This window comes from Symphalangus syndactylus, chromosome 10 (genome assembly GCF_028878055.3).
Source record: "Symphalangus syndactylus isolate Jambi chromosome 10, NHGRI_mSymSyn1-v2.1_pri, whole genome shotgun sequence".
In the NCBI taxonomy this organism is placed as follows: Eukaryota; Metazoa; Chordata; class Mammalia; order Primates; family Hylobatidae; genus Symphalangus; species Symphalangus syndactylus.
In genome coordinates, this window is record NC_072432.2 from 119,324,723 (window position 1) to 119,454,233 (window position 129,511).

The 129,511-nt window shown below is 39.2% G+C and overlaps 2 protein-coding genes, 1 long non-coding RNA gene and 1 pseudogene across 7 annotated transcripts; 2 read left to right on the plus strand and 2 right to left on the minus strand.

The window, feature by feature from the left end:
* The first annotated feature begins 555 nt into the window (after nucleotides 1-555).
* Nucleotides 556-81,098, plus strand: PPP2R2A (protein phosphatase 2 regulatory subunit Balpha). 4 transcript variants are annotated; one of them, XM_055295752.2, is made up of 10 exons: nucleotides 556-924; nucleotides 2,773-2,847; nucleotides 49,071-49,168; nucleotides 64,611-64,776; nucleotides 70,275-70,387; nucleotides 71,077-71,254; nucleotides 72,632-72,796; nucleotides 73,666-73,835; nucleotides 76,245-76,336; nucleotides 80,099-81,098. In XM_055295752.2, the coding sequence occupies exons 1-10, from the start codon at nucleotides 918-920 to the stop codon at nucleotides 80,376-80,378; spliced, it is 1,344 nt and encodes a 447-aa protein (XP_055151727.1). In that variant the 5' UTR covers nucleotides 556-917; the 3' UTR covers nucleotides 80,379-81,098. The 4 variants fall into 4 exon arrangements, with proteins under 4 accessions (XP_055151727.1, XP_055151728.1, XP_055151726.1 ...); XM_055295753.2 differs by having other exon boundaries at nucleotides 591-924; nucleotides 49,074-49,168; XM_055295751.2 differs by lacking the exon at nucleotides 556-924 and adding an exon at nucleotides 1,357-2,384.
* On the minus strand, nucleotides 76,640-93,236 carry LOC129491422 (uncharacterized). The gene is made up of 4 exons (XR_010113951.1): nucleotides 92,643-93,236; nucleotides 92,057-92,123; nucleotides 86,796-86,913; nucleotides 76,640-77,891 (listed from the first exon to the last, which is right to left on the minus strand). It is a non-coding gene; the product is annotated as an uncharacterized lncRNA (long non-coding RNA).
* Nucleotides 89,521-92,031, minus strand: LOC134731554 (protein SDA1 homolog; annotated as a pseudogene).
* Nucleotides 93,235-117,634, plus strand: BNIP3L (BCL2 interacting protein 3 like). Of its 2 annotated transcripts, XM_055295756.2 has the most exons (7): nucleotides 93,296-93,444; nucleotides 94,486-94,490; nucleotides 101,804-101,973; nucleotides 105,786-105,858; nucleotides 112,519-112,622; nucleotides 112,746-112,895; nucleotides 114,881-117,634. In XM_055295756.2, the coding sequence occupies exons 1-7, from the start codon at nucleotides 93,381-93,383 to the stop codon at nucleotides 114,927-114,929; spliced, it is 615 nt and encodes a 204-aa protein (XP_055151731.1). In that variant the 5' UTR covers nucleotides 93,296-93,380; the 3' UTR covers nucleotides 114,930-117,634. The 2 variants fall into 2 exon arrangements, with proteins under 2 accessions (XP_055151730.1, XP_055151731.1); XM_055295755.2 differs by lacking the exon at nucleotides 94,486-94,490 and having other exon boundaries at nucleotides 93,235-93,480; nucleotides 101,790-101,973.
* The last annotated feature ends 11,877 nt before the right edge of the window (nucleotides 117,635-129,511 follow it).

Consider the following 129,511-nt stretch of genomic DNA (forward strand, 5'->3'; position numbering starts at 1 on the left):
TCTGTTGCCCAGGCTGGAGTGCAGTGGCGCTATCTCGGCTCACTGCAACCTCCGCCTCCTGGGTTCAAGCAATTCTCACACCTCAGCCTCTGAAGTAGCTGGGATTACAGGCGCACACCACCACGCCTGGCTAATTTTTGTATTTTTTTAAGTAGAGACGGGGTTTCACCATGTTGGCCAGGCTGGTCTCGAACTCCTGACCTTGTGATCCGCCCGCCTCAGCCTCCCAAAGTGCTGGGATTACAGGCATGAGCCACCGTGCCCGGCCCGGGTATTCCTAAAAGACATAGGACCCCACGAATCCCTGCAGGCAAGCACATAAACTGGACTGCTGAGCCCGCCCCAGAGCCCCAGCGCTAGTGCGCGAGGCTGGGACACTGCTAGGTGTACACAGCCGCGGCCTGGCGCAGGCGGTGCGGGCAGAGGGGATGCCATGGCGAGGCGCTGGCGCGGCGCAGGCCCTGCCGGCCGGGACGTGGAGGGCGGGGCACAGGCGCAGCAGGAAGGGGGCGTGGCCAAGAGCACGCCCGGCCGCTCCCCCGCCCCTCCCCCTCCGCTCTCCGCCCCAGCTCGGCGGCTCCGCCCCCCTGGGTGACGTCACTGGCCAGGCCAGCCGGCGCCATTTTGAAAGTGGAGTCGCCTGCCCCTGCCGCTGCCGCCGCCGCCGTCGCTGTCGTAGCCGCCGCCGCCGCTGCCGGAGAAAGAGCACGGGCGGGGAAGCCCCAGAGTGAAATCTAGCATCCTGCCGGCTGGTCTGCCCGCCCCTCCTTCCTTTTCCCCCGGCCCCCGTCCCCTCCCCCCGCAGGTGCCATCCGCCGCCATCCGCCCTCTCTACCCCCCCATCCCCAGGTGAGGGGGGTGAGTTCAGGAAGCGGAGACCCCGAGGAACCCAGCAGGGTCACCATTTGCAGTGAAACATGGCAGGTAAAGGAGAAATCCCCCTCGCCCCCTGACAAGGCACCGCTTCCTTCTTCCTCCCTCCATCACCCCCTAGCGACCGCCCGCGCCTCGCGCGGAGCCACAGGGCGCCCCTCGGGTTTGAGGGAGTAGGGTCCAGAGGGGTGGGGTGGGGGCGGGGAGGGCTCCCGGGAGGCAAGTGGTCACGGTGAGAGTCACTGGGCTTGGAGAACGGGGCTGGCGCCGTGGCGGGGGTAGGGGTGGGGGTGGGGTGTGCCGGCGAGCTTGGGGTGAGCCGTGGGTGGGGCGGGGTGGGGGCGCGTGCAGATTTGTCCCTCCGGCTCGGGAGCCCGGTGGATCATCTCCCACCTCCCCACCTCGCCCCCCGCCTTTATTTTTTTTTCCTGCAGGTCTTCATTTAATTTCTATTTTTCCCCTTGCTGCAAGCCTTCTTGGGTTTATATACACATTTATTTTGCACCGAGAAGGAAGAGCGCTTTACAAGTTAAAATACAGTGGGGGCATATGTGTATTTTTTCCCCACTGTGGATGCCATTCTTTTTGAGAATGGAAGCCTCAATTTTTTGTTTCGAACCATTTCGTTTCCGTTTCTTCCCTCTTACCGCCGAAGAGTGCAAGGCCTTTCATGTACAGCAAGTTGCATGAAAATAATTTAAACTTTCCGTTTAGCATGTTAGCTTTTTTGCAGATGTCCTTTTCCCAAAAGGGTTTGGTAGAGTTAGTTAAAATAGTTGCGGAGTTCAGAGATATAAATAGCAAGGAGGAGAGAGATTTAGGTAGAAGCTTTGAAGGGGAGGGGAAAGGATGTAGAGAGAAAACCAGTTTGGAAATAAATTTAGCAAGGAATAGGGGTGATGGGGGAGAGAGAAGTAATGTAATTGCTTTGAGAATTCTTTTTGTACATGTTGGTATTGCTAAATCTTTTCCTTCATGTAGTAGAATCAGTTCCAGATTTAGATTCAGTTTCTCCCTAGAGCCCCAGGACATTTTCACCATTTCGATCTCAGTACTTGCACGTGAAATAGAAACATTCCGAGATGAGACCAGTTTTCCGTGCTGTATTCATTATTAAGATAATTAAACCTTTTGAAAAAGTTAACATGTCGGATTGACTTACGGTTTGCTGTAAACAAGTTGCTTGTTGGCCTTGTTGAAAAATGAAATGAGATTAAAATTGTTTTGCACGAGATGACATATTAGCAAAATGAATTCTTTGCCAGGTCTTTTGGAGTCGAGGGATGAGGTGAAGGGAGGCAGAACAAGCTTCCTTTGACAGTCTCTTTAGCAGCATTCATTTCAGTTTCTTTTCCTCTCTGTCTGGAGCCAGTGATTTGCTGGTAATGAATGCAAAGAACTGGGTGTAGTGTTTGATGTGTGTGCACTTTGGTGATAGGGTTCATATGAATCATTACTCCTTACCCAGGCAGTAATGTTCCCGAAGTTTTCTCTTCGTTCTATGTTTCATGGTAGTTTAACCTTATTAACTCTTCTGCAGGATTTTTGTACACTTAAAAAGAAAACTCTTTAACTCTTGGTATTTACTTTTTTCTGGTAGGTCTTGCGTGAATGTAAGGCTTTTACTGTATTTGAGAGGAAGTTTGTGAACAGATGTTTAATGACCACAAAACATGTGCCTTTAAATATTTCATACCTGGAATCTTTGTTTTTTTTCTTTTTAATACAATACCAAGTATTGGGGACTAACCTCTTTCCAAACTGGTGCTCTTGGTGGTAGTTGTATGTGTGGGCAGAACTAGGCTGTTAGTATCATGCCAACCATGGATACCATCTCTGTGTTTACGAGAGTCAACATAAGCAGAACTCGGTTTTAATTGGTATGTTTTCTTTTTCCAGGAGCTGGAGGAGGGAATGATATTCAGTGGTGTTTTTCTCAGGTGAAAGGAGCAGTAGATGATGATGTAGCAGAAGGTAAGAAAGCATTTAATAATGCAAAATTTGGATATATAATTTTTTCAGAAATATTTCCTACTGAGGGATTTCCTTGAAGCCAAGACTGCTATAAATTCAGGATGGTTTTGTGTTTATTGTCCAAGAAATGTAAGAACAGTTTTAAAAGATACCTTTCTGAAAAACAGCCTTAAATTTCATTTGTTATTTATGCCTTGTTTTTATTATTTTTTCCTCTGAATTTACATGGAAGGAGTGGTAGATGATGAGACATACAAAATCCTCACATGAAAGCTCTGAGGTCCGTAGAAGGGTTTCTTTGTTATGTAAATTCCACATACAAATAAATGGTGATGCATTTTTATATTCGTACATTGTTTTTAGATAAGTAAATTGAAATAGGTGCCATCAACGTTTGGCTCAGAAACATTCTTAACAGCATCTTTGATTTTTATGGGAAGATTTTTTAACTACTTTTGAATTTGTCCACTTTGGGAGTGTGATACTGCTTGGCATATTCTGTGAAGAGATGATAGCTCAGATTATTCATTTTGTTGTCTTTCTGGTATTTAGGTGGATAAGACAGTAACAATGCTATGCATATATCGCTTGTCTTTTAGGAATCGTATATTCTTGTGCAGGTAGAAACTGTTTGATCAATTGAAGTACTTACGTCTAATTTTCTCCCTAAATTTGTTTTCTAACGTGTTTCAGAAGTTTAAGTTTTGAAACTTCAAGGTTTTGCATTCATTTGAGATGGTTTTAGGCAGCGGAGGCATTTCCCACAAAGTTGGTGCATTGTTTCATTCCTCAGAAATGTTGAAGTTTGAGTTTTAATGGTATTGTGTGTCTTGAATTACAGTACGAATTTTCCCAACAAAACTCAGATAAATTTAAACATGTACTTGTGAGTTTTAAAAATTTGGTGAAAATTCATAAGTCTTTTTTCCCTAGATTGTGTTGTCCTCATATTTCTGACCTGTCTGTAGGGTACTGTTTGTTTTGGAGATTTTTTTTCAGGTGGTGGGTGGTAGCCAAGCGCTTTTATTTGCTTGTGTCGGTGTCATTCTTAATTGTCTGTTTTAGAGTGTGGTGAATCCTATGGGAAGCCAACTGGCGTAGGTTATACTTGTCATATTTTGCAGAGCTCTCTCACGTTCCTTTTCTGTTGGATCCTCATCTGTTTCTTAGATGAGAAGCCAGAAACAAAAGAGACTGACTGATGGTCATGCACATAGTGTAAATCAAGGTTTTCTGATGAAGTCAGTGGTGTTTGACTTGTTCAGAGAAGTAAGTCCTAACTTCAAGGGAGGAGTTGTATATTACTCATGTTTTAACTACATTACCTGTTGAATAGTAGACACTCCAGTATTGGATCATTATTTCTGTGCAGTTGTGTAATACTCACCAAGTTATGAAAGTGCTGTATACTTGGAAAATATTCTTTGGTTGAATTCCATTTATTCCCTTAGGAAAGTTCCCCTAAATGCTGAGCACTGAGGGTACTTGGTGTCTGGAACATAAACTCTGCCCACAAGGAGCTCATAGTTTGTTTGTTAAACATTACACAGAAAGATCACATGGCTTTTATTTAATCAGAAGAAATTGATAGTTCAAACTGAACATCATTTACCTACCTGAACCAAATTACTTGTGATATACATTAAGTCCTCCCTTAATGTATAGGTTCTGTCAATAATGTAATGTCAATAGGTTCTGTGACTTTAAGCAAAGAAAGCAACTTATAACAGAACCATTTTTTATCAAAACTATAACAAAAGATGCTGAGCAGAAAACAAAGTCAAAGTTTTCAAGAACCTAGTGACGTGAAGTTAGGAGATAAATCAGTTATAGTTCCCCTTTGCTGATACTTAGTGGCTGCATTTTTCTACTGATTCATTAAATAATTTTCTTTAGAGGTTGTTAAATATTTTAACGTAAGCATATTCTTAGCATCCTAAAATGCTGGTACTTGGTATATACATTTTAGTAAAATAACATATCTTAGTAAAAATATGACTTGTTCTAATAGGTATTGCTATACAAATGTATTAAGTATAAAAATAATCCAATTTTCAAATGACACTGCTTTAATTTGGGTATTTCTGCATACTAGAGTTTGTATATTATAGTTTTGTTTGTTTACTAAGGGGAGATTTGCTTTTCTCAAGTAAGATTATTAACACATTCCCCACCCCCCTACCTTTAGACTGATCTCTTAAACAGGTTACATGTAGCTCAACTTTTACTTGCCTGTTTTCTGTTAATGATACATTTTGATTGTCTCCATATTGCCTGCCTTTCTCCCGTCTACATGCAGTCAGCTGCCAGGGCATACCATTTTTACTCTGTAATGCCTTAATCTTCTTTGCATACCTGCTTTCACCTCTATTCAGGTTTGCACTCTCCCTCATCTGGATTGCACTAAGTTCCTAAATTATTCCCTGCTTCTTCGTCCTGTGTTTTGCTTCAAAGTTAATCTTAAATGCAGTCCCAGTTTTGTCGTTTTCCTCATAAGTCTACAGTGGATCACTGTATCCACTGGATTAGGAATTAAGTTCAAACATCTGGGTCTAGAATGTATGACCTTTGCCCAATATGGCCTCTCCTTCTCTCAGTTTATTTGCTGCTATGGCTAATGACCCAGGTAAACAGATACTATTCTTAAAAGGCGTTCTATGCTCTCTCACTTTAGGGTCTTTGTTTTTGCTGCTTCCACCTTGGAATGCCTGACAGTCGTGCCAGGATCCTGCTTATCCCTCAAGTCATGCCTTTAACCTTTTTGCTAATTTCCTCTTTTGGAAATACCTATTTTTAAAATCTTCCTTTATAGCACTTTGTTACGTAGATATCATATAGTACCCCACATCTCTGCTGTTACGTACTACAGAGTTTAGTGCAGGACTGATTTATCTTCGTACCTTATGCAGGCATGAAGCTGCTCTGTCTAGAACAGTGCCTGGCACGCAGTAGTTGAATATTTGTTTGAATGAAGGAACATAAATGTTATTGTTCTTAGGTTTTGAAAGGGGAAGAGAAACGGTAAAAGGCAGGATGATTGAGATGTACTTCTAGCAGTCATGGATTTATTTACTTGGTAGGCTTTTTAAAATAAAAAATTTAAAATGCTTTCTGCAGAATCATTGGTAGGCTTTTTATAATCAGATTGATGATATACAACCATATAATGCAAAGAAATCAGGAGACCTTGGGTTTTTACCCTAGCTCCAGCACAAACTAGTGTATGTCACTGGGGATAAGTACTCCCCTGGGTTCCTGTGTGTTTAGCAATGGAATAACAAGAGTGGATTAGGTGATTTCTGCTCTTCCTTGTACTTCAATCTTGTTAATTTCCAAAGGCATCTAAAAACAGCCCAAATTCTTTTTTTTTTTTTTTTTTTGTGAGACAGAGTCTCAGTCTGTTTGGCTGGAGTGCAGTGGCACCATCTCGACTCACTGCATCCTCAGCCTCCCGGGTTCAAGTGATTCTCCTGCCTCAGACTCTTGAGAAGCTGGGACTACAGGCGCACACTGCCATGTCCAGCTCATTTTTATATTTTTATTAGAGATGGTTTTGCCATGTTGGCCAGGCTTGTTTTGAACTCCTGACCTCAAGTGATCCACCTGCCTCGGCCTCCAAAAGTGCTGAGATTACAGGTGTGAGCCACCGGCCACAAAATTATTAGTACTGGTAATTAATACTACTGGTAAGCTAAATTGTTTGAGATACCGTACTCTCTAGAGGCCTTAAATAAAAAATAAATTATTGCTAGTAATATATTTTACATTTTTAATTTTTCTTTTATTGAAAACTTTCTGTCACGAGACAGTAGGTAAGAGCACAGACTCAGGTGCTAGGCTACATGGTTTGAATCTTGCTCAGTCATTTATCAGTTGTGTGATCATCTCTTTGTGCCTAGCTCCCCTCTATAAAATGAGGATAACAATAAAACCTGTCTTACAGTGTTGTTTTGATGATTAAATGAGTTTATACACATAAAACAGAACAGTACCCAGCAGAAAAGAGCCTTATGAGGATTTAGATATTATTACTTGAACCTTCATATTATTGTTACTTTGAAGGAAGAGTCTTTGGAGTATGAGTAAATTGAGGATTTGTCTTTAAAGCCTTCTAAAAATTTCTCAAAGTGAAGCAAATAGCATGTATGTGTGTTTTATACATACTCTTTGATTCCACTAATAAATTACAAAATACATTCAAAATTAAGCTGGAGGTTTAGAGACACATATGAAGCTGGTAAAACTATGAAGAAAAGCTATGAAGTAAAAGGAAAAAAACATACTGTAAAAAGTACTGTAAAAGTCAGTATAGTGGCTACCTTTAAGCTGTTGGAAGGGAGTTGTGATTGGGAAGGGCTGGGGAGGCCCTTGGGGGCTATCTTGACTGGGATGGTGGTTGTACAGATGTTTGTAAAGACTAACCTGGACATTTTTGTTTCAATTTTTGGTTTTCTTTATCTGTTACATTTTACAATAAGAAGTTTTTAGAAATCTAATACTGTACTAAAGGGTTTAGGATGAAAAATGGCAGTCCCCTACCTCCCCACTCCTTAATCCCTAGTCCATCTCCTAAGAGCAGTTGTTCAACTCTTCTGCTGGATTCCTTGGTGCGTCATTTCCTTTTTGGGAATAAAATGGTATTTCTATATCTTGTCAATTTTAGTATTTCCAGCTGACTTGCTCCTCTAGTAGGTGATAACTAAGCTATTCACATTATCACCCCCATTTCTGTCCCCATTGTGTCCCGATGTTACATCACACACTATGATTAATTTGGACGTCAGTGCTTAAGTTATGACCATGCACATGTTTTCTACTGAACCAGTAGTGCTCTGCAGTGTTTATTTCATCCTGAAGGTAATACAATAATTGCTTGTTAATTTGACTATTTGGTTTTTTAAAAAACGTAATCAATCTGGAACATTATAGAAAGTATGTGGAATAGTATAATGAACTCCTGTCACCCGGCATTGTCAACGGCCAGTGTTGCCCCATTTATGGTTCTATCACTTGACCCTTTCCCATCCTTTTGTTGTTTAATAATGTAATACTTGTTTTTAAAATCTGAATTTAACAAAATAGAAAGCCAAGTTCATTTCTTAAAGTCAAACAGTAAGAAATTTTTTCTAACAATTTTGATAATGTGTTTAAATTTTACTTGTGGAAATAAATTATTAAAAATTCAAGTACATGTGGATAATCTGAAATGTGTAATATTTGGTCAAAATAATGGAACAGGCCAGGTGCAGTGGCTCACACCTGTAATCCTAGCACTTTGGGAGGCCAGGCGAGAGGATCTCTTGAATCCAGGAGTTTGAGACCAGCCTGGACAACATCGTGAGACCTTGTCTCTACAAAAATTAAAAATATTAGCAGGGCATGGCGGTGTGCAACTGTAGTCCCAGCTACTCAGGAGGCTGAGACTTGAGCCTGAGAGGTCTGCTACAGTTAGGCTGTGATTGTGCCACTGGTCTCCAGCCTGGACAACAGAGTAAGACTCTGTTTCAAAAAAAAAAAAAAGGAACAACTTAACCATTCAAGATAGTTATTTTAATTATTTTAATGTAGATTTTCATTGTTTAGTAATCTTAAAATATCAGATGTTATTAAATATTTAATAATGAACCTCATCTCCATATTTGATAGTCTTAAACTTTCACAGGAAATTATTTTAGGATATTATCTTATAAAGTCTGATTTTATGAAACTTGGATCCAAGTGCATTGTGTGTTTTCAACTCTTTGCTTTCTGTTTACTTTTGGTAGGATTTAGCCCTGTGGACTGGGTCTTGAAAAGTATTTTTTAAATGGTAGAGGCTAAAATATGCCCCAAATAAAGACATAAGTAAAAATTTGAGAAACAGTCCATATTATGATATCTCATACAATTTAATGCTTTTAGTCCATTCCATATGTTTAATGCTCTAATATAAACAGAATTTAAAATCATTTCTCTTCTGCGTCTCTTTTTTTTTTTTTTTTTGTTAGAGACAAGGTCTTGCTATGTTGCCCAGGCCGTCTTCTGTGTTTCTTAGAGTAGTATGCATGTTAGATTTAGGCAGTAAGGTAAGTTAGTAGAAAAAAATAGTAGAACCCTGTTGTTTTGTGGATTTAAAAATAGTGGCACATTAGCTGTATTCCGAAACCTAGTGACCTATGGTAAAGGTCTTATTTAATATCCTTACCTTATATGACATGTGACACTTCTTTTTCTTAACACCAGCATTGCCGGGCGCAGTGGCTCATGCTTGTAATCCCAGCACTTTGGGAGGCCGAGGCGGGTGGATCATGGGGTCAGGAGATCGAGACCACAGTGAAACCCCGTCTCTACTAAAAATACAAAAAATTAGCCGGACGTGGTGGCGGGCGCCTGTAGTCCCAGCTACTCAGAGAGGCTGAGGCAGGAGAATGGCGTGAACCTGGGAGGCGGAGCTTGCAGTGAGCCGAGACTGCGCCACTGCACTCCAGCCTGGGCAACAGAGCAAGACTCCGTCTCAAAAAACAACAACAACAAAAAAAAACACCAGCATTACTACTGAAGTCTAGTAGACCTCATTCACTACAGTCACTTAAAGTTGTAGTGTAAATTTACCCATTAAATACCATGAATGATAGCATCTGTTTAGCATCAAATAGTTGTCTTGCTTTATTTTAAAATACTAAGTTTTTTCACATTCATTTGACAAAAAATTAGGAGAGATAATGGCCATTGAAAAGATATTGCTGATGTTTTGTCTTGTTATTAAAATAAAACAAAAATTAGCCTTAGGTGTTTCTTAGTACTCTATAGTAGTGAACGAAATATTAAAATCAGGTTCTTGAAAATTGTGGAATAAGCAGAATGATGAGAGGTTGAAGCAAAAATGTATTAAATCAGTAAAGAGGTTACAATGTGTTACATATTTGCATATAAATGTTTGCCTAGTTTATCTTAAAGTTGATTGTAGGAAGAAAGGTAAGTTTCTTAATGCTGTTAAATAGGAAAACTGAAGGATGGGAAATAGCTAAAAAATTTTAGCTAATATCCTCAACTATAATCTTGTTGTCCTTTAAGGTGATGATGGAAATTATAATTAAGTAACCAAGTATCCATAAGGTGCTTCCTCAGCAGACAGAAAAGTAAAAGCTGGCGGGGCGCGGTGGCTCACGCCTGTGATCCCAGCACTTTGGGAGGCCAAGGCAGGCAGATCACGAGGTCAGGAGTTTGAGACCAGCCTGGCCAATATGGTGAAACCCTGTCTCTACTAAAAATACAAAAATTAGCCGGGTGTGGTGGCGCGCGCCTGTAGTCCCAGCTACTCAGGCTGAGGCAGAAGAATTGCTTGAACCTGGGAGGTTGCGGTGAGCCGAGATCGTGCCACTGCACTCCAGCCTGGGCAACAGAGCAAGACTCCATCTCAAAAAAGAAAAGAAGAAAGCCTGGGTGCAAATTAGATTTTCTATAAATAAACTGCTATATAGTCATTGTAAGGAAGGCATGGCGTGGCCATCTTGAGTACCTACATTTTTTGAGTGCTTAACTATGTACCAGGCATTGTTTTAGGTGCTTTACATCTATTTACTGTTCTTCACGAAAACCCTGTGAAACAAGTAGATACCGGTGGGAAAGTTAGTTTTAACTATATAATCTTGAGCAGGTGGTGAAGCTGGGATTCTTACCTCAGACCTTTTACTTTTTCTAATATAATTTTATTTCAAAACTTAATCTCCTTTTAGTTCAGGTGAAGGTGTTTGATGTTGAACTGCAACTCTTGTTTATAACAAGGTTTATTTGTAATGCCTAGTAGATAATTTTTATTTTGAAGTAATTAAATATAATTTGGATATTTGTTGAATTTTCTGCTAATGCCATTCTTTTTTTTTCTTTTTTTTTTTTTTTTTTTTTTTTTTTTTTTTTTTTTTTTTTTGAGACAGGGTCTCGCTCTGTCACCCTGGCTGGAGTGCAATGGCGTAATCACGGCTCACTGCAGCCTCAACCTCCCAGGCTCAAGCGATCCTCCTGAGTAGCTGGGACTACAGGCACAGGCCACCACGCCCAGCTAGTTTTTTAAAATTTTTTTTGTAGAGACAGGTCTCACCATGTTGCCCAGGCTGGTCTGCTGATGGCATTCGTTAGCTGAGATGTGCTATATATAGATGGGGTATAAGGGCTTTGTGAACCCTCTGATGATGTGTGTGAAATTGTATGTGATTGTACATATGTGCATTTCTCTGGTCGGAGTCCGTAGCTGCCATCAAAATTGATATCATTTAGTCCAGCGGTTCTCTAAATGTCGTCTGGCAACCCCTGAACTCATTCAAAATGTCTGTGAAGTCAAAACTATTTTCACAGTAGTACTCAGGTAATACTTGCCTTTTTCAATACACTGACTTTGCAGCAGTGCTGCAGAAGCCATCTTAGCATGAGATCAAGACAGTGGCACAAAAGGGTACCTGTAGAGGTAATCTTCATCACCGTGTACTAGCAGTTTAAAAAACAATCAGTTTTAAGAATGTCCTTGAAGCAGTGAGAACTTAATTTTATTAAATTTCTGCTTGAACACATGTCTATTAAACGTTCTGCATGACAGAATGGAAGGTATACCTAGAGTACTTCTGCAAGGGAGCAAAGTACAGTGGTTGTCTGGAGGAACAGTACTGGTGCAGCTGTTTTGAGTTTCAACTGCAGTTTTCATGGAACATCACTTTTATTTGAAATAACTGATAAACTATAGTTATTCAGACTTGGATATTTGGTGGACATTTTCTCAAAAGAACAGTGAAACTGTTACTTCAGTGGACAGTGTTTGTTGCCCATGATGAAATTTGAGCTTTCAAGCAAAAACTAGAATTTTGGAAAACACGTCCCTGCCATTGTGAGCTTGACAGCCTCCCAATACTTAAAATATTTTTTCAAATAAAATCAGTAGTCATATTAATGAATGTGATTTTTTGATACTATGTAATGTGTCAACATTTGGAAGATCTGCATAACTCAGTGAATCAGTCTTTTACGAGTGACCAATGCATGTGATGTTAAACAGTCATACATCAGTAAAAGTGCATGCTAGAGCATTGAATTTTAATGTGACAGACTACCAATATGTTTTGAGATTCCACAAACCTTTAAGAATCTACCACTGCGGAATTTTGGTGTAGTATCAAAGGTATATCCATAACTACCTGAAAAACCGATTAAAATATTCCTCCTTTTCTAACTACATATCTGAGTGAGGCTGTATTTTCTTCATATATTTAACCGACAGAATATATTGTGGTACAGTACATTGAATACAGAAGCAATTAAGAGAATCTTCATTCTGTTAGGCCAGATATTAAAGAGATTTGCAGCAATTTAAAGCAGTGTCATTAATTTTGTTGCTGGGGGGGCGTAGTCATTTTTCATAACATTTTTGTTAATGTGTGAGGTTTATTACTATTTTACAATGAAGAAATATTTTAAAGTTTAAAAGGTCTTTGGTGGTTAAGATTTTAAGAGTTAAGGGGATCCTGTCATTCAGAAAATTTGACAGTTGTTGGTTTAGTCTGTTCATAGATTTCATTTTATTTTAATGCTTTACAAGTCTCATGAACCACAAGGTAAGTGATCAGAATAGTGTACTGCTTTTGTGGATGAATGTCTTAAAAAATTGCCTATGAAAGTAGTTTCTGTGACTTGAAATTGTTTCAGTCTCCTCCCTCCCTGTTCTTTTAGATACCAAATTAGATCTGCCTTAAGCTCTTTCAGCTGGTGATGTTGGTGAAGGAAGAATACCTTCAGGACGTTAAAGTATCTATTTTTAAACTTACCTCTCCCTTACAGAGATTAAATACTAGTAACATATTTGCCAGAATAAAATAATTTTTTACAGTTTTCCCCACAATGTCTGCTCAGGTCCAACTATCAGGAACACTGAAATTCTCACAGCCTAATTTAGTGCCATTCCTAGGTTGCCTGCCTCGTCATTAGAAGTGAGTTGGTGACCTTGACATTGTGTTTTATTTCGAGCCCATCATGTAGCAGTTTGGTGATGTGTTGTCTGTTCTAGGAAAGAAGGCATAAAATTGGCTTGCTAACTCTCTTTATTTCCCAACTTAACTACTGAAGGGAAGAGAGAGAGGGAACAATGTTTTTCTGAAAATCCTGAAGTGAACAACATAATTCTATTTTAAATAGTTAAATTTCCCATTCTAAGGATGTAGTATCAACTATTGCTTAATATTTTCAGTATGTTTGTGGCTGTTTTCTACTCTTGAATGCCAAAGTTTGTAGACTTTAACAGTTTTCTGTCCAGGTTTAAACACTGAATGTAATAAAGAAACTCAGCTAATTTTTAAAAATGAATATGAATGTTTTTAGTTAATTTTGGTGGTAGTTGATTACAATATCATCTAGATCTTTGCTCTTGGCATATGTGGAATCCTTGGCAAGTCGTTGAATACTTCTATATACCACATTGCCGGGAGTTACACTCTTGTAGCTTTTAGTTTCTATTGGTTAAATCCTCTCTGTATGTTCAAATACCAGATGGAGTTTTCTCTTCTAGAATCTTCGAATGATCTTTTTCCAGTTCACAGGGTCTGTGGACCGGTGATCTGGTTTAAGAACTTCTGCTCTAATCTTGAGTTATGCCTATGTTTACACACTTACTGAAACTTCTCTACTGGACTCCAAATTTGGAAGAATCAAGGATGTTTGTATGGTAATAATGGTGTTTAGACTATTTAGGAGGGTATTTTTTCTTACTAGTCCTCTTATTACTTTTTCCTGAGATAATATGGGAGGGATTAATCATCTCTAAAATACCGGACTTGACAGATTTAGCGTGTTCCCATCTTTTTTTTTTTCCCTTTATTAAAAACTGTCTCTCATGGGTAAAAACATTAGAGAGATATATTGGATTTTGAATCAGTTGCTTATTTTATACTTTAATCAGAAGGAAATTTAAGTTCTTCAGTAGCTTGTATTAAGAGAGAAATCAGAGTAGATAAAAGGGATTGGGGGCAAAATTTTAAAAATTTTCTAAAGATCCAGAACATGGTTAGATCTGGGACAGTGTTACTTTTCAAACCTACCATTGCAGGCTCATTGTAGGTCTGCTCTGCATGAAAGTAGAAATAGTACCTTTTTGGTGTTACCCTGCGTGTCTGTTTTTTCCTGCTTACCACAAGATAAGATTCTTAAGGGTAGATGACTTTCTAAGGTAAGATAAGAGGAATCTTTCCTTTTGGCTAATAGAGTGGGAAGGCTCTAATTCAAGAGAAACAGGCTATTGTAGGCAATAAATAGTTCTGACCAAATTTCTTATTAAGGCATGCAACATGCAAAAATGTTTGTTAAAGGAATTGGTAGTAGCAAAGGCATTGCTTGTTCTGTCTTTTTTCCCCTTGACATAAAGTGAGCATTATTTTTTTTTCTAGCAACAGAACCAATTTTTAGTGAAAATTTTTAGCTACCTAATGTTTTTATGCATATTATAGAAAACGTATAACATTAAATTTACCATCTTAACCATTTTCAAATACACTGTTCAGTAGTGTTAACTCTATTCATATTGTGAAACATCCTCAGAACTTTTTCGTCTTGCAAAACTGAAACTCTATACCCATTAAACAACTCCCTTCTTCCCCTCCCGTCAGCTCTTGGCAGCTACCATTCTACTTTCTGTTTCTGTAAATTTGACTGCTTTAGATTCCTCCTCCAAGTGGAATCATACAGTCTTTTTGTGACTGGCTTATTTCATAATGTCTTCAGGGTTCATCCCTGTTGTAGTATGTGACAGGATTTCCTTCCTTTTTAAGGCTGAATAATAGACCATTGTGTGTATATATCCCTTTTGTTTATTCATTCATCCTTTGATGGACATTTTGGTTGCTTTCACGTTTTAGCTCTTGCGAGCTCCTAGTCTTTCTATATATATCGGGTTCTGTGGGAAGGAACCAGGTAGGTACTTTCTGTAATTAATTTGAGTAGTCTAGGTAGAACATGAAAGTGTCAGTTTAAAGGATTTAGAGATTGGTAGTTTTATTTTTAAAACTCCTGTTTGATTGAGTCTACATCTCTGATTTTTATGGGGAGGGGGTAGAGCTAAGGTGAGACACAGCCACAAGTCAACAGGTAACTGTTGAGTTCCCAGCACTGTGAAGAATGCGAAGGAGATAGAAGACATTATTCCTTCATTTTAGGTACATGGAGGTCCATTTTATTGAAATAAACATTTCCCATAGCACTTGGCATTTGGTATTACACCTATTTATGGTACTGTGAAAACCTTCTCTAATGCCATGTAAAAATTTTACAGATAATACTAGAGTCTGAGTAGTAAATTACTTTCCCTTTTCTAAGTTGATTTTATGCTGCTTGATATTGAGATGGGGATGTAGTACAAATATTTACTTGTTTCTTGGAGTTAAATTTTAAAAAGTCCCATATTGCAGGTCTAAGACCATAAATTTGTCTTTTACTGCTTTCAAATGGTCTTGAGTTGGAATTTTCTAATTAATATTTTTAGAGACTTCTCTAGGTGAATGTTTATGGTAGCCTACAAGCTACCATACAAAATTACAAAAATTAGCTGGGCATCGTGGCACGTGCCTGTAATCTCAGCCACTCAGGAGGCTGAGACAGGAGAATCGCTTGAACCCAGGAGGTACAGGTTGCAGTGAGCCGAGATTGTGTCGCTGCCCTCCAGCCTGGGTGACAGAGAAAGACTCCATCTCAAAAAAAAAATGAGTTTCTAGGCTGAGCACGGTGACTCACATCTGTAATCCCAGCACTTTGGGAGGCCAAGGTGGGTGGATCGCTTGAGGTCAGGTGTTCGAGACCAGCCTGGCCAACATGGTGAAACGCCATCTCTACTAAAAGTACAAAAATTAGCTGGGCTTGGTGGCGCTTGCCTGTAATCCCAGCTACTCAGAAGGCTGAGGCACGAGAATTGCTTGAACCCAGGAGGCAAAGGTTGCAATGAGCCAAGATTGCGCCCCTGTACTCCAGCCTGGGTGACGGAGCGAGACTCTGTCTCAAAAAAAAAAAAAAAAAAAAGTTTTCTAGAGCCAATAAACTGCATTTACAAAAGAAAAACACTCATTTTGCAGCACTATACTTCTGAGTCACACACAGACTACATTTACATCTAACTTTCCCCACTGTATTAATCAAATCTAGTTTGTACATCTGTTATACAAACCAAATACAGGTAAAGATTTTTATGTTTTAATAACTAGGTTAAAAAAATCTAATAAAGGCTGGGCATGATGATGCATGCCTGTAGTCCGAGCTACTCAAGAGGCCAAGGCAGGAGGATTGCTTGAGCCCAGGAGTTCGAGGTTGCGGTAAACCATGATCGTGCCACTACGCACCAGCCTGGGTGACAGAAAAAATATTAATACGTATATAGAATGGTAAATCAAGAGGAATACAGCAAGTGTATGCTTCTCTCTTCTTTCTCCCAGTTTCTTCATGCTCTCACCAGAGATGCCATCACAGGATTCTTATATATCATTCCAGAAGCATTTTATTTTGTATTTGCAATGTTTTTAACAGCACGTCTTTATCATTTTGGACTTGAAAGTAGGAAAATGTATTCTAGGAATCCATGAATTATTAGGCAAGGTCTATAGGCCCTGCCTTAAAGAGGATCTGATGAGTTGCCTGAGAAATTAGCATTTTCTTTTAACCAGTAGATTAAAACCATACAGATTTCTATATGGAGAGTTGCTGAGAAGGTTGTAAACATTTGGAATTTACGTCTAGATATGCAATTAGTGGACTCTAAACAAAGCTAAGTAAAATCTATAATATCTAAGATATCCAAGTCTTTAACAGTTTGGGTTCATAGATACTGGAGTCTTTGGATTGTAGACCTTAAGTCTTCTTTTCGCCACTTGAATCTGATTGTTCCTGGCAGTGTGTAAAGTGACCGGTTCATTTTGGTGATTTATTTAATTAAGACTATACTACGCATTATAGAATAGGCTAGATCCTAAAGACATAATGTGTGTTCTTAACTGTTCAGTAAACACGTAGGCCTTTTTGGTCACTTGTCCACCATGTCTAATTCTCAACCTAATTTCTTGGGAGTTTTGTTAATATTCCTTAAAATGCCAAAATGTCGTAATTTGTATACTGCTCAGGTTGATTAGAATAAAGCTTTGTTAAATTCTTGCTATGCAAAATTCTTTATCTTTAAGAATTTTTATTTGTTAAAGGAAAAACAACTTTGATTATAAATGTCTGAGAAATTTAAAAAATAAGTGCTCAAGAGACTGAGCTCTCTATAAGTGCCTTATATGCATTATCTCGTTTAATCCTCTCACTCTGAGGATAAATTATTACTTTCATTTTATAGATGAGGAAATCAAGGCTTAGATAAAGTAACTTGCCCAAAGTCACGTAGTTGGAAAATGGGGGAGGGAGGGGTTGAACCTTGTTCGTTCTTCTGACTTCACAGCCCATGTACTATATGTAAATGAAAAAATAAAATCAAATACAGGCATACCTCAGAGATATTGCTGCTTTGGTTCCAGATCACTGTAATAAAGCAAATACTGCAATAAGGTGAGTCGCGAATTTTTGGTTTCCAAGAGCAATAAAAGTTATGTTTACATTATGCAGTAGTCTGTTAAGTGTACAATAGCGTTAATGTCTGAAACAACAGTGTACATTACAATTAAAAAGTACATTATTGCTAAAAAATGTTAATAGTCATCTGAGCCTTCAGCAAGTTTACATTTTTTGCCAGTGGAGGATCTTATCTTGATGTTGATGGCTGTTGACCGATCAGTGTGGTGTTTGCCGAAGGTTGGAGTGACTGGCACTTCTTAAAAAGTGCCAAATGAAATTTGCTGCATCAGTTGACACCTTCTTTCATGAAAGATTTCTCCCGTAGCATGCAATGCTCTTTAATAGCGTTTTATCCACAGTAGAACTTCTTTCAAAATTGGAGACAATTCTTTAATCCTACTGCTGCTTTATCAACTAAGTTTATATAATATTCTAAATTTTGTTTGTTTCATTTCAACAATGTTCACAGTGTCATCACCAGCAGTAGATTCCATCTCAAGAAACCATTTTCTTTTATTAAAAAGAAACTGCTCATCTATTGATGGTATCATGAAATTGGACCAATACATCTTTAGGCTCCACTTCTAATTCTAGTTCTCTCGCTCTTTCCACTACATCTGCAGTTACTTCCTACATGGAAGTCTTGAGCCCCTCGGAGTTATCCATGAGGACTGGAATCAGCTCCTTTCAAACTGTTGTCAATGTTGATATTTTGACATCCTCCCATGAATCGTGGAGGTTCTTAATGGCATCTAGAATGTTGAATTCTTTCCAGGAGGTTTTCAGTTGACTTTGCCCAGATCTTTAAGAGGAATCACTGTCTGAGGCAGTTATAGCCTTACAAAATATATTTCTTTTTTTTTTTTTTTTTTGAGATAGGGTCTCTGTTGCCCAGGCTGCAATGCAGTGATGTGATCATGGCTCACTGCAGCCTTGACCTCCCGGGCCCAGGTGATTCTCCCACCTCAGCCTTCCAAGTAGTTGGGGCTTCAGGTGTGCGCCACTACACCTGGCTCATATTTCTACTTTTTGTAGAGTTGGGGTTTCAACGTGTTGTCCAGGCTGGGCTTGAGCTCCTGGGCTCAAACGATCCACTCACCTTGGCCTCCCAAAGTGCTGGGATTACAGGAGTGAGCCACCACCTGCAGCCTATATTTCTTTAATAATGCTAACAATTGTCTTGTAAGTCAGAATCATGCCTTGATCCATGGGCTGCAGAATGAATATTGTGTTAGCAGGCATGTAAACAACATCTTCTTGTCCCTCTCTATCAGTCCTTGGGTGAGCAGCAATATTTGGAAATGAGTCTTTTTTCCGAGCAGTAGGTCTCAACAGTGGGCTTAAAATGTTTAGTAAACAGTGCTTATAAACAGATGTGCTCTCAACTAGGCTTTTTTCTAGAGTACAGGCAGAGTAGATTTGGGCCCTAGAATTCAGAATGGTCAATGAGCATTGGCCTCAACTTAAAGTCACCCAGCTGCATTAGCCCCTAACAAAAGAGCCTGTTCTTTGAAGCTTTGAAGCCAGGCATCAGCTTCTCCTTTCCAGCTATGAGAGTCCTAGGTGGTATCTTCTTCAAATACAGGGCTGTTAATACAGAGTGTAGTCACCTTTATCAATTAAATTATCTTCCTTTCACTTGAACACTTAAAGGCCCCTAGGGCAATTGGCCTGATTTCAATATTGTGTCTCCAGGAGGCCCGAGGAGGGAGAGAGAGAGGGGAACTGCCAGTAGGTGGAGCAGTCAGAACACACAGCATTTTTAAGAATTACATTTGCTGTCTTATGGAGGTGCTTCATGGCATTCCAAAACAATTACAATAGTAATATCAAAGATCATTAATCACAGATGACCATAACAGGTACAGTGATGGAAAAATTGAAGTTTTGCAAGAATTACCAAAGTGTGACACGGAGACACAAAGTGAGCACATGTTGGAAAAATGGTGCCATTCGGCCAGGCGTGGTGGCTCACCCCTGTAATCCTAGCACTTTGGGAGGCTGAGGTGGGCGGATCACAAGGTCAAGATATCTAGATCATCTTGGCCAACATGATGAAACCCCGCATCTACTAAAAATACAAAAATTAGCTGGGCGTGGTGGCGTGTGCCTGTAATCCCAGCTACTCGGGAGGCTGAGGCAGGAGAATCATTTGAACCCAGGAGGCGGAGGTTGCAGTGAGCCGAGATCGCACCACTGCACTCCAAGCCTGGGCAACAGGGCAAGACTCCATCTCAAAAAAAAAAAAAAAAAAAAAGTGCCTTTCTAGCAAGGTTGCCGCAAACTTACTTTTTTTTTTTTTTTGAGATGTGGTCCCACTCTGTTGCCCAGGCTGTAGTGCCATGGTGTGATCTCGCCTCACTGCAACCTCCGCCTCCTAGGTTCAAATGATTCTTCTGCCTCAGCCTCCTGAGTAGCTGGGATTACAGGCGCTGACCACCACACCTGGCCAATTTTTTTTGTATGTTTAGTAGAGACGGGGCTTCATCGTGTTGGCCAGGTTGGTCTCGAACTCCTGACCTCAAGTGATCCGCCCACCTCGGCCTCCCAAAGTGTTGGGATTACAGGCATGAGCCCCTGCGCCTGACAACAAACTTTCAATTTATAAAAAACACAGTGTCGGCCGGGCGTGGTGGCTCACGCCTGTAATCCCAGCACTTTGGGAGGCCGAGGCAGGTGGATCATGAGGTCAGGAGATCGAGACCACCCTGGCTAACATGGTGAAACCCCGTCTCTACTAAAAATACAAAAAAAATTAGCTGGGCATGGTGGCAGGTGCCTGTAGTCCCAGCTACTTGGGAGGCTGAGGCAGGAGAATGGCGTGAACCCGGGAGGTGGAGCTTGCAGTGAGCTGAGATCGCACCACTGCACTCCAGCCTGGGCGACTGAGCAAGACTCCCTCTCAAAAAAAAAAAAAAAAAAAAAAACAGTGTCTATGAAGCACAATAAAAGTATGCCTGTATAATCTCACCATTTTTATGTTACATCTGTTAATATTTAGGCATAGATCTTTCCAGCATATGGTTCTTTTTCCACAGCAAATATGTATTTTCAAAACTGTTATCAGATGTATAGTTTTGTATTATGTTTTTTCCCAGTTAACATATATGAGAAGATAAATGGCTACATGATATTTAATTGGATCTCTAGTGTATTTCATTTAGACATTTAGGTTGTTTATAATGTTTGCTATTGTAAAGATCATGATGAACATCCTTGTGAGAATCTTATTGCTTTAGGATATATTTCTGGAAATGGGATTGCTGGGTCGAAAGGTGTGATTTTTTTTTTTTTTAATGGCTTATGGTATTTATTGCCAAATCACCATAGAAAGTTGGTGTTGATTTTTCACTTCCTCCAATAGTGAATGGGAGTGGCCATTTCCTGACCTCTTGACAATACCTGGCACAATATTCACCATTCAGAAAAATCTTTTCCAGTTATTTGTTTGAGCACGTTCAAGTGTTGGAGCCTTTTTGTGTTCTTTGTCTAGTTTTCTTTGGTGATGCTTTTTAAAATTTATTTGTAGTATCACAGCCCTTTTCCCCTTTTGAATCATACATTGTAGTGGAGGAATGTTGGAGGGAAGCTCAAAGAAGAAATAATTTGGGTCTGTATTACATGGGAAAGACTTCCTAAATGAAGTGGATTTTTTTCCTTTCTCTTTTTTCTTTTTTGGACAAGCAAAGGAAACCAGAGAGTAAGGAAACAAACATTTGAGAATTGCTGTGTTTTAGTTTTCTTATCTGTAAATGGGAATAGTAGTAACTGTCTTTTTATTTAGAGGATTAAATGTACATGAATGCTTAGTTTTGGCACATAGTAAGCCTCAAAATTTAATTGATGTAGTTATTTTGCTATCTGATGCCCGATTAACAGAAATTAACAGTTTGACAGCAGAAGAGTAAAAGCCTATTCTGGTCCACAAATTGAGATCAACTAGTTTTTGAGGTTTTGGGCACATATCAGGCACTTCCAATAAATATACGTTACATTAATGACTAACACTTCAGCTTGGTTGGGTTAGGCATTTGGAAAAACTAGGGAGAGATTAGTTTCCCAGCTTCATCAGAATTGGGATTAATTTAGGGTCTGGCACTTTGACTATTAATTTGACTAATTTAAAATTATTGTGCTGAGCCGGGCACGGTGGTGCAAGTATGTAATCCCAGTTAATTGGGAGGCTGAGGTGGGAGGAGCGCTGGAAGCCACAAGTTCAAAGCTGTTGTGCACAGTGATCATGCCTGTGAACAGCCACTGCACTCCAGTCTGGGCAGCGTAGCATGACCCTGTCTCTGAAACAATGAACGAAAAATAATGTGTGGCAACAGAAGTTCAAGCTTCTTTTTTTCTCTCTTTTCCCTTTTTTCTTAAGTTCCTTCAGTGTTTTTTTATTCCCTATAATTATATATTCTGCATCTTCTCTCAAGAGTTATATAATTGGGTGGGGTGGGGTGCACCTAGAACATGCAGGAGGGTCCAAAGCACCCTTCACTGTTGGTGTCAGTTTCTCATAGCAGGGAGGGATGGAGTTTGGGAACATCTGAAGGGATGGTGTCAGGCACACGGAGGCTCTAAAACACCGTTATTGGCTCCCCTTGCTACCTAGGGCGACGTTGTAAATAGTATATTTTTTACATTATAAATATTTTCTCTTTCTCCTCGTTCTTCTACTCAGTTTGTATGATGATCTGAATCTTTTATCAGAGTCTCAAGTAGGCTGACAAATATATTTAGAGCCCTTGGAAAATTCTCCAGAAGCCTGAAGAGAATAGAAATAGAAAGCAAATGTTATTGTACCAGTGAAAATGCTTAATTCCCCTCAATTCCTTATTCTGAAGTGTGCTGTTTTGTTAAAAGAGTTGTATTGGCCTGATGATCAACACTTCTCTAGCTTTATGTGCATGTGAATGTCCTGGGAATCTGGTTAAAATACAGATGATGATGGTGCATTTAGGTCTTGTGGGGGAGCCTGTGATTTTTGCATTTCTGATCAGCTCCCAGTGATGCTGGTGTTGCTGCTGGTGGTCCCCAGACTACACTTTGAGTGGCAAGGCAGCTTATAGCCCCTCTTTAAGGGTAAGGGAGACCTAGTAGCTTAATTTTTTTACTCAGCATTTTTGACAGAATAAATACATCTATTGTGCTGTTCTCACATCAGTTAACATTTGTTCTGTAAATGAATAAAACACCTCCTTGGGAGTTTTGCACTAGCTCTTAAAAGAGCAGATTGCATCATACTGCTACACGTTAGCCATCTCTAGTTGTTACTTTAAATTTGTATTTGAATTTCAAGTTTGGCTCAGGCTAAGACCTTACTATATTTAGCAAAGGTGTGCTTTTTGCTGGTAATTTGCCTTTAAATTTTTATCTTTGCCATTTTTCTGTTTGCTTCCTTAGCCTTGAGGCACCTGTTCATCTCAGATCAGGGTTTCTCTCCCTTACCAGCTATCTTAAGTTTAATGTTGTTTTAGATTGATTTTTATTTTATCCATGTAGCTCATGTATATAGTTTTTAAATGAAAGTCCATATTTCAAAATACTTATAAGGAAAATGAACAGTTTTCTGTTTCTCTCACCTGTCCTCATCTTGATCCACTTTCCCAAACTCTTTTAGCTATTTCTTCTGGTATTTGTTTTCTTATTTCTTTCTTTTTTTTTTTTTTTTTTTTTTTTTTTGTTGTTAGATGAAATCTTGTTCTGTTGCCTAGGCTGGAGGGGCACCATCTTGGCTCACTGCAGCCTCCACCTCCTGGATTCAAGTGATTCTCCTGCCTCAGCCTCCCAAGTAGCTAGGACTACAGATGTGCGCCACCATGCCTGGCTAAGTTTTTGTATTTTTAGTAGAGACGTGGTTTCACTATGTTGGCCAGGTTGATCTCGAACCCCTGACCTCAGATGGTTTGCCTGCCTTGGCCTCCCAAAGTGCTGGGATTACAGGGATGAGCCACCGTGCCCGGCCTATTTTCATATTTCTAAAGTACATGCTCATACAGCTGTTTTTAAAAGCAATCCACAGATGGAAATGGTAGCTGAGAACTGAGGTCCGCTAGGCTCTTCCTACTGCTCCTCCCAGCTTTCTTGGTATTGTTACACTGTATTGATTGTTTAAGCCAGTGTTCACAGTTGTAATAGACTGGATAATGGTCCCTGAAAGAAATCTGGGTCCTAATCTCTGCAACCTGTGACTGTTACCTTATATGGCAAAAGGACTTGCAGATGTGAGTAAATGAAGGATTTTTGAGATAGGGAGATCATCCTAGGTTATCCTGGTAGGCTGTAAATATGTGAGCACAAGGATGCTGTAAAAGGGAGGCAAGAAAATCAAAGGAGGAAGCAAGAGATAGGAGTGATTGCAAGGAAAGGGTCACAAGCCAAGAAATGCAGGTGGCCTCCAGAAGCGAGGAAAGGCAAGAAAATGGATTCTCCCCTTAAAGCTTCTAGAAGGAACCAGCCCAGCTGACAACTTCACCTTAGCCCAGTAAAACTGTTTTTTGACTTTAACTGTAAGAGAAAAAAATTAATGGTGTTTTAAGCCACCAAATTTGCAGTAATTTGTTACAGCAGCCATAGGAAACTCAAGCAGGAGTGGACATTGTACATATGGCTGCTGTATAATAAATTCTGATTTTTTTCTACTATAACATTGTTTTCTTTAGAGTTAAAAATTACCTTATTCATTTGACTTTTAATCTCCCATCACTGTTTTCTTTCCGCACCTTCAAAAGCCTTCTAATGTAATTTTCCACAGGATCAAGAAGAATCAGTTTATGTTCTTCCTGGAGTTCTCCATCATATTTCAGTCTGGAGTACTTCGTTTCATTTTCTGTGAATCTGTCACTAACTCATCCTCAAATCCTCTGCAGAGACTAAATCCTCTCTTAGTATATTGAAGCACATCAGATGTTATATCAGTTTTACTTTTGCCTTAAGCTCTATCCCTCCAACACACTTGCTTCAATCTGGGCAGTTTCTAAGCCTGGTGCACAGCTGTTGTCCTGGGATTTTCCTTCATCATCATCATTGTGATCATCATCATCGTGGGAATTCCTTTTGCCTCTCCTATGTTGGAGCTCCTTGTTCTTGGATCCCACATCTTTTTCTTTCTCATTTTATGCTGTTATTTTGGGATGGTGCACAATATCCAGTGCTTTATGGGAAAGGTTTCATAGGAGGTAAAATTTTTGAAATCTTGCCTGCCTGGAAAATATGTCTTTATTCTACTTCCACACTTTCAGGTTTGGCTGGTTAACATTTTCCGTTAGAATTTGGGAGGTGTTTCTTTTGTCTGTTAGTTTCCGGTGTTACATTTGAGAACATTAATGCCATTCTGTTTACTGATTTTTCCTTTCTGGATGATGTGCTTTGGTGTGGGTCTTTTTCATTAATTGGACTCGTTCTCATTGGACCCTTGCAGCTTGTAGATTCATTTCCTTCTGTTTTTTCCTTCTCTGTTTCATTTGTTCTTTCTGGAACTTATCTGGATCTTGGACTTTTTGTACTGGTCCTCTTTTTTTTTCCCTCCCCCCCTCCACTATTTTCCATTTCCTTTTTGTTTTACATTCTGGGGGAGTTCCTCAGTTTTGTTCTCAACTCTTTCATTTATTTTTACCATTGTATTTTTAAGAGCTCTTTTGCCCTTTGGAAATAGTGTTGTTGGTGGTGGTAGTTTTAAGCAGCCCCGGTTTTATAAATGGAGTATCTTGTCTTTGAGAAGATTAATAGTTTTTTGGGTTTGTTTTCATTTTCTAATCTGAGCATCTATTTCCTTTGAGTTTCTTTTTTCTTATTCATGTTGGTAGACTTTGGTATCTGGTGATCCTTGGTTGTCTGTTAGTTCTTAAGAATGAGGTAGTAAGAGTAAATTAGAAGCTTTGAGTCCACTGGCAGAGATATTCGGCTAGTGGGCTTCACTGTAGGGTGATGAGCCAGGGACCCGCAGGTCAATATCTCTAGATGAGAAGGAACTTCTAGTGTCTTATCTCAGTGGGAGGTGGGTAAGTGGGATGGGTCATATCTTAAGCCTGGCTGCTGACTTTCTGGGAGCCAGGAAGATCACCCAGCAACTCATGGATTACTATGCAGCCTTTCGCTTAATCTTGTTTTTAATTTACACCTCACCACCAGCTTCCTCTCAAATTGATACCTTCTCTAGGTCAGGTTCAGTTTCTCCAGAAGGTAAATGTGTTGTCTATTTTAGAGTCTAGCTTCTCTGCATCTTGCATAGATGTTTCAACCAATAGCTGTTTTGAGTCTCATACCTCACTGCAACCCTCCAGGGTACCTGGTGCTTCTGTGTCCTGACTTGGCAACCCCTTTTGCATGCTTGGAGGTTTCGCTTTATTTTGCTGAGTTTTCTATTTTTCAGCACATTAGTTGTTACCTTCCTTCTGCTGTTTCCTTGCGTTTTCTTTGTTCGTATTTTAGACTGTTTTTATTAGTTTACTGTCATTTTAGTGCAGTTTAGAAGATAAATGCATGTTTTACATCTACATGTTTAACAAGTGTATCAATAAAATGTTTATAGTTTCTTTTCATTCATGTCTAGAACACTTGGTAATCACTTTCTATGCAATAGAAAAGGGGAATTCACAGAATTTATATAAAAGTAGATTTGTTTTCTTAAATCTAAATTCTGATATTGTGTACTTTTTTTTTGAGGTGGAGTCTCACTGTTGTTGCCCAGGCTGGAGTGCAACAGTGCGACCTCGGCTCACTGCAGCCTCAGCCTCCCAAAGCGCTGGAATTATAGGCCTGAACCACCGTGCCCAGCTTGTGTACTGTTTTTAATGGCCTTTTCTTTCTTCAATTAATAGCAAAAAAATGATAAAAATTAAAATAGCTTTTGTCTAAGTTACTAACCTGCATTTGTAGACCTAAATTTCAGGCATGAAGCAGTCAGCCAAAAGCAGTGAGGTTTTAAAGAACTTAATATATCAGAGAAAACTTTAGCTTTCTTGGATGAAAATCAGTTTATATTTTTTTTACTCCTGAAATAAATTAATACATATGTTTGTCTTAGAATGAAGACATTTGTCAAAGACCTTTTGGGCTGCTGTTAACAGAATACCACAGACTGGGTGGCTTACAAGCAAACAACAGACATTTATTTCTCACAGTTCTGAAGGCTGGGAAGTCCTAGATCAAGGCACCTGCAGATCTGGTGAGGACCTGCTTTCTGGTTCAGAGACAGCTGTGTCTTGACATGGCAGAAGGGAAAAGGGCTTTCTCTTAGGTCCCTTTTATAGGGACACACTGATTGCATTCATGAGGGCTCCACCCTTATTACCGGATCACCTGCCAAAGACCTCCCCTCCAAATACATCATATTAAGTATTAGGTTTCAACATGTGAATTTTGTGGGGAATGAACATTTAGTCCATAGCAACATAAAGTAGAACATAAGATTATAGTCAGTTACTGATTGCAGGGCAATTAAAATACCAATTTTCCACTGGGATGATCATTTGTCTTGAAACTAAGACATAGGATTAAGAAAGTAATGGCTTTCTTTGTTTTCCATCAGGAATACTCGCCTGTTACTAGTAATATAACACTTGTATTGTAGGTTTAGTACTGTGCTCCCTCTGCCTACCCCAGAGGTCCTTCCTGTCATTCTCCCTTTGCTCACTAGTAGGTCCAGTCACAGGAGCTTTCTTGAGGGCTTTGAACTTGCCCCTTTTATTCTGAAATAGACCTTCCTTCATAATCTTGACTACCCTGCGTAAATTAACTCATTTCCATTCCAACCCCAAAAGAGATGTACATTTAATGTTACCTGTTTTTAAAATATCTTTACTATTATTTGAGATGATGTTACTTATTGTTTGCTTGCTTATTGTATGTAGGCTTCTTTCTCTCCAGTTTGAGTTTTCACATATGAGGAATTCCTGATTTTTTGTTCTGTGATTTTCATTCTTAGCATCTGTAACATTTTCAGGCACAGGACAGTATCTGGCATTTAGTGGGCATTTGTTGAATGGATAGATAAATTCTGCAATGTGTCATCTCATTTTAAAATACATGATAACTTCAGTTGTTTATTTTACTAAATGTACACTCTGTTGTTTAAAATAGAGAAATGAAGTAAGCTAACAATTAGTAGCACTTCCCAGTTTTTTGAACCAGTAAAAGGAGACCCAGACAAATCCCCACAGTCACACAAGCTAGTATATGTATTATAGACCAAACTGCTTTAAAGACCCACATATACAGTGGTTCAGAAAATTAGCTTGTTTCTCTCTCACGTGACCATCAGTGGTAGAGAGGGGTCTGAAGTGGATAAGCTGGTTTTGCCAGAGATTACCCAGGATTGCAGGTTTGTTCTCAGGGTCTAGGTGTATTGCTCTTGTGCACATGGTCAGATCTGGCTCAAATCTGTGTTCTAGCCCATGGGGGAGAAAAGAGAGAGAAGTGCAAGTAGCTACCTTTTAAGGATGTGACAGAAATTTTATTCATAACCCATTGTTTAGAACTTGGTATTAGAGAAACATGCAGCCTCTAATATCCTGTTAAAACTCTGTGTGTATGTGGTTTTTTGGGTTCTGAGGGTGAAGGTGCCAGGATGTGCCATTACTAAAGGAGAAAGGGGGATATGGCCTCTCTTAGGGACGCTTAGCCTCTGCTACAGCTAATAATTCTTAGAACTTTTACTCAGGACTTTGTTCAGTCCTCTTTCCTTCCTCCTTCCAGTGTTATTGTAAAAGCCTTATAGGATCCTAATTCAAATAGTTTAATATTTTTTATGACATGAAACAATTGGAAATTTGAACAGTTACTGGATATTTCATATTAAGGAAGTGCTTTTGATTTTTTCAAGGTACGGTAATGGTGTTTGATTATATTGAAAATGGTGGTCTTTTATAAATCTTTCCTGAAATACTTATGAATGAAATAATTTGATGTCTGGGATGTACATGAAATAATGTGGCATGGGTTTATAGATGAAACAAGATTGTCTATGAATGTATAAGTGTGGAAGCTGCATGATAGGTACACAGGAATTCATATGATACTATTCTGCCTACTTTTGTATATGATTGAAATACTTTGTAGTGAAACTTTGAAAATACTAGTTTATACTGATACCTCCAATTTAAATTGATACCACAGGGTTATTCCTTACTTCCTTCATTCTATATTTGTGTCTTTTGGCTCTCACAGTGAGAACCTTAGTTCCCAGCCCTGTAACTGCTTTTTGTCAGAATATAAAGATAGACAGAACCTGGATATTTGATAACATTAAGCCAGTGAATTAACTAGCCCTGGGTTTACTTGCCATACCTTGGGACTTTTTATGTGGGATGACATTTTTTTATGTGGTAAAATACACATAAGGTTTACCATTTTAAAGTGTATAGTTCAGTGTCATTAAGTGCATACAAATATGTTGTGCAGCCATCACCACCATCCATCTCCAGGACTCTTTTCATCTTCCCAAACTAAAACTTTATACCCATTAAAACATTAACTCCTCATTCCTTTCTCCCCAGCACCTGGCAACCCCCACATTCTACTTTGTGTCTCTATGAATTTGACTCCTAGATGTTTCATATCGGTGGAATCCTACAGTATTTGTCTTTTGTGACTGTTACAGCGTATGTCAGAATTTTCTTTCTTAAGGCTGCATAATCTTATGTGTGTACCACATTTCGTTTGTTCACTCATCTGTTGATGGACATTTGGATTGCTTTCACCTTTTGGCTATTTGAATAGTGTTGCTATGAACACTGATCTTCAAGTATCTGTTCAAGTCCCTGCTTTGAATTATTTTTGGTATATACCTAAGAAGTGCAGCTAGTGTATCATATAGTAATTCTGTGTTTAACTTTTTAGGAACAATCATACTATTTTCCATAGTGGCAGCACCATTTTACATTTTCACCAGCAATACACAAGGGTTTTAATTTCTCATTAACACTTTCTACTTTTTTATAAGAATTTTATACTTCTAGGTCTTTAGCCCTTTGATCCACTTTGAGCTAATTTTTAGTATGATGTAAGGCAAGGGTCCATTTTTTTTTTCTTTTGTGTGTGGATATCCAGTTTTCCTAACTCCCATGTTTTGAAAAGACTGTACTTTTGCCATTCGTTGGTCTTGGCAGCCTTGTCCAAAATCATTTGACCATATGTGCAGGGGTTTACTTCTGAGCTCTCTCTTCCATTGATAGAACCCATTAGGGTGGATTTTTTTTTGTTTATACAAAAAAGTGCTTTAGGGATTTTGTTAGGAATTAAGTCTTCCAATCCATGAACATAGAATGTCTTTTCATTTATTTATGTCTTTATTTTAGCAGTGTTTTGTAGTTTTCAGTGTAAAAGTCTTTTGTCTCCTTGGATGAATTTATTCCTTAGTATTTTATTCATTTTGATGCTACTGTGAATGGAATTGTTCTCTCAATTTCCTTTTTGGATTGTTCATTGGTGGTGTATAGAAACAACTGATTTTTGTGTGATTTTGTATCCTGTATCTTTGCCAAGGTAAGTGATTTTATTCCCTAAGTGCAGTGCTAAAATGTTTGAAAATCGCCTTTCTTTCAACACCTCACCTGGAAATCTGGTGAGATCAGGTTTGACCCTTAGGCACTGTGCCCTACATGTGCTGTACAGGATATTTGCCTGTGTTGGTTATATCCTGTACAGCCATATGTGGTAGACGTTATGTGGGTGTCAACTCTTGTTCTCTTGAGTATTCGTCAGCAGAAGACGAAAAAGCAGAATCCTGGTTATTTGGCAAACTCTATACTTTGTACTCCAGGGTGTCAGATCAGCAAATACGTTGCTGCCTGATTCAGTTTTGGTTGATTCTTCCCCTCCGATATCATTAATATTCTCAGGAGATAGAGTGAATAAGCTATTGGGAGAGGGTAAAAGAGATACGTGATGTAGGGAAAGTTTTTTTCATTGTTAAACCAGAAGTGGGTATTTTGGTTTGTGAGTTAAAATACTGCTGGCATTCTAACTTATGATTAGTCTTTAAGTATTATGTATATTCCAGAGTGTCAGGTGCCCACTGCTGGGCATGCAGTTGTAGGTACTTCTTTATAACTCTGACTAGTTTATCCTGTCTGTGCGATTAGTTCATACTGCTGAGCAGCTGTGTCTCCCTGCCTTTTACGATTGTAGGTATATTGTTAGTGTTGCTATGCTTACTGAGTTTTGTAATGTTTTAAACGGAACCAAGTTTGGTGGCATTATTATTATTTTTTTAAAAGAAAGCAGTTACTTAACATGGTAGAAAATATCCTGGGGATTGATGGTGTAGATTAAAATATCTTTGTTTTATCCAACAATAGAATTGAATTATATGGCTAGGAACACCAGCAAGCACTTCCTGTCACATTTATCAAAACAGTCTTTTAAAGAATGTGTAGAGGGCCTTACTTAAACAAATAGCTTGTCTTGACTTTGGGAGGAGGATGGTTACCTAAGCCCATGTGTTAAAACAGACAGATGACACACTGAAATGACCAACGAGCATAATAAGGAGAATTCAGTATCCTTGGAAACCCTGGAAGGGTGCCATAACTAAACTAAAAAAATTTTAGCAGGAAGCAGTACAAGAAACATTGTGAGGGAAGGCCTTAGTGTTCATTTCTGTGGTTGTGAAGCACTGGTAGGAGTAAGTGACAGGACCTGCTTTGAATAGCCAGAGTTAGAATCGAAGGGGGAGCCAGTGGACAGTTGGTTCATGTATTCCGTACTTTGAAACTGGGATTAAAAACTAAATGGCTCTTACCAAGAGAAATGTGACCAGCAGAGAAGGGCTGGCCACCCACGGTGGCAGGAGAGACTGGACCATGAAGCACAAAGTTGAAACTCTGCCCCCAAGCTGCCTTCTTTGTCAGGCAGCCTCTTAAGGTGGCCCCAGTGATCCCTGGCTTCTGGTATTTATGTCTCTGTAACCTCCTCCCTTTGAGTGTTTCTGGACCTCTCGTGACTTGCTTCCACAAGTGGGGCAAGATGTTGGGATGCTGCTTCAGAGGTTAGGTTACAGAAAGGTTTTGGCATCCATGTTGGGCTGCCCTATTTTACTTGCTGAGGGAAGCCAGCTACCATGTTTGTGTGGTAACCTGTGGAGCTCACATGTCAAGGATCTGTTGTATCTGGCCAACAGCTGGTGACCTGACACCTGTCAGCAGCCAGGTGCACGAGCTTGGAAGTAGATCTCCTCCTCCAGTCAGGCTTTCAGATACCTGCAACTTTGTGAGAGACCTTGAACGCAAGGCCCTCTGGCTAAGTCACACCCAGATTCCTGACCTGTTATGAGATAATAAGTGTTTGTTGTTTTAAGCTGCTACCTTTGGGACAATTTTTAAGGCAGCAGTAGAGAACTTATATAGGAAGTAACAATGTCAACATTTCCCCTCCTAGGTCTGAGATTTGAACTTGGTTCTAATGTGTTTTCTGGTTCAACCCAACACAGTACCCAATATTACATAAACACAGGCCCTTTTCTTTAAAGATGCATACAGAGAATGATAGACACATACAGATTCAGTAGGTACTGTAAAAGAAGTTGACCAGTGTGAGCGGTAACTTCCCATGAAATAGACTTAGTGCAGGAAACGAGAAACTGTTGAAGTTTAAAGAGCAACTAATTAGTTGCTGTGGGAGACTGATGAGCATTTGAAAGAATCAGAGAGCAGGAAGGAGTTCTTAAGTGAAATTTGTGACTCTGGAGTCAAGTAGCAGCAGGGTTTTAGAAATATTCCCTCAATACAATGGGAAAAAGAAGTTGAAAATTGTAACAAAAATATAAGGAACACAGCATTTGTTTTCGTTCATTTTCTCAGTTGCATTTTGCACATTTCAGGTGCTCAGTAGCTGTGTGTGACTAGTGGCTACTGTACTAGACAGTGCAGAATAGAACGTTTCTATCATAGGAAGTTTTGATGGACAGTGCTGTGATAGAGTGTCTTCCAGAGAACTCTGAGGAAAAAACTATTATAAACTAAGAATCCTAAATTGATGAAGTTATCCTTTACATAGGCAGTGCAACAAGGTGGCTTTTTATAGATGTGCAGGAACTCAAAGTATATCACTCGACTCCTTGGGGAAAAAAAAAAGACTTAACTACACCCAGCTGAGTAGTTAGCATCTCAGAAGCATGATAAGTCAACTTCAGCATTGTTTAACTCTGTATCCTGTTTCCCAGAACAACCCAAAACTTACATATAAAAGTAGGGGAAAATCTTCATCTTTGACAGCTATTAAGAGGATGCCCTTCATAAGCCAAACTTCAGACCGTCAGAATGGTGGTTTCAGCTTAGTTCAACTCCAGAGCTTCCCCTCTCCTTTTTTTTTTTTTTTTTTTTTTTGAGACGGAGTCTTGCTCTGTCACCCAGGCTGGAGTGCAGTGGCGCAATCTCGGCTTACTGCAAGCTCCGCCTCCCGGGTTCACGCCATACTCCTGCCTCAGCCTCTACGAGTAGCTGGGACTACAGGCGCCTGCCACCACACCCGGCTAATTTTTTTGTATTTTTAGTAGAGACGGGGTTTCACCGTGGTCTCGATCTCCTGACCTCGTGATCCGCCCGCCTCGGCCTCCCAAAGTGCTGGGATTACAAGCGTGAGCCACCGCGCCCGGCTTCCCCTCTCCTTTTGACAATGATAAATAAAGCCACAGGAAGCAGCAGTTTTTAAAGACATTAATCCATTGAAACCACTTTTGCTGAAATCACTAAAAAGTCTCCAAGTCACCAAAACCAAGTTTCATTCTCAGCCCTCTCTTTACTTGATCTTTAAGTACCGCTGGATGCAATTCATCACTGCCTCCTTTTAAAAACACGGTCTTTGCCTAGCTTCTAGAAAACTTCTTCCTACTCACCAGTAGTTCCTGTGCAGTCTCCTTTTTTACCTGGTCTCAAGGCTTAATCCTTAGCCCAGACCTCTGGCTTTCTTTATCTATACTTATTCACTAGGAAATCACATTTAAGTGTCATGTGACTTTAAATGTTTTCTCCGAACTGATGATACCCTAATTATATCTCCTTTTCCCTAATCTGCTGTCAGATCAATCTAGCTGACTATGTAGAAAACACACACACAGTTTCTTGCACAACACACTTCTGATAACATATATTCATACGTAAGTTTTTCTCTGTACATCAAGCAAGCAATCAGTTTTGCAGCAGACACCAGCTGCGTGTCCCCCCATTCAGTTCCAACAGTTCCATCCAGTTTCCTACCTTGAAATAGCATCATACTCCCCAGGTTGAGGGGGCTCAGTCCCACAAGACTGCCCCCACTTTTTCCAATGCCAGTTGGAAGCCCCAGGTTGTTTACCTATGCTTCTGACCAAGTGGCCATACATAGAGGTTACCAAGGCCTCCTCCTTGGGTTCGATAAATTTGCTAGAGTGGCTCAACTCAGGGCAAACATTTACTGCTTTATTATGAAGGACATTTTAAAGGATACAAATGAACAGCTACATGAAGAGATATATAGGACAAGGTCTAGAAGGGTCCTGAATGCAGGAGCTTCCATCCCCGTGGAGTTGGGGTGCGCCACCTCCCCAGCTCCTGGATGTGTTCTAGTTTTTCTTGGAAGCCCTCCAAACTCCGTGGAGGCTTCATTATGATTAAGTCATTGGCCGTTTGTGATCTGCTCACTCTTCAGCCCCACTCCCTTCCACTTCTCTGTGGCTACCACTTGAGTTCTGACTCCTCTACTCTCTCTTAGGCTACTGCAGTAACATAGGAACCATTTCTTCCTTCCTCCAGTTTTCATTGTTTTCACACAACAGATTTAGAACTTCTCCAGTGACTTCTTATCACATATTAGGACAAGTCCACTGCCCTTTTACCGTGGCCTACAAGGCCATTGCCACCATTTTCTTACAGATTCTACATTAATCTTACTGTCTTTCTTGTTTGCATCAAGTTTGCCAGCCTCTTTTCTCCTTAGGCCTGGCATTCTGGAATGCTTTCCTTCAACAAGTTTGGATAGCTCATTCCTGTGTCTTCATTTTGGTTTCTGCCTAAGTCACCACCTCAGAGAGGCTTTCTTTGACCACCCTACCTGAAATAGTATTCCCCACTCCATGACTTTTTATTCTGTTTTAGGGCTTTATATTTTTAGAGCACTGAGCACTGCCTGATACATTTTATATTATTCATTTGTTTATAATATGTGTTCATCACAAGAATGTAAGATCCATGAGAGCAGGGATTTTTGTTTCTTACTCTTGTACCTAGAAATAGTGTCTAATACAGCTTCCACATGGTGTTGAGCCTGTGGGTGCACAGAAGTCAAGAACTGAGGTTTGGGAACCTCTGCCTAGTTTTCAGATGTGTGGAAATGCCTGGGTGCCCAGACAGAAGTTTGCCGCAGGGGCAGGGCCCTCATGGAGAACCTCTGCTAGGACAGTGCGGAAGGGAAATGTGGGGTCGGAGCTCCCACACAGAGTCCCTACTGGGGCACTGCCTCGCCGAGCCGTGAGAAGAGGGCTACCATCCTCCAGACTCCAGAATAGTAGATCCACCGACAGCTTGCACCATGCGCCTGGAAAAGCTGCAGACAATCAACGCCAGCCTGTGAAAACAGCCAGGAGGGAGGCTGTACCCTGCAAAGCCACAGGAGCAGAGCTGCCCAAGACCATGGGAACCCACCTCTTGCATCATCATGACCTGGATGTGAGACCTGGAGCCAAAGGAGATCATTTCGGAGCTTTAAAATTTGACTGACCCGCTGGATTTCGGACTTGCATGGACCCTATACCCCTTTTGTTTTGGCCAAGTTATCCTATTTGGAATGGCTATATTTACTCAATACCTGTACCCCCGCTGTATCTAGGGTGCCTTGTGTCAGATGCAACTTTGTACTGTGGACTTTTGAGTTAATGCTGAAATGAGTTAAGATGTTGGGGGACTGTTGGGAAGGCATGATTGGTTTTAAAATGTGAGGACGTGAGATTTGGAGGGGTCGGGGCAGAATGATAAATGGTTTTGATGTGTCCCCATTCAAATCTCAAATCTGGAATTGTATCTCCCAGAATTCCCACATGTTGTTGTGGGGGGACCCATGGGGAGGTAATTGAATCATGGGGGCTGGTCTTTGCTGTGCTATTCTCGTGATAGTAAGTCTCATGAGATTTGATGGGTTTGTCAGGTGTTTCCGCTTTTGCTTCTTCCTCATTTTTCTCTTGCTGCCGCCATGTAAGAAGTAACTTTCACCTCCCGTCATGATTCTAAGGCCTTCCCAGCCATGTGGAACTATAAGTTCAATTAAACCTCTTTTTCTTCCCAATCTCGGGTATGTCTTTATCAGCGGCGTGAAACCGGACTAATACAGTTGTATTCCCTGTTTAGATGCTGTTAAATAATATTTCATGTAAGATAAATATCTGCCTAGTAATGATATTAGGTGCATTCAGCTGCATAAGTACCTGGACATTATTCTTGGCTTTCATCTGTATCTGTCCACACTTTATCAATTATCAAGCCTTGTTTTATGTACTTTGGAAATGTATCTTAAAGTTTGTTCACTTATGACCCCTCTTTGGCCTTGGTACTTTAATTTCTTCATTTGTTAAATGGGTATATTGATACAGCCAACTTAATAGGTTTGTTGTGATGATTAAATACCTAACATATAGTATGTAAACTTTACTTATTTTTATTTTTTTTTTATTATTTTTTGAGATAGCGCCTCACCCTGTCACCCAGGCTGGAGTGTGGTGGCGCGATCTTGGCTCACTGCAGTCTCAGCCTTCTGGGCTCAAACCATCCTCTCGTCTCAGCCCCACAAGTAACTGAGACTACAGGTGTGCGCTACCACGCCTGGCTAATATTTTGTATTTTTTGTAGAGACGGGTTTTCGCCATGTTGCCCAGGCTGCTCTTGAACTTCTGAGCTCAAGTGATCCTCCCGCCTTGGCCTCCCAAAATGCTGGGATTACAGGTGTGAGCCACCATGTTGGCTTGTTACGTAAATGTTAAATGTTGCTGTCTAATGATGACCATATTTTACTATTACTGGCTCAGGTCACTATCATTGCTAAACTGGGATTTCTGTGGAGTACCTCCAGATTGGTCTCCAGTTTTCCCTTTGCTTAGATTCCTCCCAGTTCTCAGTCTCCTTCACTTCAGTTTGAGCAATCTAAGGTGCATGTCTGACTGGATTGCTTTTACTTAAAATTCCCAAGTGGACTCCTTTTTGACATTGGAATAAAGTCTGTAAAATGTTTTGTAACATACCTTAAAGACTCCAGCCATTTTCTCTAAATATTCTGCCTCTTTGTTTTCAGTTTGTGGGTGAACTAGAACAATTCTGGCAGGAAACAAACTGTATTGGGTGTGACTCTACCAAGACAGATGGATAGTGAAGTCCTTTTTGATTCTTATAGCTTGGCCATAGTAATCCTAATTTGTAAAGATTTTAGGGAGATATTAATAGCCAGATACCCATTCTAATTATAAAAATACCTTAATCAGGCATACATAGATGCAAGAGTTTCATGCTGTACTACTTGTTTGTATAATCTCCTTGAGAAACTATTTACATTATACCTAATAAGGCCACTGAATGAGGTGGTTTGCTTTTGTGAAGTTAATTAGCCAGTTAAAAGTTGAGGAACATCTAATGAAGATGATAAGTAACTGTAAGTCTAGAATGCTCAATTTAGAGCTCTTCTTTCTAACATATGTAACAGTTATATACCAAGGCTTATTGTCTGTTTAAAAAACCACACGTATAGACTAAATGTATTAGCAGCTGTTTATCTTTCTGTTCTTGGTTGCAGTAGGATATGGTTCCATTCCATTTTATCCAAACAGGATATCAGATTATCCAGGAACAAGTTACAAAGAAGGGAAACTGGTTCCAGGACACATCTCTGGAAGTTACCTGTGGACCCTGAGAATGTGTTACAGGTGTGCCAAGATCCTTCAGCCCTTGGAAGCCGGTGCCTCAGTGGGGTCTTAGCTGACTAGAGTGCCTGGGCAGACAAGAGCAGCTCCATCTTCTCTTTAGAGTGTATTATGTAAGCATTAAATCGAGGGTGTGCCGTGACGTTAGGAAAGTAGAAGCCCACCAGCCTGCTGCACTCACATAATCAGCGAGAGGGAGCATTTGCCCCTCCGTGTCTACTGCCCTTCCCGCCCTTCAGCCTCAGGTTACAGGAATAAAGAAGTTAATTAATCCCAAGTGGGGAGAGAGCCTTTGAAGAGTATTAAAAGGAGAGGAAGGAATGGTTGGAACCTGTTCCAACCAGGAACAGATGAGTAGGTCAAGCTTTATTCACTTTTAAGGAGGAAGGGATTCCTAAAGGACAAACCGAACCTGCTCTTCAGGGCGTTATAATAAAAAGTTCTTAAATCCTGAGTATCTCGAATTTCTGGGAGGAGTGTCCTGCCCTTTGGGAAAAATAGCAAGAACTTCGAGCTCCCTCTAGAGGCCAGCAGTGATAAAAGAGCGTCCTAGTGGTCTGTAGGGAAATCATTGTACCTAAAGCTAAGCTACCTTTCAGCAAGAAACTATCATTTTATAGATGTATTATCCAGTAAAATGTTTTCTTATATTGGGAAGAAATTGGTGCCTTTGAAAATAAATTTGGGTTAATCATACTCTAATTAGCTATGGGGGGCCAATTGTAAAGTTCATTTACTGTGTAGAAATACAGCTGAGAGGATCATGAAAATGGGTCATGTGACCTAACAAAACAGTATATTCTAACCATTGGAACAAACCAGATCAAGATGAGAACCTGATTTCTGTGCTGTTTTGTGCCAGAATGTTTCGACAGTAGACCTTTGAATTGAACAGAGGTAAAGGTGATCTATAGTACCAGCTGTGTTCTCACCCACTCCTCCCCCCTCATCCGAACAAAACCAGTGAGTACCAGATTAATATTAGGAAATGCAAGATGCAGGCATATGTTAAAATTTCTGAGTAAGCTAACATAGTTTCTTTTTCAGAGCCTCAATTTACCAAATGATTCATCTGTTATTCCAGGATAGACATTTAAGTCATAACCATATATGTCAAGGAGTTAGTTATGAGTTTAACCCTTTGCTGTATTTAGTCCTTTTGTTCTCAGTATATTTATACTTCTTTATAGAACTCACTGAGAAAGTTCAATTCTAAAAACTTAGTATGAACTATAGAATGACAGAGAAGTAATTTTGTGGTAATATTAATATGTAAAAGTTGCATTCCCACCTGGAATATGTGAAAGTAATTGCCCAATACCTGCACTAAGTATTGCCTCTTTTTTAAAAAATCTTAATCATTGGAATGGTGTGTAGTGGCATATCATTTTTCTACCTTGTAGAAATCAATCTATTATCAAAGTTTCCATGGTTTTATGCAAATGGCTATCAAATATCTGTCACCTGGTTTCTCTTTCCGAGCTCTGGTAACTATTCCATAATTCCCTGATTGTTTTATTTATTTTATACAAACAGGATCAAACGTACTTTGTAACATTTTAAAAACTTGGTGATACATCGGGGACCATATTCTTAGAGATTTGTTATTTTTTTTGTACTGGGCATGTGCAAGCACATATGGCCGGACAGCGGAGGAATATTTACTGAAATAATAGTGGTTCCCTCAGAAGTGGGGCTAAGAGTGATGATTATCCTCCTTCTACAAAGTAGTTTATTTGTGAGATTAAGGAATGAAGTTAATTTTAATTAAAAACCTATGTTATGATAATCTCATTACTACAAGTGATCTTTAAAAATCATATTGTATATAAACACATCTGATACATAATTTGCAATTTGCATAAATCTGCTAAATGACTGTTCCAGTGGTGGGATTTCAGGGTTTCTTACACTTTATTTTTTGTGAATTGGTTAGTTTATAGTGATAATTGTATCTTTTTTTTATGAACATAATGCCATCTTAAATATTTACGTATTTAGATTCCTATGAAACTTTTTAAAGTACCTTTATTGCAGTACTGATTTTAAGGTTCCTAAGTGGTTGATTTAACCATTGGCTATTAATCTTTAGCTATTTTATTGTGGTTAGACAGTATGGTCTTTATAATTTGATTTCTTGGAGTTCTCTGTGACTCTTAATTGTATACCTTTTTAGAAGAAATATATTAAACTTTTAATTTGGTATAATTTTTCTGTGTGTGTATTTGTCAGTTGTATTTTTTAGGTGTCTCTCTCTTCTCCCTCCCAGCTCCCATCACTGTTCCTGTCTTCTACTACATTTTTATCAACTCCTTATTCCTAATAACCCTGAAATTGTAAAGTTAAAATCTGCATTGGGCATAAAAATTTATGACTGTTACATTCTCACCATACCTTTTATCTACCTACCTACCCAGTATAAAACCCCTTTTTTCTATTGAATTCTTTTTTAAAAAATTCCACCAGACTTTGGGGACATCATCTGTATTTATTAGGCATGGGTCAAGTATGCTAGCTATTTGGCAGTTTGCAGGAGAGTTTTGAACAAGAAAAATTGTTCGATGGCCTGCATAGCTTAGAATATACTGCCAAATGTTCATGATGCTGGAAAAAAGCTTGGTTATTTTCTAAGCCTACAAACTAACTGTTTTACTTACCAAGAGTTTTTTCGGGGGATAGAGGCCACGACTTTTTGTACTAAAGTTTACTATGTAAATCAAGGGAATGTTATACTTTGAAATGTTGGGATTTTTTTTTTTACAAAGAATCCTTCACAATTTTGCAAAATCACATCACTACTGCAATGCTGCTAATGGATTTTGAGTTGTGGGTACTATATACCCGTTTAAGTCTACATTTAACACTGAACCCTTCGTGTTGAGTACTCTGCATACAGTGTCATCATACCTTGAGTATTTACATTTAGTCATCATGTTTTCAAATAGTCCCGCCCTGCCCCTTCCCAGGACTGCAGTGATACTTACGTTAGAACACTTGATGTTATCCCACGGTCAGGTCTTGGTTACTTTTTCTTCCTGTCTTTGCTTTATTTTGTTTTGATTATAGGGTAGTTCTTCAACTTCTTGATATTTTCCACTACAGTATTTAATCTGTTAGTCCTATCCGATGTATCTTTCACTTCAAATAGTATGTCTTTTTATTTTTAGTCACATTTTTGTCTTTCGTCTTTTATTTCTCATCATGTTGATGACTTATTCTTTTTTCTTTTTTTTTGAGACACAGTCTGGCTCTGTCTCCCAGGCTGCAGTGCAATGGCACAATCTTGGCTCACTGCAACTTCTAGCTCCCGGGTTCAAGCGATCTTCCCACGTTCAAGCAATCCTCCCACCTCGACCACCCGAGTAGCCGGGACCGCAGGAGCACACTACAGCGCCTGGCTAATTTTTTTGTTTTTTTAGTAGAGACAGGGTTTCACCACGTTGGCCAGGCTGGTCTCAAACTCCTGACCTCAAGTGATCCACCCACCTCAGTGCTGGGATTGCAGGTATGAGCCACTGTGCCTGGGCAATGATTTATTCTTGATCATACGGAGCATATTTACAAAAGCTGTTTTTGGTCCGTGTCTGCTAGGACCTTAATTCTTTCATTTTTGTCACTTCTGGCTCTGTTTACATTGGTTTTTCTTCTGATTATGGGTTGTATTTTCCTGCTTGTTTATATTCCTGGTAATTGCGGATTGGAAACCAGACAGTGTGAATTTACATTGTAGAGTGTTGGATTTTGTTCTAGCACATAGTTAAGATACTTGGGATAGATTTGATCTTTTCCAAGGATCAAATGTTTGTTGTTAAACTTTGTTAGGACAAGTTTAGTCTTTAGTGCTGATTTAGCCTGATTACTAAGGTGTGACACTCTTCTGAGAACTCTACCTGCTGCTGGGGATTTCTCTTCTCTGGCTGGTGGGGACCCTAATTTTTCAGAGCCCTCATATGTCACTTCATAGATGCCCGTATCAGTATTCAGCCAAAGATTCTAACTGAGCCGCCTGTAGATAACTTTTTTGGGGTACTCTGCCTTTACGTTGTGGCTGCTTTAACTTTCTGGCCTCTGGATTCTTCATAACTCTCACCATGCTGTCTTGGTCCTTCCAGTCAGTAAGCAAGAGCTACTACAGGGATCACTTTCTTTTCCTTTCTAAGAGTCTCCAACCCACATTCATTGTCCGTTGTCTGAAAAACAGTTGTTTCATGTGTTCTTTTCAGTTTTCTAATCTTTCACAGCAGGACAATAAATTCAGGTTATCTTAACTCCATTGTGGCCAGAAACAAGACCAGTTACCAGATTTTTAATTTTGATTTTTATCTTTTACTTTAACCTCTTGAAAGCAGTAGTAGTAAAAATTACACATTTTTATTGGGTACTTTTTCTGAATACCTTTGTTTATGTAGTCTTAGTGTTCTTCATCTTTGTCTTTTTTACTGAAATATAACAAAAAGTAGAGGAGACTGATTACCTAGTAGAGCTTTATGGGAAGTCAAATGTTATTTATAGAAAGATGCGAGTTATTATAGCCAACTTGATAAGGGCATTTTCTTCCAGGTATGAACATTTAATTTTGTATTAGAATACTACATTGGCAGCCCCATTTGTTTGTAGATACTTGCTGCTCTTTACACAAATGCAGCCCTTTGTGACAGTATTTGGAATACAGAATTTTAAGAAATAGTGGTTACTCAATAGAGTTTTCACGAACCTCATGGTTATCTTAAGATTTATGCTATTTTGTGTTGCATGAAACAGATATTTCTGGATTTTCATTGTTATTTGCTACAGCAATGTTTAGAGTGTTTTATGAGTTTTAACCTTTTAAATTGTTACTATTTCACTGTAGAGCCTAATTATATTGAGGGAAATAACAGAATAGGGTTTGTCAGCATCTTAAGGAATGGATCCTAGGTCAGCTGTTGCAAATGGCACTTTCAGGAATCTGTAAATCAGTTGGTTGGTTAAAAATACTTAAACAGGCCAGACGCAGTGGCTCACGCCTGTGATCACAATACTTTGGAAGGCTGAGGCGGGAGGATCACTTGGCCAGGAATTCAAGAGCAAGCTGGCTGACATAGTGAAACCCTGTCTCTACTAAAAATACAAAAAAAATTAGCTGGATGTCGTGGTGCACACCTATAATCCCAACTGCTCAAGAGGCTGAGGCAGGGAGAATTGTTTCAACCCAGGAGGCAGAGGTTGCAGTGAGCTGAGATCGTGCCACTGCACTCCAGCCTAGGTGACAGAGCAAGACTCTTTTGTCTCAAAAAAAAAAAAAAAAACAAGAAGAAGATACAAATTGATATCAAAATATCTTTTGAAAAAAATACTTAAGCAATTCCTCTCACTTGTTTCCTCCCCTCATTTTTATTTTTTTTAAAATGGGCATTTACATATTAACTTGGTCTTTATGTCTCATAATTAATGCTGTAATTGTTTATTTTGCCTTAGGATACTCCTTTGATTTTCTTAAGCATTTACTGAATCCTTTATTGGTTAATGCTTCATCTGTAGGGATTACAATGCTTTCTCTTAGCCACATTAGGGGGTGGAATTTAGAATGTGTATCACCCAGTCCCTTGAATGTAGCAGGTGCTGAATAAATACTTAAAAGTTGTAGGGACAGGCAGTAACTGTAATGTGGTCATTTATAAGTAGTATAAAGTTGATGTTGCTTGGCTCTAAATATTTTACTAAACACAGACATTTTGACAATGAAAAAGAGGCAATAAACTGAATACTTACACATTATCCCTTTATTCGTCATCCAGAGATTTATAGAATTCTGTGCTGCCACCTTATCCCTATGGTGCTAAATATGAATCCTGAGTCTGACAGTTGATCACTGTGTGATTTTTCTTAGGCAGGTTAATCACTCTAATTTGTTCTTCTATACATTGAAAATGATATGCATATTACAGTGATGTTATAAAGATTAAGAGAATAAATGCCCACTTAGCACAATGTTTGACACATTTTGGTTGTAACATCTGTATATGCTTTGGCATTAGTTTGATATGACTTTGTGTTATTTTAATGCCAGTATCCAGTTAATATAAAGCAGAGTTTGGCAAACATTTTCTGCAAAGGGCCAGATAGTAAATGTTTTCAGTCTGTGCCGTCTATTCAACTTATGGGCATGGCTAAGTTCCAGTAAAGAATTATTTACAAAAACAGGTTGTGGGCCATTGTTTTCCAACCTGTGACTAGAGGTAACTTTTGTATTTCTTTGTCTTTTTTGTTTTTGTTGCTGTTTTCATTTGACAGCTTTGGTACAATGTATTTCTTAACTATTGAGTATTTCAAATACCTTCAGCTATATTAAAAGTTATATAGGTAATACAGTTATAACCCTCTTTGCACTAACTTTGATTAATTTCTTTCGAATCACTTATTTGAGACATAGTCCTCAAGTGGAATTATGAAATCAAAGAGTGACTCCGTAAAGTGCCTCACAACACAAGAGCTGAGGTATTTAGGGAATGCCAAGGCGACTAATAATTAGTCATTTAATGGATAGTAATTATTACTTACACCCATTTATATATACTATTTATGAATTTCCCCTTGCTGATTTTTATACTGAGAGTTACATTTTTGAACCTTTGGCTGTATGTGTTCTATTCTGTGTATTACAGTACATAAGAAACAGAAGATAGGTGGCAATAAGGAAACGGCCTTATGAAGTAAAAACCGACCAATGACACTGTTGTCATTCCCACTAGCAGTTGTTCTTCCACTCACAAAAGAAAGCAATTATTTCACCTTCTAAGAGTGAAACCTGCCTGGGTGCTGACAGTTTAGAAAGAGGGGGAAAAAGTAAGAATTTCATTCTGTATAATAAATTACCAATCCCTTGGTTTGCATTAATAGTGTGTAGATAAAATTTAAGAACATTACATTACTTTTTTTAACAAAAATATTCTTATGCCTTTTAAATACTGCCTTTCTATCGCACAATTTGGAAATCAATGTGTATCTAAAATTGCTGGGTTGACTTAATGCATAGTAGGGCAGTGGGCTAATGTTCTGAAAGGTCCTTCTTTATTAACTGTATTAGAATGTTCTTTTGTAAGATTAGTACAGGCATTTTTCATTGTAAAATAACATTGTAATTGGTCATAGGACAGATTTTTCCTTTTAAAGAAGTTGTTTGTTCTTTGGCATTTTGGTGGTGGTGGTTTGTGAGAATATAACTCAACTGATGTGCTATACTAAGCCATGCACAAATTCGGTATGATAGCTCTGACAGTGATGTCAGTTTTTGCTTTTAAAAAACATGATACACAGTGCATTGTTTAAAGGTGCAGAATTCTCAAGTTCCAGCATTCTTGGGTTTGCAGTAAAAGTCAGTATCCGGCCAGGTGCGGTGGCTCACGCCTGTAATCCCAGCATTTTGGGAGGCCAAGGTGGGCGGATCACGAGGTCAGGAGATTGAGACCATCCTGGCTAACACAGTGAAACCCCGCCTCTACTAAAAATACAAAAACTTAGCCGGTTGTGGTGGTGGGTGCCTGTAGTCCCAGCTACTCAAGAGGCTGAGGCAGGAGAATGGCGTGAACCCGGGAGGCGGAGGTTGCAGGGAGCCGAGATCGCACCACTGCACTCCAGCCTGGGCGGCAGAGTGAGACTTCATCTCAAAAAAAAAAAAAAAAAAAAAGTCAGTATCCACTCTAATGTTTCAGACCTATGCTGTCCAGTCTGGTAGCCGCTAGCTACATACGGGTATCAGAACATGAGAAGAATATTTTCTAAGAGTAGATTATTTTCTAAAAACCTGAATACCAGTATTTAGCCAGCCCTGTTTGGGTATAGCATGAAATGGTATCCCTGTTTGCAGGACTGTGCTTCCTCACTTTTTGCATTTCATGGCATTCCTAAAAAGCAGTAATGTTTGTATGGCACACTGGGATACACAGCCGAGGATGCTTATAACTAGGGCTTACCGATCTGAGTGCTCTGCAGCACCAGGCAAGACCGTACCCCATTCTTGGCATGCCGGTATGCAGTGGCACATACGGTACAAAGCTGCTTCAGCGTGCTCCTTATAACTCATTCCTGGATGTTTTTCTTGGTCTATGAGCAGAATTTGAATTCATTCTCCCTTCTTATTTCATCATTTTTATATGTCGTATTCCCAGTGAGACTGTGAGACATTGGCATTTCACAACTTAGAAAAACTTCCAAAGCATCATCCATAAACTTAGAGATTTAGTGAGTAACTGTGTATATGATCTTTCTTTTCTTTTTTGTTTAAGGGAGAAAGGAGGAAGGAACACCATGACTTAGTGAGTGATATATTTAAATTCTGTTTTACAAACCAGGAAAATAGTTTTCGTACCAGAAATATGATTACATTAAATATATGCAGTACAAAAATCACAGCAAGGAGACCATGAATCTGTCCATCTACCCCTTTCCAAAATAAAATTACTGTACACTATTCAGATAGAAAGTGACTTGGTTGGCTGTTTCTGAAACTTTCTGTTTATTGGCTTTTGGCAAGATAAATAGTAACAAACACCAGTGTCTTAAGAAAATCTAAAAATTGGTAATCCATGTACCCACTGTTTATTTCCCTCAAGGATTTTACAGTGAGTTGACTTTTGTGGTGTAAGTCTTTGGTTCTTGTCCTTTCCTGATGTCCAGCCACTTGCTGTTTGGGCCAGTTGTTTCTAGGATTCCTCACCCTACACAAGGGCCCCTCTTAAAATTCTTCACCCTTGCTACAAAACTAGTTCACTGCTAAACACATACCACATCACTGTACGCTAAAAATGTCATCATAAAATAATTGTTCCTGCCATAAGAAGTGATACATTATTGGAGCAAATGTCTTGTTTCTGTTGCATCTTGCAGTCAAGTCTTTTTCTTCTCCCCACACACCCTTTACCTTCCTCTTCCATTCGCATGTTCAGTGATTATATTATAACTGGTTGTGTGAGTCCCCTGTCTTCAGTTTGGAATATTGTACCTACAATTATTACTTGATTCTTGTTCTGTCTTCTCATAATAAAATAGGTAAGGGCTGGGTGTTGTGTTTTGTGGTTCATGCCTGTAATCCCAGCACTTTGGGAAGTCAACACAGGAGGATTGCTTGATGCCAAGAGTTCGAAACCAGCCTGGGCAACATGGCAACACCCTGTCTATAAAAAAATACAAATAAAAAAAGTAGACTGGCATGGTGGTCCCCACCTATAGTCCCAGCTACTTGGGGAGCTGATATGGGAAGGTTGCTTGAACCCGGGAGGTCAAGGCTGCAGTGAGGTATGATTGAACCACTGCATTCCAGCTGGGGCAACAAAGCGAAACCCCATCTCAAAAAATAATAAATTGGCGTGGAATGTGCCTTCCCACCCCACCCCTCAGTCTCAAATCTCAGTTGTTTTACTGTAACTGTCCTTACTGACTTAATCATCTCTAGGTTTTATGTGTTCAGTTCACTTAAGGAATATTAAGGTTTCTTCCTTATTAGAAATTGAGCCCAGCTGGGTATGGTAGCTTTTGCAAACTTCCAGCAGTTTGGAAGGCTGAGGTGGGAGGATCACTGGAGGCCACAAGCTCGAGACTACGCTGAGCAACATAGCGAGACCCCGTCTCTACAAAAAATTTTTTTAAAATTAGCCAGGTATGGTGGTGCATGCCTGTAGTACCAACTATTCAAGAGACTGAGGTGGGAGGATTGCTTGAGCCCAGAAGTTCGACATGATTGCACCACTGCACTCCAGCCTGGTCAAAAGGCCTTTTTTTTTTTTTTTTTTTTTTTTAAAGACTCTTAAGAAAAAAAAAAAGTCCATCCTGCACCAAACCTACCCGTCTAACTTTACTGCTTAGCAGAGAGCATAGTCAGGCTAGTCACGCCATGGTCCTTGACATCTCCCTTACTAAGTGACAGTTGTAACAGCTCATCAGCCTGACAAGGAGTTGTAATTAATTTAGGTGGATGCAACAACTTGGACCTGGGAAAGAGATAAAATAAGTAATGGGCAACTCGGGCCATTATTCCACTGAGTCGAACAGGAGAATGAGTCTGGTATTGGTTTCAGATGTGAGCATTTCACCAAGCTGAGTGCATATTCTAGAGATCAAAGATAGGTATTTTGGTACAGCAAGACTTTATATTCAAATTAACTAGTTCATTTGATGGTTAGGCTAAAAAAAAAAAACAGCAAATTATCAATGCTGTAGGGAAAATTATCTGAGCTGGACTTACGAGAAAGAATTTGTGTCTTCAGAGTGTCTATGTGAGGGATTTGAATTTAAAGATAATCTTGACTCTGTATGTTTGTATTATTATTTGATTTTAGAGCCTGACCCTCAAATTTGATTCAATATTTTTTGTCTGCTGCTCTTTGCTCCTACTTATCTCCCCAGTTGTACTCTAATGTGCTTTAAGTGCAGGGACTTTGTATATTTTTAATCCTTTATTCGCTGTAGAAGTCAGTAGTATAGTACAGAACTCCTAATCAAATCACTCCTAATCAAATGACTTCTCAGTACTTACTGGTGTTTGGCTTTATGTACTAGTCCAGTATATTCAGTTTTATGCCTTTTGTGTTACTTAGGTAAGCAGTTACTTAGGTAACCACTGTGGTGTAGCCAGGGGTTTTTTAACCTAGCGTTGAGGTGTTGTCCAAACAGTCTGAGATAATATGCACATTTTTATGAGCACTTAAATATGTGCAATTTCATGGGAGAGCATTTGTAACTTTTTGGTAGATTCTGAAAGAGTTCAAAAAGATTAAATGCCTTGGACCTAGACAATGGAGGAAGCAAAGAAAGCTTTTCAAAATCTGGGCTTTAAAAAAATTGCTAAAAGAATATTATGAAATGCAGTGCTGGGTAGGTTATTGGTAAAATACATGTCAGTAAATTTAAAATTTTAAAGTATATATATCGTCAGATTCTTAAATTGTTAACAGTGAGCCACTGTAGACCAGAGGATGGCTGTTTTATAAAGCTGACTTATTTTAAATGCATATGATAGGGGCTTTTCTAATTCAGCTTAATGCTTTATAGTGAAGAACTTCTTAATGACACAGTGGTGAATTGTACCATGTTATTGCTCTATCTTATGCCCATTTCTGTAATTTAGACTTTTTTTCCTTAGGAAAAGGGCTCTAGTGTGAAAAACCAAGAAAAAAAACTTGACAGTTTTCTTTGATCGGGACTGTGAAGTCAGCACTGAGCTGGTAGAATCCATGTGACGTGACTGATTCTAGTGGTCCTGCAGTGTAGGGGAGCTGGAGGAGCTGTGCACATTGAAGTCACATAGCACGAAGCATTTCTGCTATAAAAAAGCGGGATCATTTGCAAACATTTGTTTGAAGCCATGATCTTGAATTTATGACTTAAAATTCCATCTAAAAGTGTTTTTACATTTAAAATTCCCTCTCCTTGTTAGTAATATGTGCCTTTATTATAGATGATTATTTGCATTTGCATAAACAAGCTTATCAAATGTATATAAGAAAATTGGCAAGATAATGTTTAAGGGTGCTATCAGAATGATTCACAAATTGTTGGTTTCTTTGCATTCACAAATTTAGTGAAATGTTAAACTATTATTTGTTGTATTCTCTGTTAAAATAGTTTCATACTGGTTTATTCTGAGGAGAATTTTTATTAGTGGATCAAAATATTTATGAAAGAACTTCAGATTCATATTACTTCTGATGGGTGGTTGATGTACTTCAAAGATATACTTCATAGACTTGGAATGTTTGGGAAGACATGCTAAGTTCTGAAACTAGTGAGTCGGGAAAGAAAAACTAATACCTTTTTTTGTTTTGTCTCAATTATACAGCAGATATAATTTCTACAGTAGAATTTAATCATTCTGGAGAATTACTAGCAACAGGAGATAAAGGTGGTAGAGTCGTCATCTTTCAACAGGAGCAGGAGGTAAGTGTTTAAAGTTTATTGTCTAAATTTCAGTTTGATCTTAGGACTAGAGTTTGTTGCACTGGAGAATCTCATCAGAGGATGTTGGAATTTTAAAAGAAGTGTGTGTTTATTGAATACAATGTCCAATATATAGACAGCTCTGGTTCTCTTAGCTTTGTATGTGTGCATGTGTGTACATAAGCGTATGTTGTTTTGGTTTAAAAACATAACACTAATTGTAAAAATACTTGATTAGAGAAGGGGGTGGAAAGTGATGGAATAATCCAAGATTTTAACGATTTTGAAGCCTTGGCCCTTCATTATAATTTTTCCTTTGAAACTCCGTAAAGCAAAGTTGCTTTGACTTCTTCTCACTGCTTGGTTTACTTTCTACAATTGAGGGGTGAGAGGCTAGTTTAAAGAAAAAGCAGCTCAATTATTTTGATGTCAGTTCATACTAATACTGTTACAGTGATTTAAATGTAAAGGTTTAAATGACAGTTGCATGTACATGCATGTAAAGTAACTTAAAAGTGCAGTGCTAGCTTTTTGAAGAAAGAGAAAATTGCAGAATCGGTAATTAAAGTGAGCTTTTGTTTTGTTTTTCTTACAACTTAGGCACACTTCTAAATTTAATTGATCAGATTTCTCACTAAAAATTTTTTGCTAAACAAAGTTTGTCACACTTGGTTTTTTCTTATTCATTCTCTCCTTCCATTTGTAGATCAGAGTTTAACCATTAAAATCAGTTGTTTTGAAACATTCTGCCCCTATTTATAATATATTTAAAAAGTTTAAAGTAATGTGGATAAATTGCAGGGTTTTACAAATACATGTCTAAATCATAACACAGAGTTAGGTTTTAAAGGATTGTGAAATTCCTTAAATAAGCAAAGAATCTAGTAATAATACTACTACTTTGCACTTCTATAGCGCCTTTGACCTGAGGATCTCAAAGTGCTTTACAAACACTAATGAATTAATCCTCACAACACCCCAGTGAGGTAGGTAATTTAATTTTAAAAGAAATGATTAATAGTGTCTGATTAGAAGATGCACAAACACTAAATATGTCTTTTATTATTATTATTATTTTTTTTTTGGTTGGAAGAAAATATGAAAATAAGGCTCAAGCTTTGCTTGACAAAGAATGGTCTCGTGTGAAGTGGGGGGCTAAATCAGTTTTCTGTTTTTAAGTAGCCAAAAACTTGACCATAAGAATCTTGACATACTTAGAGTTGACATGGAACCTTACATTATAATTTCATTATAATTTCACTTTATTTACTAACGGGAAAGTCAAGATATAAATAGATTACTTTATTACTTAGTGGCAGAACTAACAAGCAGAACCTGCACTTTTGACGTGTCATTTTTCAGTGTTCTTTGCTGTTTTTCATGCTAGATAACCAAAATGTGAAAGTTTTTATCTAGAGTTTAGAGCAGACCTTCCCATAGGTGTTCTCTGCCCTTGAATGTATTTTTTACTGAAAGTTATTGACTCTCTACACTTTACTTTTATTTTAAAGAAAAGTGTTTGAGAAGAACTCGTAAAAATTGATTTTGCCCTAGGCTTAACATTCTGAGGGTTTCAGAAAGTCCTCATTTTTAATGAGGGCATTGTGTCATTGTCAATTCTAAAATACAAGTTTGTCAATTAAAAGCTAATTTGGAAGTATTTTGCCTGAGAATGAAGTCATTTTCATCTCCTGTGGTCGTTTGTTGTCCAAGTCAAAATCAAGTGTGGAAAAAATGGCTGAAAATTTTTTTAATTGGGGGAAATGTTTGTTTTAATATGGGTTTAGTAATGTAGTCAGAATATTAGTATTTAGTATTTTCCTAAAGGCTGTTAGTAATACATTGATTTGTAATTAAATTCCAAATTTAATAATTAACTGAAATTACTCATTTACTTGTATTAGAAAATAAGACAAAATTATTTTAAAGGTAATCATTTCCCGTGATTCTTTTCTGAAATCCCACTGAAGATTCTAAAGTGCTAGTACTTTAACTACATTTTCTTGTAAGAAGAAATGAGCAAAATAACTTTTTGAGAAGGGCCATTGATAGGAAAAACAGGACCTCCTTTTCGTGTGTCTCATTCTTCTTAACTATATTTAAGAATTCAAGACGGAGAGTTTTGTAGAAACTCAGTAACATGTCTTTTGAGAATTACTTAGTGGTGTAAATATCAGCATGTTTTTAAGTGATAGATTAAATAAAGATGATGATGGTGATTGACTCTTCACTCCTGAAACTTGATCTTGACTATTAATTTGGTGTGTTTTGCCTATTTAATTTTCTACATTTTAAAGCCCTGTCTTATATTAGAGTTTCTAATACAATGTTGTCTTCAGAATCTATGTCATTGGTCATAAATATGTATACTTGACACTTACAGGCACCTTTGTTTCAATACCTAATGTAATTGGATGAGATTTTATGAATTCACATCTAGAGGCACCTTTGTTTCAATACCTAGTGTAATTGAATGAGATTTTATGAATTCACATGTATATATCTGTAAGATAGTGTTACAGTTTGAAAAGTGAAAGAAATAGTCCTTTCCTAATTTGTAGATAAAATCCAAATTATTTAACAAGGTTATATTGCTTCATTTAGTAGCAAAAATCAGATTAGGATTTGGGTCTCCGATTTTCAATCCAACTATTATATGTTCATTCCAGAGTACACTGGTGCCTAATGTTTCTTAGACTCTCATAATGGTGCTAGCCTTGTTTGCAGAATACACTGGCATTTGATCTATTGTGGCTTTATTCTCTTACCTAGTGGCAGGGTTCCTTCTTAAACTTGACTTTACTGGAGACCAAAATATCTCCACCCACTCACTTTTATTGTCTTTACTTGGAAGAAGAAAAGATCACATAACAGCAACAGAGAACTTGGCACATCGGACTTTGACATCTGTAACCCCTCATGTCTGCCTCATTTATTTTACCCTTCAGAAGTAGCTAGTCTCCTTCCTGTGATCCAGGCGGGTATCTGTGTCCTCTTGCTGCCTGTCCATTTATTCCCCAATCATAACATAAAGAAACTGAGTAGTCATTCAGAGGCTCTTCATTTGGTTTGAGTATGTTTCAGACTGATAATTGTTCAATATTTTTAGCTGTCATTTAATAGCATTGTTATAACTAATATATTTGTATAGGTATTCTGCTACATGGAATCTCTGTTGTAGAATCAGGGCACCTAAAGAAATTGAGGCACACAAGTAAAGTGATTTCCCTGATGTAATCACAGCCATCATGTGATCAGAGTCCAAAATTCTGATATCAAATCCAGTGTTCTTTATAGCATGACCTGATGTAAGTGACCCATGTTATTTTTATAGCTTCTAATAGCTTTTGACAGCAAAGTAAATGATAGGGTATATTCTTTTTGTTAATGAAAATATTAATACAGGGTTTTGAGGGGAAGAGTCCAAACAGCTATTAAAGTGGCTAATGATATTCTCTAGGTTTTAGGGATCTTTGTTGTTTCCATGGGTGCTCAAATCAGGTGATTAGCAGTTGTCAAAGTAGCTGGTTTCCTGCTGACTTGGGTTGCTCAGACCTTCAGTTTCTCTGAGACTTTGTGATGTACCCTGTAAGGTAGTGTGAGTGTGTGGGTGCTGGATTAAAGGGACAGCTAAGGCGGAAGGTGAGGAGGGAGGTTGTACCTCTTTTCACTTCTTTTTATAATCTTTCTAGGTTGGTATGGGGCCTTTGATTTTTGTTTTCTAGGGCTGCTGGTAACTTTCCTGGATTTCATACCCTCTGGCTTTTTTTATTCTTAATGTGGTATTCCCAAAATTTCTTAACAGGATACAGAAGAAACCTTAAAAAGCATGCTTTTCACAAAAGATGGATAGTATTGTCAATATGATAGTATTCTCTTTCTAAATTATGTATGGCTCAAAATGTTTGCATGTATTTAAAATGCAGATTTCTGGGTTGGGGGCCGCAGCTCATGCCTGTAATCCCAAAACTTTGGGAGGCTGAGGTGGGTGGATCACTTGAGGGCAGGCTGGCCAACATAGTGAAACCCTGTATCTAATAAAAATACAAAAATTAGCTGATCCTGGTGGCACATACCTGTAATCCCAGCTATGTGACTGAAGTATGCGGATCACTTGAACCTAGGAGGCGGAGGTTGCAGCGAGCTGATAATGGTGCCTTTGCACTCCAGCCTGGGAAACAGAGTGAGACTGTCTCAAAAACTAATAAAAATAAATAAATAAAATGCAGCTTTCTATCCTGCTCCTCAAGATTACTAAATCAGAATATGTATGTTTATGGTGCATTCATAGAATGTAAGAGCTAAAATTTATAGGGCTTTCTAGGGATTCTTAACTTTTTTGTTGTCGTCCCATGGATTCCTTTGATAGCCTGGTAAATCGTATAGACTTCTTTTTTTTGAGACAGAATCTTGCTCTGTCTCCCAGGCTGGAGAGGCTGGAGTGCAGTGGCGCAATCTCAGCTCACTGCAGCCTCCTCCACCAGGGTTAAAGCAGAGTTCTCCTGCCTCAGCCTCCTGAGTAGCTGGGACTACAGGTGCACACCACCACACCTGGCTAATTTTTGCATTTTTAGTAGAGATGGATTTCCACCATATTGGCCAGGATGGTCTCGATCTCCTGACCTCATGATCCACCTGCCTCGTGATCCACCCACCTCGGCCTCCCAAAGTGCTTAGTGTGAGCCACCGCGCCTGGCCAGAATGTTTTAATTGCATAAAATATTTAAGATTATAAAGGTTGAAATAATTTACCAAAATACTCATAATTGAGTAATGTATGTTTTAAGTGGATAACAGCTGGATTATGATATTAAAATGTCATTTCTGTGTGACAGAGTCACAAGAATTGCTAATACTATATACAGTTTGTTACCTGTGCCCATAATCAAAAGAAATGCTGAAATTTAGCTGGAGGTTAGTGAAAATAAATGTGTACATTTTCCCCCTGCCCATGCAGGCTTACAAAATCCCTGGGTTCTGTCATTGGACCCTTGTGTCCATGAGCCCTCAATTTTTAACCCCTGGTAGTGCAGTCTCCTTTTGCCAGCTGGGGGCCCAGGTACCAGATTACCCATCCAAAGTCATACAGTTAATAAGGAAGTGATCCCTCACTGCAGAAGCCACACATCCTGATTTCTACTTCATGGCTTTGCCCACTCTGACCTGGATATAGTAGCAGCAGTTTATGTGCTAGGACCTCTGCCAAGATCCCAAATCTTACTTAATCGTCACAGCAAAATAACAAGATGTATGTATGCTTACTATATCTTGATGTATTACAAATTTATAAATAAAATGAGATTTGGAGAGGATAAGTAATATTTCCAAGATCACTCTGCTAGGTAAGTGGGTAAAAGCTAATTCTGTATAAATTTGGATGAGTATTCACAGTGCTGGCTATTGATATTAAAATGAAAAAAAACTTTAATCCTGTTTGGTGTAATGAGCCTAGTTGTTAGAAATCACACAGGAAAATCAGTGTTATTACTTTATACCTAGTGAGGAAAGGACGTGATCCTTAGACTTTTTAATATGAGCTATTGAGTGATCTGTTTTCTGTCATAGGTGTTAGAGGGGAAAATGGACTGAGAGTTGAACAGCCTTGGTTCTAGTCCTGGTATTCATTCATGCATTTGCCCAGCCATCTCTTCTTCTTCAGCCTTTTAGTGTCCAGATTTCTGTCCAGACTGCCATCAGATTCTTGTCAGCTACCTGTTAATCTTTTGGGGCTCCTTAGGGTATTACATTTTCCAAAAGCAAAATATCATGTATTTTAAATATTTAAAATATGAGCTCAATGGGTGCCTAATTTTACCCGTTGAGCAGAAATTTGAGTTAACCATATTTCTTATACGGGTTGAGTAACCCTTATCTGAAATGCTTGGAACCAGAAGTGTTTCAAATTTCAGATGTTTTCGGATTTTGGAATATGCGCATGTGTACATAATAAGATATATTGGGGATGGGACCCAAGTCCTAAACACAAAATTCATTTGTTTCATATACACCTTATACACATGACCTGAAGGTAATTATACAACATTTTAAATAATTTGTGCATGAAACACAGTTTTGACTGTGACCCATCACATGAGGCCAGGTGTGAAATTTTCCACTTGTGTCGTGTTGACAGTAAAAGGTTTCGAATTGTGGAGCATTTTGGGTTTCACATTTTCAGATTAGGTATGCTCAACCTATCCCCAAGAAATTCTCCACCAAAAACAACTCCAAATCTATGAAATTAATAATGCCCAGTAATTTTGGAATTAATTATTAAATTAATTAATAAACTTGGAATTTATTTACCTTCTTCCCGTGCTCTCCCTGGCCTCACACATATAAAACATTTCATTGTATTCTTATTATTAATAACTTTTCCCTCTTATAAATTCATTATGCTTGATGTAGATAATTTAGTAAATATGGATAAGTGGCAAAGAATGCATGTATAACCCCACCAAACAAAAATAAGAACTTTTGGTATATACCAAAGGCCTGTCTTTCTAAATATCTGATTATAAATTTAGGGTTGTATGATTTTTTTTTTTCCTCACATACTGTGTAGTGAATACCTTTTCATGTCGTTCAATTTTCTGTATCACCATCTCTGTAATGACATGACATGACGTAATTATGTTTATTTGATCTAGTCTCTATTGTTAGATTCTTAGATTGTTTATTTCTGCCTCTTTTTTCAGGGTCGGGAGGTGAGAGACTGCCCCTTGGCAGTTACTGTGTTTTTCCCTCTTTCTAAAGAAATAAAAGTAGCAACTTGGTGATTGAAAATACATTATTTCATTGGATTTTGGTTTTACTTTACCCCTTAATACTCCCAATAATTAAAGCATCTTGTTCTATGCCCTCTTTTTCTAGTGGTGTATTTATTGAATTTGGATGGGCCACATATTGTGAGAGACGGCATCAGCTCTTTTTCTCATGAGGCATTATGTTTTTCAGCTTTGTTGATTGGCTGCCTTTAAATTTTATTTTACTTTTTGTTTTTCTGCCCACAGATTATTTAAACATTCTTTTGTTCCCTTTTAAATTTATTATTTAGTTAGACTTTATTACCCTAAATTATGTGATGAAGTGATTTTTTTCTCTTCCACCTTCCCCACCCATTCTCAGACTGCCAGTTGGGTTATTATTATTATTATTATTTATTTTAGTTTTACAGAATCTCGCTCTGTCACCCTGGCTGGAGTGCAGTGGCATGATCTCAGCTCACTGCAACCTCCACCACCCAGGTTCAAGTGATCCTTATGCCTCAGCCTCCCGAGTAGCTGGGATTACAGACGTGCACCACCATGCCTGGTTAATTTTTGTTTTTTTAGTAGAGGCAGAGTTTTGCCATGCTGACCCGGCTGGTCTCAAACTTCTGGCCTCAAGTTATCTGCCCACTTAGGCCTCCTAAAGTGCTGGGATTATAGGCATGAGCCACCACACCCAGCTGGTTATTACATTATTTATTGAAATTTTTTCACATGGATTTAAAATGCACATTAGATCAGTCATCTGCAGAGTTGTGTCTAGACTTCACTGTATTTTAGCTTTTCAAGGTCTTATTCAAGGATGATGAACTCTACTAGTCTACTTTATTCATTCCTTCTTACAGTTGAGTTGTGTAGATAGGTTTTGAAATGTATTGAAATTGGATTCTTTCTCAAATATCCCTCTATACCCCTTCAAAGTAAATACTTGATCAGAATAGATGTTGTTGCAGATTTCTTAGCGTCTAGTTATTAAGAAGGATTTGACTTGTGCCTTTACAAAGGGGAATTTTCTAGCGAACTTCATCTGTAGTCAATTTATTGGGGGTATGGAGGACTTTCTTATTAGAATGTTACCAGTGGAAAGGACATTGAAGACTATCTTGTCCGATCTTATTTGTTATTTCTGCAATTTGAGGCACAGAGAAGAGTCTGAAATCAGGCGCCTCAAATGCCAGGGCATCCTGCATTTACCTGCATCATGTTGTTTCTGAATGATAGAATTTGCACTTGATCCTTATCTGGAAGAGAAAACTAATATTTGAACTTTACTCGCTTTTGCATTAAATTCCCAAAATTATCCTGTCCTGAGAGAATAAATTGTATTTAACACATGAAGAAAACGTGATCCAGGGGATTGTTATATTTTATGAACTTCAAAGGGAAAGAGACACAAGTAGTAAAATGAATCTTTTTTTTTTTTTTTTAATCTAACGCCAGGTAGGGTTCATCTGAATCTTCTCTCAGAGAGAAACCAACTCCTTAAGGGTCCAAGTTAGGTTGAAATTCCATTTTGAGAGAAACAAGGTTTGAGAGCCTTGAGATCTGCCTCCATTCCTTGGTTGCTGATAGAACTGGGGAAGAGCGCTAGCATCTGAGCAAGGCACAGTTTTCGTGTGGGGTGTTTGCGTGTGTCCATGGGCATGTGCATGGAGGGTTTTTTTTTTTTTCCATTCAGTAATATGTAAAATGTAGAATAAATAAGCATTCCTCCTATGTAACTTTATCACTTAATCTGTAGCATAGTTTAAAACAGATATTCTAGCTAGTTTGATAATCTGAGTGAAAGCATTATATTAATTGTATTTTATGCATTTCCTTTAAATTTTATTTGACTATCTTATAGACAAATAATAATGCTACTTGATTTGACTTTCTAGTTGTTTCAACCAGGTATCCTTCATTCAGATATCTCTCCCACTATATTGTTTTTTTGATAGGATATTGTGACTGATATGCTTCCAAATTGCACTTAGTATATAGTACATAATAGGCACTCAGTGAATGAGTATTAACTTACTGAATATAATTTAATAAGGCCTTGCAAAATCTTGAAGTGCTCCATGACTATCATTATCATTAGTTTAGAGAAAGTTTTGCGATTTCTCTTGTGTTTATTTCATTGAATGACTTTTATTTTGCTTTATTCTAGTAAGTTCCCCATATTTTCTGAGTGTGTTGACAGTAGTTATCAGATATCATTTAATTTTGTTTTGTACCATTTCTGCCACTGTCCCTGAGTGGCCATTTCACAAGACACTGACTCTTTAAAAATACTTTTATACTGCTATAAAATATAAAACAAATGATTGCTTACACTACACAGAAGATGAACATTAATAAACAGTAAGTTTTAGTAGGGTTCTGTTTGGAGGCTTAAAAATATTCATTTATTTTCTGTTATATGAGATCAAAGTAAAATACATTTAATATTTTCTTAAATTTTAAAATTTTTTTCACGGAGCAAAGTAAATATTTCCTACATTTTTGCAGAGTTTCATTTAAAGAAGGAGAAGGTTAGTACAGGTTGAGCATTCCTAACCCAAAATCCAAAGTATTCCAAAATTGGAGACTTTTTGAGTGCTGATGTGATACCACAAGTGGAAAATTGCCCTGGCCTCATGTGATGGGTCACAGTCAAAACTTTGTTTCATGCACAAAACTAATTAAAATGCTATATAAAATTACTTTCAGGCTATATGTATAAGGTGTATACAAAACAACTGAATTTCATATTTAGACTTGGGTCCCCTCCCTAAAATATTATCATGTATATGTAAATATTCCAAAATATGGAAAAAAATGTGAAATCTGAAACACTTCTGGTCCCAAGCATCTCGGATAAGGGATACTCAGCCTGTAAAAGCACAGTGGAGTTACTTATATTTAGAAGTAGCTGTTGCAAAATGTTAAGTGAAATTCTTTCAGAAGTTTGCCTTTAACTCTTGACTATTCTTATATGTTTATTGTAGAAAATATGAAAAATGTGTATCATTTCCACAAAGAATAAAATCAAAATCATCCCATAACAGGAATGAAGAATGAAGACCTGTCTCTGTGTGTGTGTGTGTGTGTGTGGTTTTTTCAGGGATTTTTGTTTTGTTTTGCAGAATGAGACTCATGTTTTACATATCACTTTGTAATGTTTAGTTTTATGTACTGTCAATGTTTTCTCAGGTTGAAATATTGCCTCCCAGTCAGGGAGATGAAGAGACTGTTGGAACTGTTGAGTAGAAAGGGGCACTTGAATAGTTGGGAAGAACATACTCCATCTTATAACTTAGATGACAAGGTTCAATAAACTTGTGGCTTGTGGGAACAGCTTATACTTCTACCAGTAGTATGTGACTTTGCCTTTCTGTCACTAAAACAATGGTCATTATTACATTTTTAATTTTTTGTTCATTTAAGGGAAAATAATATTGCTTAGTTTTGGTGGGTAGGTAGATGTGTGTGTGTGTGTGTGCGTGTGTGTGTTTTGTTTTCTCGAGGATTTTTGTTTTGTTTTACAGAATGAGACTCGTTGTACATACAACTTTGTAATGTTTAGTTTTATGTACTGTCAGTGTTTTCTTAGGTTGAAATACTGCCTCCCGGTTGGGGAGATGAAGAGACTGTTGGAACCATTGGTTGGGTTACTTCCACCTTTTGGCTCTTGAGAATAAAGCCGTAATGGGCATGGCTGTCCAAACACCTCTCTGAGGTCCCATTTTCAGTTCTTTGGGATAAAATCCAGAAGTGGGATTGTTGGATTATATGGTAGTTCTATTTTTAGCTTTTTTGAGGAATCTCCACATTGTTTTCCATAGTGGCTGCAACATATGTGTGGTATATATTTTAAAATCTTTATTTAAATATACACTGAAAAGTACATAAAACACTAGCAGATTATTACATAGCAAACATTTAGGTCAAGAAATAGAACTTCCCACGCTTCCACAAACCCTTCTTTTTTCCCTTCCTCTCCTTTATGAGCCTGTCTTATTACGATTATTTTGGCCTGTAGTTTTAGAACTTTGAATAGATGGAATCCACAGTTTATCCATTATGAGTAATGTTGCTATGAACATTCTTACTCATGTTTTTTGCTGTACAGTCATGAGTAGAAATATTATGCCCATAGGGTAGGCATTCACTGTTAGCAGACATCACAGTAAAAAGTTCTGCTAATTTTATTCTTGTGAACAGTATATAAATTTTATGGCTGTTCTACATCTTTGCCAGTGCTTTGTGTTGTATTATCGGTCTTTTAAAATTTAACACTTTGTGGGTATGAATTAAGTTTATATTTACTGTTTTTTTGTTTTTTTTTTTTTTTGAGATGAAGTCTTGCTTTGTCACCCAGGCTGGAATGCAGTTGGTGCGATCTTCGCTCACTGCAACCCCTTCCTCTCATCAAGCGATTCTCTTGACTCAGCCTCCTGAGTAGCTGGGATTACAGGCATGCACCACCATGCCCAGCTAAATTTTTGTATTTTTAGTAGAGACAGAGTTTCACTGCATTAGCCAGGCTGGTCTCGAACTCGACCTCAGGTGATCTGCCCGCCTCGGCCTCCCAAAGTGCTGGGATTACAGGCGTGAGACATCACATCCGGCCTTGTAGTTACTTTTGTGATTCATGTTGAGATTGAATAGTAGTTGTGTTGTTTTGAGACAGGGTGTTTCTGTGTTGCCCAGGTTGGAGTGTGCAGTGGTGCGCTTACAGCTCACTGCAGCCTCAAACTACTAGACTCAAGTGATCCTTCCCACTTCAGCCTCCCCAGTAGCTGAGACTACAGGCGTGCACTGCCATACTTGACTAATTTTTTTTCTCTCTCTCTTTTTTTGTTAGGGGTGGTCTCACTGTGTTGCTGATCTTGAACTCCTGACCTCAAGCAATCCTCTGTCTTGGCCTCCCAAAGTGTTGGATTACAGGCATGAGCTGCCACTCCTAGCCAGAGCTGCTTTTTATATGTTTATTGGCTATTTGGATGTTATCTTTTGGAAGTGACTATCGAAATCTCTTATAATTTTCTGTGTTGTGTGTCATTTTTCTTACTGATTTGTAGACTTTCTTTACACTTTCTGCAGATGAACTCTGAATTTGTTGGAGGAGCCAGGTGCAGTGGCTCACGCCTGTAATCCTAGCACTTTGGGAGGCTGAATTGGTTGGATCACTTGAGCCCAGGAAATCGAGACCAGGCTGGGCAATATAGCAAGACCCTATCTTTTTTAAAAAACAAAACAAAACAAAACAAAACCCCACACATTTGTTAGAAGTATTTTTCATTCTGCGACTTGCCTTTTCATTTTTTTGAATAGTATATTTTTATAAATAGAGATTAATATAATACAGTTGATCAGTATTTTTCTTAGGGTTACTGGTTTTTCTGTCCTGTATAAGAAATACTTTTCAACCCCCAAATCCAGGGAAGACATTTCCATTATCTTTTAGAACTAGATGACTCGTACTGTAGCCACTAGATCCATGTGGCTATTCAAATTAATGGGGAGTTGAGTCCATTCTCTCTCCCCTACTGCAAGACCCTGTTGCAGTGGTCCCTGTCTCCATAGCCCTCTTTAAATAAAGTCAGCCTTACCACCTTATAAATAAGTAAATAAATAAATTTAAATTATTATAAATTGTAGAATTAATTTCCTTAGTTGCAGTAGCCACATTTTAGGTGTTCAGTATGTGCCTAGTGCTCAACATGACTAGTGGCAACCATACTGGACAACACAGATACAGACTATTTCCATCATTGCAGAAAAGTTCTCTTGGGTCATGTTATCCTAAAACTTAATTATTGTACCTTCACATTTATATCTCTTATCTGTAATCACTTTACAAGTGGTTTAGGCAAGGGGTCAAGCTTCATTTTATTTCCTATGAATAGTCAACCTAACACCATTTAGTGAAAAGACCATCCTTTCCCCATTGCCCAGCAAGGCAACCTTTGTCGTCATTTAGGCCTGTTTCTGGGCCATCTGTTCTGTTTCACTGGCACATTGGTCTATCCTCATGCCAGTACAGTCTTTATGACTTTGCTTTAAAACTTGGTTATGATGTCCTTTAGTGAATTCTGTTAGCATCTGTGTTGAAAATGTGTGATTTTGGTTTTGTGTCCTGTATTTGTAATGTATGTAAAGTATGTGACATACCTCATTCTAAGTCCTGCTTTGAAAATCTTTATTGAATGCCTGTTATATGTGCCAAGTACTGTTATAGGTGCTGGGGAATAAAGCACATCTAAACTTACTGTAGAAACTTTCATGCAAATAGATTGTATGGTTAGGAAGATGATTCTCATAGTGATCATAAAGGCAAGCAAGAAAAGAGAGGGAGGTGAAAATGCTGTGCAGGTAAAGCCAGTATGAATTGTTGAAGGATGTGTCACAATTCTGTATGACTGTAGGAGAGGTTTTTTTAAAAAAAAAAAAAGTTGTGTTTGATTTTGATGCATTCTCATTTGAGTGGCTCAGTGTTGAGTATATGGTTATGTTTCTTTTTATTCAAGCTTGCTCACTGTACTTTGTGCAGGGAACAATGCTATCATGATCATTATAATCTAAACATCCCCTCCCAAAGTGTTAGGAAAAGTCTGCTGCAGCTCTCTGCGGTTTACTGTCAGTTACCACTTGTACCCATCTGTTTTATAGCCTCTTCTGTTTTGTTACTGCTGCTGTCATTTCTGCCATTACTCTTTGTCCTGTGGACTTGTTTTTAAAAGTTCTGTTATGATAATTTTAATAAAGTTTCAGGAGAGAGGGGAGGCTAGTGCATGTGCTCAGCCTGGCATCTTGAGCTTTTTAGACAGAATTTTCTCCTTTTGTGATACATATATTTATTTCCTGTTGCAAAGAGATGGAGCTTCTTGCAGTCCACTGAAACTGCCATATACCTCTATGATTTTGTTTTTGGATTCTGTAAGATATCATGTTTCGTAGACTCATGTTGTTATCCACGAGTCTACAGGAAGATGTTCATGTTCTGTTTCAGAAAATATTTCTGTAGTTTTGTGCTTTTCTTAACTCATCAAATACAATGTGTGGCTTGCCCTTGGCCCTTCATATTGCTTACCTTAATTGTGTAGACCATAACCAGTTTTCTACTTTGACTAAAGTTCGACATACATAAGTTACTTGAACATGGGGATTCTGTCTATCCCTCTACGCCCTAGTGTACATAGTACTATATACTATGGTCTCTTTAAGTGTTAGATGAAAAAAACAGTCTAAAACGCAGGATTTATATTAAAAATCGAGTTGCCTGCTTAATGGTATTGTGGTTTCCTTGTAGACTATAATGATAAACTTTGTGAGACTGGGTGAGTCATTTTAGGTAAAAGATTTGTGGAGCTTTAAAGTGATACTGGAGTATTTATATATGTTAATGGAATAGGCTGTCTAATTTGGTGTATGGGTATGGTGATGAGACCAAGGCTCTGAGTCTGATTTTTGCCCCTTGTGTATCCCCGATATGTGGATCGTTTGTGGGACACTGCATTCTTATTGGCAGACTTGCCCTCTAATAACTGATACTGCTCTCCAAGGGTTCAAATGCAACCATCCATGAATGAACAACCCAGATCATCAGGCTGCTGGAAAAAAACAACCCAAAACATAGACTTTCAAGATGATTCAGTGAAGTTTCCTTTTGATATGGAGAATAGTAATAGGCTGTTTTTATTATCAAGAAGTCCTAAACATTTCACTGGGTAACTAACTTTTACTTAAAATAGTTGAGTGTCAATAATATCTCATTTTATTTTTTACTTAAACTTTTTCCATAGGTGGTTCTTTGAACTAGACTTTTAAATTTTTTTATGAAAATGTTTTTAATCGTGTGATAATAGGTCAAAAGATGAAATTCTGAACATGGTAATTCTCACTTTTGCTGAGATATTATTGCTAACCAAAGTAGTTCACAAGTAGTCCCTTTATGAGATAGCTTAAATTATATTTTTTCAAAGTGATACTAAATGAAATTAGTCATCAATGTGTGCCAGGTTCATAAGATGAGAAAGCGAATTTAAGACGAGTAAGCAGTTGTTGATGGAGGTGCATGGGGCCATTGCTGGGTAGTGCTGAATATGGACTTGACTGGTAGCAAAGCTGTCTGGAACAGTGGTCTTGGGGCGGGAGGTAGGGGTCAAATGGTATCCCTTCTTTTATAAGAGCTCTTTTTTTAAGTTTTCAGCAGCGAAATAACCAAAAGACAGGCATCAGGAAGGAAAAGGACAATACATCATATTAAATAACAGATCGGGGAGTTGACCCTAAAGTGAGCGTAGAAAGAAGGTGTGCCTCATCTAGCTCTTTCTGGGCAAGCCTTTATCATTATTTTTAGATGAACTTCCTTATTATGGGTGCTCAGAGCTTTTTTTCATCAGTATGCCTCTATACCATCAAATACATAAGAGTAAATTAGAAATCAAATTGATCCATATTTAATGTCATTATTTCCCTAATGAATTGAGCTTATTTATTCAGCTTTATTTAGCCTTTTCCCCCTTAAGTTTTCTCATTTAATCCTTGAAGGCCTTTAGAAATATAAAAAACAGAATGTAATTGTATAAAGACACAGCTAATGGGGTATTGAGAATTTGCAGGGTCCTTTGGAATTGATTACGTATTTGATTATTTTGAAATATTTTTCAACAATGGTCCATATATTTTTGTTTTCATTTTAGAACAAAATCCAGTCTCATAGCAGAGGAGAATATAATGTTTACAGCACCTTCCAGAGCCATGAACCAGAGTTTGACTACTTGAAAAGTTTAGAAATAGAAGAAAAGATCAACAAAATTAGGTGGTTACCCCAGAAAAATGCTGCTCAGTTTTTATTGTCTACCAATGGTAAGTATACATATTTTCTTTCCATGTGCCCACTGTGTGTACCTGTTGCACATATCCTGTAGCCTAGGAGAGGAATCATTTAACAGAGATAGTTGTAAAAAGGACTTCTCTGTTTCTATACAGAAGGTAAACTCTACTTTTTTACTGTTCACTTGCAGTTTTTAGATTCTCTGAAAGATTCTCAGATAGCAATTTTTTGTTTACTACACCCCCAATTTGTAGTGAAAAGAATAGGCTGCTATACCATTGGATTTAGGTCAGGTACTATTTCTGCCATTTCTCAGTCTCGTAATCTTGGGCAGGTTACTAACACTGAATTGAATTTTCCTCAGCAGCAAACTAGAGATAGCAATTTTTTATTATAGTATTGTGAATATTAAATAACTTCACATACATCATGAGTGCAAGTGCTCAATAAATGTTAATTTATTCCTCTTTAAGTGTTTCTAAACTCTACACAGAGTATCTCAAACTGCAGATACAAAATACTCAAAGGATGGTTTCCATTCCAGGATACGCTATAGGAGAGCACTTTCTTACTTGACCACCATTAGCACGTTGCCTTCGTCCCAGCAATCCACATGGCTGGAAGGAGATTCCTCTCCTACTGTTTACTTGCCCAGGGAAAGTTTTTTGTTGTTTTTTGAGACAATGTCTGTCGCCCAGGCTGGAGTGCATTGGTGTGATCACAGCTCACTGCAGCTTCGATCTCCCCACCTCAGTCTCCTGAGTAGCTGGGACCACAGGTGCGTGCCACCACACCCGGCTAATTTTTTAAAAACATTTTTGTAGAGACTGGGTCTCCCTATGTTGCCCAGGCTGGTCTTGAATTCCTGGGCTCAAGCAGTCTGCCCCTCTCAGTCTCCCAAAGTCCTGAGCCACTATGCCTGGCCCAAGAAAAGTTAAGTGAGGATTAAAAGTTGGTAATGACAGGCTGGGCGCGGTGGCTCACGCCTGTAATCCCAGCACTTTGGGAGGCCGAGGCGGGCGGATCAAGAGGTCAGGAGATTGAGACCATCCTGGCTAACATGGTGAAACCCCATCTCTACTAAAAATACAAAAAAATTATCCGGGCGTGGTGGTGGGTGCCTGTAGTTCCAGCTACTGGGGCGGGGATGCTGAGGCAGGAGAATGGCGTGAACCTGGGAGGCAGAGTTTGCAGTGAGCCGAGATCGCGCCATTGCACTCCAGCCTGGGTTACAGAGCGAGACTCATCTCAAAAAAAAAAAGGTTAGTAATGACCCTACCAGAATTTAAAATCCTTTATGATGAATTGGGTGCTTTCTCTTTGTTCTTACGAAAAACTTCTTCCTGTGAATTGTTAGGACTTTGTTGGGGTCTTGAGTCTAAAGGGAATCATTAGAGTGACTGAGGAGATACTTTAGTTTCTGGGTAGCTGTAGTCCATAAAAGTTTGTGATTAAAACTTTTTTGAGGTTGGTGGTAGGGTGAGGGGAAACCTCCTATTTTCTCATCCCCTCACTATTAATTTAAAAAGCAAATTCTAACACCTAGACCATAAACATTTGCAGAATATATACTTAAATGACTTCGGGGATGAAATGGGGGAAGAAATTCAGCACTTCCATCTAACTGATGCCCCTCGTCCACAGTATGAGTTCTTAGAAATGCTCTTCACAAATGCCTGATGCCATCAGCGTTGGCTGCCTCCTGGGTGCCCGTTTTTCTGATCATGAAAGCTCTCCCCAACCAGTCCATTGAGATTCGTACCCTCTGCCTTCTCTCTTTTCACAATAGACTGCATTCCCCTCTCTTGTCCTTATTAGAAGAAAAATAAACAGAAGTAACTATTTAAAGCCTGTAACCCACAGCACCATGGGTGGAGGGGACAGTTTATTCCTGTCATATGCTAGCTTCTAGTCTTGGGTCAGTTTTAATTTATATAGTAAACTAAGTTATTTCAAATAGCTTCAAATATTTTAGACACTGTTCTTTGGCATCAGATGATACATAATTAAACCATTGATATAATTTCTACTTTTAGAAGTAAATGTTCGTAGGGAAATGTGTTAACATTTTATATATTGGAATATTTTTATGGCAGTTTATTTCTTATAGGGCTACATCAGCTTTCTTATAAAGAGAACTTTTTAAATGTAGGCTGAGGTCAAGAGAATAGTATAATGAAGCCCTGCATGCTCATCATCCACTTCCGACACTCCTCAGTTCATGGCTAATTTGTGTCTCGGATCCTTCCCCTTCCTCTCTTCCTCAGTGTTATTTCGAAGCAAATCTCATTTCAACTTTATGGATTAAATCTTATTTAAAGACATTAGAGCATGCATTGTAGATTTTTGTCTTTTGTTTCTTAATACTAAGTAAAATACAACTAACTGGCAGCTGCATTTTTTAACGCTAAAATAAGTGCTTAATAATAGAGTCCAATGTGGACGGATAAAGCAGATTATGAGAATCAAATGAACTGTTGTGTCTGGGTATGATGGGAAAAGGATGGGAGGAGTAGGACTTGAACTATATCTGAAAAACTATTTGGAAAGAAGGAAACTTAGAGAAAAATGTCAACATCTGTTGATTCTGAGTGATATCTTTTGTATTATTTTGTGTATTTTTCTCTGTGAGCATAGTAACACCCCCCCCCCCCCCAATGTAATGGGTCTATATAAAAACTACATCTGTGGGAGAATGGTGGAAAATAGTACCAAACTTTCCAGGTTTGATTAACCAAAATTAATCTTATAAAAATACTTGCATTGGCTTTCCATGATCATTGTATGAACTGGGTTTCCCAGATCATTTTTACTTAAAGGACATCATAGTCACCTTATAACTTGAGTTAATTTAATGTTCCTTCAAGCATTTTAATTCTCTTTCTCTTTAATCTTCTTTTGCTCCTCTGAATTCTCATTAATTCCTCTACATTGCAGAAAACCTGAAACTGACCTGTCAACCATGAGTCTTCCATATATGAATAATATAAAGTTCACTCACAAATAGGATGTGTCTTAACAACTTCTTGATAAGTTTTTAGGGTCTTACATAAAGCTGCATTCCCACAAAGGAAACGGCAGCGTGATTTTCCCTGCTCATACCCTCTGCTTGTGGTGAGAGGAACTCTGCTCTTCTGTAGCTTCTCCAATGCTTTAGTTATTAGTGTTGATAATTCAGGGGAACACCACAGAGTGGTCGTTTTGGAAGGAACAGATCTTCTTAAGAATCTAATAACGCCTCCACTGAAAACTGTGTTTTTACATAATCTTACATACAGTTTTATGGAGTTTGATTATTCTCACATACTTTGTGTTACGGGCCAAAAACTCCAGGTAATAAAATATCACTGCTGTAGAACATAAGGATTCTGATTTCTTAAAAATTTATGTCGTATTTATTAACATACTGATTTATTTCCTGCCTGCCTTGTCCCTACTGTACTGAAAAATGTATCCTAATTCCTATGTGTCCTGTGTTTGTGTTAATGGAAAAAATATTTTTTAAAGAGCTTTCTTCCTGTAAACACTATTAGGCACCACAAACTAATTTTATCTCATCTGAAAGTTTCATAAATACATTGTGGTTTCTTTATTTGGATCTTTAATAAGGAGGATGGATTTAAACAGGCCACAAGACAACTGGACCAGGGGGCGGGGGTGTTGTCATCCTCATCACAAATACTTTGCAAGTATTTAGAACAAATACTTCTCAAAATACAGATTTAGGCTAGGCTCATATCTATCTATAAATTGTATACATATATAAACTAAATAACACATAGAAAATCTGTATGACTGAACTACAAGAAAATTATAAGCAAGGTCACATAGGGCTTAGAAGAAATAATAGATTACAGATTATTAAAGTTAGCAGCTTTTCTCTGTTTACACTTCATCATTGGGAAGGGCATCCTTAGGGGCAACTATCATTCTTCTATATGATACAGAGACTACCAGGCTAGAGTCACTGGCATCTCTCTGAGTTGTTTTTAACTTTTTATAAAATGGCTTTATATACTGTTTTTTGTATATTTTTTTGTATATTTTTGTATTTATATACTGTGTTTTGTTACACCGTTTTGCTTATGAAAGATCATTAGGAATGTATGCTTTTCTATAAGAATGTTCTTTTATGATTATAACAGTTTTAAATCAACATGCATGAGCCTATAGTGATACAAATAAACAATTGAATGGATAAATGGAGAGAAGGGATGCTTCCTGCAGGAGAATTCTAAATAAGACATGGATACATACTCTTCCCTACAGGGAATATAACTTATTTCTCCCTTTAAGTACAGGCTGGATTTAGTGACTCACTTCCAAAGAATAGAATATGGCAAGGGTGAAAGAGTCATTGTATAGTGGAGAAGCCTGGCAAACATTGTCTTAACCAAATGACCCAAGTTAACACCACCAGCTGTAAGTCATGTTGATACCATGTATCCCTTTGAACAATGCTGTGAGAAGTCACTTCATCTCTGTTCTGTTCCTAAAAACCCATGGTCCCAGTCTGATCATGAGGGAAAGAACAGGCAAATCCACTTGAGGGATATTCTACAAAGTACCTCACCACCACTACTCAAAACTGTCAAGATCAAGAAAAATAAGGAGAGCCTGAGAAACTTAAAGGCAGAGAGACTAAGGAAACTTGATGACTAAATGCAGTGTTGTTTGAATTCTGGAACAGAAAAGGAATGTTAGTGGAAAACCTGGTTAAATCTCCAAATGAAGTCTGTAGTTAATAGTAATATACAAAGTTGATGTCTTAGTTTTGACACACATACCATGGTCGCGTAAGATGTTGACAGAAGAAACTGGGTAAAGGATATATGGAACACTACAGTTCTTGTAACTTTTCTGTAAATCTAAACTTAATTGTAAAACAAAAGTTTGTTTTTAAACAGATGCCATTTTATATATTCCTTGATACCTAGGAATTTGGTTTCTTCTTGAAGGACTTGGGGATGTATGCTTTTAATCAGTTTTCTTCAGGCCCTGTTTCCTACTTTTGAACCCTGATACAAGAGGGGGAAACATTTAAAAAGGAGGCATCCATTGATAGGCTTTGCTAAGAAGTGGGAGCAAGGGAGAGCAGCTTTACTATTTTGATTCTACATAATAGGCAGTCTTAATCAACTTCATTGTTCCCTTTAAATTTTTTAAAATTCAGTACTGAACATGTATATGTTTACATGTATGTACAGACATACATGTGTTTGCATACACCACACATGCATATCAAGTTTTTTCCTCTAGCTTTAATTACTTTTAAGGGACAGGGATAGAGACCTGTGACTTGATTTGACTGTCACATAGAATTTATATGAGTGCCAGCGATCTTTGCACTTTATTTCCATGTGTGTATGTTATTCAGCTGATAATAGGAAATTTTTTAGTAAGTCAGATTAGGGTTTTTTTTTTTTTCCATGGAATCCTTTTATGTGAAATGTGAAATAGCGTATTTTAAATGCCTTAAAATGTTTTTCTTCTTCATTATTTTAAGGACTTTTCTTTATTTTCTTCCCAGATAAAACAATAAAATTATGGAAAATCAGTGAAAGGGACAAAAGACCAGAAGGGTATAACTTGAAAGAGGAAGATGGAAGGTATAGAGATCCTACTACAGTTACTACACTACGAGTAAGTACATAAGAAAAAAATGTCACAGATAGTGCTTGTATTCATATTACATAGCCCAAATCCTGAGCAGAGCTTGAATAGGAATAATTACAGTCTATCTCCCCTTTCCCAATAATTCTGTAATCAGGTAGAACATTGAGTAACTCATTTAAACATAGAAACTGACCTACATAGAGGTCTCACTTTGGCCAGGGACGGAAGCAGGACTCAAGCACAAGACAGTATTTCACGCCATCAGACTTCACTTCTGGTTTGTCATGTTAGCTATTACAAGGTCAAGTTTCAAGGTAAATTTTCTTTGGAAATCAGAAAAGTAGATATAGATCAAATCTTCTAGTTGTAGCTAAAAAATACCAAGAATTAGATGTTATGGGTTAATTTTCTTTTTATCCTCTTTAATCTGAACCATAAACATTTATTAGCTTGGCATATCTTTCAAGCAAAATATTAAAACTAAGAACTGCAAATTCTAATACTATTGCAACCAGTAAAAGAAGATATATTATCCACATTGTTCTTTTCTTCAACACTTGAAAGGATCAACATCAGTTGCTTTTTAAAACTAAATCTATGTAATATTGTTCTGTTTTATGTTCTCAAAAACTAAAATAATGAAGTTTTCTGAATCTTAATTGCTATTTGAAACTGAGCCTTTTGTAATTTCTGTTTTTCATGTGTCTTATTGACAGGTGCCAGTCTTTAGGCCTATGGATCTAATGGTTGAGGCCAGTCCACGAAGAATATTTGCCAATGCTCATACATATCACATCAACTCAATTTCTATTAATAGTGATTATGAAACATATTTATCTGCAGATGATTTGCGGATTAATCTTTGGCATCTGGAAATTACAGACAGGAGTTTTAGTATCCATTTGGTTTTCTTTGGTATTTGGTGAAGAAGGCATGTTGTGCCCATATTGGATTTATTTCATCTCTCCTTAATGAATTTGATTCCTTCTTTTTATAGTCTGTATACATATATGTATGGCACCTTATTTTTTTTCTTTGTAGATGAGTAATGAAATACTGGAAAAAGTTATTTGCTAAACATAAAGGGTATAATGTATTGATGTAAAATTGGATTCATGGAATTTTAAGGAATTTGTCATTGTATCTATGTAAATAGGATTATTTTTTATAATTTAGTTTTTTGTTTTAAAAATCAAATTTGTGAGGTCTGTGTATGGTAGCTCATACCTGTAATCCCAGCGGTTTGGGAGGCTGAGGTGGGAAGATCACTTGAGGCCAGGAGTTCAAGGTTTACAGTGAGCTTGATCGTGCTTCTGCACTCCAGCTTGGATGACAGAGCAACACCCTGTCTCTAAAAAAAATTTTTTTTCTTGTAATCAAATGTATGGACTATTGTATTTGAATTTTTTATTGTAAAAATAGTCTCACCTGGCTGCAGTGACTCAGCCTGTAATCCCAACACTTTGGGAGATCAAGGCGGATGGATCACCTAAGGTCAGTAGTTCAAAACCAGCCTGGCCAACGTAGTGAAACCCCCTCTCTCCTAAAAATACAAAACATTAGCCGGGCATGGTGGCGCATGCCTGTAATCTCAGCTACACGGGAGGCTGAGTTAGGACAATTGCTTGAACCTGGGAGATGGAGGTTGCAGTGAGCTGAGATTGTGCCATTGCACTCCAGCCTAGGCAATAAGAGTGAGACTCTGTCTCAAAAAAGATATATATATAGTCTCATTAAGATTAGAAAAAGAAATTCATGCAAGTCATGATGCATGATTGGGTAAATAAAAATATTCTGTTGAGGCCGGGCACAGTGACTCATGCCTGTAATCCCAGCACTTTGGGAGACCGAGGTGAGGCGGATGGATCATGAGGTCAGGAGTTCCAAGACCAGCCTGGCCAATATAGTGAAACCCTGTCTCTACTAAAAATACAAAAAAAAAAAAAAGCCAGTTGTGGTGGTGTGTGCCTGTAATCCCCAGCTTCTCGGGAGATTGATGCAGTAGAATCGCTTGAACTTGGGAGTCGGAGGCTGCAGTGAGCCGAGATTGCACCACTGCACTCCAGCCTGGGCGACAGAGTGAAACTCCATCTAAATAAAAAAAAAAAAAAAGTTTTAATCCCTTTGGAATTTATACTCATAAAAACAGTGGAGTGCAATTCAGAATTAATATTTTTGCTTAGGTCCATGAATGGGTTTTAGGTTTGAGAAATGTAGAATTATATTTGCCCTTTTTTCTAAGTGGAAATTCCTTAATAAAATGTTATCTAGACATTGTGGATATCAAGCCTGCCAATATGGAAGAGCTAACAGAGGTGATTACAGCAGCAGAATTTCATCCAAACAGCTGTAACACATTTGTATACAGCAGCAGTAAAGGAACTATTCGGCTATGTGACATGAGGGCATCTGCCCTCTGTGATAGGCATTCTAAATGTAAGTTTATTGTATCTTCCCTTAAAATGATTACATATTCTGTTTGTCTGAAATAAGCCTCAGACATGATAAGTACAATTACAGAGGTTTACAAGTCTTAAACCCGTGTGTCCAGAGCCACTTGTACCCTTGGTAATCTGCCTGCCTCCTCATGAGGCATTCCAGGTTATTCCTGGAGGCTCTCTTGGGGGGCATGTCTATTGATTGCCAAGGAATATATTTTTCATGGAATGCTGTTCTTTGGTAACTTGTGGTTGGGCTCTCTAACCTTGTATTGAAGTAGAGCTGTTCCTTTCCCATCCTCCCTTCCTACTTTGAGCTTCCTAGGAAGGTTTCTCCTGAGGTTTCCTTGGCTTAAAAAAAAAAAAAAAAAAAAAAAAACTTTGGTTTAAAAACTAAAGGATACAATATTCTTGTCTTGTTGAATATTAACTCATGAAAATTGATACATGCCTGTTACCAAAATAATTTTACCTGGCTACTAGAAAATGAAATCCTGGTATGAATTTGGGATGGGCGAGGATGGTGTGTTTCTCATGGTGATGATATAGGCAGTCAGTGAGGCGTATTGCAGGAATAATACCAATAAACCTGGTGCACTGAAGTCAGAAGTCCCAGGTGAGTCTGGTTCTAAATTAGTCATACGACTGAAAGTATACTGCATACTTATGCATCTTCAACTTCAATATTCAATTATCCTAAGAAGCTTTCAGGAGAATTGAAGCCAGAGAGATGTTTTTCAGTTCTTTATTAGCCTGGCATTTTACCTCACTTGTAGGGAGTTTGTGAATGGTTGTTTAGGAAATGCTTTGTCCAAGCCAGAATATTGTACACCTTGCCCTTTTTGTGTTGTTTTGTTTTGTTTTTAGTGTTTGAAGAACCTGAAGATCCCAGTAACAGGTCATTTTTTTCCGAAATCATCTCCTCTATTTCGGATGTAAAATTCAGCCATAGTGGTCGATATATGATGACTAGAGACTATTTGTCAGTCAAAATTTGGGACTTAAATATGGAAAACAGGCCTGTGGAAACATACCAGGTATTTGCAGTTTTTTCTTTCAATGAGCATATACCCTGTTTACTTTGAAGTGTTTATAGAGAAGGATTTTGTTACTAGGTTTTAATCCCTGTATGGTGTTTGTTCACCATTAGGCCTTTTCCCTCAGAAATCTATGAATATGTTGCTCTTCCTTACGTTAAATGTATATATACTTACATAGGTTGTGTCGTCTCTTGAGTTTTGCAGTTAAAGTGTGATTTTGCTACCCATTTGGTTCAGTATTGACATTGGTTTTTTTTCCTGCCACTATGTACATTTAAAGTGAGGAAGGAAGAGCACCCTTCATTGAGGTCTGGGCAGGAAGAGGATTGGGGAAAGTGGCCAGTCCTAATAGAGGTGCACCTGCTCAGGTTGTGGGAGTAGTCGAACTAGAGATTAAACTTGGTGTGCCAAGTCAAATGGACTGGTGTTCTGCCTTTTGGCAGATAACCATTGTCTTCAGCTAAAGGAAAAGGGCTTGAAAGCCTTAGCAGATGGCTTTAGGAGTTGCCTATCCGTTGTTGGATGTCAGTTCTTGATTCTCTTATCAGCCAGCCACTACTGTTTATCCGTGTCCACTACATCAAACAGAAGAGAATGAAGTACACAGCCTGGAACAGGGTGAGGGACAGCACAAACCTGTGCTAGGCCCTAGACTGCAGTGTTGAAATCACTTAACTCTAATTTATACATATACTTTCTTTATGTTACATTTTCTCAATAGACTGGGAAGTATGTTTCTCAAACTTTAAATCCTCTGACAAACATAAACCAAGATTGTTTTTGATATGTGAAATTTCAAAATAAATACTGCACTGAAACAAAAGACAAAATACTGCTTTGCTTTTCAAAGTATAGTTCACTATTGAGCAACACGGATTTGAACTGCATGGGTTCACTCATACACAGATTTTGTTGTTGTTGTTCAACCAATGCACATTTGAAAATACAGTATTTGAGGGATGCAAACCCCTCAAATATATGGAGGGCCAAAAGTTCATGTGTGGGTTCCGCAGGGCTAACTGCAGATTTGGGTTTACCTGGGGTTCTTGGAACCCATCCCTCATGTATACTGAAAAAAGACTTCTATTTGTGTAACTGCCAAGATTGATATATCTCCTAGTTACCCTCACCATCATTTCATTCCCATTGAGAAGAATTGATTTGAACCTTAGCTTCATACTGATGTATAGTGAGAAACCCTATAACGTGCATTCTAAAATGTTGCTAAATTATGATAATCTACCTAATTTTACCTGATTTGCTACTTTTCTACCTATAAACAGTTGGAGTAGTGATTAAAAGTAGTCACATTATAGGCAAATGTATCATATATAGATAAAACTTTTTATTGAATTTGTACCAGCATCTTGCCAAGTTTTGTGTGATTGAAGGGTATTTTTTTCTTACTGATTTTTTTGTGTTACATGCTCGCTTTTGATCCTAACCCCACATGAGTTGCTATTCCTCTGTATGATGGATTTTCACTTAATGTCACAGAGACATGGCCTGAATCATTCCACTATATTTAAAGTTAAAATGGACACTGAAAATAAGTTTAGCTTGTTTCATATAGAATAGAGAATTCTAAGCATTTAGAAGGTACCTACTCATTTCTGTCATTTCTCCTTAAGTAGCTCCTTAAAAAGAGATGGTGAAATATAGACACTTCTTTTTTGCTTTGAGTTACAACAAACATGGAACTTTTGTTTGTAATTAATGTTGAAATATGTCATATTTCTCAGACTACTTTTTAAATATGAGATTTCTAGTTTATCTTTTTTTGACATATTAGTAAATACAGAATTATATAATTCAAAAAACAGGCACAGCTTTGTTAGCTTTTGACATTGTATGATACTATCAAATTTTTAATAATATGTGTCCAGGATAACCATATAATTTATCACCAAACCAAGGCATGGTTACGCTATGCATACATGTGCATTTATAATGGAAAATATAGGCTTCAGTTAAATTTATGCCCAGAAAATGGTATTTAAGAAAGAAATAGGCACAGTTTCAGTGTTGTTATTAGTAGTTAATGGACTGAAAGCCAAGAATAGTGATATTCAGATATTGCTGTAATGTTCTTTTATTAGTCTCCTAACTGTGCCATTTTCAAGTGTTTTTGGCCTGAATGTTTTATTCAGGCTTATAAAGGCTATGTGTGCCATGCCCAGAATGGAGTTTTCCTTTGTCATACCAGTAGGAAAATGTGCCTCCCTGAAGGGCTTGTGTGTTTTGTAAAAGGACAAAATGGCTTTATTGTTACTGAGAAGATTGAGATTAATAGATTTAAAAGGTGTGTGTATGTGTCTGTATATGCCCTTTTTTTCTTTTTAAAGATACGGACTTGTTAAATCATTTTCCTAATTTCAGTGCAGTATATTTGTATTTTTTCCCCAGGTGCATGAATACCTCAGAAGTAAACTCTGTTCACTGTATGAAAATGACTGCATATTTGACAAATTTGAATGTTGTTGGAATGGATCTGACAGGTAATTGATTTTAAGTCAGACCTCTCAAATATGAATTTTATTAAAGAAAAGAAACAACTATCTCATTCCAGGTCCTAACTTCATTTGTCTCTAGGGATTCCTTGAAATAAATTTAGTAATCTTAGATATAGCACAGCAGTACTGGCAGATAAAAAATTAAGCATTGTATTTCACTAGTAAATATAAAAGTATACAAATTCTAGGTAATCTAAATTATTTAAATGTCTAGAATGTTTTTTCTTTTATGAACCAGATCACATTTCTGACATGCTAACCATTAAAACTGTGAGGCTTCAGCTTGGTTATTATTCTACCATTAAACTGTTTTAGAAACATTCAGGCGGCAGATAATTCATTTGGATTGTTAGACACACCAGGTTTTTCAGATGCTACATTAACACCTCATAGAAGTGGTCTTTCATATGTATGTTATGTATGTATGATGTTAAACATAATATATATGGTTAAAATATTAGTAGTAGTTATCCTTTGCTTTTTCTAATTTCCAGTTTTGCCGTAGTGTAATTCCTTTTTCGTATTCATTTTTAGTAAACTGTTACCATTATTTAAAGATAAAATAAGTCTTACTTTGAGTCTTTTAGTCGTCTGTTTATTTGCCACTATGTTCCAGTAGAACAGAAAGTAGTAAAACATAATTTTTGAATTAAACTGACATTTAAAGTAATTAGAAATACTTTAATTAACAACAGTTTTATCACAGAGCTTAATATTATTCTGGTTTCATGGTGCTATGTGTTACAGAGCATAATAGAACTTATAGAATGTTTTCTTTCATCTGGCTTTTAAAATTATCTGATTTTTGACATAAGGACTAGTAAACCTAGAGCTCTGTTAACAGCACACACTGCCTTTGAGTGCCACTACTAAACCTGAGGCATCAAGAAGAAAGAAGGAAAGGGAAGAAGGAAAAAAAAGATTAACAAATTTGAAGAGTAAAGAGATACCGAACTAGGGTGTGGCGCACAGCTACAACCAGTTTTTCATTGGTTTAAGCAGATAATTAGCAGTTTTATGTTCTATTATCAGAAAGAAACTATTTGTTTTCCTTAATATTAAAATTTTTTTTTAAATTATTTCAAACTTAGAGAAAATTTGTTAGAATAACACAAAGAACTCTTGGCCAGCCTTGACCCAGGTTCCCCTGTTGCTGTATCACGTGTTCTATTCTGTTTATTTGTAGCTATATTTGTCCACATAGGTACATGCGCGCGTGCTCACATGCAACTTGTGTGCCACATGGGAATTTACTCCATTTACTCCAGATGTGATGCCCATAACCTTAAATTCTTGAATGAGTATTTCCTGACGAAAACGCTTTCCAACATAGTGACAGTGCAGGATCTAAAGCAACATTCACAGCGATGCAGTACTGCCATCTAATCCGGAGACCCACTGAAACTCACCAGTTACTGTAACTGTGTCCTTTATGGCACAGAACAGTCAGTCTGGTTCAGTATCCAACATTTAGTTGTCATCTCTTGTTAGTCTCCTTTATTCTGAAACAGTTCCTCAGTCTCTCCTTGTCTTTCGTGACCTCGGCATTTTGAAGAACACAGGCCAGTTATTTTATAGAATGTTTCCTCATGATTAGATTCAGGCTATACATTTTCGGCAGGAATACCACAGAAATGCTGGCCTAATGATACCTTTTTAAAGTTTCAAGTAGCCACAGCCTAGGTGTCCTAATCCGTTAAAACCACACAAACTCAGATGATATGGGGATGTCAATCTAAATTACACAAGCCATTTTTAAAGAAATACAGTTTTATCATCTTTAGGGGCATGCATTACCTTGAGTTTGATTAAAGTTGTTGTCAAGTGTCCTTTGGGAATTGACATTACTAAGTAGATAATAATTTGTACTCAGTAGGTGACCTTTGTATGTATTACTTTGAACTATTCCCCAGGGTCCTGTAATCCTTATTTACAATAATAATTTGAACCATTGGTAAGCAGTGGTAGCAGACCCTTTCCAAATTATTAAGAGCTTCAAACTTACGAAGTTTTGTTTGTGAGGATACTTAATAAATGTCGAGCAGTAATGGGTGGCAAATAGAACGGACAAAGAAGTGTCTTGGGCAGTTTAAAAAATTTCGCCACCCCTTTAAACTGATATTTTTATAAATATTTGCTTAAAATGTTTTCAGTGGTAAAAGTAAAATGATGTTCTGTTAATAAAATATTATAGCCTGGGCAACATAGCAAGACCCTGTCTCTACAAAATATTTAAAAATTATCTGGACATGGCAGCATATGCCTGTAGTCACAGCTACTCAGGAGACTGAAGTGCAAGGACTGCTTGAGCCCAGGAGGTTGAGGTTGCGGTTGCGGTGAGCTGTGATTGTGCCACCACATTTCAACCTGGGTGACAGAGTGAAACCCTGTCTTAAAAAATACAGATATATAGGCCGGGCATGGTGGCTCACGCCTGTAATCCCAGCACTTTGGGAGGCCAAGACAGGCGGATCACGAGGTCAGGAGATCGAGACCATCCTGACTAACATGGTGAAACCCCGTCTCTACTAAAAATATAAAAAAAATCAGCCGGGTGTGGTGGCGGACGCCTGTGAGGCTGAGGCAGAAGAATGGCATGAACCCGGGAGGCAGAGCTTGCAGTGAGCCAAGATTGCACCATTGCACTCCAGCCTGGGCGACACAGCAAGACTATGTCTCAAAAGAAAAAAAAAAAAAAAATATATATATATATATATATATACACACACCACACATACACATATATTATGTATCAATATTCTCAGAAGCAGATTAAAACATAAGCATTTATTAAATGTGATTATCTGAACCAGACAACACCCTGAGAAGATACTTTATTTATGAGACAGAGTCTCACTCTGTCACCCAGGCTGGAGTGCAGTGGCGCGATCTCAGCTTACTGCAACCTCCGCCTCCCGGGTTCAAGTGATTCTCCTGCCTCAGCCTCCTGAGTAGCTGGGACTACAGGCACCTGCCACCATGCCAGGCTAATTTTTTTTTTTTTTTTTTTTTTTTTTTTTTTTTTTTTGAGACGGAGTCTTACTTGGTCGCCCAGGCTGGAGTGCAGTGGCGTGATCTTGGCTCACTGCAAGCTCCGCCTCCTGGGTTCACACCATTCTCCTGCCTCAGCCTCCCGAGTAGCTGGGACTAAAGGCACCCGCCACCATGCCAGGCTAATTTTTTTTGTATTTTTAGTAGAGATGGGGTTTCACTGTGTTAGCCAGGATGGTCTCGATCTCCTGACCTTGTGCTCCGCCCACCTTGGCCTCCCAAATTGCTGGGATTACAGGCGTGAGCCGCCGTGTCCGGCCCAAAAAATGTAAATCATAAGATAAAGCATTGGTTTCTTGTGAACAGCTACTTCATGCGGGGTTCTTTCGTTTTAGAACCTGTGAGTTCCACAGATAGTTGCTCCTTTGAGAAGCTGGCTGGCCTGGTTGATCACATAGCCTGTAGTTGCAAAAATATTCAACAACAATAATTCTGCACTACTAAGAAGTTTTACTTGAGGATACTGTCAACTTTGGTGATAGTTTTGGTAGCCATGAAAAGAATAAGCAGAAAACCCAGTTAATTAGTACCATATTTCTGGTTTATTCCAGTGATTGAGTTGATGTCAACAGCCCCTGTCCCTTAGTTTAAATCTGCTTTTGAAGTAGCTTCCTATGGTTTAATTGCTGAATCATTTTACTTGAAAACAATTTCTTGTTCTGCTTGTTTGACTGAGTGTACTGTCTATTTTCACAGTGTTGTCATGACTGGATCTTACAATAATTTCTTCAGAATGTTTGACAGAAACACAAAGCGAGACATAACCCTAGAAGCATCGCGGGAAAACAATAAGCCTCGCACAGTTCTGAAGCCTCGCAAAGTCTGTGCAAGTGGCAAGCGAAAGAAAGATGAAATAAGTGTTGACAGCCTAGACTTCAATAAGAAAATCCTTCACACAGCCTGGCACCCCAAGGAAAATATCATTGCTGTAGCTACTACAAACAATCTGTATATATTTCAAGACAAAGTGAATTAGGGTTGGCATTCCTAGCAGAAGAACCCACTTCTTGCTTAGTTGAGATAGTTGAATCTAGCATTCGTTCCTATAAAAGAGAGAGGTCCATTGTGGCGCCCCTTTCCAGTGTTTGACAGTGTGCCATTCGACAACACATTGTTATAGCTACATGGAGAAAGCTCTGTGGATTCATCACTGTGGTGTTCTCCATGTCTGCTAGCCATTTAGGTAAGGGTAGGGCACTTTTAATTTAAATGACTTCTTGCACCATCTTGCCTAATGGACTAGATTGGACTGTATCAACATTGATTTACTCCACTTTTTATGCCTTCCATTGTGATGACGTCAAACACAGTGAAAGCCTTCAGTCATGCTATGGGATTTAATTGTGTATCCTCATTACTGTATCATTTGTGGGGTACACCCCTTCCCCCTTTTTTTAAATTAAATACAGCTCATTCTTACTGTGGCTTGTAGCATTCCTCCTCTTCTGGCCTCCTGGACTCTTCCCCTTCATCTCTCTTACCCTTGCCCCCTCCACCCGGTCTTGGTGGTGGTATATTAAAAAAAGAAAGAATGAAAGCACACAAAATGAGTCAGTTTGGGGTCAGTGGTATAAAGGGGGTATATGTTGCGAACAAATGTTTTAATAACAGTTGGCTGTAATCACTCCTCGCCATGTCTGGCACTGAAAATAAGGAAAAAAAAACCTACTACTGAATAAAAGTGACAAAGAATGGAGAATCTGGTTTTCTTTTTCTTTTTAACCTACCTCTTGTAGCCAATATTTTGTGTCATACCTTTGGGCACAGTGAAACAAAATGGGTTTTCATTGTTTTATTGGTATTTTTGTTAATTATTTTTAACAAGTGTTCTTTTACATGCAGGAGGAGAGGTACTGGTTCTCTATGAACATATTTTGAATATATATTGGTTTTATTAAGGATTTCACAATCTATAAATGCTACTAGTTTTTTTTTTTTCTTTTTACCGTCATGAGGGTATTGGATACGTTGTATCTCTATTTAACTCATTATCTGTTAATGAAATTGTTGTAAATGGGAACCAAATTTGTAGAACTTAATTTCTACTTTTTAGAGTGCTTAATTTCATTTTTGCCTTACTAAATAGTCAAAGACTTATAAAACATTTTTAACAAGTTAGAACTTTTTTTGTCATTCAGTCATATAAAATAGCAGAAAACTAACATCAAGTGACACTGCACTAAATACTTTTTTCTGTATTTTACTGCTATCAAATCAGAATGAAATATACTTTACCATAGATATTTTTCTTCTATTTTTGGTTTTCCAAAGCTATATTAAAGACAAATTTTTAAAGGTACAGCGTTCAAAAAGTGCTTAATGAACTCCAACAGCTGCCTCAAATAAAAATCTATATGAATACATTTTCCCTAAGTGGTGATACATTATCCAAAGATGAAGAGTGCTCCTATTTTTAATAGGTAGAATGTACCTTTGTCAGTCTTGCAGAAGCTTTAATGGAGAAGAAATGGACTTTATTTTTGAAAGGTGAAATGAACAGGCATTTATATTATTAGAGAATGGTAGTCTTATTTTGGTTGAACATAATGTAACAACCTTGAATTTCAGAGGACTCTGAGTGCTTCTATGTCCACTACCTATTGTTCTATTCTTCAATAATGAAAAAGAATTCAACGAGCCGACCGTGATTCCCTCTACTACAAATATTATGTCTTGTAAGTTAGCATTTTTAGCACACAGGAGAAATTCTATGTAATAAAATTACTGTATCTTTTGGATTTAACAAATTTGTATTTGAAACACATTCTATGTCTGATAATTCTTAATGGCACTTTTACTAATTTATTTGGGGATCTTGGGTACTTTCTTAATTTGTGTTTATTCTTCACACTTGACTTGCAAGTGGGATATTCCCCCTGCCACAAGTGTCAAACAGTGATATTCTTCCTGTGTTGTGACTGGACAGTTTTCCAGATCTTTTTTGGGAGATTTTCCTACAGCTTGGTTGTATGTCTTGAGATAACACCACCAAACAGCTCTCAGAAATTCTTTTTTGATTGGTCAGTAGCTATGATGATTCTCCATGACACTAAGGATTAGTTTATATAAGAGAAATAATTGCTAAAATTAAAATGCCTCTATCAAGGAATGCTATTATAAATTATTGTTAACATTCTCAAGTATTAATTTTTTAATTTCATTGGTGTAGCAAACTCTAAGCCCAGCCACTCATTTTACATGGCCATGGTTAATCTTTTTATTAATAAAAATTATACTTAGAATAAACTTAGTCTTGTCAAGTTGCTTGTATTTCCTATTCTCTTGCCACTAATATACATGCACATACTCCATCCCTTCTCTTAACCTTTTAGAAGAGATTGTGGTAGGAAAAGGACTTTCATTCTATTAACCTCTTTTGATCTTTACTTAGTGGCTGGGCAGTAAGAAGAATTGTTTTATAAACCTGTCTAAATACATGTTTATGTAACCATTAACTGCTGCATGGTAAGCTTCTGTGCAGCCCTCTGTCTCTTGGGATTAAAAAAAATGCGTCCAGTCAGGTGCAGTGGCTCACTCCTGTAATCCCAACACTTTGGGAGGCCGAGGTGGGTGAATCACCTGAGGTCAGGAGTTCGAGACCAGCCTGGCCAACATGGTGAAATCCCATCTCTACTAAAAATACAAAAATCAGCCGGGTGTGGTGGCACGTGTCTAATCGCAGCTACTCCAAAAGATGAGGCAGGAGAACCAGCTTGAATCCGGGAGGTGGAGGTTGCAGTGAGCTGAGATCGTGCCACTGCACTCCAGCCTGGGTGACAGAGCGCGACGCTGTCTCAAACAAAAATGTGTCCATGCACTCTTTTCCTTTCAAAATGAAGAGAATTTTTTAAGCCTTAAATAGGAGTTATTCTGGTTAGAGATACTTCTATGGAAAGCTAGAGATAGGAAAGCAGGTTCTTCCAGTGTGTGACTATTTTTTGAGTAAGGTGTCAATTAGGAAATTGTGCATATGTGAAAGCTATGCAGTACTGATAAAGAATTTTTAGTGATATTTAAACCCTTCTAAGGGAATATTGCTTGAGCATCTTTACCACACATAAATTCAAATGTAGATAGTATTGTGCACTTCCAGAAAAAACCAATCCCCCCCGAAAGATGGAAAAGATAGGCATATGCTGGGTAGTCAAGAATCAAGTCAGTTTACTTGTGTACTTGAGAGTACCTGTACTTTAGTATCTTATCTGTTCAGATGGTGATAGTTTAAGCTCTGCGTGTATGTCTTACTGTGGTTAAAAAGGGAGTTTTATGCACCTCCTCTTCCCCCTCAAAAAGCCTTGAAAAGTGACCCTGCTTCATTTTGTAATTATGCATAAGGTCAAAACATTACAACTCTTTTAGTATTAATCAAATGCTTAGCGATTCTACAGAGTCTTGAGGTGTTCTCAGATGCCAAATATATTTTGTAACTGAGTTTGTCTCAACATTTTATTCCATAGTGGTATTAGACTAGAACCTCTTACCTTTGTATTAGAATGAAGAAACACCCACTTGACAGGCTTAACGTTAATAAGTCTCTTGCTAGCTCAGTGTATCAAAGAGAAGGCACTACAAAGCTTAGTTTCCTCTAAAAGGAATTTGGCAAACAAACTGGCATAAGGGGAGAAACTAATATTTGTGTTTTTTCAAATGTTCTACTCAGCCTTTTTGTAATCTGAATAGCAACAAGTTCTTTGAGGACCTTCCCACTAGAGGGCAATGGTGGGGAGCGGTGGCTCATTGCCTGTAATCCCAGCACTTTGGGAGGCTGAGGTGGGAGGATCACTTGAGACCAGCCTGGGCAACAAACCAAGATCCCATCTCTACAAATAAAAGATGTATTTTAAGAAATATATTTTAAGAAACCACTAGGGGGCGATCGTTAAGTTTTGAACAGCAATGATGAGGGTATTTTTGAGAAAGTATAAACAGGGGAGTCTTTATGTACTGCAAGAGCTTCATTATTAAAATCAGGGACAAAATACAGGATATTGTGTGCCCAAAACCACTGTTCCCTATGACCCTCGAGTAAATATTTGAGAACACACTGATGGAGGGGAACACAAATGCCCTTATTGTACTACAATACTTATTGTACTACAATAAAGTCATGCAATATAAGTACAGCAAGGTAGTACAATTACTGAACAAAATACTTGCAAAATACAAAACTTTAGCTGGGCGTACCCAAATGCCAACTGTGATGTCATTACTTACATTGTACGACTTTATTGTAGTACAAGTAATGACATCACAGTTGGCATTTGGGCACGCCCAGCTAAGTTTTGTATTTTGCAAGTATTTTGTTGAGTAGTTTGCATCGATGTTCATGAAGGATATTGATCTACAATTTTTTTATATTTTAATGTCACTGTCTAGTGTAATGCTGATCTCATAAAATGAATTTTCCTCTCCTATATTATTGAAGAATATGGACAAAATTGGTACAATTTCTTCCTTCAGTGTGTGGTAGAATTCGCTAGTGACAAACTATTAAATACCATTCTATCTAAGGTCACATCACTGAGTCACTGTAAGGAGAAAAACGATTGTCTCTTTTCAGAATTGAAATGTATTTCTGCTCTATTCACTAAATCGTCCAGCAGAGTTAATGGAATGAAGCATCATAATTTGAGTTTGTCAAACACCATTTTGCTCTATTACAGTATCTTTGAAAACGTTAATTTGTTAGCCCAAATCTATATCAAACTTTTGTTGCCCAACACTTAACCTACCAATGCGTAAAAAGATTCACTGATCAGGTAATGTAGTTGTTAAGTAACAGAGCAACGTGGTTAGGACGTGCTGGACTGCCACAATAGGAATCCTGTGAGTTTAAGAAAATATAATAATGATAATTGCTTTTTGAGACACGGTCCCACACTGTCACCCAGGCTGTAATGCAGTGGCCTGATCATGGCTCACTGCAGCCTCAATCTCTTGGGCCCAATCCTCTCATCTCAGCCTCCCAAGTAGCTGGGACTACAGGCACCTGCTACCATTGCCCAGCTAACTTTTTTTTAAAGTTTTTGTAGAGATGTTGCCCAAGCTAAGCTTCAATTCCTGGGCTCAAGTGATCCTCTCGAGTCCACCTCCCAAAATGTTGGGATTGGAGGCATGAGCCACCACTGTGCCCAGCCTAGAAAATGGAAACTTCTCCCTCCTCCTCTCTCCTTCTTCCCTCTTCTCATCCTTACTTTTTTCTGTCCACTGGCAGCCAAGTGCTGACCTATTTGTAGACAAGTTTATTTGGTCACTGGATGACAATGCCTCTCAACAGTCACTCCTCAACTCAACTACACTTACTAATTCCCTTTCCTTCTGTAACCATTTGAGTTTGTACCTCCTCTTTTGCTTTAAAATTACAACCAGCCGGGCGGGGTGGCTCACGCTTGTAATCCCAGCACTTTGGGAGGCTGAGGCGGGCGGATCATGAGGTCAGGAGATCGAGACCACGGTGAAACCCCGTCTCTACTAAAAATACAAAAAATTAGCCGGTCGTGGTGGTGGGCGCCTGTAGTCCCAGCTACTCGGGAGGCTGAGGCAGGAGAATGGCGTGAACCCGGGAGGCGGAGCTTGCAGTGAGCCGAGATTGCGCCACTGCACTCAGCCTGGGCGACAGAGCAAGACTCCGTCTCAAAATAAAATAAAATAAAATAAAATTACAACCAAACCAGGCAAAACTACTTGTAATTGGATATGGTATTATGGAATCAATGCTCAAAAATTAATTAATAGTAAAATATCTTGTAGAGTACAGCGTCGTTTCTGTTTTTCTTTTTTCTTTTCTTTTTACTTATTTATTTTATTTTCAGACAGTCTTACTCCATCACCCAGACTGGAGGGCAGTAGGGCAGTGGTGCGATCACAGTTCACTGCTACCTTAAACCCCGAGCTCAAGTGATCCTCCCACCTCAGCCTCCCGGGTAGCTGAGACTACAGATGTGCACCATCACACCCTTTTGTATTTTTTGTAGAGATGGGGTTTCATCATGTTGCCCAGGCTGGTCTCAAACCCCACTGCACTCCAGCCTGGGCGACAGAACGAGACTCTGTCTCTAAATAAATAAATAAATAAATTGGTAGAGCAAGTATATTACCTTATTTCTTATGAAAATTAATTATTTTAATAAATCAAGTAATAGTATTTGTATCCAGTAGCTATTGCCACAATCAAGTAATAGAAGTACAACTATAGCTAAAATGAGAAAAGTAAATATTAAGTGGGGATATCAGCTGGGCGTGGTGGCTCATGTCTGTAAGCCCAACACTGGGGGAGGCCAAGCCAAGGTAGGTGGATCACGTGAGGTCAGGAGTTAAGACCGGCCTGGCCAACATGGTGAGACCCCATCTTTATTACTAAAAATACAAAAAAGCTGTGCATGGTGGTACATACCTGTAATCCCAGCTACTCAGGAGGCTGAGGCACAAGAATCGCTTGAACCTGGGAGGTGGAGGTTGCAGTGAGCTGGGATCCTGCCACTGCACTCCAGCCTGGGTGACAGAGTGAGAACCTATCCAAAAAAAAAAAAAAAAAAAAAGGATATGATCAACTAAAAAATGGGTAGTAGAGGTAAAGGTGGAAGAAGAGGAATTATACTAATTTCATTACTGTTCCTTGCTGGGCATTAAAAGAAACTAAGGAAAAGAAGGATTAGGAGGATTATATAAATATATAGTTATAAAGGTAACTAACTGAACAAAAATTAAAATTTCATCAGGCGAATACAACTAAGCAACAATAATAATAGTAAAAACCCAAACCATGATCTTAATATTGAGGTTGAACTGAAGACAAAATTATGACCACTTTATAGTGATAAACAGGGATAGTTATGAATATCTGTGCATCAACTATAAGGAATGAAGATACAAGAAGAAAAACAGGAGTAGGAGATATTAATTTACCTCTTGAAATCCATGACATGTAAAGGGGGGAAAATAGTCAACTATATAAAAACTTAAATCACATTAAGGTGGTTCCAACAGATACATCAAACCTGATTTTGTGAACACAAACTACACCTTCTTTTCAAATAGGGAATAGTCCCCAAAAGGAATCATAAGTTAGGCCCCAGAGAACACCAAAAAAAAAAAAACAAATTCCCAAACTAGAAATGATACAAAAACCAAATCCGACCAGGGAAAAATTCTTAAATACCCAAATTAATAAAGAATGAAATAAGTATCAAATATATAAGAAGCTAGGAAAGGATGAGGGTGACTGCCAATGAGTACAGGGTTTCATTGGGGGGGTGGGGGGCAGTGTGACAAAAGTGTTCCAAAGTTAGACTGTGATGGTTACGTAACTCTGAATATACAAAAAACATTGAACTTTAAGTGGATGAACTGTATAGTATGTGAATTATATTTCAATGGGGCTGTTAAAAAACAAGAATTCGGAGGCTAGGCACGGTGGCTCACGCCTGTAATCCCAGCACTTTAGGAGGCCAAGGCGGGTGGATCACAAGGTCAGGAGTTTGAGACCTGCCTGGGCAACATGGTGAAACCCCATCTCTACTAAAAAAAAATAGAAAAAAATAGCCGGGCGTGGTGGCGGGCACCTGTAATCCCAGCTACTCAGGAGGCTGAGGCAGAAGAATTGCTTGAACCCAGGAGGCGGAGGTTGCAGTGAGCCGAGATTGTGCCACTGCACTCCAGCCTGGGCAACAAAGCTAGACTTCGTCTCAAAAAAAAACAAAAACAAGAATTAGGAATAATACAATTAGGAAGCAGGAATTCAATTTAAGAGTCAATAAAATAAATGACTAGGTAATATAATCCAGAAAAAAACAGAGGACAAACAACATAAAATAAGAAATAAAAGTAACATCCTATAGAAACAGAGATGAGCTTCCTAAAAGCACCAGGCCCCAGTGTTTCCACAGGGAATTATAACATCTCTTGAAAGAAAGTAATTTCAGTGTCATCTATGTAAGACCAGAGAAAAGGAAACTTTCTAATTATTTTCAAGAAAATCAGTATAGTAAGCTGGGCAAAGTAGCTCATGCCTGTAATCCCAGCAGTTTGGGAGGCTGAAGCAGGGGGATCCCATAAGACCAGGAGTTCAGGACTTGCCTGAGCAACACAGGAAAACTCTGTCTCTATAAAAAAAAACACAAAAAAATAGCTGGACATGATTGCAGGCACCTGTAGTTCCGCCTACTGGGAAAGCTGAGGTGGGATGATCACTTGAGCCCGGGAGGCTGAGGCTACAGTGAGCTGTGATTGTACCACTGCACTCCAGCCAGGATGATAGCATGAGACCTTGTCTCAAAAAAATAAAAATAAAATAAAATAGCATATGATTAATAAAAAACTTTTTTTTGAAAGTTTAAAACCTTTTAAAAGGAGCACCTAAAAGGAAAATAGAACAAAGTGGGATCTCGTAGTCCTGACTGGGAAAACAATTCTATAAATATGTCAATAATCCCCTCAATTTTTTTTTATTATTTGGCATTAGAAACCTTTTATTAAAACAAACGGTGGGCTGAAAATAACACAGGGTGAAGGAAGGTTGAGGAAACCAGTATGAAGGCATCTCAAATGATGAACTAAATACATTCCAAAGGTACTATTTATACTTAAGGCAATTTTAAAAGTGAGGTCTTAACCAAAAAGCCTTTACATGGCATTCAAAAAAAAGAGGGGGTCATTTAAATCTTTTGGATTGACTAAAAGAGCTAAATTATGTACCCAAAATCTGTACAGCAGGGGCCTGTTTTCAGCAGGTAAGCCTATATACAAGTAAGAATCTCTTACTCTTGTTACAAATGTCCTGTTTTGCTTTGTTTTACAGGAATATATAACCCCCATCCTCACAGAGTTAGTCCATAAGGCCTCAGTGTCTGCATAGAAATACGGACCTACCTCTACTACAGAACTATTTACACTGCACTGTAAATACACATGTATGTGTCCACCCCCACAACTAAGCTGTCAATGCCTTGAGTGAAGGGGTAGTTACAGCCCATTCATTTTGTATCTACAGTCACAATTAATAGGCACTCAATACTTTTTTTTGCATGAATGATAAATGGTATTACACTACCACCACTATTTACATTAACATCTCCCATCATTAGCTGTCTCCAAAATAAAAACACCAAATTGCTGCCACATTTTCAGCAGTTTTCATAATATAGTGCTTCTGGACTTTTTAATGTAAACAAACATGCTTGATTTACCAATTTTCAGAGTAATGACACAAACTTAGCATTCTTCTTGGAATGGAAAACTTTCTAGGAAGTTACTTCATTCTTTTTCTCTTTTTCAAAAGGCATCTCGCAGCGTCAACTGTTTTTCTCAGAAGGAACCCTTATTTTTTGACCAGACATTCTGGCTATACCACATCATCATAAAGTTCTTCTGTTTTTTCTTCTTTATTTTTTGAACTGGAAAATGGATTCACTTTGGTTTTCTTCCTCACAAATTCTTTTCAGTCTGTTTTTCCAGCCATCGCAGTTGCTAGTCTTGTCTCTGTCAGACTTTGGCTTTATATGAAGGCGTTCAATGTCCCGAAGAGAAAGTAATTCACCCTTGGGCTCTTCGTCACTGTCGATTTCAATATATTTCCTCTTCTGGGATTTCCCAGGGGACAGCGTCAAGTTCTTTTCTCATTTGCGCCATGCGGATTTTCTGGAAGTCTTTCTAACTTAAAACTCGACTGGTGCTGACGGCTGCAGTTTTGGCTTTCTGCTCCTCCATGGGCATGCTGTTCAGCTTCTTGGAAATTTCCTGTTGTTCTTCATCGGAAGAGTGTTGCACATCAACTCATTCGCCACGGCATCCTCCTCCTCACTGAGACTGGTACTTTCCCATCCATCTTCATCATTTTCAGCATTCTCCTTTCTCAACTTCCAGAACTTCTGCTTCTGGAATGTAATCTTTAGCATCTAATTCTCCATATTCTTGTACTCTTGCTTCTACTGAGGCTTCTGTAGGCTTACCCCGGTATTTCTTCTGCAGCATCTGAGGATTCAGTGTTCGGAAGAGCCGAATCAAAGTTCTAGCAGACATCATTACATTATTATCCTTGTGTGTTTTATACTGAGCCAGGTCTTGGAGAAGCTCTTCAGTCATGGCCAGAGGACACTGAGCTGTTATCTCTTTTACAGCATTGATTCCTACTGTCATGGCTTCTCCAGAGTTCTTGTCGGTAACAAAATTGTTGGCCACAGTCATAAGCAATGATTGAATAATCGCTGGGTGTACTAGGTGATGAGATGCTTGTGCAGCAAACAGAAGGATCATTGTTACTTCTCTTTGGTGGGGCTGCAGAAACCTTTGCAAAAAGTGATAGAAATTGAAGAGGAAGGGCTTATGAATTCCCACCAATCTGAGATGAGGTTCATGAGCATCATCTTCACTTCCAACCTCTCCTTACAGCACTCAAGCTGCTTTAGTAGTTTTTCTGCAAAATCGTGGGGATCATGAATCAAGTGAACGGCTAAAAAGTTAAACACCTCTGGTTTTTTCTTCTTCTTTTGTTTCTTGAGCAGTTTCATTGCCTTTTCCAACTTTTTCTTGTTTTGGGAACTTTCTTCCCTGTAGCATATTGTGCTAGCAGGTCTCTTGCTGTTGGTCCGTCATCCTCAGATTTGGAGTCACTGTCCTGTTTTTCATCTTCATCTTTTCCAAGAAAGAATGTCAAAGCAGCAACTAATATCTTGGTGGCCTTAGAGAAACATTCAGTTGTGATAACATTGACAGTTTTGGTATCATTCCAGATGTTCCTTCTGTAGAGTTCAATCATAACATCTAAACACATCTTGGCTGCGGTTGCATTGCTATCTCTTAACATGGTGTACATGAAATTTCACAATACTACGTCCACTTTATTCTTGTGTTTTGCGTTTATATTCTTGATATCAGTCACGATATGTGTGTATAAAGTCTTTCGCAGAAGCTTATCATGGCAACAGAGAAGTTCAAAGAAGAGTTCTAGCAGGCTTGATGGATTGATGAGATTCTTATTTCTCAGCAAGATCAAAGCTTTGCAAAATGTCATTCGAAGATCTGGATCCAATACGGTATGATTACAGGACAGAAGATCTTTCACCACTTGAGGAAAATAACTTAGATACCCTGGGTAGCAGTGACTAATCTATAACAAAGCAAAGGCTCTTCTGAAGTTTCTCTCTTTCTCTCCTATTATTCAGATGCACATATTTAGGACGTTCTGTGCCATAAACACCACCAGCTCTGCTAGTTCTTTACTAGGTTTATATGGTTGCAATTTGAAAATCTCCACATTGGATGTGTAGTGATTATACTGCTGTAGAAACTCCTAGATGGAGGGTGGCGGGTCTCACTTCATCAGATTCTGTAACTGCAGTCAGGTTGCTGGGCAGCTTGTTGTTGTTTCTGCTGGACATTCTGGCTGCAAACTGGCTTCGCGGCGAGCAGTTTTAATAAAACTCAGATGGCCAGCAGCCGCCAATCCCTACCAGCTGTGGCTTGAACTCCTGCTTCCGGGTATGACCGGAAACAGCACTCAATCTATTAATAGAGTTCATTTCTGACCAAAATCTTAAAAGAATTTGCAAAGGGATTTGACAAATCAATACTTAAAAAAAACCTTTTAGCATGGAATTTTTCAAATATATTAACAAATTAGAGAAATACTTTAATGTATTACATAGCTTCAATAATTACCAACACATGGTCAATCTTGGACAGGTCCATTTTTAAGTTCATCTGAAGAGTAACTAGCCATTAACATCTGAAAAAGACAAAGGAAGAGAAACTTTAATAGTTATCTAACAGAGGTATTGCAGATAGCCCTGAAACAGACTCACATTTTTGTGGGCATTCAGAGAGTGACAAAGGTGCAATTTCAAATCAGGGTGGAAAGGATGGCTTAAAATTAATATTATTGGGTCAATGAGCTACAAAATTGGGAAGAATTGAAGTTAAATAATTTACAGCATATGGAAAATAAATTTCAGATGGATTAGAGCTCTAAATGTAAAGTTAAGCCTATAAGAAAATTAGAAAAAGTTATAAGGGAATTATAGATTAATAATCTTGGTGTGAAGGTCTCCCCAAGCCATGTAAGAATGATAAATCTGATTACATGAAAACCTTAAGCTTCTACAGACTGAAAAAAAAAAATTAAAACACAAGTTAGAGACTGAGAGAAACATGTGACTCATACAGCAGACCAAGGAGACTGGACGAAGACATGGAGATGTGAAGCAAGAGGTGTGCTGAGGAACATAGTTTAACGTCATCCACGTACAGGATAAACGGCTTCCCACGTCATGTCCCAGAAATCGATTAGTCGATGGGATTTGGGTGAATACTTTCTTCTCTCTGTTTTCCTGAATTTTTTTTTCTTTCTTTCCTTTTCTTCTCTCTTTTTTTTACAATGATGGTGTGTTTGTTATCGACATTTTAAAAATTCTGTAACAATTAAATTTGGGGGCGGCCTTCCCTTGTTTCCCGTATGGAGTGTTGATGTTTCAGCAGCTTTATTTGGAGTTTACACGTGGAGGCACCTGGGTTTGGGGCTTCCTTTGTGTCCCCAAGACACCTATTGCAGAAGTGAGTCCTAAGAGGTAGAAAACAGATGCATGCGCAAGGCTGGGTGCAGCAGTGTGGAGCCTGTGTGAGAGGAGGCACGGGCGCTAACACAGGAGCGCACTTCCTCATTCCGCTTTTCCTCATCCTCTCTCCCAGTGCCATTGGCATCACTCATCCCAAGCGGTCATCCCAAGTCACACGCAAGAGTTCGTTCCCGGCGCGCGCGTCAGCCCGACTCGAGCGTCTCCACGTCCGGGGCCCGCAGGGGCGCGCCCATGCCCCGTCCGGTCGCTTGTTGTGTTGTCATCACGTGGCCTGGGCGGGCCCTGACGTCAGGGGCAGGGGAGGGACGGCGCAGGCGCAGAAAAGGGGGCGGGGGACTCGGCTTGTTGTGTTGCTGCCTGAGAGCCGGAGACGGTCCTGCAGCTGCCGCAGCCCTGCCAGCTGTCCGACGATGTCGTCCCACCTAGTCGAGCCGCCGCCGCCCCTGCACAACAACAACAACAACTGCGAGGAAAGTGACCAGTCTTTGCCTCCGCCGGCCGGCCTCAACAGTGAGTGCGGGGCCGAGGGCTCAGTGAAGGGGATGGGGGAGGAGGAGCAGCCCCGGCCGCCGCCACCGGCGCGGTGCGGGAGGCGGGAGGAGAAGGCAGCTCATTGGCCCAGGCCGGGGATGTCCAGGTGACTGACAGCTCCCGTCCCCTGTCAGGAGGAGGGGCGCCTGCCTTGCTCCGGGCCTCTCTGTTGCCTCCTGGGGTCTTGGGCCGGGGGCCGTTTAGGTTCGCGGTCCGGGAGCGCCGCTGGTAGCGCGGATCCCCCTGGTGCGGGGGGGCGGTCCCCAGCAGCGGAGCCGGGCAGGGCGGGGCGGGGGCGGGCCTGGGGGGCGGGGAGGCCGGGTGGGCGGAGCGGGCCGCGGAGGGGACGTGGGCCGGGATGGGGACGTGCGGCGGGGACGCCGGGGGATGGACGCGCGGGAGCGGGGCGGGGCGGGCGGCTGCTGCGGGACGTGTCGGGGATCAGGTGTGCGGGGCCCGCGGGCGGGCAGCGTCTGGCGGGAGCCCCCAGCGAGCATTCCTTTGTTGCCACATGTTTGTCAGGAAAATTCATTTGCTGGTCTAGGGGTGGCTTCAGTCACGTGTGGGGTGAGAGGCTGTGCCTTGCTTCTCCTTTTTCCTTTTTTATTTTTTTATTAGATTTCTCGAAGTTGCCCAAGTGATTTTTTTTTTTTTTTTTTTTTTTTTTTAAGCGATGGGTTGTGCACCCAGTAAAGCTGAGAGCAGCCTCCTGAACCACCCAGGATTGCACACGTCAGGGAGTCTGGGGCCATGCATTTAAAGAAACGGAATTAAAAACGCACTCGGGGAGTTGAAAGTTAATGGACAAGGCTGATAGACAACCCAGGCCAGGGTCTTTTCATAACATTCCGCTGCCCAGACATCTTGTCCTCAGATTGTTCCTAGTCGTGAGAACCGGGAGCCTTCTTGGAAGGGTTCTTGCCTAACCTTTCTTTAATTCAGCTCTTGGGAAAGAGGTAATGGGAGCAGTGAGCATATGGCCAGATGAAGTCTTTTCAAAACCACTTGAATGCTTAAAGGTCATGCAGTATCTTTCGTAAGAGGGAGGTGCTTCCAGTGTGGCCTGAAGATTATTATTCTAGGGAAGAGAGTTTCAGCCCTCACCAGGTAGCAATGGAGTTTGGAGATTTTAAGATGGATGCTGCTGCTCCAGGTTTTGATGGGTTAATTCCCAAAACCTTTAAGTGTCATATATTCCAGAATGTAAGATGGTTATATTATTTCCCACAGTAAATTAGGATGAACGTATGAGTCTTTAAACGTTACTTGTATCACATATTCCTATGCAATTTTAAGTTATTTGCCCATGTTTAGCATACTGTCTTAGATTTTAGGATGGGAAGAAACTTCAGAGCTAGCTAACTGCCTCCTGTTGTTTACCTGTAGAGAAACAGGTCTAGAGTAAAGGGCCTTGTCCAAGTTCACAACCGGCTGGGAGCAAAGCGGAGGTTCTGATGTTCAGCCTGTCTACTGCTCTTTTCAGGACTTTTTTTTTTTTTTTTTTTTGAGGTAGAGTCTCGCTCTGTCTACAACCTCCACCTCCCAGGTTCAAGCGATTCTTCTGCCTCAGCCTCCCGAGTAGCTGGGACTACAGGTGCCTGCCACCCGCCCAGCTGATTTTTGTATTTTTAGTAGAGACGAAGTTTCGTCATGTGGCTGGGATTACAGGCGCCCGACACCAAACCAGGCTAATTTTTGTATTTTCAGTAGAGAGAGGGTTGGTCTCTCACCATGTTGGCCAGGCTGGTCTCAAACTCCTGACCTCACGTGATCCGTCCGTCTGGGCCTCCCACAGTGCTGGGATTACAGGCTTGAGCCATCGCACCGGCCGCTTTTCAGGAATTCTTTTCAATGGTGCAGAACCTCCTGCTGGTGTGTGTGTCTTATTTTGTCAGTGTGTTATTCCACCTAATTCACAAAGGTGGCCCACCTGTTTCTTTTTAATATTCTGTTTCTTAATTGTACAGTTTTCTTATGAGTGAAGATACTTGGTAGGTGTACATGATTTCACTGAAAGTAAAGGGATTTTCATCTTCCTTTGACCCTTTAACAACAACAACAAAAAGGGCTGAGCCAGGCAGGGCGCGGTGGCTCACACCTGTCATCCTAGCACTTTGGGAGGCCAAAGCGGGTGGATCATTTGAGGTCAGGTCAGTTCCAGACCAGCCGGGCCAACATGGTGAGAGACCAACCCCCTCTCTACTGAAAATACAAAAATTAGTCTGGCTTGGTGTCGGGCGCCTGTAATCCCAGCTACTCAGGAAGCTGAGGCAGGAGAATCACTTGAATCCGGGAGGCAGAAGTTGCAGTGAGCTGAGATCGCACCACTGCACTCCAGCCTGGGTGACAGAGCAAGACACTGTCTCAAAAAAAAAAAAAAAAAAAAGGGCTGAGCCATATGTTATTGTTTATCTTGGTGTCTGACAGACCTACGAGGAGTTTGATGTCTTTGGCCAGTCGGTTCCTGCTTGGCTGACATCAGCTCTTAACAGAGGTGGAAGTACACTCAGCCTGCGTGGGATATCAAAATGTTTTTTGATGCTTTGGGAAATCTGCTAGATAGAAAGTATTTTATGTGGGATAGGTTGAGCTTTCTGAAAAGCTTTTAGATATTGCCATATTTAATTACTCCCCTCTTGCCTCTTACTCTGTTCGTTTTTTTAGCTGATTACACAACACTGCACTGAACAAAACAAGAAGCCTCATTGAATTCCTTGAAGTGATTTTTGGGCAATGGGCAAAACAACTTATTCAGGCATCTAGTACTATCCAAACTGCTGATAAGTCAAAGGACTTTGTTGGGTAAAGTTGCACAACTGAAAAACAGGAGAAGAAATATACAGATTATCTTGTGTTTGGGATTTTTATCTTTAGTAGAGACGAAGTTTCATCACGTAGCTGGGATTACAGGCGCCCGACACCAAACCAGGCTAATTTTTGTATTTTCAGTAGAGAGAGGGTTGGTCTCTCACCATGTTGGCCAGGCTGGTCTCAAACTCCTGACCTCACGTGATCCGCCCGTCTGGGCCTCCCAAAGTGCCGGGATTACAGGCTTGAGCCTGTGTAATCTGACAGACCTATGGTCTGTCTTGAGGTAGAGTCAAGACAGAACCCCTTTGGTTCAGGGGTCAAAGCAGAGTTTCAGTAGCAAATTACTGAAGTATTTGAATAGTGAAGTATTTCTGTGATTTTTTTTTAACTTTACCGCTGTGGAGAGACTGTTCACTTTCATTAAAAATTACAGGGCAAATACCCAAACTCCTTCCAAGTCAAAAGGCTGTTGTCCAGTTTGTTTTATTGTTAAGAAAACTATCAACTTCCTTAAGAATGTTTGAATAAGATTCAATAGGTCGAATAAGGAAAATCAAAGTAGTAGTGTAAGTCGTAGTATAATTCTTGTTGTTGAGAAGTACAGCCTTTTTTTCTTTTCAAATTTTGTTTATGTTTTTTGTTTTTTTGAGACAGGGTCTTGCTTTGTCACCCAAACTGAAGTGCAGTGGTGCAATCATAGCTCATGGCAGCTTCGACCTCCTGGGCTCAAGTGATCTTCCTGCCTCAGCCTCCCAGGTAGCTAGGACTGCAGGTGTACGCCCACACATCTAGCTAATTATTTTATTTCTTGTAGAGTTGGAGTTTCACTTTGTCACCCAGGCTGGTCACCGGCTAACTTAGTTTTTGTAGAGATGGAGTTTCGCTTTGTTGCCCAAGCTGGTCACAAACTCTGTTTTTGTTTTTTTTTTTAATAGAAACATGTTCAAGCACAATGTCCTTGCTTTCCTGTTATGAAGAGTACTCTTAAGGCCTTCATGGATTGTCACTGCCTCATAATAATGTTTTGAATACCTACATAACTTGTATGTAATACATACTTCTGCAAAAAGACCAACTTTTTAAAAATTTATTTATTTATTTTTTTTATTTAAGAAGAATGCCAGTAACTCTTGTTGGCCTGGTCTGGATTTCAGCATCGGGTTGGCCTGGTCTGGATTCCTTTCAATAATGAATGAAAAGCTTTGAGGAAAGAATGTAAATATAATGAAATTTCAAAAGAGTTACATGTGGGCCTTGAAAAGTTAGGGGAAAAATGAGGAGAAATACTCTTCATTCTCTCCTCCCCTTGTCCCAAAGCTCCTCTCCTCTTCTTCTTGCAAGAGGATTGAACTAGTGATTATAAAACTGTAAAGATCATGCAACACACAGCAATGAGTATAATCACAATTATTGGACCACCCCTCACGATCTATTATATTAGAGAATGGAGAAGCATTCACAGAAGTTTCTCTGAATCTCTTAGTCATTCCCAAGAACCCAAACCGGAAAATATCTCATGTCATTGCATATTATGTACAAATTGGCATAATGAACAGCTCTTAGTTTGTAAAGTCTTTTAAATAATGGAGAAAGCTTCCAGCTTTTAGTTTTCAAGCTTGATTATTAGGAGGAGAATTCACTCTGTGGTTGTTTTCTACTTTGTGTTGCTTAGACAGCACAAACCTCTTATCTAGCCTTGTTTCCTTTCCAAGTAAAAAGGGACTTTGTGAGGATTGGTAGAGTTAGAACACTGAGAAATTCTGAGGCTGTAAATCAGGAACGAATCGGGTGATGGGAAACAGACGTGTTGTTCATCTATTGAGGAAGACAAATTTGCTTTTTTATGTGTTACTCAAAAGACTAATATGTAGCCTTTTAATGCCTATGTACATAACTTTCTCTGCACCACTATGTATTTCCATAGATGATATTTTTGAAAGAGAATTACCCTTAATTAATTAAATCTACCCTTTTAAGGTAATTAAAATCTACCCTTTTAAGGTAATTAAAATTCCTTTTAAGGAAATCTTTTAAGGCTGTTAATACCTATTGTCAAATTATTCTCCAGAATGTTCACTGAAGCCCCGATTGTAATAACAAAGTATTAGAAACAACCATCTGAGTAGTAGTTAACCATTGCCATTTAGATAATGGTTAAAGTGTGGTATATCTTTATAAAAGATGAGATGCAATGCAGTTGTTCAAAAGAATGAATGTCAGTATATATTGATAGGGAAGACATCTGAAAAACGACTTACAGAATATGTCAGTATGTGTGTATGGTACCGTTCCATTTCTTTATAAAAACAAAAGCAAAAACAGACCTATATTTCATTGAAAAAAACTCTGCAAGTCTCCATGTGGAACTGTCAAAAGTGGCTCCTTTAGGAGTAGGAATGGGAGGTTGGGAGAGATGTTAATTTTTAATTTTATGTACTGATGTTTACGTTTTCTAGGAACACATTTTTCCAGTAAGGAATGGTTTTTCTATGATACAGAATGTAATTGTAGTAGCTAAAACTTTCTTAGGGACCGTTCTTACTGTTCTGCATGCTTTATTCATTTAATACTCCTAACAAAGTCTTCGAGGTAGATACAGTTATTATCTCTGTTTTATAGATGAGAAAACTGAGGCACAAAGAGGTTAAGTACCCTGTGCGAGGGTAACAGCTATAACTGAGAGTGGGAGCCTGGCTTCAGTCTCAGCCCCTGACCACACTATACCAGTGTATCCCAAGTACAAATTGTCCGCCTTAAGTAGAAATGCTTTCAGTTATGCTACAGGGTGTGGAGGCCACAGCAGAGATCACTTTTACTAAGCTTTTCTAGGTATGTCTCGTTCAAGTTCCTAAAGTATATATTAGATGATGATTGCTTATGTGTTTTTAATGAAGAAAATAGGATCCAGACATTGATTTGAAAGTCCTTCAAAAAAGTCAAAACCAGGCTGGGAGCAGTGGCTCATACCTGTAAGCCCAGCACTTTGCGAGGCTAAGGTGGGAGGATTGCTGAAGCCCAGGAGTTTGAGACCAACCTGGGCAATGTAGGGAGACCCCGTCTCTACTAAATAAATAAATAAATAAGTCGGGCATGGTGGCATGTGCCCTGTAGTCCCAGCTTCTTGGGAGGCTGAGGTGGGAGGATTGCTTGGGCCCAGGAATCAAGGCTGCAGCGAGCTGTGATGGTGCCACTGTACTACAGCCTGGGTGACAGTGCAAGACTGTCTCAAAAGAAAAACAAAAGTAAGGACCAGAAAACCTGATACTGTTTGTTACGCCCTTTTTTCTCTTTGATTTGCCTACTTCAAGTGAATATTAATTGTATTTTAGGGGAGACTGGCTTCCACAGAGACCCATCTGGAACTCCTGGTTCCTTAGCTCTGCTTCTGTCAGAGCAGCTCTGGGTTTTGGTTTGTTACTATTGTACGCATTAGGCTTCTATACAAGAAGAACTGGTCCCATTGGTTTAAAAATAAGTTTGAAAATCCTACAAACAGAGTCAAAAAAAACTGTTTTTATATACATATTCTCTCCCCCACCCCCTTTCTCTCCAGTTGAAATATGTTGCAGAGCTCTAAATTTAGGGGTGCTTTTGGTGTATTATACACTCCAGAGGCACTTGAGATAAATTATCTTCAATGTTAGATCTCTCTTAGCTTTGCTAGTTGTATTTGTTAATCCATTTTGAGTTCTCTAGCCTGTGTCCATTTTATGTGTGTATAGAATGAGGCCATGGAGATGTTGTACAACTGTGTCGTTTGGCAGCAGAGTCCTAAAGAATTGATGGTGATTATGGGATGGTGGTAGCCACTGGGTCTGCCTCAAATGGAAAGGAAAGGGTTCTAAGTATTTATAAGTGTAAATTCTAGTGTATAACTGAGCATCTTCTAGTTACCAGCACTTGATACTATTAAATCGTCACAGCACCCCGGTGTTATTATTATCTCTGTTTACAAATGAGGAAGCCGAAGCTCAGCTCACACAGGTAGACAGGAAGTGATGGGGTCAGATTCCCAGCTAGGTCTGCCTTGGAGCTTTCCTTCTTGTGAGAGCGATGTTGAGTTCACTCTGGAATTGGTGTAGCCATTGCCACATTTAGAGTGCATTTTAGAGTTTGAGCCAGTTTTGATGATTTTACTTCAGCTTACTGACGGAACTCCTTGTTCATCCCTGGAACTCTCTAACACTTCTGCTGGGAGTTTAGAGGGATGGCCACACCAAGCTGCTTGGTTACATTTTCTAAAACAAAATTTATTGTAAGAAATGGAAATTATGAACAAAATATACCACTATCTCTTTTTGCTGTGAAGTTAGTTTATTGGCTACTGTTAACAATTTATTTATTTATTTACTTATTATTCTTTTGTAGAGACAGGGTCTTGCCATGTTGCCCAGGCTGGTGTCAAACTCCTGGACTCAAGCAATCCTGGTGCCTCAGCCTCCCAAAGTGCTGGGACTACATGTGTGAGCCACTGTACCTGGCCTCAACTCTTGTTAAAATTAAAGCACCTTAATACGTTTAGCAGACTCATTAGACCAATAAATATTTTCAAGACCTATGCAGAATTACCAGTGGCACATCCCCTTTTTCTGTGGCTCCACCCCTTCAACTTTTTGTCCAAGAAAACTTTTCGTGTTTGCCTGTAGCTGATGTGCAGTTGTTTCTGCCCCCAAATCAAGAGGGTTTAATGAAAACCCTAGAAAGTAGAAACCCGTGGGAGAGAAGACAAAAAAGACAAGTTCACAAGGTATGTTTAGTGTGTAAAAAAGGAGAAAGACTAGAAAGCATGAGATATAAAGGAAATGAAGAAACTAATCAGTGAGATAGAAATAAAGCTTTTTTCTGAATTTTTAGCATTGTCACCTGATTTAGTTAACCAGCTGCATTAATTTTATGCTCCTGATTTGTGCACAAATTGAAATTTTTGCTATTGGATTTAGGTTCCCTGTCTAGGAGTTTCTCAGTTGTTTGCACTAAGTAGGGTATAGTTGCTAACTGACTTAGATGACCTTTTATGAAATTTGTAGGTGATATATTTATTTCATTTCTGGAGCAGATACAGCTGAGTAGCTTAGGTAGACGATGAAGAAAGTGTGTGTGTGTATATATACACCAACTAAAATGTTAACGGTAAATAGCCTAAAAGTAGCAATTTTTTTTTGAAAAGCAACCTCAGAGCTTTCAGTAGAGTGTTATTATAAACTAAGCTTTACCCAGAGAGAAAATTGACTGAAAAACACACTTTCTGAGGTGTTTTAGAGTTCAAGCTGCTTCTCAGTTGATGGCATGAGCTATTTCAGGAACAGAACTATATAGATCTTTAGACTTTTATTACTTCTTATTTATTTTCTTCAGAATACTTGTGCATTTGGTTTGAGGAGAGTCAGAATTCTTATCTGGATTCACCATATTCACATCTGTGTGCACATGACAGATTTCAGTTCTGCTGTGGTTAACTTATCTGACTTGTCCAACAGGTTCCTGGGTGGAGCTACCCATGAACAGCAGCAATGGCAATGATAATGGCAATGGGAAAAATGGGGGGCTGGAACACGTACCATCCTCATCCTCCATCCACAATGGAGACATGGAGAAGATTCTTTTGGATGCACAACATGAATCAGGACAGAGTAGTTCAAGAGGCAGTTCTCACTGTGACAGGTAAGTGAGACCCATGTTTTGGTGGAATTCAGGAAACAGGTGGGTTACAGGGCTCATTCCCTCCAGGAAAAATTTATTTGCTTAAATCTTCACTTAGCAAAATATGCCTTCTGATATATTGCAGTATAATATATATTGCACAGATATATATTGTGTTTATATGAGACAGCTAATTGACAGGTGCTTCAGTGCCCGCTGTTTTTCCCCAGATTGACATTTTTCTTACCCAGATTAGATTGTTTTTAGCAGTTTATCAGTTTAAAATTCAGAGGCATAAATGCTAATTTATAGAATTAGTCTCACTTTCCCCCATTTTTCTTTATGTGCCTGTTTTACAGATCACAGACTGCCTTGAATTAGTTACCTATGTATATATCTGTCTTCCCTTCTAGATCTTGATGTTGCAAAGGGCAGGGGCCATGTTTAATTTTTATTAGCTTCACAGTAATGGTGCTGGCACGTAGTAGACACTCAATAAATGTTTGACTCATAGGAAATGCAAGTTGCTTCACGTTATAGCAATATTTGCACAGTTGGAAGCACCAACAAGGTCTGTAAAGATAGTTTTGAAGTCTCCTCTGCTTTCTCAGAGGATGTTTTGTTTCAGACCTCATTTTTCTATATTTGAGCTGAAGAAACTAATTCCATGGATTAAGGACTGCTTATGATGAAAGAGTAAGAATACAACAAGATATGTGTCTGGAATGAAACTAGGTCATTATTTTTTAGTATAAAATTTTGTTGTTTTTTTTTTTTTTTTTTTTCAGAAGGGCTAGATATTAAATGCCATTTAAAAAATTCTTTTTTCAGTGACAGCTACACTGTTAGCATTATGGGGCACTGGATGACCTTCTGGGTAGTTGTTAACTGATGTTAACCATTTAGAAAATGCAAATGCACAGGAAGCACATTAAGGAAACGTAAACAGTGACTATCTTTAGGAATGCAGTATGGATATGTTTCTTCTTAACATTTTTGTATTTTGTAAAAATTGTGTATATTGCACATATTATTACTTATCAGAAGAAGTGAAAAAAAGGAGAAATGAGTTAAATCATGTCCAACTTCCTGAGTGGCTTATGATCCACTAATGTTGCCAAGGCAGTGGGGGACTGGTTTGTTGGCTCTGTGGCACACTGTGCACCCCCGCCACCCCCGTGTCATCCCTGACTTGTCCCTGTGCTTCTTAGAGCCTGGGATGGCTCTTGTCATAAGCGGAACCAGAGCAGATGGCTCTCTTCTGAACAGCTTGCCCTTGATTCCAGTAGCTACAGCATTAGTCTGTCTTTCCAAATGAAGATTTATATTTATATTATGGAACTCGCTGATGGGTTTCTCAAGTTTTCTGCTTGTTACGGCCTGTCAACAAGGCTTTCACTCTACGTTCAGGTGTGTGGGCCTTGATCATTGATACCACAGTGTCCATGAGCCTGTTGTTCACATGGTGCTGTCGAGCAGAGAAGAGTCACCTGCTTACCTATCTGTTCATCTTACTTCATTTATGGTGCAGTTTTACATGTGACTGAATATGCCTTCACCCTCCTATGATCATGTTTAAGTTTAGGTTGCTAAAGCATATGAGAAGGAGGCATGGCAAGTGCTTTTGAACACTTTTCTACCCCTCATCTTATGTCTCTCCAGGCCCTAGATTAGTGGTTATCTTTCAGAGAATGCCTAGAACTCAAGTCTTCTGGGATAGCCTACTAACACACTTTACCATTGAGGAGTGTCTTCAAAACTCACATCATTTGAATTACCATGCGTCTCTGTATGTGAAAAGTCATTGGGAAGTGTTTCTTGTAGGGGGAGAAGTCTTAGGGTTGTTGGGTATCAGTCCTAGAGCTGATTTATGTATATTTTCGACTTAAAAATTATTCCATAGAAATATTTGTGTGGCCACAGGGGTTGTTAGCTGGGAACCCCAGTGTGTTCTGCTTTGCCTTTCACCCTGTCACAGGGGTTTTCACCTTGACGGCACACTAGATTCACCCAGGAGCTTTTAAAAATGCCAGCACACGGACTGCATCTCAAGAACTTCTCATTTTGGTTGACAGGGGCAGAGTAGAGACGTCACAATATTTTAAAAGCTCCCCAGCCGATTCTAATATGTGCCATGGGTGAAGCTCTAATGCATTCCAAATTGTTAGGAGGAGTAAACAGTTTAGAGAAGAGGTTGGTGCCAGTGTGAAGAAGCATATAGAAGCGGAGCAATGCTTCCATGAGATTCTTGACTTTGTCACCCTGACTGCCTTGACCTGGTCACGGCTGTGTAAGGCTGACCTTTAACTTGATGTGTAGCTGTGAACCCAACAGTGTTATGAGCACAAAGATAGTAAACTGAGGCCAGTAGGAGTGCCCAGTTCTGGTTGACTCCTGTGCTAGTTCAAGACAAAAACTTCCTAAATATATATGACATTGGTTTGATACAGAACCAGCTTTTCTGTTTTCCTGTCCCCATTTAAGAATCTCCTATGTCAATTATACCAGTCTAAAAGACTCCTAGGCCTAATCTGTCTAATAAATTTCTGACGATCTTATTTCTGAGTCAGTCTCACCAACGTCTCTATACATTAATTAACATTATATACATGCTCTTGATAACTTTAATAGTTAATATCTATTCCTTTCAGCAAGTTAAGCCCCAAATATTTTTTATTTCTATTTTAGATTTTGGGGGAGGGTTTGTGTATGTAGTGAAGGATCCCCAGTGACTTTCAGTTTTTACACAAGAAATCATTAATAAAGCTAAGAAATTAACTTAGCACATTCTGTTCATCTCTTGTATCAAGTGCAGTTTGTGATCATGTTGTTTTTGTCTAAAAACTTATTTGTAAATTTTTACAGTTCTAAGAATGTATTTTGTGCAATCATAAAGGTTTTATATTAATATATAAGCTTATATAATTCACTCTGAAATATCTCAAAGCAAATATTTCTGAAATAATTGAAATAGTGGTTCTCAAAGTTTTTGGTCATTATATACCTTTACATTCTTAAAAATCATTAGGGACCCCAAAGGACTTGTTGTGGGTTTATATATTTTGATATTTACTATATTAGAAGTTAAAACTCAGAAAATACATATTCATTCAAAAATAATACATTTTAACATAAGTAGCATTGTTTAGTGAAAATACCTATTTTCTATAAACCCTCTAAGTTAATAAGAATAGTGGCATTGTTTTACACGTTCACAAATCTCTAATACCAAGCTTAATAGAAGACAGCTGGTTCTCATCTGTGTTTGCATTCTTACTGTTGTGCTATCACACATCACGTAACCTTTGGAAAATTCCAGTATACACATGGGAGAATGAGAATGAAAAAGGCAAATAAATCCTACTAGTATTAAGAGGAACTTTAACCTCAAAGACCCTCTGAAAGCGTCTTTGAGGACTACCTTATGCACTTTGAGAACTACTGGTGAATTATTTAATGATGAGGGAACTTTGAGAAAAAGAACTCTGAGGTTCCTGAATTTGAAGATTATTTTACCTTTAATGGACAAAAGAGTAAATATAAGAGAATGTGACAGTTTGTGTCTGTAGGTAGTATTTCCTTTGCAAATTTATCATTTTGAAGGAATTCATTACTACTGAAAAAGTGCAGAACATTTTGGGAGTAAGAATGCTCAATTTCATTTAGCCTTTTAATATCACATAAATTTTTCTTGTATGGGGTTATGATACATTTTCTGATTTGCTTTTTCAAAGCCATACTGCTGTAACTTTCAATTTTCTAATTTCTAGTAGAGACTAAGTCATTTGACAAAGTGAGAATTAAAACTAATAGCTAAATTCCTTCTCTTCTAGCCCTTCGCCACAAGAAGATGGGCAGATCATGTTTGATGTGGAAATGCACACCAGCAGGGACCATAGCTCTCAGGTGTGTTGGGGGGATTCTGATTTACAGTAAACAAGAAAGATGTAAATTCTCTAAGTATATTTTGCTAAAATAAATGTGAAGACTTTTAGGAATAGTTTGAAGCTATTACTGAATTTCTGATTTTGGAATTTATTTAGGATGATACAGTTCTTGTCGCACTCCTTTACAACTAAGGATTTTGGGCCCTGTCACTCTAAAAGAATTGGAAAATTCTTGTCCATAATAAATCATGCCAATACTCCACGCTAGTTTCTTGAGTTTATAAGTAGAAAAAAACTGAGATAGATGCTTTAAGACCACAGAATAAATGAAGATGAAGGTTGTGTTAGAACTAGACATGAAGACTTTTTTTTTGCATCTGAAATCAAAGCAGGGGCTTTTGAGATCAATTTTAAATTTATCTAAATTATGCAGGATTCCTTCAAGATAAATATTGTTTACTAGGAGTTGACAGTGTTGGAAACATAGATGGATATAGTATTAAAATCTTACAAATGTTTGTGTTATAAAACTTAAAATATGGTAAGTATATAATTGTGGCTAATGATTTAGAATACTCATAGCCAGCCTTTAACTTTATTGATATGTAAGATCACCTAAAAGTGTCATTAGAGTACAAATTCTTGAGGACAGGAACCATTGTCTTTTTCTCCTGTATTTAGGGTGCTTGAAAAATATTGAATGAACCTTTGAATGAGTTGCAACAAAAACCTTGTTTTGTCGGGTTCTCACTGTTCTGTGTCCTGGGCACTAGAAATATTTTGTGTGTCTTAGATCCACCTGGTATTCTTTCTGTTTCCGAAGGCCACAGAATTCCTCCATACTTTACTATGCTCTATTTTTGCTCTTCTCTGAAATGTGGAAAATCTATGGATTCAACACAAATTTATTTTGTGATGATGAGCTTTATACTATAGAGAAGCTCACAATAGCAGGCTGTCGTGTAGTAAGATGATCTGACTGGAGCATTTGAGTTGCTGGCTTTTGTATGTCAGTTTGGCCACATGCAGTAAGCTATAGCTGATGTAGAAGAAAGCGTACAAAGTCTCCATAGCAGAAAGTTTACCACGGAATCCAAGAGAGAAATCAAATTCTTTGCTGTGGTCTTTCCTGAGGAGGATTTCTTCAATCCATATCACCTTTTATACAGAAAGCTTTAAGTTTAGATTAGCATTTTCCAAAATGTGTTTTCAAGAATGTTTGTTCAAAGGTCAAATAAATGGAAGGTAATGCAGCCCCAGGTTCCCCCACACTCTCACCCTAGTAGTCGCATGAGTAATTCTGACCAGTTCCTACAGTAAAGAAATTATAGTTTAAGCTGGACATGGTGGCACTTGCCTGTAGTCTCATCTACTTGGGAGGTAGAGGTGGGAGGATCTCTTGAGCCCCAGGAGTTTTGAGTCCAGTCTGGGCAACATAGCAAGACTCTGTCTCTAAAAAAAAGAAAAAAAGAAATGGGTTTAACTAAACCAAATGTTTCCCAAGCTTATTTGACCTTAGACTTTCTTCCCCTTCTCTGCATACATTTTTCCCTTAAGAACTTAATAACTCCGTGGAACACTGTGGTAAGTGCTTTCCTGGCTCATGGAGTTGCAAATGTGCAATTAGGCTTAACTGAATATTGAATTTACACGGAATTCTAGAGTTGAATGCATCTACCCTGGAATTCCAAAGGAATTTTTGAAATTCAGGAAAGAAAATGTCAGGTTTTTGGCCTTTGGTAGGTTTGCCAGTGTTGATTCCTTCGCAGGACCAAATCCCTAAAAGAGCATAGGCTGTCATCAAGAGGAGGTACTTTATGTTGACAATCAGATCAGTCAGTTTCAACAAAGGGAAGAGTTTGGAAAGACAGTCGAACCCCTGTGAGAGATAACAGTTGAGTAAGACTTAATAAGGGAGCTGTCAGTAGGTATAGTTTAAACTTTCAAAAACCTTTTACATTGCCTTTTTTTAATGGAAGAAACAACAATTTAAAAATTAATTTCTTTAGGATTTGGGAAAATTGATTTTCTTCCTCAATAAGAAGAAAGTTTAGGGTTAGGAAACTTAAAAAAACAGTTAAAGGACTGTTATTGTACTTGATCTTATAGAATGTTTTTATATGTGTTTATAAGGACTATATATCATTTTCAAGCTTTTCTAAGATGAGGAAGTAAAGTCACTAACATTAACTAGATATGTTCTAGGTGCTCAATTTCTTTTTTTTTTTTTTGGAGACAGTGTCTCAGGGTCTTGCTTTGTCACCCAGGCTGGAGTGCAGTGGTGCAGTTATAGCTCACCACAGACTTCGATTCCTGGCTCAAGCAATCTTTCTGCCTCAGCCTCCCTCGTAGCTGGGACTACAGGCTCCCACTGCCACACCTGGCTACTTTTTAACTTTTTTTTGTATAGACAGAGTCTTGCTATATTGCCCAGGCTGGTTTCAAACTCCTGGCCTCAAATGATCCTCCCATGTCAGCCTCCCAAAGTGCTGGAATTACAGACATGAGTTACTACTCCCACCTCTCTTTTAATGTTTTCAATCCAGTGAAAGCAGTGATATTATCCCCATGGACCAGTGGAAAAAGTGAGGCTTTGTACTGATTACTTATCTAAGATCACAAAGCAAGTCAGTGTTAGAGCCAGGATTCAAAGCAGGTCTGAGTCTGTGGCCCTTGTTCTTTCTACTGAACTAAGTAAATGAATTCGATTGATAACAGGAGAGCTCACAAAGCCATGAGAATGAACTGGAAAATGTCTGCTGAGTTTTGGTATGGGGAATCCGCCTAAGGCAGTGCACACTTAGGAAAAAGACCATGAAACTGCTTTTGGGATGATCATCCTCAAGAGTCTCAATTTTGTATCAGAAAACAGACTGTAGATTGTTTCTTCACTTGATCTTAGCCAAAAGTCCGAGAAGCAATATAGATTATTTATTGAAGACGTTTTTGCATTGTGTTTCTGGGACCAAAAATGCCAGCACAATGTTGAGTGTTACTGAAAAATGATCCAAACGGAAAATGTCCTCCTTTTCCTCTCTTGTAAAACTTTGATTTTTATCTGTACATGAATCATGGTATACAGCTTAATATCCGTATTTAGAGGACAAAGTGACCTTGAGGTAAACCAGAGAAGGAAAACTTAAGTGGTTAGAAAATAAAGAACTCCATGTGAGAGAACAGGCTAGAACGATCAGAATCTTCTTTGTTTTGTTTTCTGTTTTTGAGATGGACCTCACTCTGTCACCAGGCTGGAGTGCAGTGGCATCGGCTCACTGCAACCTCTGTTTCCAGGTGGTTCTCCTGCCTCACCCGCCCAAGAAGCTGGGATTACAGGTGTGCACCACAACGCCTGGCTAATTTTTTTATTTTTAGTAGAGACAGGGTTTCGCCATGTTGGCCAGGCTGGTCTCAAACTCCTGACCTCAAGTGATCTATCCACCTCGGCCTCCCTAAGTGCTGGGATTACAGGCGTGAGCCATGGTGCCCAGCCAGAATCTTCTTTGAATAGATGCAGGTATAGAGAGAGGATTATTGATTTTAAAAGCACAAATCTTACATAATTAGATTAAGTACATTTTTACCATATTCTGGAATTCTAAGAATTGGAAGGCAGTTTAAAACCTGAAAGTGGCAAATTTAAGATTAATAAAAGGAAGCACAGAGTGGTACTAAATGAGGAAAGCTTACCACTCTTAAAGTATTATAAGTTGAGAAACTTATCTGGAGTTCTGTTTTGTTTTGTTTTCTTTTGAAAACACTTGTCCAGAGATAACTTTGCTTCATTCAACTGAGAAAATTCCATCCTCTTGAAAAAAAAAATTAGAGCGTGAAATCTTACTGCATTTTCATTCTGTCAGAAATTATGAAATATTAACTTATTAAATCTTTGAGCAGGTTTAAAGAGAGACCTGTGAGGCCAGAGCAGGAAACTAAACAGAAGCGACCTGCAGTATGTTGAGTATAGTCAGATATTGTGTGTACAGCAACTGATGTGCAAGTAAATTGTAACAGTTTATTGTTTTTGATTTAGGATGATTTCAGTGTTACTCCAAAGAGCCAACTCATGATTCTGAGTAATCTCAATAGCCAATGGAAAGAGCTTAATCCTAAATGCTACATTGTGTCATTCAGTGGAATTTGCCAAGTTCAGCAGAACTAGATAAGAATGGTACTAACAAGAGCAGCAGACACTCACAGGGGTTTTACTTTGCCCTGTCTGAAGCTCCTTCCTGGCGTAGCTGTTTCACAGAGAACTAGACCTGTCAAAAAAGAGTCATGTGAATATGTCAGACTCTGCATTTCTTAGCTACCTACTGAAAAGAATGACAGCTTTGGTCATTCTTTTGAGTGAATCCTAGTCAAATAAAATAAAATGTCAAAATGTTTCTTAGTTTTGAGACCCCTGGGTTTGGGGTCATAGCATGACATTCCTTAAAACTGACTATGACCAGGCACGGTGGCTCATGCCTGTAATCCCAACACTTTGGGAGGCTGAGGCACGTGGATCACTTGAGGTCAGGAGTTCGAGACCAGCCTGGCCAACATGGTGAAACCCTGTCTCTACAAAAAATATAAAAATTTGCCATGTGTGATGCCAGGCGCCTGTAATCCCAGCTAGTCTGGAAGCTGAGCCAGGAGAATTGCTAGAACCCAGGAGGCGGAGGTTGCAGTGAGCCAAGATCGCACCACTGCACTCCAGCCTGGGCGACAGAGCGAGACTCTGTCTCAAAAAGAAAACTGAATAAATAATACTGAATAAATAAAACAATAAATAAATATCATTTTTAGGACTTTTTCATTCCTTTTGGTTCTATTAAAAGGGGAGCTATTGGAAATGTTAATTGTTCTTGGCCTGAAACTTTAGGTTATAATTAGCAGCTTTTAAAAGTCACATTTTTTATTTTATCTGATATGACAGATGTTAAATTCTGACTCAACTTATTATGGATTATTCCCAAAAACTTTTGGCTAACATAGTTTCAAAACCTTGGAAAATGTTTGTATAGCAATTTGTCCTAAAAATATAATCTCCTTCCAGAGAGTAAATCCTGGTGCTTAACAGTAGTGCCTCTCTATGCAGTATTCCTGGGTTTGAATACTGGCCCTGCTATGTACTGGTTGTGGAACCTTACGCAAATTATTTAATCTATGTCTCAGTCTCCTCATCTGTAAAATGGGATTTTAATAATTATTTTTATAGGGTTATTTGTTGCAAGGTGAAAGTTAATGCATGTGGCTGGGTGCAGTGTCTCACAACTGTAATCTTAGCACTTTGGGAGGCTGAGGCAGGGAAGATCCCTTGAGCCTGGGAGTTCAAGACCAGGCTGGGCAGCATAGTGAAACACTGTCTCTTTAAAAAAATACAAAAATTAGCTGGGCGTGGTGGCACACACCTATAGTCCCAGCTGCTTGGGAGCTGAGGTGGGAGGATTAATTGAGCCCAGGAGTTCGAGGCTGCAGTAAGCTGTGATTGCACTCTGGCCTGGATGACACAGGAGACCCTGTCTCCAGAAAAAAAAAAAAAAAATGCATGTAACATGCTTGGAATAATATTTGCCCCTTTAAGTGCTCAATAAATACTATTATTTATTTCCTCATCACATCTCTCACTTATTTTTGTTTTACTTCTCATCATTTTATTTTTAGCATATCCTTTTATTTCCTTTTATTTTTTTAATTATGAGATTTTTTTTTTTTTTTTTTTTTTGAGACAGAATCTCACTCTATCGCTCAGGCTGGAGTATAGTGGCTGGATCTCGGCTCACTGCAACCTCCACCTCTCAGGCTCAAGTGATTCTTCTGCCTCAGCCTCTCAAGTAGCTGGGATTACAGGTGCCCACCACCAGGCCCGGCTAAGTTTTTTTTGTTTTGTTTTGTTTTGTTTTGAGACGGAGTCTCACTCTGTCACCCAGGCTGGAGTGTAGTGGTGTGATCTCTGCTCACTGCAAGCTCCGCCTCCTGAGTTCATGCCATTCTCCTGCCTCAGCCTCCCGAGTAGCTGGGACTACAGGTGCCCACCACCACGCCTGGCTAATTTTTTTGTATTTTTATTAGAGACGGGGTTTCACTGTGTTAGCCAGAATGGTCTCGATCTCCTGACCTTGTGATCCGCTCACCTCGGCCTCCCAAAGTGCTGGGATTACAGGCGTGAGCCACTGCGCCCAGCATATAAGTTTTGTATTTTTTTTTTAGTAAAGACGGGGTTTTACCATGTTGGCCAGGCTGGTCTCCAGCTTCTGACCTCAAGTGATCCACCTGCCTCAGCCTCCCAAAGTGCTGGGATTATAGGCATGAGCCACCACACCCGGCCTAATTACGAAAATTTTAAGTGCATACAAGAGAGAATAATACAATAGACCTCCATGTAAGTATTGCCCAGATTTAACTCTTATTGAGGTTTTTCATACTTCCCTTAGGATTACATCCCAAAATACAGTCTTATGCAGTTCCTGTGCTGTGCTTAGATGTCCCAACGGTGAAGCTCACTCAGGTTGTTCTGAAGATACTACATACTCTGATCTTAGATTATTTTTCAGCATTTTTTAGAAAAACATATTTGTTATCTAAAATTTCTGAGACACAACCTTATGAGTTTGGTATATTTTCTGTCTAGATTTGTCTTTGTATTAGGAGGAATTGGTCTTCCTTTTTTTCTTAAAGTTTGAATTCTTCTTTACAGTCAGAAGAAGAAGTTGTAGAAGGAGAGAAGGAAGTTGAGGCTTTGAAGAAAAGTGCGGACTGGGTATCAGACTGGTCCAGTAGACCCGAAAACATTCCACCCAAGTGAGTTCTCACATGTTTCTTGTCAGTGGACACAGTTGATCTGCGCACGCTTACAGGCAGTGGGCCTGGTAATCCCCACGATATTCTCAGCAAATGACATCTGCCTCTGAATTTCTTTCTCAGGGAGTTCCACTTCAGACACCCTAAACGTTCTGTGTCTTTAAGCATGAGGAAAAGTGGAGCCATGAAGAAAGGGGGTATTTTCTCTGCAGAATTTCTGAAGGTGTTCATTCCATCTCTCTTCCTTTCTCATGTTTTGGCTTTGGGGCTAGGGTAAGTACTGGTCAACTCCTGAAGTTTTTTCCATTCATTTTATCCTTTTATTTTCAGATTGAAGAAATGTGTGTGAAAGCAGTTTTTATTGCTTTACTTTCAATGTTTTAGTGCAAATAAGGTGAACTTAAAAAAGTGGGTGCACAATTGTTCTACAAATAAGCATTTTTAATAATAGTAGAGTGTTTTTTCTTATTTGAAAATAAGATGTTTGGCCTGGTGTGGTGGCTCACACCAGTAATCCCAGCACTTTGGGAGGCCAGGGTGGGTGGATGACCTGAGGCCAGGAGTTCGAGACCAGCCTGGCCAACATGGTGAAACCCAGTCTCTACTAAAAATACAAAAATTAGCTGGCCGTGGTGGTACACGCCTGTGGTCCCAGCTACTTGGGAGGCTGAGGCAGGAGAATCGCTTGAACATGGGAGGCGGAAATTGCAGTGAGCCGAGATCATGCCACTGCACTCCAGCCTGGGGGATAGAGCGAGACTCCATCTCGAAAAAAAAAAAAAAAAGAAAAGAAAAGAAGATGTTCATAATAATCCCCTAAATGATAAATTTTAAGCAGACTCTTCTGTGATTGATTTTTCTTTTTGGGTTTTGTTGTGTAATATTTAATCTTGAGTAATTTATGAACTAAACTAATCTTTAGCATGTAAATTTTGTCAGTGCAAATACCTTTTTTTCATATGGGAAAATACTTGATTACATTGAATAGTTTTTTTAATGAAACTGGTAGGTTGATTGGTGCTAATTTTTTCCTTTTTTATTAACTTTGTAGTATTTTCATTTATTTTGCTAAAATCGACCTCATATTTACGTGTAGTTCATTAGTTTCTCAGCCACATCTTTTAAATAAATTGCCTTTTTTCCTTGATTTAAACAATTGAGGAATTACACTTTTGAAAGATTTTAGGAGTTAAACAGTAGCTGTTAATTTTTTTCAAGACGTATGTTGTGCTCTAAGCATGCCCAGTGGGTCATTTTCAGTATAAGATATGCAGAAGATGGGTCATCCTTTTTCTTCCCTTTAAGGAGCTCAGCATACTGGGGAGAGATTCTCAGTCACGACCTCAGAAACTTGCGTACAGCTTTCCACACAGCCCTCTTGTCTCTCTTGGGTGCTTGATCTGCTTTTGTGAGAGCGAGGACAGTAATCACAAACAGCAATCTAGAAGGGGTTTGTGCAGAAGGGGACTGTGTGACCGTTGCGTGGGGGTTGATGTGGGGCAGGTGTAGGAGTTTAATACATTGCTGCGTATACAGCAGTTCATTGCCCTTAAGCGATTGGTTTCTGTACCTTGCCGTCTCTCTTTCAGTCATCTTCAGATTGTTTGTCTCGGCTGTAAGTATAACTGTTGGTATAGATGAATGTAAAAAGAGCGTTTAAAAAGTTGGTTGCTTTAATTGCACTGGAGGTGAAGCTAGTTACATATTTTCCTTAACTTCCCTTCTGCTTTTGCTGTTGAAGAGGCCAAATACTTGCTTGGCATGAAAAAGTATTATAAGGCCCCTAATCCTTAGGAGTTATTAGTAAGAGCTGTCTTTAAAGCACTGGCAGCTTTTAAGGTTTTTTTTTTTGTCCTACATAGAGCACCAGAATAATTTCACATATTACTATATTTTTGTGTCTGAAATGTCAGTAGAACCTTCTGTCCACCAAAGAGGAACATCTTGAAGGAGTTGAGCTGCTGTATTTACACTGTGGAGGGATCTGTTCTCTCTGGCTTTACCTTGTCTATTCACTACCCCTTTGCTGTCGAGCCCCGATATTTAATGAGTAAACAATCATATAAAACCAGTTTGGCCGGGCTGGTGACTGGTTTTAAGAAAGTCAGTGATGATTTCACGGTGTCTGGGGAGCGGTACCCACAAACCTTTAGAGCCTTTTACAAAGACTGAAGAGTTTTAAGTAGAGTTCAACCTGTGGACAAGCTGGTATAGAACTGTTGAAACAGGTGAAACATGATGCCTCTGCTTCCTTTCAGCATCTATATTGGAAAACGACTGAGCACACCCTCTGCCAGCACCTACTGAGGGAAAGGAAAAGCCCCTGGAAATGCGTGTGACCTGTGAAGTGGTGTATTGTCACAGTAGCTTATTTGAACTTGAGAACATTGTAAGCATGACCCAACCTACCACCCTGTTTTTACATATCCAATTCCAGTAACTCAAATTCAGTATTTTATTCAAACTCTGTTGAGGCATTTTACTAACCTTATACCCTTTTTGGCCTGAAGACATTTTAGAATTTCCTAACAGAGTTTACTGTTGTTTAGAAATTTGCAAGGGCTTCTTTTCCGCAAATGCCACCAGCAGATTATAATTTTGTCAACAATGCTGTTATCTCTAATTAGTACCACCAGACTAGACCTGTATCATTCATGGTATAAATTTTACTCTTGCAGCATAACTACTATCTCTCTCTTAAAACGAGATCAGGTTAGCAAATGATGTAAAAGAAGCTTTATTGTCTAGTTGTTTTTTTTCCCCCAAGACAAAGGCAAGTTTCCCTAAGTTTGAGTTGATGGTTATTAAACAGAAAACAAAACAAAAAAAAAGCAAGGCACAAGAAAAAAATATCCTGGGCAATAAAAAAATTATTTTAAACCAGCTTTGGAGCCACTTTTTTGTCTAAGCCTCCTAATAGCGCCTTTTAATTTATAGGAGGCAAGCTGTATAATTGATAGGTATGAAATAGAATAAGAACTAAAATACATCAGCAGATTTTCATACTAGTATGTTGTAATGCTGTCTTTTCTATGGTGTAGAATCTTTCTTTCTGATAAGGAACGTCTCAGGCCTAGAAATATATGAAATTGCTTTTTGAGATTTTTGTGTTTGTATTTGATATTTTTTACGTTAATTAGCTGCATGTGAATTTTTCATGACCTTCTTTAAATTTTTTATTTTTTATTTCTTTATTTTTTTTCTCTAAGAAGAGGCTTTGCAATGAGTTCCAATTTGTGATGTTAATACAGGCTTCTTGTTTTAGGAAGCATCACCTATACTCTGAAGCCTTTAAACTCTGAAGAGAATTGTTTCAGAGTTATTCCAAGCACTTGTGCAACTTGGAAAAACAGACTTGGGTTGTGGGAACAGTTGACAGCGTTCTGAAAAGATGCCATTTGTTTCTTTCCGATCTCTCACTGATTAATGTTTACTGTATAGTCTTCCCAAGGTGATTCCTGCGACTGCAGGCACTGGTCATTTTCTCATGTAGCTGTCTTTTCAGTTACGGTAAACTCTTAAAGCTCAGAACACTCAACAGATTCCTTCAATGATATACTTGTTTGTTCATTTCTAAAATGTGAAGCTTTAGGACCAAATTGCTAGAAAGCATCAGGATGACCAGTTATCTCGAGTACATTTTCTTGGATTTCAGAACATCTAGCATGACTCTGAAGGATACCACATGTTTTATATATAAATAATTACTGTTTATGATATAGACATTGATAGTGACTATTTAGAGAACCATTGTTAATTTTAAAACTAGCGATCTATAAAGTGCATCAGGTCAACTTGAATAAAAACACTATGACAGCCAGGTTTGCCAGTTTGCAGAAACTATATAACTCTTCTCTGTCACATCAACATTTGTAAAATTGATGTGTTATAGTGGAAAATAACATACAGATTAAACAAAATTTTTATCTTTTTTCAAGAATATAGCTGGCTATCTTTAAGAAAGATGATATATCCTAGTTTTGCAAGTAATTTTCTTTTTCTTTCTAGCATTTGATGTCTAAATAATTTTGGACATCTTTTTACTAGACCATGTTTCTGTCTTACTCTTAAACCTGGTAACACTTGATTTGCCTTCTATAACCTATTTATTTCAAGTGTTCATATTTGAATTTCTTTGGGAAGAAAGTAAATCTGATGGCTCACTGATTTTTGAAAAGCCTGAATAAAATTGGAAAGGCTGGAAAGTTAGGAGAGCTGACTAGCTAAACTGCTAGAGTATGCAATTTCTATTACAATTGGTATTACAGGGGGAAAAGTAAAATTACACTTTACCTGAAAGTGACTTCTTGCAGCTAGTGCATTGTGCTCTTTCCAAGTTCAGCAGCGGTTCTATCAGTAGTGCCATTGACCTGGGTATATTTATGATTTCTTTCAGCGTTAAAAAGAAACATAGTGTTGCCCTTTTTCTTAAAGCATCAGTGAAATTATGGAAAATTACTTAAAACATGAATACATCATCACAGTAGAATTTATTATGAGAGCATGTAGTATGTATCTGTAGCCCTAACACACGGGATGAACATTTTACTGCTACACCCAGATTTGTGTTGAACGAAAACATTGTGGATTGGAAAGGAGAATTCAGCAATTAACAGTTGAAATTGTGAGGTTAATGTTTAAAAAGCTTTACACCTGTTTACAATTTGGGGACAAAAAGGCAGGCTTCATTTTTCATATGTTTGATGAAAACTGGCTCAAGATGTTTGTAAATAGAATCAAGAGCAAAACTGCACAAACTTGCACATTGGAAAGTGCAACAAGTTCCCGTGATTGCAGTAAAAATATTTACTATTCTAAAAACATAAGAATTGAAGACTTAGCCAGTCAGATAAGTTTTTTCATGAACCCGTTGTGGAAATTATTGGAATTAACTGAGCCAAAGTGATTATGCATTCTTCATCTATTTTAGTTAGCACTTTGTATCGTTATATACAGTTTACATGTATAACTTGTAGCTATAAACATTTTGTGCCATTAAAGCTCTCACAAAACTTTTCCTGTCAGTATATCATTTTTCTGTTGCATGTGTTGCCTGGAAGTTTCAGGCGATGAGGCCTCCTCGCCTGCACACAGCCTTCCAGTCATCTGGCTCCCCAGCAGTGGAATTCCTAACAGTGCTCAGGGTGTGAACGGTGTTCTGTGGGGACGGTCACCGCAGTGTGAGCATTCGTGAGTGCCTCGGGACTGTGGCATTCAGAGCGTTTGCCTCCAGGTAGTGGCAGGAGGGCGCTCACGGGGGGAGTGCTCAGGAAGTACAGGAGGATCGCGGAGTGTGCCCTGATGGGAATGGCGGTGGGGACACCTGTGAAAGTGGATCCAGAAGGAACTGGACGTTCCACGTGCCTGGAAAACAGGATGGATACAGAGGAAACAAAAATGTAGGTTAGTATTGAACCTAATTGAAATGTGTGTGCCCTCCCAGGGGTCACACTTCATCATATAGTCAGTGGGATACCTTTGGGGGTTTACTTCTTTTAAACAGGGAGGTGATTTAAGATGTATATTTTAGACAGTCAAGCCATCTGGTGAGAGAGTACCAGAGGAGATCAATCAGTTCTCTAGGCGAGGAGCTAGGGCCTGCCCTGGGCTGTCACCGTGAGGTTGGCAGTGGTGGGCCAGGATACATATGAGAAACAAAGTGGAAGTAAACTGGTCAGAAAGTGACTTAGAGATGAGGAAGGCGTGTGTATTCCTTTGTGTGTGTGGCCTGAAAACATGGGTTGATCCCATTAGTTAAAGGAGGACAGGAGAAGAAATGGGGTGGTAGGAGCAAAGAGGGAGGATTTCAGTTTTGAGTGCGTTGAACATGAAATGTCTGAGGGACTTCTGATTGGACACTTATTAGATAGAACTATAACCCAGGAGAAGGGTCTGGAGTGGAAATAAAACACAATCAGACCCGTGCATTATATATTTATGTGATGTTTAAAGATTGGACAATGGGCAAGGAAGAAAGTTACTCAAATAACAGGGAAGCCCAACATTTGAAGGCTAAGCAGAAGAGAAGTTCAAGGTGAAATTGTTGGTATCACAGAACCCCCAAAAGTAGGAGGTGACCAAGCCTGACATGTTTCGTGGTTAAGTAAGATGAATCGAGAAGCTTTGGAATATGGCAGTCGGATCTGTGCTGATCTTTGCAAGAGCATTTTCTGTAGGAGTGAAAGAGGGATCCTGGATAAGATTGTGTTGGGTCGATGAATGAATAGCAAGAAGTCTTGGCTTTTCTGAATAAACTTCATGATTAAGAAAACGAGGGGAGTTTCTGAAGAGGACACAGGATCGTGCGATTGTTGGCTTAGGTTGGGAATAGAGAGGGGTCAATGTTTAGGCTAAGGAGAGAGAGCAAAGGGAGATATTAGCGTTACGGAGGGAGCAGATCAGTAACGGAAGAGTGGGACATACTCCCTCCCGGAGAGGAAGGAAATGTGATTAAGCACTCAGGGAGGGTGCGCCTTAGAAAGGTAGAGTTTACAAAACCCAGACATTGATGACAGGAAATGAAGACGTGAGAAGGGGTGAGGAGAGATCAGTTAGAAATGGAAAGGGAGGAAACCCGTCTGGTGGCTCCACTTTCTCCATGTTTGAGGAGGAGGCGGTGGTCGATGCTGAAGGAGGACAGAGCTGTTTCCCATCAGTATCTCCTCTGGAAGGAGACAGGAACAAATGCTGAAATCCTCAAAGCCTTACAGTGGCTCCTGCCTTCATTCCCCAGTGCAGCCAGAAGCACCAGGCAGGTGGACTGGGCTCTGCTGCTTCACAGCCTGGGCGACATGATGCTTTGAGCTTCACCTGTCTCATGTGTCAAGCCAAGGGGCTGCCCGAGGTGCTCTCTATGGACCTTTTAATTCTACAGTTGCTGTTAGTAAATTATGGTCCAGGGTAAAAAGCAGGATTAGGAATGGGTGAATGATCACTTGAGCCCAGGAATTTGAGACCAACCTGGGCAATATAGCAAGACTCCATCTCTACTAAAAATTAAAAATATTAACCAGGCGTGGTAGCACACACCTGTAGTTCCAGCTATTCATAAGCTGATGGAGGGAGGATTGCATGAGCCCAGGAGGTCAAGTCTGCAGTGAGCTAGGATTGCGCCACTGCATTCCAGCCTGGGTGACAGAGCGACACTGTGTCTAAAAAAGGCGGGAGCCAGGTGCAGTGGCTCATGCTTGTAATCCCAGCACTTTGGGAGGCCAAGGCAGGAGGATTGCTTGAGTACAGGAGTTCAAGATCAGCCTGGGCAACATGGCAAAACCCCCATCTTTACAAAAAAAAAATTGGTTGGGCATGGTGGCACACAACTGTGGTCCTAGCTACTTGGGAGGCTGAGGTGGGAGGATTGCTTGAGCCCAGGAGGTTGAGGCTGCAGTGAGCCATGATTGTGCCACTGCACTCTAGCCTGGGCAACAGTGAGATCCTGTCTCAAAAAAAAAAAAAAAAAAGAATGGGTGAATGAGGAATAGACACTATGGACATTTTATAAATATTACTTTAGGTTTGGTAGTGGATCAAAAATGTAAATGGACCAAGATAATGGAACAGAATGCAGAGAAAAAAATCTAAATTCTGGGTTTAGGTGAGCTGAGATTGCACATCTCAAAAGCTTGATCTTCAGGAAGCCAGTGGGCCCCATTCTTGATGTTTTTGCTTTTACGTATTTTAGCCCTTGAATTATTTCTTACACCACTGCTTCATGAGAGTTGTGAAGTTCAGAGTATTACCACATTTATAAACTAATTATAAAATGTAATGAAATCTTTAGAGGGGGAGGAAAGAGTTTGTAAAGATTACCACGTCCTTTACTTCATCTATCACTATTTCTGACCTCGTGGTAAAAATGCAAACTTTAAGGTCATGAAATTAGCCAATTTATAAATTCAAATCAAGAGAAAATCAGTCTTGCCAAAGAGCTTATTTCTCCAGTGGGGACAACAGAGTCATCAGAAGTGAATGGACAATAGCAAGTCCTATAAATAACTGAAATAACAGTCAAAGGGTTTTCAATAAGCAGTAATTGATAGTTAAGCTGCTGGTCAGTTCTTAGACTTTGAAATGCCAGTTTGAAGTTTGTCCCAGCGAAATGGACTTGGAAACTTGGTGTGAGAGAAGAGGGACTACAAATCCTACCAGAAATTATTTGGTTGCCACTCAGGAAAAGATACACCTCCTCTGAGTCTTATGTCATTCTTCAAAATGCTCTGCAAAAACAAACAAAAGCTCAATCTCAGTGAATTTTACCTCTATTCCACTTACACAATGTCCTGTCCGCTACTCCCACTCCTAGTAGAAGTAAGGAAAAATCATGGACATACTTGGTAAGGAAAGAAACACAGTTTTTAATAAAAGCTCCAAAAGTGATTGATGCGCAGCCAAGATGCAGTTCACTGGTCCTCGGGTGTATGAGAATGATGCCCACGACTGTAGTCAGCTCTGATCTCTCCTGAACTCCAGACCCATGTGTCCAGCTACCTGTTAGACATGGCCATTCGAATGTCCGTGGCCATTTCAAACTCTAGGCGTCCAGAACTCCCCGCCTGTTGCTTCCTCTTTTCTTGCAGGTGCCCATTGTTTTATGGTGTCTGTGAATGGCGCAAGGGTGCCTTCAGTTGCCCAAACCAGAAACTTTCCAATTACTCTTTTCCTTTCCCTCTACATCTGGTCAGTCACCATGACCTGTTAATTCCACCTTCAAACACCACTCAGTGTCACCGACCTTTCCTACCTTGCACTACCTAATTCAGGCCCCAGAGCCCTTGACTGCCTCCTTCCCAGGGCTTCCTAGCTGAGTTCTGTGGCTCTGTACTTTTCTGTCAGCAGCCACAGTCATTGTCCTAAATTACAAATCTGATCATGGTGTCCCTTGAAATCCTTAAATGGTTCCCCATTGTCTTGGGGATCAAGTTCAAGTTCCCAAAGTGGCTGCCAGGCCTGCTGATCTCTAGCTTCATTGGACCGTGGCTGTCCCCGACTCCCACCCCACTGAAGTCAGCCTAACTTCATGCTCCTGTAACCCTGTTTCCCCTAAGTGCTGTTTTCCCTGCCAGGGATAGCCCTCCCTCCGGCTTCATTTTTCAGGGCTCAGTTTGGCAGTCATTTCCTCTGAGAAAACTTCCTTGACATCTGCCACACGTCCCTCCCCTACCTGGGCTAGGAGCCTCTCCTGTGATCTCCAGGAACACCCAGCACTTCCCCCATTGCAGCACCCGTCACCCTGAATGAGAATTGTCTTTGGCTCTTTTATACCTCGAGCTCCTCTAGGTAAGTGCTGTGTCTTGCCACCTGTACCCCAGAATTGGCCCCAGGCTTGTCGCATAATGCATGCTAAAAATACCTACTGAAAATTAATGGCTGCGCACAGTGGCTCACAACTGTAATCGCAGCACTTTGGGAGGCCGAGGTGGGAGGATTGCTTGAGGCCAGGAGTTTGAGCCCAGACTGGGCAACATGGTGAGACCCCCATCTTACAAAAGGTAAAAAAACTAGTCTTAGTGGCGCATGCCTGTAGTCCCAGGTACAGGAGGCTGAGGCAGGAGGGTCATAGCCTGCCTGGGAAGTCAAGGGTACGGTGAGGTATGGATTTCAGAGCATTTTGGATTTCAGATTTGGGATGCTAAAATGGTAAGTATAATGCAAATATTAAAAAATCCAAAACATTTTTGAAATCCAAAGCACTTCGGGTCCCAAGGGATATACCCAGCCTGTACTACAGGGCTGGCTGGCATGACATCAAACATGGAATGGTGATTAATTTTAGCCATATAGCATTGTCTACAGGCTGGGATTGCCTTCAATGACCTGAAATGAGATGGCTGGACATTGGAGGGTTTAGACTAAAATCCAGCCTTCAGAGAAAGGTGTGGAGAGCCTGAAGCTTTTTATCAGTGTTCCTGAAAAGTTACCTCTACTGCCTGTTGAGAAAAGCTGCATCTGTTGAGAACTTTGTGCTGAGCATCAAAAGTGACTATTAGTTACTAGCAGTCCTAATAGATAGTTCCTGATGAAGGAACCTGGGCTCAGTGTTGTTAAACAATTCACCTCTATCACAGCGTTAATAAATTAGAGTCAGGATGCCAATTCAAAGCAAAAGCACTTTTCAGCAACCAGCCTTTCTTTTTAAATCAAGCATCTGAGGTTTCTTAATATTTCCAAAACAGTACCTTAGGATCAGTTTATATCATGAAAATCACAGCTTCTAACCAAATCATTAACTACTGCAATAGTTAGTAGTCTTAAAAATACTGGGCCAGGTGTGGTGGCTCACACCTGTAATCCCAGCACTTTGGGAGGCCGAGGTGGGTGATCACTTGAGGTCAAAAGTTTGAGACTAGCCTGGCCAACATGGCAAAACCCCGTCTCTACTACAAATATAAAAATAAGCCGGGCATGGTGGTGCATGCCTGTAATCCAAGCTACTTGGGAATCTGAGGTAGGAGAATCGCTTGAACCCGGGAGGCAGACGTTGCAGTGAGCTGAGATCACGCGCTGGACTCCAGCCTGGGCAACAGAGTAAGACTCCATCTCAAAATAAAAAAAAAAAAAAAATAGTTCTAGTGGCAGATTTGAGAAATAACAGAACTGAATCAAACACTAGACAATGTTGTCAGTGTGGCACATTTTGTTCTATGTATATTTGGTAATTCTAATAATCCTTGTGTGAAGATAGATTTTGAGCTTTAAAGTATCCATTTGGGCATCCCTAGGTTCAGCATTATGAATAAATCTGTAAAAGAAAAATCCATATGCATTTCAGCCATTTCCGAAAGTTAATTTTCATATCATCTGTGCCTTTTTGTAAGTGCTATAAATGTTCCTGCCAAAGAATCCATATTTGGGGGCTGTAAGTCAGGGTGAGAATATATTGCATGAAAAAACTGTCAGTATCACTGGTTTCTTAAACATTGCTGTGTTCGACATGTGAGTTAATAAACAAATCACTGTTTTGAGTGAGAAGGAAAAAAGGGAGAAAGGAAATACGAAAATGCTCAGGGAGCCCTTACCGTGGGGCAGACCTTGAATTTTGAGCTGTTATATTCTTTAATCCTCACCATGCCCATCTGCAGTAACAGCTGTTTCAGTGTTACAGATGAGAAAATTAGTGTTCAGTAACGGAGCCAGGTCTCTGCTCTGCATTCTTACAGAGCAGCTTTTGAATTCCTTTGGGTTTGTGTCTAGCGAGGTAGCCCTCCCCTCCAAGTGAACCAGCCTTCACATAACGCATGGTCCCTGGTTGCCAGGCCACCTTTTTGTTCTTTGATGGATGTGGTTTTCTTTTTTATTAGGAAAACAAATCACGTATTAATGCAGTGAACGCAATCTTAAAGGCATTTCCAACATCAACTAATAGTGTTTTCTTTGGTTTCACATTTGTGATTTTTGCCATTTAAATGGAAGATGGTTGTTTTAAAAATTCATGTAAGAATAAGGGATCTTCAGTCCACAAAAGCACCTAGGACCCCGTTGTTCCATGCATTATTTTAACCAGCAGATATTCATTGTGTACCTACTACATGCCAGGACTCCACTGTGGTTTATAGCCTGCTATTCTGTTATAGCCTGACCCTGATGCACATAAAGGTCTATTAAAAACTTTATTACAAGCCGATGGAATAATTGAGGGCTGGAGAGCCACTCTACTGAAGGATAGAGACCCCCCAGACACCAGGCGCTACATTTTCCACTTTCTCTCCCAGGACCTCACTGCGGCCACTGCTGCTGCCAGCACCAAAGTATTTCTCCCCAGGAGCTCACCCTTGGAGCACCCCCCTCCTCCTTCCACCCAAAGGAAGGAAGTGAGTTTCCCAACCCTTTCCTCCTGTGTTACTGGTTCTTGAGCCCACATCTCTCTGGATGTGCCCGATTGGGGGCTTGCTGGTGTCCTGCCTGCAGGAGAGGCTGGAAAAGTGAGTGGAGCTGGGGATGGTCCTTTGCCCTCCTGCCCTCCACACCCACGAGGACTCATAAAGTGGTTGATTCTTCCAGCCTAGAAAGAAGTTCAGATGCTGGGTTGCCAAAAGGAAAGATAAATGCCATCTGTGACTGGATCAAACATGGACATGGAACTTTCTGTCTAGCAGAAAAAGTAAAAGATAAATAATTGCATACATTATTAAGGTGTTAAGGAGAGACAGAATTATGAGAACCTATAAAATGGGGACTTAGCTGAAGCAGCCTTTAAACCAAGCCCTGAAAGCTGAGAAGCTGTGAGCTGCCAGGGGAAAGGGTGGAGAAGAACTTCCCGAGAACAGGGAACAGCAAATGCTCTCAAAGTCAAAAAGAACAGGAGCGTCGCTGAAAGACAGCCAGTGATGACACGAGAGCTGGGAGAACTTGGAGAGACAGCATATGGATTAGGAAGGGCCGTGGAGGCCACATTAATTATAGACTTTATTTGAAGGGTTTTGGGAAGTCATTAGAGAGTTTTAAATAGGGGAACAACAGGCCTAGGTTTTTAGGTTTGCATTATTAAAAGACCACTCTTTTTTTTTTTTTTTTTTTTTTCTTTTTTTCTCTGAGACACGGTCTTGCTGTCACCCAGGCTGGAGTGCAGTGGCATGATCTCGGTTCACTGCAACCTCCACCTCCAGAGTTCAAACGATTCTCCCGCCTCAGCCTCCCGAGTAGCTGGGATTACAGGCACCCACCACCATGCAGGCTAATTTTTGGTAGAGACAGGGTTTCGCCATGTTGGCCAGGCTGATCTCAAACTGCTGACCTCAGGTGATCTGCATGCCTCGCTCAGCCTCCCAAAGTGCTGGGATTACAGGGGTGAGCCACTACGCCTGGCCACTCTTTTAAACTTAGAGAATGAACTTGAAACAGACAAGCATAGGTATGAGATGGCCAGTTAGGAGGAAGTTATTACAGTGGCTTAAAACTAAATTTGTGGTGGAGATGGGGGAAAAAAAGATGGATTTGAGAATTCCAGGAAGTACAATCAGTAAGATGGGATAAATGACGGGATATGTCACCCCAGAGTGTCAAAGGACACACCTAGCTTCCTTCAGAATTACAGTTGCATTTCTTGAGGGACAGCGTCTGGTGGTCCAGAAGGAGGGTGGGAGCGGTGTGTCAGGCAGCCATGCAGAAGCATTGACTGCACCATTGGATACAAGAGTTGGGAACTCAGAAGAGAGACCTGGCTGAGACAGAGACTTTGGACTTAATCAGCAACCAGTGGTAGGTGAAGCCACAGAATGGATAACATGACCTGGGGCTGAGGGAGGGGGTGGAGAGAAAAAGGAAGGTCTAGGAAGAGCCCAGAGAACTCCAACATTGAAAGATCTGCAGAGGAGAAGCTAAAACGAGGTTGAAAAGGCCAGACAGCAAGAGGAAAACCAGGCCCTGAGAAGAGCATTTTTCAAGAGTGTGAAGCCACGTGTTTCAAGATCAATGGAAAGGAGGGACTGTGGCATTTATTGGTTTCATCAACATGGAAATCATTCATCTTAACAGCTGCCCTTTTGGAAGCTTGCTGGAGATGGGAGTTAGACTAGGGTGCTCTGAGAGTGTGAAGAGGTAAAACAACGGGAAACAGCAGCCCTTTCTGCAAAATGTGGCCCTGAAGGGGAGTGAAGAGAGATGATGATAAGCAGAGGGAATAGGGGCTTGAGGAAGGATTTCTTTTTAAGGTGGGACAGATTTGAGCATATTTAAATACTAGAGGGAAGGCTCTGTATTGGGGTTCTCTCGAGAAACAGAGCCAATAGGATGTGTGTAAATAAAGAAATTTATTACAAGGGCTTGGCTCACTGGTTATGAAGGTTGGCAAGCCCAAAATCTGCAGGGTAGGACAGCAGGCCGGAGACCCAGGGAAGAGTCCATGGTGCAGTTCCAACCCAAAGGCCAACTGCTGCAGATTCTGTCTTGTTCCAGGGACCACGGGCTTTTATTCCACTGAGGCCTTCAACTCAATGGATGAGGCCCACTCCACCCATACTATGGAGGGCAAGGGACTTTACCCAAAGTCCACCAATTTAAATGTTCATCACAATCGCATCCAAAAACACCCTCGCGAAAGTGACCAAATATTGGCACCATGGCCCAGCCAAGTTGACCCATAAATTCATCATCACCGAGAGATGTGGAGGATACAGGAGAGGGCGGAGGGGGCAAGGTTTTGTTTCATTTTTGACACAGAGAAGCACCAATCCTCCAGAAGCTCCCTCTGTACCCTTTGGCTCCAAGGCCCTGATGGCTCCATAAGGAACAACGAACGCGACCTGTTTCAATGCCATTCAAACCAACAAAGATGGCTTGTAACATGATTTTTAAAGCCATATTTGTGACCACATTTAACACTTGCAATTACGACCACGCCTGTTATGTGAGTTTGAGAACACATTGCCAAGGGGGGCTAAACTGTTCTTTATAGCCAAGGGAGAGGAATTTGAGGTTTTGAGTGTCAGATCAGGTTCCTGGGGGACTGGGAAGGAGACAGGGAGAGGAAGGAGGCAACAGACACTCTCTTTCTGAAAAGGCTCTGGAATGTAAATGTCTCCTCCTCCTTCTTCCAAACAAAAAATCCCGTCGCAGAGACAGGGTGGATTATTTGGGGGGGCCCTCAGAGAAACTTGAATTTCACAACCGGGTCAGAATTGTAACTTGGAGATAGCACATGGGAAAACTATTATTTTTCTCCATTTTTATGTATTTATTGTGGGGTGGGGGGTAGAGACAGGGTGTCACCATGTTTGCCAGGCTGATCTCAAACTTCTGAGCATAGGCAATCCTCCTGCCTTGGCCTCCCAAAGTGCTAGGATTACAGGCACTCACTTTTTAAAATTTAATGTACATAAGGAAAAACTTACGGTTTTTAGTGGACCGTTCTGCAGATTTTGACAGGTAGGTACAATTGCATAATCACCACCACAATCAAGAGACAGAACAGTTCCATGCCCCGAAAATTCTCACATCTTCATTTTATTTTTATTTTTTAATTGACAAATAATAATGATACATATTCATGGGGTACATGGTGATATTTTGAAACATTTAATGTATGGTGATCCTATCAGGGTAATTAGGATATGCACCATCTCCAACATCTGTCATTTGTTTGTGTTGGGAACATTTGATATCCTCTTTCTAGCTACTTGAAACTATATATTATTGTTAAGTATAGTCATCCCACAGTGCTATAGAACACTAGAACTTATTCTTTCATCTAGCTGTAATTCTGCATCCTATCCCCCTTCCTCTACCCTTCCCATCCTCTATCCTCTGTTCTACTTTCCTCACATCCTCATTTTAAAAAACAAAATACTGATTGGAGAACTGAAAACAACCTCGATGGTTGTTTTGGATGCTTAATGGTAGTTTTGGATGCTCACAGCAGCAGTCATCTGACAAACTTGTTTAAAAAGGGGGTGGGGCAGACAAACAACATATATTTACTAATTATACCTGCAGTGTGGCATCATAATTGCACAAATTGCATAAATGCTAGATGTATGCAGTTGTAAATATGCCTTCAAAATTCATTTTACTGGCTGGGCATGGTGACTCATGTCTGTAATCCCAACACTTTAGGAGGCCAAGGCAGGAGGACTGCTTGAGGCCAGGAGTTAAAGACCAGCCTGGGCAACATAGCAAGACTCTGTCTCTACAAGAAAAAAAAAAAAAAGCCAGATGTGGTGGAGCGCACCTGTAGTCCCAGCTACTCTGGAGGCTAAGATGGGAGGATCACTTGAGCCCAGGAGTTGCAAGCTGCAGCGAGCTGTGATCGCACCACTGCACTCCAGCCTGAGTGAAAGAGCAAGACCCTGTCTCTTAAAAAAAAAAAAAAAAACTTTACAGGCAATATTTATTGGTTGAAACAGGGTGTAAGAAACTCTCTCCAGCCATAGTCACACTTGGAACAGGATAAACATCTTCATAGAACAGAAGTAACAGGAACATAGAACCATGGATGGAGGTGAACGCAATGGCAACAACCTTCTGCACTCCTATCGGAAAACCAGTGGTGCAGCTGGAAAATCAGGGCTCTCGGTGCCCACATGAGGTGGGCGCGGAGTCAGAGAGTGTTGATTCAGCCCTGCCACCTGCCTGGAGCCTCCAGGCCTGGGCGAACACGTGGACCACACACGTTGTGTCTGGCGTCTTCCACTGACATCGTGTTTGTGAGGTTCACCCACACTGCAACACGCTGTCAGTTCCAACATGCTTTCAGTTCTTCATTCCTTTTTATGGCAGTAGAATGTTCCAGCGTATAGATATACATTCCCCACATTCCCCAGACTTTTTACAATGAAATATTTTAGACATAAAAAGATCCACAAAATAATAGAATGAATAGCATGTGAGGAGTCCACAGCTTAGGGAGTCAAGCCTATTTGTCAATTACTCTATGCTTGTGGGAAACACAGCCTTGCTGTCATGTTAATAGAATTTCAGGAGGGAGCAGAAGTAGATGGGTGCGTTTGAGCTGCCCTCTTCACTCAGAAGTCCTTGTTTGACCATGTCATACTGTAGGGATGTAGAACTTTGACAAAAATAACACTAAGTAAAAAAATAAAATAAGATCAAATTTAGAAGCAATCAGGAAGGTTCCAATTGAAGTGAGCATGAGTTATTACTTGGTATAAATCAGAATGGCAAAATTAATTAATTAATTAATTTAGAGATGGTTTTGCTCTGTCACTCAGGCTGAAGTGCAGTGACACGATCTTGGCTCACTGCAACCTCTGCCTCCTGGGGCTCAAGCAATCCTTCCTCCTCAGCCTCCTGAGTAGCTAGGACTACAAGCACGTGCCACCAGGCCCAGCTAAGTTTTGTACACATGGGGAGACTACAGGTGCACACTGCCACACCCAGCTAATTTCTGTATTTTTTGTAGAGATGAAGTTTCACCATGCGCCCAGACTGGTCTCAAA

Excerpts from the sequence above, each read along its gene's own strand:
- PPP2R2A (XM_055295751.2), top strand. The coding sequence starts at position 2,348 with ATGTTCCCGAAGTTTTCTCTTCGTTCTATGTTTCATG. Across the intron at positions 2,848-49,070 it reads AGATGATGATGTAGCAGAAG|CAGATATAATTTCTACAGTA; the intron begins GTAAGAAAGCAT and ends TCAATTATACAG. Across the intron at positions 49,169-64,610 it reads TCTTTCAACAGGAGCAGGAG|AACAAAATCCAGTCTCATAG; the intron begins GTAAGTGTTTAA and ends TTTTCATTTTAG.
- BNIP3L (XM_055295755.2), top strand. The coding sequence starts at position 93,381 with ATGTCGTCCCACCTAGTCGAGCCGCCGCCGCCCCTGCACAACAACAAC. Across the intron at positions 93,481-101,789 it reads TCCGCCGGCCGGCCTCAACA|GTTCCTGGGTGGAGCTACCC; the intron begins GTGAGTGCGGGG and ends CTTGTCCAACAG. Across the intron at positions 105,859-112,518 it reads GCAGGGACCATAGCTCTCAG|TCAGAAGAAGAAGTTGTAGA; the intron begins GTGTGTTGGGGG and ends TCTTCTTTACAG.